Raw genomic sequence first — 144,179 nt, forward strand, 5'->3', positions numbered from 1 at the left:
CTCTTGTCTCACTTGCCAATTAAACAACCCCCAAGGAACTCAAAAACCCTAGCTGGCCCAGCCCATCCAACAACATGGGACCTACCCAGGAGAGAACTGGCAGATGGACTTTACCCAAATGCCAGTTTCTCAAGGGTATAAATACCTATTAGTCATGACAGATACATTCACAGGATGGATTGAAGGCTTTCCCACCTGGACTGAGAAGCCTGATGAGGTGGTAAAACAAAACTGCTTCATGAAATCATTCCAAGATTTGGTCTGCCCAGGTCATTACAAAGTGGCAATGGGACATCATTTACTTCTAAGGTCACCCATGGGACCTCTAAAGCATTGGACATTACTTATTATCTCCATTGTGCCTGGAGTCCTTAGTCTTCAGGAAAAGTAGAAAGAGCCAACCAATTCTTAAAATCAGCAATAAAAAGGATAACCCAGGAGACATCCCTGGGATGCAAGGAGACTTTACCAATAGCTCTTCTCTGCACCTGTATTGCCCTTAAGGAAAAGGTTGATCTTAGTTTTTATGAGATGCTATATGGGAGACATTTTGTTTATGTCAGTGACCTCTTCCTAGATCCAGATCAGACCCTGTGATCTTATAACATGACCATTGGGCAATTCCAACAAGATATACGCTTGTGGGGTGTGAACCAGGACCCAAAAGACTCTAAAGAGCCACCATATATGCTCCAGGGACTCAAGTCTTATTTAAAGTCTGGAAAGATGGGTCCCCAAAGGTTTAACTCCAGTCCACATGAAAGGGCCCCTACCCTGTAATACTTGCTATCCCCGCAGCAGTCAAGGTACCAGGACACGACTCCTGGATTCACTACTTATCAGGCAAGCCATGGAAGAAACCTGAAGAGGACATTCAGAACACCTATGAGCCCCTAGGAGCTCTCAGATACCTATTCAGTACTACAAGTGAGTGCCATTTTAATGAATACCCCCAAAATCTAGTTTCTGGAGATAATATTTCTCAGGATAGCTCTAAAGAGCCAACACAGCTTAACAGAGCTTGTACTCCAAAAAAAGATGGAGATAGATCTCCTGATCCCTGGACAAGGAGAAACTTAAGTCATCTTGAATGAGAAGTCTTGTTTCTTCTCCTGGCGAGGGGGAATTTGGAGTTGGCTAACGTCCCTACTAATCCTTGTCATCACCTTATTGATGCTGCTTATGATTGCACCATGTATTTTCAATTGTCTCTGCCCAAGTCAACAATCTACAACGTGCAGTACAAGTTCAACAAAAATATATATAACTACAGCTGATCACGGAAAATATCACTCACCCTTAGATGGACACTGCTATAAGAACTCTGAAGGAGTCTATAGTGGTGGTGGCTAAAAGACAAAGCAGGGAAAAGCCTGTGAAAATGGGACAAAGGAAGGTCCAAGGACCGGAGTGAGCACCTCAGGTGAAGCAAACAGCCTCCTGGCTAGCCCAATTTACATAGGACAGGCTCAGGGGCAGTACATATAAAAAGAACATATAAAACATATGTTCATATAAAACATATAAAAAGAGGAGCCAAAATTGAGCCTCTGGCTTCTCTTCTCTTTCCGTATTTGCCTGCCCTCACATGTCAAGGATGTATTTTCCTTTGCTTGCCAGATAGAACTGAGCTGTAATACCGATCCATCCATCACTTCAAATTTTTACTGTGGTGAGAGAGAACCGAGGAAATTACCCACTCCCTGGACAATTGTATTTGAAACATAGTTGAAGAAACGATAGAAACGTGAAATTACTTTATTGATACAGAGGCATAATTTCAACAGAAAAAAAAAAATCTGTAGTTTTGAGTTCAAACAGCTACATTTTTACTATTAAACTGAGTAGAAGATCAATTGACCAATTAATTACTCAATGGATACAGAAATGAAACTATTACAGCAAAAATGTTAATGATCAAGCACTGAAACTAATAAAATCTCCATATATAATGGCATCTTTTTGCATCTTTATGATGTTAATTAATAAGTAATGTGGCTAATGTAATAGAAGTAATGCAACTTATAGGTGTCTTCTTTAGTTTAATACATCAAATTATAATGAAATAGAGTCACTTTAAATATTTTCCTCTTCTTCAAATAACATTGAATATTCTAATTTCTATTTTGTTTAGAATTAAAATCACCCTCCAATGTTTATGAAAGGGATTTGAAATCTTTTCGCAAAGATATGTCTTTAGCAGAAGCACACCAAATTCTGATTATCAACTGCTAAGCCAGGGACTCTCAGAGAAGCCAATGGCACCCCACTCCAGTACTCTTGCCTACAAAATCCCATGGATGGAGGAGCCTGGTAGGCTGCAGTCCCGGGGGTCGCTAAGAGTCGGACACGACTGAGCGACTTCCCTTTCATGCACTGGAGAAGGAAATGGCAGCCCACTCCAGTGTTCTTGCCTGGAGAGTCCCAGGGTTGGGGGAGCCTGGTGGCTGCCATCTATGGGGTCGCACAGAGTCAGACACGACTGAACCAACGTAGCAGCAGCAGCAAGCCAGGGACTCTAGACATACTGCAATTCTGATGTTTTTAATTGCAAAGTTTATACCTAATGGCTGCTTAATGATCTGTGACCCCAGCTTCAAAAGAAAAAACCTTTCAATGATAACCAAATTCTAGAGCTCATGAAATTTTTATGGATTCATGAATTATGTCACTTTAGATCAGACCCTGCTTATTCGTCTATGAAATTGATGCCACATCTGACGTTTATTCAGAAAATGCTCATAGTGCTTGGATTCAGATTTAGGCAGAAGGATCATTTCTCTGATTAACTAGCTTGATTCTCATCTATAGTCTTAGGTATAGATGAGAAAGATCCCACTTTAATTCGTGACAGTTGGTAATAAGATACTTTGTATTTTCTGTTATTTTACCTTTTCATTACATTAGAGAGGTTTGGGGTGTTTTTTTTTTCCCCAATTCTTGTATAAGTAAATCTTCACTCCCTCACATGTCAGTATTTGAGTGATTTTTTCCACTTCTATTTTATCTTGGGTCCAAATCAATGATTTATGATAAGAAAGTTTTGTCAGGAGTTCTTGTAAAACTTTAGGAACTGCATCAAGATCTCTATGGAAATGCAGTACTCATTTGCCAACAAAAATTAGATTTCCCTCTCTTTCTCTGCCATTATAAATGTCAATTCATGATTATTGAACAAAAGAAGAGAAAACAGCATAAAATCATCCAGATTTTGTTGATCTTATTCCTGCATGTTGGATACAGTTAATTAAACACAATTCAATAAATAATTATTTAAGATTTAACATGCAAATCAATGGCTGTTCATTGACCATTGACAATGTACCTGAGAACTTGCTAAATGGAAAAAAAAAGAAAAAAAAAGAAAAAAAAGAAGGAAGAGTCAGGTAAAGTTCCTATAGGTTTGCTTTATATTGGAGCATCTTTAAAGTTAATGTGCACCAAAATTATTCAGAGAACATGTTAAAACACAGATGGTTGGGACCCACTCGCAGAATTTAGAACTCAGTAGATCAATTAGCAGCTGATATTGCTGCTGCTGCTTTCCTGGGAACAACACTTGCTAAACCACCTATTAAATGAATGCCTGTATTTTCAAATGAATATCTGTCCATGGGATCCAGAGGAAACTTTGTCAAAGTATTCACTTCCTTTTTACCTTATGGCAACATACATTATTCATTCCAATAATCCTGTTTTTCATTTGCTGAAATGATAGATAGTGAGATGAGAGAATTCTTTCTGGGTTAAAATGTTCAGCAATTCCTTGGAGAAGCAATTCCTTCCTTCATCTGTGACTATTTAAGATTATTACGAATGTTTGCCAATTCTAATACCATCCACTGCTATATACGGTCAGGTATGGTGTTTTCTTTTCTCCTTGTAAATTCTTTTGAAGTATAGTACACAGAAAAATGCAAAATCACTAGTATATAGCTTGATACACTTTCATAAAGAGAGCACACACATTCTCACCATCATCCAGATGAAGAAAAACAATATTATCAATACCCAGAAACCTACTTAGAGTACATACCTTTCCATCAATATCTCCTCTAAGGTGACATTGTCCCTATTTCTAACACCATTGATGGAAATCTGCTTCCATACATTAAATGGAATCACACTGAATGAACTTTTTGTGACCGCTCTCTTTTTGAGTTTTGGATTTTTGGTTCTTGCTGGTTTTTTCCCCTCAATATCATCTCTGCAAGATGTGTCCTACCTTGTGTTATATGGCGGTTTGTTTTGTTTTCTGTCCTTCACTGTACTTTATGATTTTATTGCAAAATATCTATTCTATTTTTGTTGCACAGTTGAGTTGTTTCTGATGTTTGGCTAAAGCTGTTATGGAAATAATTATTCATCAGTTCAGTTCAAGTCAGGTCACTCAGTTGTGTCTGACTCTGCCACACCATGGAAGGCAGCATGCCAGACCTCCCTGTCCATTACCAACTTCCGGAGTTTACCCAGACTCGTGTCCATTGAGTCAGTAATGCCATCCAACCATCTCATCCTCTGTCGTCCTCTTCTCCTCCTGCCCTCAATCTTTCCTAGCATCAGGGTCTTTTCAAATGAGTCAGGTCTTCGCATCATGTGGCCAAAGTATTAGAGTTTCAGCTTCAACATCAGTCTTTCAGTGAACACTCAGGACTCATCTTTAGGATAGACAGGTTGGATCTCCTTACAGTCCAAGGGACTCTCTAGAGTCTTCTCCAACACCACAGTTCAAAAGCATCAATTGTTTGCTGCTCAGCTTTCTTTATAGTCCAACTCTCACATCCATACATGACTACGTAGCCTTGACTAGACTGACCTTTGTTGGCAAAGTGATATCTCTGCTTTTTAATATACTGTCTAGATTGGTCATGACTTTCCTTCCAGGGAGTAAGTGTCTTTTAATTTCATGGCTGCAGTCACCATCTGCAGTGATTTTGGAGCCCAGAAAAATAAAGTCAGCCACTGTGTCCACTGTTTTCCCATATATTTGCCATGAAGTGATGAGACCAGATGCCATGGTCTTAGTTTTCTGAATGTTGAGCTTTAAACCAACTTTTTCACTCTCCTCTTTCACTTTCATCAAGAGGCCCTTTAGTTCTTCTTCACTTTCTGCCATAAAGGCAGTGTCATCTGCATATCTGAGGTTATTGATATTTCTCCTGGCAATCTTGATTCCAGTTTGTGCTTCATCCAGCCCATTATTCATTATAATTATTCATAATTTTCAGTAAACATATATACAGATTTTTCATAAGGTGTATACATAGAAGTACAGTTGCTGCAAATAGGAATGTGCATTTTCAGCTTTCAGAGACACTGCCAAATAATTTTCCAGAGCAATTTTAACAATTCACAATCTCACGAGCAACCATGTTTTTAGCACTCTAAATCCTTGTCAGTCCTTTTTTAGTTTATTTGTTTTTTGTCTTTTGCTTTTTTCTTTGTTTTTAAATTTAGTTATTCTGATGGGTTTGTATGAAGACTAGCATCATCTCAGATGTGTTACAATGCAGATAATGGATATTCTCTCTTATCTCCAAAGTAAGAGATATTTTGAATATATCTTTATTATATATAGCCATTCAAAGTCTTTCTTTTGTTCTTTTTTTATTTCTATTAGGTTTCCTGCCTTCTTTTATTTTCTTGATTCAGCCAATGAACTCTTTGTAATATAAAGATATATCTTCTACTATTGTGTAGCTTGCTTTTCTCTCTTAATTGTATCTTGTTCAAAATTTTTTACATTGTTAAAAGTTTTTAATTTCAATGCATTCTATAATTTTTTTTTTCATTTTGGTTTATTGCTGTCTAGGTATTAAGAAAGGTTTGCCTAATCTTTGCCAATATTATGCCCTATATTTGTTAATATCACAAATTTATTCAGTTAATTTTTATAGATTTTTTTATTTAACTTTTGCATTTAGAGTTGTGTACCATTTATAAAGTTATTGTGTGTAGACGTGAGGAGTAAAAGATTTTTTATATTTCTAAAGTGCCAACCATTAAAAATGCTTCTACTTACTTTTGTAGAGTGTTTCTATGGTCATAGGTCAGGTGGCTTATATGTGTGATTTGCTTCTGGACATTCAACTTTTCAATGTTTTCAATTCTGTGTATTTCTAGAAATTATACATTCATTTATGACTTTTAAAATTTTAATGCATAGTATTATTTTAATGACTTTCTTGAAAATAATAGAATCTTAGAACATTTTTACTCCATTCAGCTCACCCTCCTAATTTCTATTACGGCTGCTGTATAATTTGTGCTACAACTATTATACACAGATACTTAAACCCCTAAGGTATTATTATTACTATTCTATGTAGTTAGTGGGGTCCAGATCACAAGAAGAAATTTTGCACATCACATATCACTTTCTAACTCTATATTCAATGGTAGTGATATTTAAAAAGGGAAATTGATGAATGTGACCAATCAAGATTTTTCAAAATTGTTGTTAAGCATTTACCAGCATACATTTACATACAGTCAATATTCAATTAACTTTTTTTGACATATTAATTTTTCAACTCTTGTTATTCTTCTCTGATTCCTGCTTCTGTGGATTCATTCTGCTATGACCTGATAATTAATTTTTGTTATTTTACTGTGGTTATGCTGGTGAAGCATTCTGATGTCTGTAGGCTATCTTTATTTTAGTTTCATTTCTGGAAATGAGATTCCTTTTATAAAGCTTGGGCTTCCATGATGGCTCAGTGGTAAAGAATCTGCCTGCAGTGCAGGAGATGTAAGAGATGGGTTGAGAAAAGATACCCTGGAAGAGGAAATGACAACCCACTCCAGTATTCTTGCCTGAAAAATCCCATGGACAGAGGAAGCTGGTGGACTACAGCCCAAAATATTGCAAAAAGTCAGACATGACTGAGTGACCAAATGCACATAGAATATTAATAGTTTTGATATTTTCTTTTGGCAATTAAAAAATACCCTTCTGTTAAATTTATTGCTTCCTCTTTTCTTAATGAGAAGGCAATTGCCAGTCCTTTTCTTTTTTCCTGTCTTCTTTCTCTTCCATTCTTTTATAAAGCATTTTATTGAGGGATGATTCACACACACACACACACACACACACACACAGAAGCTGTGCTCATTTAAGGTATACAACTTGATGAATTTGGAGATAAGTATACACTTGTGAAACCATCACCACCTATGAAACTGTCACCACAATCTACATCAGAAACATATCCATCACATCTAAAACTTCCTTTTTATCCTCTGTATTATTATGTTTTGGGGGATAAGAATACAATATAAGGTTTACTCACTTAGAAAAATTTAAAGTGTATAATATAGTATTGATAACTATAGATTCTATGTTGTACAGTAGATTTCCAGGACTTATTCATGTATACTGAAGCTTTGTACTCTTTGACTAATACCTCTCTGTTTTCTCTTTTCCCAAGTCCCTGGCACTCACCATTCTACTCTCTGCTTCTATGAATTTGATTATTTTAGATTCCTTGGCAACTGTGTGTTTTACTTTAAGAAAGACACACACTTATCAAAGACTATTAAAGTATGTGCCCTTCTATGTCTGGCTTATATCACTTATGATGTCCTCCAGGTTCATCCATGTTGTCAGAAAAAGCACGATTTCCTTCCTTTTTAAGACAATAAAATTCATCCCCTTTGTATCTATGTGCCATATTTTCTTTATCCATCCATCCAAGATATACATATAAATTGTTTCCAGGCCTTGGATATTGTGAATAATTCTTCAATAAATATGAGAGTGCAGATGTCTCTTTGAGATCTTGATTTCTATTCCTTTGGATTCACAGAAGTGAAATTGCTGGATCATATGATAGTTCTATTTGCAAATAATATATCTGATAAAGGGTTAATATCCAAAAAATATAAAGAACTCCTACAACTTGATAACAAAAACACAAATAACCTAATTAATAAATGGACAAAGGAAATGAATAGGCATTTCTCCAAAGAAAACATTCAAATGGCCAATAGACATATGAAAATGTGCTCAACATCACTAATGCTTGTTGTTTAGTTACCAAGGCATGTCCAACTCTTTTGCAACCCCGTGAACTGTAAAGCCTTCCAGCCTCCTATGTCAGTGGAATTTCCCAGGCAAGAATCCTGGTGTGGGGTGCCATTTCCTTCTCCAGGGGATCTTCCTGACACAGGGATCAGATCTGCATCTCCTGCATTGGCAGAAAGATTCTTTACCACTGAGCCACCAGGGAAGTCCCACTGATTATTAAGGAAAGGTAAATCAAAACTACAAAGAAATATCACCTCACACTTGTTAGGATAACTCTTATGAGAGAAAAAAAAAAAGAAGAAGAAGAAGAAAGAAAGAGAGGGAGAAAGAGAAGGAGAAGGAAGGAGGCAGAAGCATCTAGTTCACGTCAATCAGCAGCAGTCTCTGGGCAAAGCAAGCATTTTCAAACTCTTCCCTCTCCTAAGAATCAGCAAATGCCCCAGGGGAAAGTGACTTACCCAAGTCTGCTTTCCAAAATCTTAGATTCTCTCCTCTTCCTTTCTTCAGCAGTACCCTAAGTTCTTCAAACTGATGATATTAGTTTTGCTACAAATTTACTAATTGCTTTTGGTGGAAGAGTTGATCTACTACAATTATTCTAACTTACATATTTCTCCAACTTTCTTGGAAAGTCCCACAGGACTACTCTATTTAGACATAAATGTTCTATACTCAGTAAAAATATAAAGAGAGTGAATAAGGAAGAACTGTATCTATTAGAATGATATTAGCATATGATACTAGAATATGACATGGTATTGAGGCAAAATTATTATATTATCAATATTAAATATATTTCCAAGTTATGATTTTTCTAATTAAAAAATAATAAATAAAACAATAAGTAGCAATGAACTAATTTAAGAGGTAAACAAATATTTATAAACAATACTAGCAAGATACAAAGTAATTCAAATTATAAATTACAGAGGTACATATTAGAATCTTCTATCTTAGCTTAGAAAATCATGGGCATTGCTAACATAATCTTTCTGGGAGTAATTTCTAAGTCTCAAGAGGCAAAATTGTCAATTTATTGATCAATAAAATCCCATCATTTTCACATCTATTTGATCTAATGTTAACTATGCAAATTGTATAACAAATTGGAAAGAGAAGACATATCTTTCAAAGGTGGATAAACAAACCCCAAAGCAAAGCATAAATGTTCAGTATACTTCCTTATATAAAATGGCATTTTTTGAAGAGTCACATAGGCTTCAGTGTATATTTGGAATTATAAATCATTTTTGTTGATATTATATTCATAACATCTAATAAAATATTGATCTTAGTGTATGGTACTCAGAGATACTAGAATATTTGTTTATAATCTGAACAAATGTTAGCACAAAGACTTTTTTTCCTAAATATTTCTAAGAGAACTTTATTGGCTTTATGATATTTTAAAAATTTGTATTGAAAAGAAGAGTTATTGAGTTTTTTCTATTATAAAGTTTTATGGCTCAGTTTTGAAAATGTACCATTATTGAATCATAGAAGAAAGGAAGACTTTATAAGCTAAATTACCTATGTATTTGTGTTTTTTTTTTTCCCCTGCATATTAGTTTCTGGCCTGAATTTTAAAATACTTATTCTACTACAAAAGGAGATATGTAAATTTTACCTGATATTTTTAAAAGATACTTTGTGTTAAAATTGAAAGTTTTCCAAATTTTCTAAGATGATTACATTACTTTGATATTAGTTTCATGTCTTGAATTATGTATAGTTTCCATTCTATAACTTAATACTCTAATTTTGCATGATTTATTATTTATTAATTAGCTTTTAAACTTCATTAAACACTACAATTTCTTTAAGAGAACATTAAGAACACATTTTAAAAGACACTGATATTTTAAAATATAATAAATATATTTTAAAATATAATAAAAATTAGTAAAGCAAAGTTTTGCAAAATGAGCATAATCTGCATTTAAAAATGAGTTTTATAAAAGTTATGAGAAAAATATCTCAGTTCTACTCTAATGAATAATAGTTAACAGAAAATATGATAGATATTCTATTACTCTTACCAATCAGATGCTTATTATTTCCTTTTAATGGATTATCTACTTCTACAAAAGTATATTGCTCAATAGTTTTCATTATCAAAAGAGTGGCCAGTGTGTAAAGTGACAGGCAATATGTTTCTTGGATGACAATTTACACTGTGGAGGGCAGAAGTGAACTACGAATGTTAAATGTGAACCTGTGCATACTAAAAGTTTATAAATACTTGGGCACACACAATGAATGAATAACAATAGTCTTAAATTGTTATGCAAAGAAAAACTGTAAGCATAAACATATTTATTCAGATGTGTTTATATGTGCTCAGTCACTTCAGTTGTGTCCAACTCTCTGCGACCCCATGAACCATGGACCACCAGGCTCCTCTGTCCATGGGACTCTCCAGGCAAGAACACTAGAGTGGTTTGTCATCTCCTTCTCCAATGATAAATTATGAAGTGAGTGAAGGGAGTGAAGTGAAGGCGTTCAGTGGTGTCCGACTCTTTGGGACCCCATGGACTGTAACCTACTAGGCTCCTCCATCCATAGGATTTTCCAGGCAAGAGTACTGGAGTGGGTTGCCATTTCCTTCTCCAATGTAATGTAAGTATGCAAGTATATGGGAGAGGAATTTACCCTACTTTGGAAGTGATATGATTCACTGTTTTTTCACTGTGGTTTAAGGAAAACATTTAAAGTTGTAACCATGGATTGTGTGTGATAAATTCATAGTTTAATCAGGTATCATCAAATAAGAAAGAAGCCAAGAAAACTGCTTTTATAGCATAAGAAAAGCAGTGGCATGATTGAGAACTCAGTCTTTAATATTTTCTGTTCATGTTACATATGGAGTTATTTAGTTTCAAAAGCTCTGTTGATTTTCTGGAATTTCCTCCTGAAGCTCCTTTTGAAACTCCCCTCCTTTTTTCCTTTTTTTTTTTTTTTCCTTTTGGCCTTTCCACCTTGTGGGATCTTGCTTCCCAGATTGAATGTGGGGTCCCCTGGCAATGAGATCATGGGGTCCCACATACTGGCCCTCCAGAGAATTCTCTCTCCTCCTTTTGATCAGAAGACAGTATTGAATTTGAACATAAGAAAGGTTTATTTAATGAACTATGGGCTGGACTGAACTGCTCAGTCTGGTCAGACTCTTTGTGGGCCTATGGACTGTAACCCACCAGGCCTCTCTGCCCATGGGATTTTCCCAGCAAGACTCCTGGAGTGGATTGCTATTTCTTCCTCCAAGGTATCTTCTGCATCCAAGGATGGAATCCACATCTCCTGCACTGCAGGCGGATTAATGAGCTATTTCCAAAAATATATTTGGTCTTTGTTTCAGTTAGTCTCCAATAAATATACTTCCTTTTCTGCTCTAAGTTCCACTGAAATCACATTCAAATTAGAAAAACTCAACAGTAATGATTTTAGTACTCTGTGACAATTATTTGGTTAAAAATATAAATTCAAATGATCTGATCAGAGACAGAAGATAATGTGCTCTATTGTGTTCATTTCAACCCCTTCTTGTGAAATACTTGATGAAATATATTAGTGAGAGTTCTCCAGAGAAACAGAACCACCAGGAGATAGATAGGTAGATATAGGTATAGATACAGACAAGCATAGGTTTATTGTGTTAACTGACTCACATGGTTATAGAGGCTGAAGAGTCCTATGGTCTGGAAACTAGAGAACCAGGGAAGCTAGTGGTGTAATTCAGTCACAGACTGAAAGCCTGAGAACCAGCAACACCAATGTTAAAAGTAGAATGATGTCTTAGCTCGAGCAGAGAGACACAGAATCACCTTTCCTCTATTTTGTTCTCTCATCCCTCAGTGGATTAGATGCAGCCTCTTGCTTTGGTGAGGGCAACCTTCTCTACTCAGTTTACTGACATAAATGCTAGATTTCCATAGACATCTACATAGACACACTCTGATAATGTTTTACCAGCTATCAGGGCATCCCTTAACCCAATCAAGATGATGCATAAAACTAACCATCACACCAAATAAAATTCTGAAAAATTAAACCCACTTTTTATTAAATACAATTTCAAAGAAGCATTTAGATTTGTATGAGGAGTTTGGAAAATTGATGGTCAAGACAAAATCTTGATAATTCAAATAAAACTAAATTCCTGGGTCAATTTTTGTCTCATAATTGTACATGAAGGTAGTTTCTCTATGATCTGCAACCTCTGAGGGCTTCAATGAGATGTCAGGTATATGCATATATCAATACTACTTTGTTCAGGGCATCATAATCCAGTAACATAGTGTTTCCCTGTGTGTCATTTCAGAGGCAAATTGGGCTTTTCCAAATTCAAGTGTAGTTGATGATTTTTGTTTTGGGTTTGATTTTACCTTGCAAATTAATATTTTTCCTTTGTTTTATCCAAGCTCCCTGGGCTTCCCTGGTGCTTAAATGGTAAAGAATCTGCTGCCAATGCAGGAGTGCTGGGTTCAATCTCTCAGTTGGAAAGATCCCCTGAAGAAGAGTATGGCTACCCCACTCCAGTATTGTTTCCTAGGAAATTCCATGGACAGAGAAACCTGGTTGGCTAGAGTTCTTGCTGTGTGGTAAGTGGCTTTAGTCATGGTCCACTTTTTGCAACCCATTGGACTGTGGCCCGCCAGGCTCCTCTGTCCATGGGATTCTCCGGCAAGAATACTGGAATGAGTTGCTGTGCCCTCATCCAGGGGTTCTTCCTGACCCAGTATCGAACCTGTATCTCTTTTGTCTCTTACATTAGCAGGCAGTTTCTTTACCACTAGTGCTGCTTGGGAAATCCCTGGGCTAGAGTTCATGGGGTCTCAAAAAATTGGACACAATTGAGTAACTTTCACTTTGCTACCCTAGCTCAGTTAGTAACTTCTAGTATATAGCAAATTTCTTTTGACTTCCTCCTTTTCTATTTTTCTGGACATAAGAAACAAAAGACAAAAGAGGGAGGAGGACAAACAACTGCTGGGATGCCACTGCTGTGCTCTTCTGTTTTTTTTTTGTTTGTTTGTTTGTTTTTTTACTTGGCTTAATGATAGAAAACTCCCACTAGAGACTGTGGAACAATCCTTGTTTATGCCTCGTGTATACATGCTTGCTAAGTTGCTTCAGTCATGTCTGACTCTGAAACCCTATGGACTGTGGCCCGACAGGCTCTTCTGTCCATGGGATTCTCCAGGCAAGAATACTGGAGTGGGTTGTCATGTCCTCCTCTAGGGGCTCTTCCTGATGCAGGGATCAAACCTGGATCTCTTATGTCTCTTCTGCATTGGCAAGAGGGTTATTTATCACTAGCACCACCTTGGGAGCCCTGTTTATGCCTCATTTACTCTCAAATAATTTGAGATTTGATGATATATTAAATAACCACTTTACCAATAGTCAGAACCTGTGCCCAGGAAATTTCTCTAATTCTTTCTAAATGTATGAAGAGTAGGTGTGGTTTTTCTGTGTTTTGTAGTCAATCTTTTTCCAGCTTCAGACTGAAACTCATCAGGAGGTTATAAAATAAAGTTCAGTTCAGTTCAGTCGCTCAGTCATGTCCAACTCTTTGTGACCCCATGAATCTCAGCACGCCAGGCCTGCCTGTCCATCACCACCTCCCGGAGTTCATTCAGACTCACGTCCATTGAGTTAGTGATGCCATCCAGCCATGTCATCCTCTGTCGTCCCCTTCTCCTCCTGCCCCCAATCCCTCCCAGCATCAGAGTCTTTTCCAATGAGTCAACTCTTCCCATGAGGTGGCCAAAGTACTGGAGTTTCAGCTTCAGCATCATTCTTTCCAAAGAAATCCCAGGGCTGATCTCCTTCAGAATGGACTGGTTGGATCTCCTTGTAGTCCAAGGGACTCTCAAGAGTCGTCTCCAACACCACAGTTCAAAAGCCTCAATTCTTTGGAGCTCAGCCTTCTTTACAGTCCAATTCTCACATCCATACATGATCACAGGAAAAACAATAGCCTTGACTCGATGGACCTTAGTCGGCAAAGTAATGTCTCTGCTTTTCAACATGCTGTCTAGGTTGGTCATAACTTTTCTTCCAAGGAGTAAGCGTCTTTTAATTTCACGGCTGCAGTCACCATCTGCAGTGATTTTGGAGCCCCAAAAAATAAACTCTGACACTGTTTCCACTGTTTCCCCATGAAGTGATGGGACCGGATGCCATGATCTTCGTTTTTTGAGTGTTGAGCTTTTAACCAACTTTTTCACTCTCCACTTTCACTTTCATCAAGAGGCTTTTTGGCTCCTCTTCACTTTCTGCCATAAGGGTGGTGTCATCTGCATATCTGAGGTTGTTGATATTTCTCCTGGCAATCTTGATTCCAGCTTGTGTTTCTTCCAGTCCAGCATTTCTCATGATGTATTCTGCATATAAGTTAAATAAGCAGGGTGACAATATACAGCCTTTGTTAGTGGACTACAATTAGATAGTATTTATTTACTACTAATTTCAAAAAATAGAGAAATAGAGCAAAGGCTTGGATTAGATTTTCTAACTACTGGGTAGCCAGAATAAGTGTCTTAAAATCCTTATCTGTTTTTTTCTGTGGTCATGTATGGATGTGAGGGTTGGAAAGTGAAGAAGGCTGAGTGCCGAAGAATTGATGCTTTTGAACTGTGGTGTTGGAGAAGACTCTTGAGAGTCCCTCGGACTGCAAGGAGATCCAACCAGTCCATTCTGAAGGAGATCAGCCCTGAGATTTCTTTGGAAAGAATGATGCTAAAGCTGAAGCTCCAGTACTTTGGACACTTCACACAAAGAGTTGACTCATTGGAAAAGACTCTGATGCTGGGAGGGATTGGGGACAGGAGGAGAAGGGGATGACCAAGGATGAGATGGCTGGATGGCATCACAGACTCGATGGACGTGAGTCTGAGCGAACTCCAGGAGATGGTGATGGACAAGGAGGCCTGGCGTGCTGCGATTCATGGGGTCGCAAAGAGTTGGACACAACTGAGTGACTGAACTGAACTGAATCCTTATCCGACTCAATGACCCTATGTTTTTTCTATATGTTAGACTCTATTTGTGTGTGTGTGTGCTCAGTCGTGTCAGACTCTTTTGAGACTCTATGGACTGTATCAACCCAGACTCCTCTGTCCATGGGATTTCCCAGGCAAGAATATTGAAGTGGGTTTCTTCCTCCAGGGGATCTTCCTGATTCAGGGCTTAAACCTGAGTTTCTTGTGCCTCCTGAAGTGGCAGGCACATTCTTTACCACTGGGACACCTAGTCTTTCATAAAGGTTTAAACGTCATCATCCTAAAGGAGATGAGTCCTGGGTGTGAGTCCTTCCATTGGAAGGACTGATGTTGAAGCTGCAACTCCAGCACTTTGGCCACCTGATGCGAAGAGCTGACTCATTGGAAAAGACCCCAATGCTGGGAAAGATTGAAGGCAGGAGGAGACGGGGATGACATAGGATGAGATGGTAGGATGGCATCACCGACTCGAAGGACACGGGTTTGGGTGGACTCTGGGAGTTGGTGATGGACAGGGAGGCCTGGGGTGTGCTGCGATTCATGGGATCCCAAAGAGTCGGACATGACTGAGCTACTGAACTGAAATCAGGAACAAGAGGTTAATTATATTATGAAGTATTCTGGAATTTATAAGTAGTGAAGAATCTAGTAACTACAAACTATGTCTTTAAGAATTTTCCTAACATCATCTTTTATCTGACATCTTAGTTCTTCTTCAGGAATTGCCCTAAACTGAAAGATGTTGCCTTGAACAAGTTTTCATCCTGTCTTTGGCCAACCTATATCCAAAAACTGACTAATAAAACGGTACGAGGTTCCACCAGCCTTATCTCAGTTGCAACAATTTTCAAGGTACATGCCAACTCCCTGTAGGATTAATTGGGGTTTTTTAATTGGAATTATATCCCAATTCAATCACTCTATTCCCAGTTTTACTTCTCTAGAATTATTTCCAAATAAACCTCTTATATGCAAATCACAGATTTTGTTTCTCAAGCATCTAGAATAGATTAGTTCTTTTTTCCCCCCATAATTAGTATGAAATGTGCCTTAGGAGGACAAGATAAAGTAGAAAATCAAATAAGCAAAGGCCATCTCTAGTATATGAATTTGGGGAATGTACTAATTGATACCACATTAAATTTATGTCCACACACCTTAAGTGGGCCCTTGGTTCTGCATATAATTATAGCATATCACAGTATATCACAGTATATTTTACTAGTTCACTCATTCCTCTGCTTTCTGTTTCACATTGTCTCCTCTGTCATCACATTTAAAAATAAGGAAATTCCTACTTTCAAAACATATTCAGACTCCTACTAATTCTATTAACACTTTTACCAACAGGGTTTGAGCTATCATCACCTCTCACCTGAATCATTACAATACCAAATATAGTCTATTCTCAAAAAAGTAGACAGAGTAATCCCACTAGAAGTAACTCAGACATAGCATTCTTCTGCTCCAAAAATTCTACTGGGGCCCTACTTGAATAAAGAGTATAATAAATTCTTTGTGATCTTCTTCCTCGCTCCTCAATCATTATTATCCCTCTCCAGCTTCATTTATTACCACCATTTCTTCCATACACAATGCCCTCCTTGTTTTCCATCAACTGGCTAGGGTTAGCCCCTTCTTAGGGCTTTCGTACCAGCTGTTCCTGAAATATACACTCCTTAAATCTACATGGTAACTTCCTTCCAGACCCTACTCTCTAGACTATTTGGTTTGATTTCTCCTGTTGCTCATTACCTTCTAGTATATTACAACATTTCAGACTTATGTTTATGTGTATAGACTGTCTCTCTTATAAAAGATTATCTCCTCTAGGGAATTTTGTAATTGTTACTCAGAGGTACATTCCAAGAACCCATAATAGTGCATGTACCTTAGAAGACACTCAATAAAAACTATGGAGTAGATTATTGAAACAAAGAAATCGGTATCTTAAAAATACTAAGATCTCCATAAAGTCTTTCCATTCTCAAGGTTATCACATAATACCATGCATATACATAGAAGATGTAAAATTCAGTAAATATATTACAATAGAACATTTTAGGTTATTAATTATTTTAACCTATTACATTATACTGCAATCTCAAGGCATTTAAATGTAATCCATTTTTTAATGTCTCTAGGTTAAAGGTCAAGATGTGAAATAATCAAAAGATGATCTAAGATTAGAATTATCATACATATGACAGATATTACATAGATTCATATAACTTTAAAGAATAGAATGAGGGAAAACAGTCCTAAAATACATTAACAAATAAAAGAATTTTCCCTAAATGGAGAACAGCTTTCATTCAAGATTTTAAAATTCATTTTACTTAAAGGTTATTTGAGAAAGAATACTTTTGCTATAAAGGGTTGTTATAAGACATACGGATTATTTGTATTGAGTTGCCATTTCCTATGTAAATTTGTTTTCCAGGAGTTCTAATGAAGCCACTAAGGCCAAGACCACCAAAAGATGTTAAACCAGCTGGGTAAATGTAAATTTTAGCAAGTCTCATGCATATTTCATATGTAGAAGAAAACTATGTGGAGTAATCATTTGCCCTTTCCCTGATATTTCAGGCAGCAGGAAATAAAAAAAAGGAAAAGCATAAAAGAAGGGCCCCAAACAGCTCTTTGAAAGCACATCTGGTGAGACTAGAAGAATGCTGCGGTTGTTGAAACTTGTTTACATATTTATAAGCTGAATGTTTCTCAAGATGGTACAAGTTACAAGGTTCTACCTTTTTATTATTCAGATATTCAGTCTGTGGGGTCTAAACATTTCATACCTTGTAAAATAAATCAATTTAAAAACAAAAACAAAACACCCTGCCACTTCATCAAAACAAGCTGTGAATGTTTCCAAAGCAAAATATAATAACTGTCAATCTTTATACATATGTGCCCTCAACCCTCAATACCATTATCCAAAATATATGTATGTGAGAATTAGGAAAATACCTAAATTTAGGCCTAATAAGGATCATTCCTGTGATCCAGTACATATAACATATATATTTTCTTTTGGGAGGGGAAGGTGGAGTTCCCAAAATAACAAAATAGATGAGTGTTGTACACTTTGTAAATACATGTTTAACTGAATTAAAGGGAAAATGTGTATTTTGTATAAGCTTGATGACCAAAATGGAATGATATTCCAAGAAGAAATATTGGGAGAGAATCACTGTTTCTAAATATAGACAAGATAAATCTGAACAGCCCTGAGCCAATTTAACACTGACCCAATTTAACACAGACTTAATATTTAAGAAAAGGATTAATTTTGAGTGAAAGGCTCATAAACCAAGGACAAAGGTCTAATTTGTTTTCAACTCCATATTAATAAGAATCCTTAAAAATACACCAACAATCCATAAGGTGTGTGAACAATTTGAAACCTTTTTTGTTCTCTTTTGTCTGATTTTCAAAAGTGAAACCATCTAAACTGGTGTTTCTTTTCTTATTTCTGAAAGCTGCAGTGGGATTGAAGAGTTGGGAAATACCATCTTAAACAAATTCAGGTTGCTGTTGGAGAAGAGAAAAGAATCTCAAAGCATCAAATAAACAACGAGTGACAAATACCAAGAATCCGAAATGGTCTGAGCTCCATAGTCTTGCTATATAAATCAGTCTACCAACCAACTAAATGCACAATACCTCACGTTTCTGAGTATGAACAAGGGTAATGAAACTGAACAGTAAAAAGACCTACTAGTATTTCTTTCAACATATCCATGCCTTTTGTCACATGTATTATAAGATCAGTCAATGACATCACTTTGTCAGAAAGATGAAGCTACCTAATCTTAGAGCACTTCTCTTTAGGTAATTGTATATATTTCTTGGGCTTCCCTGGTGGCTCAGGTGGTAAAGAATCTGCCTGCAGTGTGGGAGATCTGGGTTAATCCCTGAATTGGGAAGATCCCCTGGAGAAGGGAATGGCTATCCACTCCAGTATTCTTGTCTGGAGAATTCCATGGACAGAGGAGCCTAGTGTACTCCATGGGGTCTCAAAGAGTCAGACTCAACTGAGCAGCTAATGCTTTCACTTTTTACTTTCATATGTTTCTTCTTGTTGCTGTAATTTACTGTCAACTTAACACACTGGTTTAAAACAATGCAGATGTACTATCTTAGAGTTCTGAAGGGCAGTGTCTAAAATGAGTTGGCAATACTTCATTCCTCTGGATTCTCTAGGAATGAAACTATGTTCTTGTCATTTCTGTCTTCTAGAGGTCACCACTTTCTTTGGCTTTTGTCCTTGTATTACTTCAACCTTTCTAACCAGCATCACATCTCCTGAGTCAACTCTGAGGTCCCTACGTCTCTCTAGTAAGGACTCTTATGATTGCATTTAGCCCACCTGGATAATCTAGGATTATTTCAAGACCCTTAACTTTATCACACTTGCAATGCCCCTTTTGACATGTAAGGAAATATATTCACAGTTTTTCATGATTGGGAATGATAGCTTGGGGAGGCCCTTATTCTACTTACTACAATCATCATGTTAATTATACTCTTTTTCTTCCTTTCACCAACTATCTATTTTCTATGTATTTGAAGAAGAAGGGAAACTGTTAGTGGCCCAGTAGTGTCCAACTCTTTGAGACCCCACAGTCTTACCCTGCCAGGCTCTTCTTTCCATGGAGTTTGCTAGGCAAGAATACTGGGTTGGGTTGCCATTTCCTTCTCTAGGGGATCTTCCCAACCTAGAGATCAAACACAGGTCTCCTGCATTTCAGGCAACTGCACCACCAGGAAAACCCTCACTTCCTTAAGTATTTACTGTATATTAATAAAATGAAGATCATGGCCTCTAGAGGTCCCATCACTTCTTGGGAAATAGATAGGGATACAGTGGAAACAGTGTCAGACTTTATTTTGGGGGGCTCCAAAATCACTGCAGATGGTGACTGCAGCCATGAAATTAAAAGATGCTTACTTCTTGGAAGAAAAGTTATGATCAAACTAGATAGCATATTGAAACGCAGAGACATTACTTTGCCAACAAAGGTCAGTCTAGTCAAGGCTATGGTTTTTCCAGTGGTCATGTATGGATGTGAGAGTTGGACCATGAAGAAAGCTGAGCACCGAAGAATTGATGCTTTTGAACTGTGGTGTTGGAGAAGACTCTTGAGAGTCCCTTGGACTGCAAGGAGATCCAACCAGTCCATTCTAAAAGAGATCAGCCCTGGGTATTCTTGGGAAGGAATGATGCTGAAGCTAAAACTCCAGTACTTTGGTCACCTCATGTGAAGAGTTGACTCATTGGAAAAAACTCTGATGCTGGGAGGGATTGGGGGCAGGAGGAAAAGAGGACAACAGAGGATGAGATGGCTGGATGGCATCACCGACTTGATGGACGTGAGTTTGAGTGAACTCCAGGAGTTGGTGATGGACAGGGAGGCCTGGCGTGCTGCGATTCATGGGGTCGCAAAGAGTCAGACATGACTGAGCTCCTTAACTGAACTGAACTGAATATTTTGTGATCCTCTATACAGTAAACTCCAGAAGGGGAGGGATTTTTGTCTTATTTTGGACTTCAATAAATTCCAGGGACCTGGAACCATGCTGGAAACATAGTAATGCTTCTATTCATTGTATTATAATACTTTACTTGAAACTCCAAAGTGTTTAATATAACAGAAGTTTATTTCTGGCTCATGCAACAGGTCCTACAAATGGGCTTATGCAAGGTTAATGTGGTACCCTGCTCTGCACAGTGACTTTTAGCTATACCAACTGAAGTCCATAGCCACTTCCATTCTCAAAATAAAGAATAGACACTTTGTATAATTGTAAAACATTTTTATAGACTCAGAATAAAGGTGGCATTTTTCACTTTATGTCATATGTGATCGACCAGAACTAGCCATGTGACCCTGAATGATTTCAAAGAAGCTAAAAAATATAGTTCCCTGCTAGCCCAGAAAGGACAGAATAACTGTATACTAAGAACACTAAATTTGTTAAATATTACATGTGATGAGAATAGGAGATAGTAAGGAGAATACATGCAGTTATGCCATGAAGAATTCTCCCTTACAAAGACAATCCCAAACACCTAAGTCAACATCCTTCCTCTCAAACTGGAACTTTAGGGAGATTTGGGGCAGAAGATAATATTTCTTTGATATCACAAGATTTGTCTTAAAAATGCACTGGGTTTTGAGTCTCAATCCATAATATATTGATGTCTGATTCAGTATAAAACTGGCTTTTTTATTCAAATCCTCAGGAAATGCTTTATACTTACTCTGCTCTTTTTATGTACAGTTTAAGAAGTGCAGACAGAATAAGAAGGAACAGTGGCAATTAATCAATCATTATTGGTTGTGAATTTCCAGTCTAGAAAACTTAGGAGTCAAAGTTCAGAAGTGATACATTGATTTTACCTAGAATAAGTTTTATTTAGTTTAAATTCACCAGAGATGGACTTTCATTTTTGCACTTAACATTCCAGAGGTAGTAGACTGTAGGCATCCCATCATTAAGTCTTATTCATACTTGCTTAGACATTCACTTATTCAGTTCTCACAATAGTCTCAAATAAAATCCAAAGTCATTACTTTTTGTCTCTCTCTGTTGTAACCTTCCATCTACTGTTTTCAAAATATAAGAGTTGAAAGGACTTTTGAGGTCATGTAAAACATCTATTCTTGTCTAGAACGTATATAATATCCAATGAGTATTCCTATCACCACTAACAAAATGAACTGGTCAAATTTCATACCTAAGAATCAAAAAACTAGGATGAGACAGTAAATGAGCAATTCTCACATCCTAGTATTTTTTTGCTAAGCAAGTTCTAATTTCTACTTACTCTGTCAAACTAGTATAATATATATCAATCTATGTATTGCTTCTATAGTGACTTATTCTCCAAATAAAACTTTAAAGTAAAATTTACCTATATATATTTAATTCAGTTCAGTCCTACATTTCCCATAAATGCATTTCCTTCTTATTTTCTCAGATAATTGAAGCTATTCTCCATTCCCCAGCTCCAAACTCCACTTCCAACAGTCTTGTATGTTCACTCTACATTTCTAAATCAAATATTCTTGGGGAATCTTTCATCTCCTCTGAGGTATCTTTCCATAAAATAAGATTAAGTGACATGCAAAGAGAAAATGATCACTGATGCAACTAGGCTGAGATGAATTTTAGCATGTATTCTGTCTTAGGGAAAAAAAAAAAAAAACTGACTTTCAATTTGAAAAGATAAGACAAACATTTGTGATGCTCAATTTGGCTATGGAGTAAACTCTTAACACAGGTAGAATTCTTGTTATATTTCCATGTATTGAAGGCAGTAGTGCTGGGGGCCAGTGTGAGGAACCCCGCCCTTGGCAAAGGTCATGAGGAAGGAGGCCTGGCATATGCAAAGGTGTGATCAAGCCTCAGGAAACCCCCTGTTCCCGAGCATCTAACCCCCAAACCAGAGTCTATTTTATGCTCTCACCTACACCTCTGACTTTATGGGGGGCTCTCCCCCATAACCGTTTCTCTCGGAGAAGGAGTAAACGTGCAGCTCCAAGGCAATAAAAATTCTTGGGCGTGACAAGAGTGTTTCAGCTTACGGACTCCTCTGAAGGTTATCTAGCCCGCCTGTATAGGTTCGTCCAGCCACATGTGATTGTTTATAGCCTCCCAACCTGAGAGGCATGAGATGTTTTAGACTTACTAAAGGCAAATTCTCTTGGGGAGTTAGAAATTATTAGTATAGTGTGTTGGTTAGGAATTATATTGGTGAAGGGTTTTTTCATTTGTTGTGCCAATAATTGCTGCTAATTCCCTGTCCTGGGTGTGACAAGGGTGTCTCAGGTCAAACCTCTCTGCTGACAGACTAGCTTGTGTGACAGGATTATCCATACTCCTTCCACTAGCACATGATTGTTTACTACCTCTCAACCATAAACAGCACAGAGAGTTTGGGAGTATTTTGAGAGTCTTAATTAGCATAGGGCTTTTCTTCTTGTTGAGTCAATGATTGCCGCCAGGCCTCCATATCCTTAGGCACCTGGGAATATATTAATCAATGTATTTGGAATATAGAAAAGGAAATATAGTAGTTTTTAAGGTTAGCAATACTAGACTTTTTGAGTTAATGAACTTTCTCTTTTGTAATACATCACTGTACTTTGTTATAAACACTGTGTCCTTGCTATGTAAAAATGTAACTTTATCACTATCTTAAGACTAAATAGATCTTAAGGGTAACATTGGTGAAAGGATTTTCATTTGTTGGGCTGATGCTTGCTGCTAAATCTCCATGTTCCCTGCCCTTATAAGGAATATAACTAACATATAGGAGAAATAAGTATTAACCTTTAAGCATATAGGACAAATAAGTATTAACCTTTAAGATTAATCATGTTAACTTTGGGTTAAATAAATCCCTTTCTTGATTGTAACTCATTACACCCTCATCCTATAGGAATGTAACTTTATTTGGAGGGTGGTGCCTGGTTTAAGAAAAAACACCCTTGGAAAAAAGAAGTTTTGGTTATCAGAAAGAAAGGATTACAAAATCCCTAAGACCTTTTTATGTGAAGCACCTGATTTTGATAAAGGTCAGGACTGCTGACCCCCACGTGACTCTGTATTCATCCCTATACGTAACAAAAGGTAAGCAAACCCAAAAACAAATAAATCGGATCAGTTTCCGGAAAGACTGATTCCCCCATGTCATTTCTTTCTTGCTCCCTGTTTCTCTGGCTGAATCCTCATCTGGATTCAGCCTCCATTTCTCCACTACTCTATCTCCTGCTACACTATCCGTTTCTAATCTCTCTATATATCTGTAATTAAATATGTATTTTTCCAAAGACGCCGACCCCGTCCCCACCTTCGAATTCCATGGATCCACCGGGGCTGGACCCTGGCACAGTAGCAATTCATGTCAATTTAATCTATGTCACTTTGAGGTATAAAAGTAAGTATGTATACATATATGCTTATTACTGAAGAATCACATTAACACAAAACTCAAAAAATGCATGTGGTTAAAATTTTCCTGATTATCTGAATTTAATAGCAGCAACTTGTTAGAATTATTTTATATGTATGCATATATTTGTTATTATCAACTTTAAAATGAAGACAGAATAAGAAGGAACAGTGGTAAAATGTAGTATAAATGATAAATTGTATACTTGTGAATACTTATTTTTAAAATGTAGTATAAATGATAAATTGTATATTTGTGAATAGTTATTTTTAACATGAAATATTAAACCATAGTATAAATGATAAATTGTATTTTTGTGAATACTTATTTTTAACATGAAATATTTAGAGAAGGAAATGCAAAAAATATTATCTCATATACAATGCTTAGCAATCAAGTTGGCAAGTTTAGAGAATGCCAATAGTATATCTCTTTTCTAAATTAATATAACAAACATGTGTATGTGTGTGTTAGTCACTTGGTCATATCCAACTCTTTGTGACCCCATGGACTGTGTCTTTCATGATCCTCTGTCCATGGAATTCTCCAGGAAAGAATATTGGAGTGGGTTGTCATTCCCTTCTCCAGGGGATCTTCCCAGCCCAGGGATCAAGCCCAGGTATCCTGCACTGCAGAAAGGATTCTTTACTTTCTGAGCCACCAGGGAATCCCAATAACAGACATAATTTATCTCAATTATACTTATGTCTGTAATAGATTCAGTTAAGAAACTCATCACTAAAGCAATTTATCTTTAACAATTTCCAACTGCTATCTCTGCAGTTCTAGGGATTTCTCGCAAAATAAGTTGACATGTAAGACCTGTGGGAAATCTGTGTATCTAACTACCAAAACAATAATTACAACTGTTTTTTTCTTTTAATAATAAAGACACAAAATGTGGGCTTCCCTTGTAGCTCAGTTGGTAAAGAATTTGCCTGCAGTGCAGGAGACCCGGGTTTGGTCCCTGAGTTGGGAAGATCCCCTGGAGAAGGAAATGGCAACCCACTCCAGTATCCTTGCCTGGAAAATCTCATGGACAGAGGAACCTGTTGGATTGCAGTCCCTGGGGTCACAAAGAGTCGGGCACAACTGAGCGACTAACACATTGTAAAATATGATAAATTGATATTCTCATATATCATATATATTTTGGTGTGCATATGCTTGCCGATTATTAGCTAGTCCATCATGTGTGTTTTAATACATCCTTACCAACCCTAAGAAGATGAATCTCTTTACTTTAGATTTTACAGGAAAGTTTCCTCTTTCATATTATTGAATCAGTTGTTCCATAACACCACATGAAACCTTTATTCCTTTCACCCTTTTCTCATAACCACTTCTCTATAAATCCATTAAGACTGTAACAAAGCTGAATGCATCAGTCTTCTATTTCTCTTGGACTAGACTGACCTGAAAGCCAAAACTGTCTGCAAATACAAGATGTTTCTTACAATGAGTTACAGTTAGAGAGATCAGTATTAATTCTTATATAATATACCATATTTAATATTTTACATTTATAAACCAATCACTTGAAATTATTTTTAAAATTTATTTACCACTCCTCTTTCTATTTATTGCTATAAAATTCAAATATTCAAAATGAAAGAGCTAAGAAATATGGTTATTCTGTTATATATCCTTAACATACAAGTAGCCTCCAAAATTTCAGATATATAGCATATGTGCTTTCAGATTTTAATCTGATCTAGAATCTGGAATCTCACTGTAGTAACCCTGATTTATCATTTGGGTTTAAATATGGTCTGTAGAGAAATGCAAGGGCACTTGAATTTATTATGAAAGAATACATGATATCCTTGGTAAGTCAATGTCTTAAAGCCATGTATTATCTTTCATCATTATCTAGAATGATATATAATGCTCACTTCCTCCCATTTATGCACCATTTTTAGTGTTGCATAAGTTAATGGCCACTTTCATTTCTGTCTCATCAATATAAAGTACCTTAGATATTCTCAAGAGATCAAGAAATCATCTAAATTTTCAGGCTAAAATTTAGTCTACACTATTTCTGAAAAATAATTCATGTTGATTTATATATGTATCCTTGTCACTCTCAGGTCGAACAACATTGTGAAACTACCAGCCAACTCAGTGGGACTTCTTTATGAAGAGTGTTAAATGATTATAATTAAACTCAGTATGTTTATCAATATAATAGTACAGATTTATTATGAAAAGAATCAATAATGAGGTTGGAGCAGTGTGTCTATGTAAATTGGCCTGCTCCCGAATCTTGGAAAGCTTTATCAGCATCAGATATCTTCTGCCTCACTTCCTAGTTAACCTTAACTCACTAGCTGGTTGAAAAGTCCAGTTGGATTCTAGAGTCTTCTTTACATGAGAAACATGAATCCAAGAACCAGTATCTTTAAGCTTTGTAGCACAAGGATTAGTTAAGAGTACCTCATATGATCCTTTAAGTTGTAAAGAATCTTTCTGAAGATGTCTTTTTTCAGTAGATAAAATTACTTCATTGCAGTTTGTGATGTTTGTGGTCTTCCTCTGCTGGAAGCACACTGTGGAAAGATTGTCCAAAGAGGATATGGCTTCTCTGTCTGAGTTTCTGAATAGTCCTTTTCAATAGTAAAGCTTGTCTCCTTTAATTAGCTTAATATCAAGAGCAGAGAGAGCCAAATGCATAGGGCTGCCAAGAGTGACTTCAAAGGGTGACATACTGTGTTTCCCAAGGAGAGTAGCTATCACATTCAAAAGGACCAGAGGAAGTGCCTTAGGTCAAGTCAATTTCAAGGTTTCCATAAATTCTGCCAGTTACATCTTAACAATGCTGTTGTTCTTTTTACCAATCCAGAGGACTCAGGGTGATAAGCACAGTAAAAATGTTAAGAATAGTCCAAATCTCACAGATCCGTTTCATATTATGGCCAGTAATAGTATTTTTGTAGCTGCTAAGGCAGTAGTACATTGGCAAGGACATGCTTCAGTCCAATCGAAAAAAAATGCAAATCATAAGAACAAACTTTCGTACTTAAGAAGAAGGCACCTGGATACAATCTATTTCTCAAACTTCAAAACACCCATTAGGAAGGTTAAAACGTCCAAGGGCAGTTTGGATAGCTTTCATTGGGTCATATTTAGATCATCCAACAAAAGTTAATTGTGCCTCCTTGGTGGCCTTAGAAATATTTCCCTACCAGTCTTGTTTCATAAGTTTATCTCCCACCCAGTGGATCATCTGATGAGTCTTTTCATGAACTCTGGCTTTATTGTTGTTGTTTTTCTGCTAAGTCATGTCCGACTCTTTTGTGACCCCATGGACTATAGCCTGCACAGGGTCCTCTGTCCATGGGATTTCCCAGGCAAGAGTACTAGAGTGGGTTTCCGTTTCCTTCTCCAGGAGGATCTTCCTGACCAGGTATTGAACCCATGTCTCCTACATTGACAGGCATTTTTTTTTTTTTTTAAACCACTGAGCTACCAGGGAAGCCCTGGACTCTGATAAGACAGATAATTTATTTGGACCATTTCATAAGTTGGCTAATGGACTACTAATACAACTGTTATCAGTTCAGTGAAGCTTTTCTTTATGTAGTACCTTATTTCCCATTGTCCTCACTCCCCCACCACCATCCCAGGGTTAAACCTAATATCTTGGTTTTGGCAATTCAGAATTTAATTTGTTCTTCTCACTTTTTTATCTGGAGATGAATCCTCAGAACCCCAACATCATCCACGTCTTACTTTTCCCCTTCCCAAAGGAAAGAGGCAGAGGAAGGAGATTGTATGGTTCTCTTTCCACTTGAAATCTATATCAAAAATTATAACACACTCAAAGAGAAAATCACCATCATGAAAAGCAGTGTCTTTTCAGTGGGTTTCTGCCTTTACGTGGTGCCTTACATTGGTTGTCTTTGATCATTTTTATTAAATTCTATTTGTGAATGTAGTCAAAACTGGCTATAACAGTTTCAGGTTTGGTGACTTATAAGGCTGTTGTCCTTCTGGTTTGATCTGCTAAATTATCTCCTTTGCTTTTTTCTGAATTTAATCTTGAATGCCCAGTCTCTGAAATTATGTCTAGAATAGAGAGAATTTGGATTGATTTAAATTACTCATTGACTCAATGTCCATTCTTAATATGATTTCCTCTTGAGGTCAAGAATCTTTTGTTTCCAAAGCACATCAAAGTCATGTGACTATCCCCAAAGACAGGGATATAAAATAAACAGTTTTACCTTCTGAGTGTCGGACATGACTGAGCGACTTCACTTTCACTTTTCACTTTCATGCATTGGAGAAGGAAATGGCAACCCACTCCAGTGTTTTTGCCTGGAGAATCCCAGGGACTGCAGAGCCTGGTGGGCTGCCGTCTATAGGGTCGCACAGAGTCAGACATGACTAAAGTGACTTAGCTGTAGCAGTAAGGGGCAACCTCTAGTTAAAGCATGGAGTTTTGCTTGCTGGGCTGAAGTAGCAGTCAGCAGAAGATCTGCCTCAAGTAGTTCAAGGGAGGAGATGATTACATATCAGACATAACATTTTTCTTCTCTATTTTTCATATAAGAATCATCAGTAAACTATTAAATCTCAGCATTAGCAATAAGGATTTCTTGTAAGTCAGCTCCAGAGATTAATATCTGATCAATCAGACAGTCATGAGGAGTTATGTCAGTAGGTAAAGAGAGAAGGCTTATGAGGTCGAGGTTGTTGTCATGGGAAAGAGTTATGTAAGGGGAAGTTAGTAACAATATTTCATATGATAGTAAGACTGCTTACAGAAAAGTGTTATGTGTGATAAGAATTGAGCAAGGCTTCTACTGCATGGAGAATATAGATAGTGAATAGAGAGCCTGAAACTACTACTCAGTTATTTACCTACAGGCTGCCACTACTGAAATAGCTCTCATATATGGGGGAAGACCTCTGGCTACAGGGTCTAATTGTTGCCTGTAATAGCCAAGGAGGTGAGTGTTGACCTTCATGCCTTTCTATATGCACTCCAAAGGCATTCATCTCCTTGTGGAGCAAAAGTAAAAGGGAAGCTGCCTCTTAGGATGTCCTGAATTAGGGGGAGGGCTTTCCTGGTGGCTCATTGGTAAAGAATTCACCTGCCAATGCAGGAGACACAGGGTTCCATCCCTGAGTTGGGAAGATACCCTGGAGAAGGAAATAGCAACCCACTCCAGTATTCTTGCCAGGGAAAATTCCATGGGCAAAGGATCCTGGCAGGCTATGGTCGATTGGGTTGCAGTGTCCAAAGAGTTGGGCATGACTTAGTGAGTGAGCTTGCAGGCAAAGCAGGGGGACTGAGAAGTTGCTTTTCAGGTTCCGGAAAGCCACAGAGACATTTTCTCCCCAGTCTATGAGTCTGGTGTTTGCATGGTTGTGGCCTCCTGTGTTTATTTAGGTTGACAAAACAGAAACATCTGTGTTTTGATATAGCAAAACTACTGAGTATATGAATCATTTCTGATAAAAAATAGAAAAATATAGGGTTTTGGCTTACAATTTTTATTTAAGCCAAATATTCCTGAAAGTGTAGATATATGAACTATTTTAAATATTGTTGAATGGAAGCTTCCCTAAGAGAACCTATGTTAACTAGATAGATTATATATAATACTGGTACTCCAAAAGTAAATTCTAGATGATCTCCCAAACTAGAGTAAATAATAAAGGCAGAATCACATCCATTTGTGCTAGAACAGACTCAAAGTCACATTTATTTTCCACCAAAATGACCATATCTTTAAATAGTTTAATATGACTTCTAATACTTAAACCAACAATGCAGGTATTCATTTACTGTTTACTCTCAAAGGGTGGTTTAAATTATTGTCTCTGAAAATATCTTCCAGAGACCTATTTTTGTCAATAACAGAATATTTTCCTTATGCGCATGCATACTAAGTTACTTCATTGTGTCCAAATCTTTGCAGACCTATGGACTGTAGCCCACCAGTCTTGTCTGTCCATGGGAGTTCTCCAAGCATGCATACTGGAAAGGATTGCTATGCCCTCTTCCAGGGGATCTTCCCAAACCAGGGATCAAACCCATGTCTCCTGTATTGCAGATGAATTCTTTACCACTGAGCCACCAGGTTTCCATGAACCTAGTGAAAGAAGACAAATCCTGGTTATAATAAATTTTATTGCCAAACTCTTCAAAACTGTAAAATTACTTGGCATTTATATAGAGCTTTACAATCTTCCAAATGCATGTAGAGAGAAGTATGTGCTGCTTTAGGATTTTAATAAGGAGACTAAGATAATAAGAAAAACAGAGTTATATGGCAACAAACAAGAAATAAAAAGAAAATCTAAAGAAATTTTTGATATTTTTGGTTGAAGAATGAGTTTGCAAATAGTGGCATTATCTTCAAGAAACAGAAGAAATAAACTAGAATAAAAGTTAAGAAAATTTGCCCTTGTTTTAGGAGTTGAATGAAGTTTTAGTTTCCCAAAAGTGCTAATAAAGCATAGATGAAGCGATAGGATAGAATCATATTTTAAGAAATAAGTACATTCTTTGTGAAATAATAATGTGGTGAATTAGTAAAATTAGTGCTTTTTCTATAATAACTTTTCTATGTAGGCCCTGAAGCTTTTATTTATTAGAATTGTAACTAAATTAACAACAAAAAATCAAATCATATTTTCACATTTTCTTTATAACAAAAAAATCAGTACATGTTTTACAAAGGAAATATTTAGAATCATAATTAAAGCTGCATTAGAAAATCTTAATTAAAAGTCTACTGATACTTGCAGAGAATTTGCCCATATATCTGCTTTTTTTTCTTTTGCCTTTTCTTTGCTTTTTTAAATGAGATATATACAGAAAAGATTACTGTAATATATGCACCATTGAATAGTTATAATGTGAACATCCATATAAACACTTTTCAGGTGCATTAGAGAATCTTAATCAAGGGTCTAGTGACACTTGCAGAGAATTTGCCCATATCTCCTTTTTTTTTTTTTTTTTTTTAAAGCTCTGCATAGTTTTCTACTTTGCTAAGTTAGTACCGGTTGTTTAAAAGATCTAGTTTTTGACACCCTTTAGCTCACTGAGGTGTAGTGAACCTGTCTTCTTCTGTGTGGGCTTTGGGTGTCTCTGTATCTTGCTTGTCCTTTTTTTAAAAAAAAAATAAAACTGAAGGATAATTGCTTTTCAGAATTTTGCTGCTTTCTGTCAAACCTCAAGATTAATCAGCTATAGGTATACACATATATCCCTCCCTTTTGAGACTCCCTTCCATATCCCTCCCCATCCCGCCCCTCTAGGTCGACACAGAGCCCTTGTTTGTATTTCCTGAACCATACAGCAAATTCCTGTTGGCTATCTATTTTACATATGGTAATTAAAGTTTCCGTGTTACTCTTTCTATACATCTCATCCTCTCCTCCCCTCTCCCCGTGTCCCTGTCTATTCTCTATGTCTGTTTCTCCACTGCTGCCCTGTAAATAAATTCTTCAGTACCACTTTTCTAGATTCTGTATATATGTGTTAGAATATGGTATTTATCTTTATCTTTCTGACTCACATCATTCTGTAAATAGGTTCTAGGTTCATCCACCTCATTAAAACTGACTCAAATGCATTCCTTTTTATGGCTGAGTAATATTCCATTGTGTATATATGTATCACACTTCTTTATCCATTCATCTGATGATAGATATCTAGGTCGCTTCCATGTTCTACCTATTGTAAATAGTGTTGCAAGGAACAATGGGATACATGTGTCTCTTTCAATTTTGATTTCCTCAGGATATATGCTAGGAGTGTGATTGCTGGGTTATATGGCCATTTTATCCCTAGTTTTTTAGGAATCCCCATACCATCTTCCATAGCGGCTGTATCAATTTAATTCCCTCCAACAGTGCAAGATTATTCCCTTTTTCTCTACACCCTCTCCAGTATTTATTGTTTATAGACTTCTTGATGAGGGCCATTCTGACCAGTGCAAGGTGATTGTAGTTTTGATTTGCATTTGTCTAATAATGAGCTGGGGGCAGGAGGAGAAGGGGATGACAGAGGATGAGATCGCTGGATGGCATCATCAACTTGATGGACATGAGTTTGAGTGAACTCCGGGAGTTGGTGATGGACAGGGAGGCCTGCTATGCTGTGATTCATGGGGTCTCAAAGAGTTGGACATGACTGAGCCACTGAACTGAACTGAACTGAATAATGAGCAATGTTCAGCACCTTTTCATGTGTTTGTTAGCCGTCTGTATGTCTTCTTTGGAGAAATACCTGTTTAGGTCTTTTTTCCACTTTCTAATTGGGTTGTTTGTTTGTCTGGTATTGAGTTGTATGAGTTGCTTGTATAGTTTGGAAATTAATCCTTTGTCAGTTGTTTCATTTGCTACTATTTTCTCCCATTCTGAGGGTTAACTTTTCACCTTGCTTATAGTTTCCTTTGCTGTGCAAAAACTTTTAAGTTTAATCAGGTCCCACTTGTTTACTTTTGTTTTTATTTCCTTTACTCTAGGAGGTGGATCATAGAAAATCTTGCTTTGATTTATATCATCGAGTGTTTTGCCTGTGTTTTCTTCTAAATGTTTTATAGTTTCTGGTCTTACATTTAGGTCTATAATCCATTTTGAGTTTATCTTTGTGTATTGTGTTAGGAAGTGTTCTAATTTCATTCTTTTACATGTAGCTGTCCAGTTTTTCCAGCACCCTTTATTGAAGAGGCTTTATTGCCCTTTATTACCCCATTGTATACTCTTGCATCCTTTGTCAAAAATAAGATACCCTTAAGTACATGGGTTTATTTCTGGGCTTTCCATCTTGTTCCTCTGGTCTATATTTCTGTTTTTGTGTCCAGTATCACACTGTCTTGATGATGGTAGCTTTGTAGTGTAGTCTGAGGTCAGGAAGGTTGATTCTTCCAGCTCCATTCTTCTTCCTCAAGACTGCTTTGGTTATGCAGGGTGCTCTTTGTTTCCATATGAGTTGTGAAATTTTTTGTTCTAGTTCTGTGAAAAATGCCATTGATAATTTGACAGAGATCACATTGAATCTATAGACTGCATTTGGTAATATAGTCATTTCTACAATATTGATTCTTTCCACCCAGGAACTTTGAATATTTCTCCATCTATTTATGTTGTCTGTGATTCCTTTCATTAGTGTCATAATTTTCTGTGTACAGTTCTGTGTACAGTTTTATCCTTAGGTAGCTTTATTCCTAGATATTTAATTCTTTTTGTTGCAATGGTGAATAGGATTGACTCCTTAATTTCTCTTTCTGATTTTTCATTGTTAGTATATAGAAACAGAAGTGATTTCTGTGTATTGATTTTGTATCCTGGAACTTTGCTAAATTCACTGATGAGCTCTAGTAATTTTCTGATATTATCTTTAGGGTTTTCTATGTACACTATCATATCATCTGCAAACAGTGAGATTTTTTCTTCTTCTTTTCCTATCTGGATACCTTTTATTTCTTTTTCTTCTCTGATTGCTGTAGCTAGGACTTCCAGAACTGTGTTGAATAATAGTGGTGAAAGTGGATACCTTTGTCTTGTTTCTGATCTTAAGGGGGATGCTTTCAGTTTTTCACCATTGAGAATAATGTTTGCTGCAGGCTTATCATATATGCCCTTTACTATGTTGAAGTAGGCTCCTTCTATGCCCATTTTTTGAAGAGTTTTAATCATAAATGGGTGCTGAATTTTGCCAAAGGCTTTTTCTGCATCTATTGAAATTATCATGTGTTTTTTTATCTTTCAATTTGTTAAATGATGTATCACATTGATTGACTTGTGTATATTGAAGAATCTTTGCATCTCTGGAATAAACCCAACTTGATCATGATGTATGAGCCTTATGATCTGTTGTTGAATTCTGCGTGCTAAAATTTTGTTGAGGATTTTTGCATATATGTTCATCAATTTTATTGGCCTGTAGTTTTCTTTTTGTGTGTGTTGTCTTTGTCTGGTTCTGGTATCAGGCTGATGGTGGCCTCGTAGAATGGATTTGGAAGTGTTCCTTCCTCTGCATTTTTTTTGAAAGAGCTTTAGAAGGGTAGGCATTAGCTCTTCTCTAAATGTTTGATGGAATTCTCCTGTGAAGCCATCCGGTCCTGGGCTTTTGTTTTTTGGGAGATTTTTTTTTTTTATCACAGTTTCAATTTCAGTGCTTGTAATTGGGATGTTTATAATTTATATTTCTTCTTGGTTCAGTCTTGGAAGATTGAACTTTTCTAAGAGTCTGTCCATTTCTTCCAGGTTACCTATTTTATTGCCATATAGTTGTTCAAAATAGTCTCTTATAATACTTCGTATTTCTGCATTGTCTATTGTAACCTCTCCTTTTTCATTTCTAATTGTATTAATTTGATTCTTCTTTCTTTTTTTCTTGATGAGTCTTACTAAATTTTTGTCAGTTTTGTTTATCTTCTCAAAAAAAATCTTTCAGTTTTATTAATATTTATTATTGTTTCTTTCATTTCTTTTTCATTTATTTCTGTTTGGATGTTTATCATTTCTTTATTTCTACTAATTTTGGGGAGTTTTGTTCTTATTTTTCCAGTTGTTTTATATATAAACCTAGGCTGTCAATTCGATGTTTTTCTTGTTTCTTAAGGTAGGGTTGTATTGCTGTAAACTTTCCTCTTAGAACTGCCTTTGCTGCATCCCATAGGTTTTGAGTTGTAGTGTTTTCATTGTTACTTGTTTCTAGAATTTTTTTATTTCCCCTTTGTTTTCTTCAGTAACCTGTTGGTTATTTGGAAACGTGTTGTTTAATCTCCATGTGTTCATGTTTCTTACAGTTTTTTGTTCTAATTGATACCTAGCGTCATAGTGTTGTGGTCAGAGAAGATGGTTGATAAAATTTCAGTTTTCTTAAATTTACTGAGGTTTGATTTGTGACTGAAGATGTGGTCTATCTTGGAGAATGTTCCATGTTCACTTGAGACGGTGTATTCTGCATTTGGATGGAATGTCCTGAAGATATCAATGAGACTCATCTTATCTACTGTATCATTTAAGACTTGTGCTTCCTTATAAATTTTTTGTTTTGATGATCTGTCCATTGAGTGGGGTGGTAAATTCTCTTACTATTATTGTGTTACTGTCCATTTCTCCTTTTATGTCTGTTAGTGTTTTTCCTATGTATTGACGTGCTCCTATGTTGGGTGCATAGATATTTACAATTGTTATGTCTTCCTCTTGAATCAGTCCTTTGATCATTATGTAGTGTCTTTCTTTATCTCTTGGAATCTTCTTTATTTTAAGGTCTATTTTGTCTGATTCAAGGATTGCTCCTCCAGCTTTCTTTTGCTTCCCATTTGCAAGGAATATATTTTTCCATCCTCTCACTTTCAGTGTATTTGTGTCTTTAGGTCTGAAGTGGGTTTCTTGTAGACAGCATATATATGGGTCTTTTTTTTATATCCATTCAGCCAGTCTATATCTTTGGTTGGAGCATTTAATCCATTTACATTTAAAGTAACTATTGATATATATGTTCCTGTTGCCATTTTCTAATTGTTTGGGGTTGATTTTATAGATCTTTTTTATTCTGTTGTATTTCTTCACTATGTAATTTCCTTTAACATTTGTTGTAAAGCTGGTTTAGTGGTACTGAATTCTCTTAACTTTTGCTTGTCTGAAAAACTTTTGATTTCTACATCAGTTTTGAGTGAGATCCTTGCTGGATACAGTAATCTTGGTTGTAGATTTTTCCCTTTCAATACTTTAAATATATCCTGCCATTTTCTTCTGGCCTGCAGAGTTTTTGCTGAAAGATCAACTGTTAATATTATAGAATTCCCCTTGTATGTTACTTGTTCCTTCTCCCTTGCTGCTTTTAATATTATTTCTTTGTGTTTAGTCTTTATTTGTTTGATTAGTATGTGTCTTGGTATGTTTCTCCTTGGGCTTGTCCTGTATGGGACTCTTTGGGCCTCTTGGACTTGATTAACTATTTCTTATTTCATTTTGGGTAAATTTTCAACTATAATTTCTACAAAAAAAATTTTCACATCCTTTCTTTTTCTCTTTTTCTTCTGAGAACCTTATAATTCAAATGTTGGTGCATTTGATATGGTCCCAGAGGACTCTGAGACTGTCCTCAGCTCTTTTCATTCTTTTTGCTTTATTCTGCTCTTCAGAAAGTATTTCACTTTTTTATCTTCCAGTTCACTGAATTCATTCTTCTGCTTCAGATATTCCACTATTGATTCCTTCTAGAGTATTTTTAATTTCAGTAATTGTGTTGTCTCTGTATGTCTATCCTTTAATTCTTCTAAGTCTTTAATTGATTCTTGTATTTTCTCCCTTTTGTTTTCAAGGTTTTTGATCATCTTTACTATCATTATTCTGAATTCTTTTTCAAGTAATTTGTCTATTTCCTCTTCATTTATTTGGACTTCTGTGTCTCTAGTTTGTTCCTTCATTTGTGTAGTATTTCTCTGCCTTTTAATTTTTTTTTTTTTTAAGTTACTGTGTTTGAGGTCTCCTTTTCCCAGGTTTCAAGAAAAGTTGAATTTATTCCTTGAAGAAGGTTGAATTCTTTCTTCCTTTTGGTTTCTGCCCTTCTAAGTTTGCTCCAGTGATTTGTGTGAACTTTGTAAAGGGTGAGATTTGTGCTGAGTTTTTGTTTGTTTGTTTGTTTTTCCTCTGATGGGCAAGGCTGAGTGAGGTGATAATCTTGTCTGCTAATGATTGGGTTTGTATTTTTGCTTTGTTTGTTGTTTAGATCCTGCACAGAGTATTACTATTGGTTGGGTGATGCTAGGTCTTGTATTCAAGTGGCTTCCTTTGTGTGAGTTCTCACTATTTGACTCTCCCTAGGGTTAGTTCTCTAACTAATTTAGGGGACTAGATATGATAGATAGAGTGCCTGATGAATTATGGATGGAGGTTTGTGACATTTTACAGGAGACAGAGATCTATACCATCCCCATGGAAAAGAAATGCAGAAAAGAAAAATGGCTGTCTGAGGAGGCCTTACAAATAGCTGCGAAAAGAAGAGAAGTGAAAAGCAAAGGAGAAAAGAAAGATATAAGCGTTTGAATGCAGAGTTCCAAAGAATAGCAAGAAGAGACAAGAAAGCCTTCCTCAGTGATCAATGCAAATAAATAGAGGAAAAGAACAGAATGGGAAAGACTGCTTCCCTGGTGGTGCAGAAGTTAAAGCATCTGCCTGCAATGTGGGAGACCTGGGTTCAATCCCTGGGTTGGGAAGACCCCCTGGAGAAGGGAATGGCAACCCACTCCAGTATTCTTGCCTAGAGAATCCTATGGATGGAGGAGCTTGGTGGACTACAGTCCATGGGTCGCAAAGAGTCGGATACGACAGAGCTACTTCACTTTCACTTTCACTTCACTTTCAAGAAAATTAGAGATACTAAGGGAACATTTCATGCACAGATGGGCTCAATTAAGGACAGAAATGGTATGGACCTAACAGAAGCAGAAGATATTAAGAAGAGGTGGTAAGAATACACAGAAGAACTGTACAAAAAGAGCTTCATGACCAAGATAATCACAATGGTGTGATCACTCACCTGAAGCCAGACATTCTGGAATGTGAAGTCAAGTGGGCCTTAGAAAGCATCACTATGAACAAAGCTAGTGGAGATGATGGAATTCCAGTTGAGCTATTTCAAATCCTGAAAGATGATTCTGTGAAAGTGCTACACTCAAGTTGCCAGCAAATTTGGAAAACTCAGCAGTGGCCACAGGGCCAGAAAAGGTCAGTTTTCATTCCAATCCCAAAGAAAGGCAATGCCAAAGAATGCTCAAACTACTGCACAATTGCACTCATCTCATATGCTAGTAAAGTAATGCTCAAAATTCTCTAAGCCAGGCTTCAGCAATACGTGAACCATAAACTTCCAGATGTTCAAGCTGGATTTAGAAAAGGCAGAGGAACCAGAGATCAAATTGCCAACATCTGCTGGATCATCGAAAAAGCAAGAAAGTTCCAGAAAAAAAAAAAAAAAAAAACACATCTATTTCTGCTGTATTGATTATGCCAAAGCCTTTGACTGTGTGGATGACAATAAACTGGAAAATTCTGAGAGAGATGGGAATACCAAACCACCTGACCTGCTTCTTAAGAAACCTATATGCAGGTCAGGAAGACCTGTTAGAACTGGACATGGAACAACAGACTGGTTCCAAATAGGAAAAGGAGTATGTCAAGGCTGTATATTGTCACCCTGCTTATTTAACATATATGCAGAGTACATCATGATTAATGCTGGGCTGGAAGAAGCACAAGCTGGAATCAAGATTGCCGGGAGAAATACCAATAACGTCAGATATGCAGATGACATCACCCTTATGGCAGAAAGTGAAGAAGAACTAAAAAGCCTCTTGATGAAAGTGAAAGTGGAGAGCAAAAAGTTGGCTTAAAGCTCAACATTCAGAAAACGAAGATCATGGCATCTGTTCCCATCACTTCATAGCAAATAGATGGGGAAACAGTGGAAACAGTGTCAGACTTTATTTTTGCGGGGCTCCAAAATCACTGCAGATGGTGATTGCAGCCATGAAATTAAAAGAGGCTCACTCCTTGGAAGAAAAGTTATGACCAACCTAGACAGCATGTTGAAAAGCAGAGACGTTACTTTGCCAACTAAGGTCCGTCTAGTCAAGGCTATGGTTTATCCAGAGGTCATGTATGGATGTGAGAGTTGGACTGTGAAGAAGGCTGAGCTCCAAAGAATTGAGGCTTTTGAACTGTGGTGTTGGAGAAGACTCTTGAGAGTCCCTTGCACTGCAAGGAGATCCAATCAGTCCATTCTGAAAGAGATCAGCCCTGGGATTTCTTTGGAGGGAATGATGCTAAGCGGAAACTCCAGTACTTTGGCCACCTGATGAGAAGAGTTGACTCATTGGAAAAGACTCTGATGCTGGGAGGGATTGGGGTCAGGAAGAGAAGGGGACGACAGAGGATGAGATGGCTGGATGGCATCACTGACTCGATGGACGTGCGTCTGGGTGAACCCCTGGAGTTGGTGATGGACAAGGAGGCCTGGAGTGCTGCTATTCATGGGATCTTTAAGAGTCGGACACGACTGAGTGACTGAACTGAAATGAACTGAACTGAACTGAGGGTTAGTTCTCTGGTAGTCTAGGGTCTTGAAGTCAGTGCTCCCTCTCCAAAGGCTCGGGCTTGATCTCTGTTCAGGAATAAAGATGCCACAAGTGGATTTTTATGGCATTAATTGAGGTTAAAATAAATATCCAAAACCGAGAAATCACAGGTGAACCCCAGACAAATGGTACTTATAAAATCAGGCAAATAGTAATTAAAATAATGGAATATACACATTTACTTATGCGCCCATGAGCAAAATGAAAACAATCCAACAAAACTAATGTATGGTAGATTGACCCAGCAAAGAAAGGAAATCAAAAATTATATTTACCAGTTAAGAGCAAAACTAACTTAAGCACAAACTGGAAAACAATACTGAAGTGAGGAGTTAAGTAGGGAATAAAGCAATGAAAATAAGACTAATAAATACTTTGACAGGAAAGGAAAAAAAGAAAAGAAATAATAGATATGCAAAGTTAAATACAGGTAGGTGAAGATTTATATGCATTAAAGATTAACTGCAAGGGGAAAAGAACAGTAGGAAAAGCAAAAAAAGGGATAAACGTAGAAACATATAATAGGTTTTTAAAAGTTAAAAATTGAAATTATAAAAAAGAGAAAAGTTAAAAAAAAGGAAGAATAAAGAAAAAAAGCAATAAATAAATAAAACTCCACAGAAATGCACATGCCCAATGTAGATGCAGAGATTTATAACAGTAGAAAGTGTGACTGAATATACACATATACATATACACCCATAAGCAACATCAAAACAGTTTAACAAAAATAAAGTACAGTAGATTGACCTGGAGAACAAAGGAAACCAGCAATTATATCTACCAGAACAAAACTAATTAAAGCACAAACTGGAAAACAAAACTAAAGCAAGGTACCAATTGGGGAATAAAGCAATGAACATAAAACTAACAAATATGTTGAGAGGAATGGAGAGAAAGAAAGAACAGATATGCAAAGTTAAATAGTGGTAGATAAAGAAGATTTATATAAGCTAAAGATTAACTGCAAGGGGAAAAGCACACTAGAAAAAGCAAACAAAGGGATAAATGTAGAAAATATAATCATAGGTTCAAAAAATTAAAAATGAAAAAAGAGAGAAAAAGAAAGATGAAAACTCCTTAGAACTATAAAATCCCAACTTAGAGGTAGAGGTTTATGACAACAATAAAAAATGTGTCTGAGAAAAAAAGTAAAAAATTTTAAAAACTTAATTGGATTTCTTAGTACCAATAAAATTGACAACTACAACAGAAGAGGGAAAAAAGGAAAAAAAAAATCCAAAAGAATCTACTGAACACAGTCAAAAATTAAGAATAATAAATGGTTTTTTGTTGCTCTTGTTGTTGTTTTTGAGTCACTGCTTTCAGTGTTCTTTCCCTTGCTGGGAGTCACAGTCCACCTTATCTTCCTAGGATGCCCTCCAGCACTCTGCTGATCTCTGGATCTGCTGTGGAGGCAGCTCAGATTCTAATCTGGTCCTACTCCTATGTGTTCTAGGCTTCCCTGGTGGCTCAGAGGATAAAGTGAGTTCCCACAGTTGGGACAACCTGGGTTTGATCCTTGGGTTGGGAAGATCCCCCAGAGAAGGAAATGGCAACCCATTCTGGTACTCTTGCCTGGAATATCCCACGGACGGGGAAGCCTGGTAGGCTACAGTCCATTGGATCACAACGTGTCCGACACGACTGAACAACTTAATTTTCACTTTCTATGTGTTCTTTCCTCCAATGTACACATCAGTCAGAGCTAGTGCCTTTGTGTGTGTGTGTGTGGGAGCTCTCAATGGGTTTTTATATATTCCATTGACAGAGTCTGCTTATTTGATCATGCGGATTTAATCTGCAGCTTGCGCAGCTGGTGGGAGGGTTTTGTGTCTTCTTGCTTAGCCCCACTGCCCCTGAGTTTCAAATGTGGTTTTATTTCCATCTCTACATGTTGGTCGTCCACTGGAGTTTAGCTCCTGAGGCTGCCCTGGAGTGCTTGGGCTTGCTCCTCAGGGGGCCTAGTGTGGAGGTGCTGCTGCTGCTGCTTGGGTCACAGTGATTCTGGCAGCACCAGGAGCTCAGGGGGGTTGGCAGCTAGGGAAGCATGAAATATAATGTTCTAGAAGGGTATGACAACCAGTATTGGCCAATACACTCCAGTATTCTTGTCTGGAGAACCCCCTCTCTGACAAAGAAGCCTGGCAGGCTACAGTTCACAGGATTGCAAAGAGCTGGACACATCCAAAGTGACCCTATGTGACCCATACACACAAGATATTTTTTGCCTGTGGCGGCTCTGCCCCAGTGAGGTGGTGCAGCTGCTTGGCTTGTGGGGACCCTGGCGACACCAAGTGTGCAGGGACACAGACTGCCTCTGGTGCAAGAGTTATGGCCTTTTCAGAGTCTTTTTTCCAGCCTCTTGTAGCTGGCGGTCAGAAGGCCTGTTCAGCCAGTCTTTCTCTGTAACACTGCCTGTTCAGGAACTTAGAGCGCTCCCTTGCCTGGGATCCTTCTCTGTTCAGCATGTCCGGCATTTAGAGGGGCCTCCCCTGGCTGGGGTCCTACACTTTTTGTAGATTGGCATGTCAGGCACTTAAAGGGGTACCCTTGGTAGGGTCCCATTCTGTAGTTCAGTGCATCAGGCATTTGATGGGCCAGTCTCTATTATTCAGCCTTCTATGCTGGTGTGTGAGGGGAGAGAGGCTATGGTGATGGCTCTGCCCTCTACATGTGACTCAGCAGTATCGCCTTGCTTCCATGGCTGTCCAGCTTTTCTCCACAGGCATTTTTCACCACAAACTCATCCCTCACATCCCCTCGATCTGTCTCTCTGCAGTCAATAGCAGCCCTTGCCCTGAGATTGCTCCACAATTCCTAAGCTCCACCTCTCAGCCACTGCCCCTTCCAGGAGACCAGCATTCCTATCAGGGTTATGTATGGCTGCTGCAAGGACTGTCTGATTCTCATTCTATTTAGGCTGCCACAGATCATCTGTTTTACTCTCAGCCTTAAATGTTGCTCCTCTGACTCAGACAGTTGCCTTGATGTGGGGATTGAACTCCTGCTTCAGTTTCGCCTCCTACTGATGGCAGTTCCAGTCCTACTAACACTCCTGTTTTTCCCCTTATTTCCTTCATCTTTACGTGGTTCTATATATTCTTTTCCACTGGTTAGGTATTCTTGTCTGCTCTCAGCTAGTGTTCTGCATGCGTTTCTGTGTCTGAAGGTGTATTCCTGATGTTTCCATGGGAAGAAGGTACATTCCTGATGTTCTCCATGTCCACCTACTCCTTCGACATCTTGTATCTTGTTCTCTCCTACTCTTGTTATTTTTTACTGTGACTTCTCATAGTACTCAGAATTAATGGAACAGGACTGTTTTTAAATGAGTATGTCCCTAACATTTTTGTTAACTCATTCACCAAGAAACTGGCAATAAGGTGGAATTTATTCAAAGTGAACTTGAGAAGCTGAGTATATGTAGCAATTGAGAGCTTTCCAGGTAGTGCTAGTGAAGAAGAATCTGCCTGTCAATTCAAGAGACACAAGAGCCATAGTTTCAACCCCTGGGTCAGAAAGGGCCCCTGGAGAAGGAAATGGCAACCCACTCCAGCATTCTTACCTGGAGAATCCCATGGACAGAGGAACCTGGTGGGCTACAGTCCATGGGGTCACAAATAGTTGGACATGACTGAATACACATGCCTGGCATAGAAACTGAAAAAAACCTTATAGTAAAATTTTAGTTTAGGTATTAATCTGGTACAGAAATAAAAATGTAGAGCTTTTGATGAATCACTGGACATCTTCAGTTTGGGGAAATCAAAATAAATGCTTGTTCACATTTATTTCTTATATTTAACTTTCTACCCCATGATGGCATCTTTTCTTCGAGGGTAATGGCTGCTCTTGTTAGCTTTGCTAGCTTTCCTACTTCTGGAGCCAAGTCTTTCCAGCAGTGCTTAATCACTTCAAGGAGAGAGAAATGTTTGGTCTTCTATAAGCTTATTTCTATTCTTAATAGAACTTTTATTTGAAAAGCTCTAATAAATTAGTTTCTAAATACATACATATATATATATATATATGTATATATATATATATATATGTCTTAATGGCTCTGAGTGCTAACCTGGTAAAATTTTAAAAATTAATAAAAGTTTCAACCTTCTTATCTATGTGTAAAGTGCTTTGTTGAGTAACAACAATCTTTCTATTTTAAGAAGACCAGAGCAGTATAAATGAGGATCTGTGTACATGTGTGCTAAGCCACTTCAGTCATGCCCAACTCTGTAACCCCATGGACTGTAGCCTGCCAGGCTCCTGCCATGCTATTTTTTAATAGCAAAAAATTACAAAAATTGTAGACCAAGACTAAATTACATAACTACTGTGTATAAATTATATAACCACTATTCCAGCAGGCACATAAATTGAATTAAATAATGAAAATAATGATATCAATACTGCCTAGGTTTACTGAGTTAAACTGTGGAGTTATGTACTGTTACTATTCTCAGATGCATTTTATTTTTAATAAAACATTACACAAACACAATTTATAAAGTTTGATGAACTCCACTTATAATGAACTCTCCCATCTTGCGTCCTAGTCTAAGTGGTTAATTTTTTGTAATAAATATCATCTGTTTTTCATTACCAAAATGTTCTATAGTAGCTTTTAAACAGTTGTGATGCAAGATGTAATGCAAAAGTTCACAAGCTAGGAACTGAAAGCAAAAGAACCCATCCAAAGTCATTTTTAGCTTCTTTATAGGGAAGACTGGCAACAGAAATATCTGCTTTTACCCAATTCCCTTTTAACACAATTTGAGTCTAATAATTCCATCTGCTAAAAGGTATGAAACCAGAAGTGTTAGTCGCTCAGTCATGTCCAACTCTTTGCAAATCCATGGACTATAGCTCACCAGACTCCTCTGACCATGGAATTCTCCAGACAAGAATACTTGATTGGGTAGCCATTCCTTTCTCCAGGGGATCTTCTGGACCCAGGGATCAAATTCAGGTCTCCCACTTTGCATAAGGATGCTTTACCATATGAACCACCAGGGAAGCTAAAAGTCATAGTATTTTCAAAATTATCTTCAAATTTAAACTGACTTTGTGGCTATCTTTATGACATTAAGCTTCTAATCTATTCTTTTACAGTATATTCACATTGTAAGTAGCAAATCACACTTATATGAATGTTCATAATGATAACCTGCCCAAGGAGATCACTGACTGATCTTGCTGTAGTCATTGACAGCATATATTATAGCAGGATTCAAAATATTTTGCCCTGCAATCTTTCACAGATGTTTATTCAAATAGGGATTTCTCCAGATGTAGGCAACATCAAGAAAACAGAAGATATGAGGAATATGATAATTCTAGAAATATCATTCAATATGAGCAAATAGTATAGCTCGGGACAGCCAAGCTAGGATTATGCATTAGAAATTACTGTGAAGGGAATTTGGTTCTTTATTAACATAATTTACTGGCCATTCAGTTAATCAACTGTGAAATAGGTTGTCTGCAATGGCTGCTGCAGAGAAAGTTCCACATTGGCTAGTGTCTGCCAGCATTGACAATCCACATATGGGATTGAAACCTGAAATTTAGGTGAAAGATTTAGGTCTGCTTTTGTGAATTGTGTGACCATTCAGAAGTTTCTTGACAACTCTTATACATAACGCCTTCAGATAGGAAATGACTACGGTACATGCTTCTCTCCACCAAAGTGATTGTCCAGTGGCAATGATTTACAAAAAAGATTATGAAAACACAATTTCCTTATAAGACTCTCAAGTGCTATTTCAAATCTTTGACATTAAGCCTCTAAGATGCTTATGTTCAAGTTATAAGAAAATGCTTTTGCCAACAGATTCAACAGAGTTATCTTAAATTAATCTGCCCTGTTATATAATAAGCAAGTTGTTGTCATATTTACTCAGAGATTTGGAAATTGAAGTTTATAAAGATTTTACCATTTGTCAAACATTTTTTAGCCAGTGAGTGTTTGAACTGTAATTTGAATGTAGTCTTTTTGATGTGAAAGTTCGTACCCATTTTCCCATGATGTTTTTTGCAAAGTAATTCTTCTTAAGTTACACATAGAGGACAGAAGGGGGTGCATTTGTTTCTGCTAAAAAGAAAATGAGTTTATTTCTCTAAAAAACTTACGTAATTAGAGATGGAGAACTCAGGGTGAAGTCTAAAATTTCTGAGTGCCTTTAGAGCAAAGTAATTGTAGGGGCAAATACAGCTCTCCTGGGGCCTTCCCATCACTTTGCAGCATCTTAGCACTGATCATAGATAACTATGGCATTGCAACATATTGGTGAAGAAATGGAGAAGGTTTAGGGTGAACAGCATCCAGGACTGTGGTAATTAATTTCATATTATTAGTGAGAACTAGATTTTTCAGTCATGAAATAGTTCAGTTAAATATGGCACAGAGATAACAAGTTAGATTTATTTCAGTGACATTACAAGTAACACAAGGAAATCAGAATCATTATATAATTGTGTTTTATTTTTTACCTCAAACAAAATTAAGCTCTATCCACAAGTTAATGAAATTTAACTCTTTCCAAAACTTAAATCCACATTTAAGCTTTTGCAAATGACTTTACAAACCAAGATTCATGCAATCTGCTTATAACACCTGTGGTTTTTGGTCATAAATAGGGGATATGGAGAAAGTTGAATCAGATATAAACGCAAAACTAGGGAAAAATTAACTGTGAGAGTTCAAACAGAAGCTAAGGAATACTTGAAGCACAGGTCGTGAGAGTGGAGAGAAGGATTGAAAGAGAAACAATAGGAATCAGTGATCCAATTTAGGTCAAAAGTGGGATCAAATTAAGTTAATAAAATAAATACTTTGATGAAAAAAGAAAATTGTGCCACTTATGTCATGTACAAAAGAGACAAAGAGGAGATTGTGAGAGAGGAAATTTGTATGTGTAGGTGAGGGGATGTTGATGAAATAATGATATCAAATTTGCATATAGCATATTTGAAATAGTTGGGAGAAATTCAGGGAGAAAAAAAAATCATGCATGTGTGCTTTGGAGAGAAATGTTGACTGGATAGGTATATTTTTATAGTGGTGGTTTAGTCATTAAGTCAGGTCTGACTTTTGTGACCCCACTGCACGTAGCCTGCTAGGCTCCACTGTTCATGAGATTTCTCAGACAAGAATACTGGAGTGGGTTACCATTTCCTTCTCCAGGGGATCTTCCCAACCCAGGGATGGAATCTGGGTCTCCTGCGATACAAGTGGATTCTTTACCAACTGAGCCACCAGGGAAGACAATATATATATATATCTACCTCTCAAATATTGAATGAGGATGTAAAGGAGCTGGTAAAGAGTCCACCTGCAATGCAGGAGACATGAGTTCAATTCCTGGGTTGGGAAGATCCCCTGGAGAAGGGAAAGTCTACCCACTCCAGTGTTCTGGCCTGGAGAATTCCATGGACTGTGTAGTCCATGGGGGAGCAAAGAGTACGACATGACTGAACAACTTTCACTTTCACTTCAGTGTCAACAGAATTACATTTTAGTAGAGAATCCACTTCCCTGGTGGTTCAAATGGTAAAACATCTGCCTACAATGCGGGAGACCCCAGTTCAATCCCTGGGTTGGGAAGATCCCCTGGAGAAGGAAATGGCAACCCACTCCAGTATTCTTGCCTGGAGAATCCCATGGACAGAGGAGCCTGGTGGGCTACACGACTGAGTGACTTCACACACTCACACACACAGAGAATCCACAGCATTCAGAACTAAATGTCAGTATCAATTCATAATAGACACTTTATTACATTTTATTCTAATTCTGTGCATGTGAATGAGGCATTTATTATTTTAAAATATTTTAAAGCTATTTAGGATTAGATGGCTGGATGGCATCACTGACTCGATGGACATGAGTCTGAGTGAACTCCGGGAGTTGGTGATGCACAGGGAGGCCTGGCGTGCTGCGATTCATGGGGTCTCAAAGAGTTGGACATGACTGAGCGACTGAACTGAACTGAACTGAAAGCTATTTTAAAAATGTCTCATTAGAATTAGGATAAAATCAAATAAACTTTCTCTTTTGAATTGGTAGCCTACGTTTAGTTCTGAGTACTGTGAATTCTCTATTAAAATTGTATTTCAGCTGATATTACACCCTTATTTAATATTTGAGAGGTAGATACACATTTTTCCTGTATTTGTTTCCAAAATATTTTCTCTCCCTTCATTTTATTATATACCTTATTTTGTTTTATATTTCAATATGCTTTTTGAGAACAAAAAAATTATAAGGAAAATATATTTGTATCAAATATTAACCAAAAATTAATATAAAAAGATAATTTGAACATTTCTATGGAAAAAATATACACAGTAATTTTTAATGAATGGAGAAGAAGACTTCATCTCTGTTTTCAGTGACCTCAAATCATACTCTGGTCTCTTCCTTAGGTGGGACTTATCTGCCTTTTGGCCTTGGTTATAGTCATGTCATTCTCTATCCTGTGGCACAGTCAACTGCCTAGTGAAAGTGTTCCTAGGAGCTATCCTCAAACAATCTCATATGTGGAAATGTTCATCACAGGGTCACTTTCTAGGAAACTTGACCTAAAATGGTTATTGTGAAAAGTGACTGTAGGAGGCAGATTCTAAAATGAGATTTTGAAGCTGGATTACCTCTTAGCTCCATGAAAAAGTGAAATATTTCACTATGGTCAGATGAAGTACTGATAACTCCTCAAATGTTGGGATAGCAAAATTGTTAAAGTTTCATTGATGATAAATTGAAATGGGATGTCATTGGAAGGAAATGCAGCCAGTGAAGTGCTTGCCTGCTGAGGATAAAGGAATCTATAATGTAATTCACTATAGTCAAAGGAATAGTCAATGCCCTAGCATCAGGTGGTAGAGAATTATATGGAATTATAGTTTCAATATTTCTGCTCAAGCAGGAGATAAAATTTGACAGATGAGAATTTATTAATAAAGGTGCATTTCCCTGTAATAACAGAATTTAATATACTGACAGGTCCCCTAGGACAGGATGCTATTAAGCTACTTGTTTGGCATTTGGCAGAGAAGGCAATGGCACCCTCCTCCAGTACTCTTGCCTGGAATATCCCATGGATGGAGGAGCCTAGTGGGCTGCAGTCCATGGGGTCGCTAAGAGTTGGATACCACTGAGCGACTTCACTTTCACTTTTCACTTTCATGCATTGGAGAAGGAAATGGCAACCCACTCCAGTGTTCTTGTCTGGAGAGCCCCAGGGATGGGGGAGCCTGGTGGGCTGCCATCCATGGGGTCGCACAGAGTCAAACACGACCGAAGCAACTTAGCAGCAGTAGCAGCAGCAGTTGTCATTAGGAAGCATGTAAAAAATGATGGCCCATTACTAAATGAAGAAGAAATGTTAAACCTGAAATATTAAATGGTGGAAGAATGGATTAAAAGGATCAACATATTGGGTGCTGAAGTGGGTATACTAGGTAATGCAGAAAACTGCCCCATGTTCCAGTGTGTGGAGGACATTCTATTTAAGAAACCGATGACATACAATATTGAGATGACCAGTGTAGACTAGGGTTGGTGGTACTGTGGAGTAGGAAATGTTGTTAATATTCCAGAATTAGACTCTTCCAAATCAATGGGGATATAGAAATAAAAGAACAATAAGAGCCAGTTTTGTTTTGTTTTTTTTTTTAAACACTTAATTATAATGAACTGCAATGGTTAAGTGGAAGTTAGAGAGGCCTGGCTAACTCACAGAGAGCTGTGAAGATGGTTTTAAACACTGTGTTCCTAGGAGAAAGAGAAATAAATAGCCAACAAGAATGTTATTTGATCTCTACAGCTAAAAGAAATGAAGGAAAAATAATTTGATGGCTGTAATATCAAGATCTTTGTCCATTTTTTTTTTTTTTTTGAGCCAATTCTCACAGGGAAATACATTAACTGCAATTAAGACTGGGTTCCAATGAGAAAGAGACTTTTGGAATACAATGGCAATTGTACAGTGCAGTGATTTCCCCATATTCTGGGTATAGTTCTACCTTTCCTATAAAATGTTTGACTCCTCAGGATGCAATTCCATATAATATTAGATTATAGCAGATAACCAATTCACTTTACCACATAGGAGGGAGGCAGTGTTTACCGATACATGGAATCCATTGCATGTATCAGTCACATACTGTGAAGCTGTTGTCCCCTAAGAGTACATGAATTAGGAAGCAAAGGATGCATTTACAAATGGGCCCAACAGTGACCCACATGGAGAATTTTGCTTCTCCTGTGCAGAGTTTTAGGCGCAATGAATATGGAGATCCAGCAACCAGCACCTAAGATTCTTTGCCTGAGGGCTTTCACAATCTGCTCTAGCTGTTAGGATTTTGTCTTCCTACCCAGAGAAGGATTTCTCCTCCCATAGACAAAGTTAAGGGTTCCATTCAGCTTAAAACTATGACACATGACATACTGACTTCTGGGCTCCTCTTGCCAAGAGATAAGGAGGCAATGAAAAGTATTACCATATTGTCAGGACTAATTAACCCAGATCACCAGGATGAAGTTGGGTAGCTATTATTTCATGGGGGTGGGAAGGAACACATTTGAAATACAGGTGATATGATTATGTGTCACTTCATAATTCTCTGCTCAGTGACTGTTAATGGAAAATATAACAGAAGTGTTTCTCATTACCTCACAGACATAATCAAACATATACTCCACAGTTGAAAAAAATCTCCATTGACCTACACAATACATCACTTACCTTATTATTCACATACACAAATATATATATAGGAACATATTGGACAGCAAAAAGTAATCTTAATGCACTGAGTGAAGATGGGAAAATGTGGGAGAAGAAGCCATTATGCTCATGCGGAAATACCTTTTCACAAAAATATTAGCTTGTGTGAGAAGAGTGAAAATGCTCCCATTTTGATATCTGTGCAGGGATGGCAATGATAGAGTGAACCTTAGTAGGTTCCAACCTTAGTAGGGTCCAGCACAATTCAGTGGGGTTCTTGACATGTTTTTTTCTGCGTCAGCACAGAAGATTGACAAGCTATCTAGCAGCTTTACCTAAAACTCAGTAAGTCGCTCAGTAATTCCCCTTGAAATGTTGACTGCCTCAGCCAACCCTTTGCCAGAGAGCAGTGATTTTACTCTCAGGGGATTTGGAGTCAGTAGTAGCATATGGACCCTCCAGGACAGAACACGTAAGCAAGAGCATTCATGGGCAATGCTGCCCCAACCATGGGGAAGGATCACTGTCCTACTGGACTGGATGGGCTGGTATATACAGAGGCACTTGGAGAAAATTATTTATATTTTAGTAGTCACATTTTAATGTTGAAATTATATTCTGGCTATCATACAATTATTGCTGTACAAGTAAGATTTTACTTAAAAGGAAGATTTTATTTAAAGAAAGATTTTATTTAAAAATCAATGATGCTTTCAAAGCATTTTATGAAAACAAAAGAACTTCCACATCAGGAAGGTAAGGTGTTGTTGTTCAGCCACCCAACAACTGTCTGAGTCTTTGTAACCCCATGGACTGTAGCATACCAGGCCTCCCTGTCCCTCACCATCTCCTGGAGTTTGTCCAACTTCATGTTCATTGCACTGGTGACACTGTACAGCCATCTCATTCTCTGATGCCCTCTTCTCCTTCTGCCCTCAATCCTTTCTAGCACTGGGGACTTTTCTAATGAGTCATCTATTCACATAAGATGACCAAAATACTAGAACTTCAGCTTCAGCATCAGTCCTTCCAATGAATATTCAGGGTTGACCTCCCTTAAGATTGATTGGTTTGATATATCCTTGCTGTCCATGGGACTTTCAGGAGTCTTCAAGAGTTCGAAGGCATCAATTATTTGGCATTCTGTATTCTTTACAGTCCAGCTCTCACAACTGTATGTGACCACTGGCTTGACTATACCATAGCCTTGACTATACAGAGTAATATCTCTGCTTTTCAGCACCCTGTCTAGGTTTGTCATCACTTTCCTGTCAAGAAGCAGTCGTCTACTGGTTTCATGGCTGCAGTCACTGTCTGCAGTGATTTTGGAGCCCAAGAAGAGGAAATCTGTCATTATTTCCACCTTTTCCCCTTCTATATGCCATGCAGTAATGCCATCATCTGAGTTGTTTTTAATACTTAGTCCTAAGCTGGCTCTTTCACTCTCATCCTTTACTCTCATCAAGAGGCTCTTTATTTCTTCTTTGCTTTCTGCATTAGAGTGGTATCATCTGCATATCTGAGGTTGTTGATGTTTCTCATGGCTATCTTGATTCCAGCTTGTAACAATTAAGAAGGATCACCATCTTACTAGGCTGGTAAGCCCATCTTACTGATGGGCTAGTATACATGGTGACATCTGGGAAAAATTATTTATATTTTAGTAGTCATATTTTAATGTTGAAATTACATTCTGGCTATCATTCAATTACTGCCATACACTATACTAAAGGAATATTTTCTTTAAAAATCAATAGCAATTTAAAAACTTTTTCTGAAAAAAAAAAAAAAGAACTTCCATATCAGGAAGGTCAGGTATGTTTTCCATATATTCTTAGTGAATTATACATAGAGCAACATATTTGCTACATGGATCCTATAATTTGATTTATATATATATTTCAGTTTCTCTATTAAAATTTAAGAAAAATAAATAAAAATAAAACCAACCATAAAAAAATTTAAAAATAAAAAATAAACTTTAGAAAGAGAAATCACATATGGGAACTGAGGCAAAACACAAAAAAGATAGACTTTTATTTTTAAAATATTTTTTCAGTAGGTTCTTATTGGTTATCTATTTTAAATATAACAGTGTATATATGTCAATCTCAAATTCCCAATCTACCCCTTTTCTCCATCCTTCCCTCCAGCAACCACAAACTCATTTGCTAAGTCTGTGAATGTTTCTCTTTTGTAAATAAGTTCATCTGTATCATTTTTTTAGATCCTGCAAAAAAGAGATATCATTTAATAAATGTCTTTCTCTGTCTGATTTACTTCACTTAGTATGATAATATCCAGGTCCATTCATGTTGCTACAAATGACTGTTTCATTCTTTTAAATGGCTGAATGACTCTATTGTATATATGTATCACATCTTCTTTATCCATTCATCTGTCAATGGATATTTAGGTTACTTGCATGTCTTGGCTATTGTAATAGTGCTGCAATAAATATTGGAGTGCATGTATCCTTTTGAAACATGTTTTTCTCTGGATATATGCCCAGGAGTGGGATTACTGGGTCATATGGTAACTCTATTTTTAGGTTTTCAAGGAATCTCCATATTGTTCTCCATAGTGGCTACACCAGTTTATATTACCACTAACAGCATAGGAATGTTTCTTTCTCTCCACATCCTCTTCAGCATGTATTGTTTATAGATTTTTCTGATGGCCATTCTGACTTGTTTGAGGTGTTATTTCATTGTAGCTTTGACTTCCATTTCTCTAATAATTAGTGATGTTGAACATCTTTTCATGTGTCTCTTGGCCATCTGTATGTCTTCTTTGGAGAAATATATATTCAGCTCTGCTATCCATTTTTTTGATTGAACTGTTTGTTTTTTGGATATTGAGCCAAATGAACTGTTTGTAAATTTTGGAGATTAATCCCTCGTTAGTAGCATCATTTGCTAATATTTTCTCTCATTCTGAGAGATATCTTTTAATTCTATTTGGGTTTCCTTTGCTGTGCAAAAGTTTTGAGCTTAATAAGTTCTCATTTGTTTATTTTTGCTTTTATTTCCATTACTCTGGGAGACAGATCAAAAAAGATACTGCTGCAATTTATGTCAATGGGTGTTCTGCCTACATTTTTCTCTAAGAGTTTTATAGTATCTGGTCTTACATTAGGGTTTTTAACCCACTTTTGAGTTTATTTTTGTGTATGGTGTTAAAGAACGTTCTAGTTTCATTTTTCATATGTAGTTATCCAGTTTTCCTAGCACCATTTATTGAAGAGACTGTCTTTTCTCCATTGTATAGTCTTGCCTCCTTTGTTATAGGTTAATTGACCATAGGTGTGTGTGTAGGGAAGAGGGATCTATGGAAAGAGAGATCTAGAACAAGACACAAAAAGGATAGAGTTTAAAAGAAATTTTTTCATCAGAAGTCACTTTTAGAAAGTGAAAATGGCAAGTTACAAACTAAAAGAATCATATTTAAAATTTCCAAGTCAGAATGTAAAATAACATAAATTAATAAGAAGTAAACAAATCACTTATTTTAAAAAATGGGCAAGAGATATAAATAAGCATTTTACAGAAGAAAAACCATGCATGACAAACAAACATATGAAAGGATATTCAACATCAATGTCAATCAGGAAAACACAAGTCAAGATCATATGAAGTTTTGTTTACACATAATTAATTGGAAAAAAAGACACAGAATGTGTGAAAATAGTGAAGTGTTGACAGTATCAGTCACAGAGTCTCTGTACATTGCTGGAGAAAGCATAAATTGTTATAACTGCTTTGGAAAACAATCACTTTCTCCTATAGCTGAATATTTTTCATGCCTAAGTATATACCAATAGCAGAACACATGTATAATAATGTTTATAAGAATAATTCATAAAATTAGAAACAACTCTACCTCTGGTCAGCAGGAAAATAGATTAGTATACCATAGTATATTCCTACAATGGAATATTTAATAGCAGCCAAAACCAAACTATTGCATTGTTTCCAAACATGAATGAATTTTAGGAATGTTATAGGAAGCGTAAAATTAGGTCACCACATTTTTTATAATTTGATACTCTTTTCATGGAGCTTCCTGAGCAGCTCAGCCGGTAAAATATCTGCCTGCAATGGAAGACACTCTGGTTTGATTCCTGACTCAGGAAGTTCCCCTGAACAAGGAAATGGCAACCCACTCCAGCATTCTTGCCTAGGGAATTCCATGGACAGAAGAGTTTGGCAGCCTGCAGTCCATGGTGTTACAAAGGGTCAGACATGACTGAAGGACTAAGCACAGGGACAGGACTCTATTTATAAAGCTAAAAGTATATCTTATAAATATGTGACACAATGTTGTTGTTGTTGTTTAGTTGCAAAGTCTTGTTTGATGCTTTGCAAACCCATGAACTGTAGCCCACTAGGATCCTCTGTCCATGAGCTTTCCCAGGCAAGAATACTGGTATCGGTTGTCATTTCCTTCTCCAGGTGATCTTCCCAACCCAGAAATCAAATCCACATCTCCTGAATTGCAGATGGATTCTTTTACCACTGAGCCACCAGGGAAGCCATGTGGACACAGATAGGATTATATAAGGAGGAGAATAAAAAAGTGATAAACATAGCATTTAGAATAGTAGTTATTTCTGGTGAGGGGAACAGGTTATAAGGTTTGTGTTAGAAATTATATAAATGTTTATTATTAAGGTTCTAGCTTTGGTCTGGGGTTGTAACTCATTAACAACTGATCAACTATTTAATTAGAGTAGACTGTTCAAGGTCAGTAGTTACCATGTATCATGAACTAAAATGAATCTAAGAAACACTAAGGATAAATAAAACCTAAAGAGCATTCAAAACTTGTGATGAAAATAAAATAGTAAAAAGGTATACAAGTAAAGCTAAATAAATAAATAAAACATTGATGACGTCACAAAGAATACTGAAGATTTCCCAGTTAGTATTGTTTGCTATTATTGTTCAGTCACTAAGTCCTATGCAACTATTTGCAAAAGAATGGACTTCAGCATACCAGGCTTCCCTGTATTTCCCTATCTCCTGGAATTTCCTCAAACTCATGTCCGTTGAATCAGTGATGGCATCCAACCATCTCATCCTTTGAGAAGAGTCAACTTATTGAAAAAGACCCTGATGCTGTGAAAGATTGAAGGCAGGAAAAGGGGGCGACAGAGGATTAGATGGTTGGATGACATCACTAACTCAATGGACATTAGTTGAGCAAGTTTGGGAAGGGAGTTTGAAGGACAGGGGAGTCTGGCCTGCGACAGTCCATATGGTCGCAAAACATCTGATGCAACCAAAAAACAACAATCCTTGCCGGGAGCCAGAGTGAGAAATTCCACCTGTGACAAGGTCATGCAGCAGAGCTCTGATGGCAAGGCTAATCAGACCTCAGGTTTTCCCCCTGGTATTTCCTGAGCATGTACCCCCAAAAATAAGAATCTGCCTGCTTTTCCACTCTTCTGATATTCTCTGGAAAAAATCAAATCAGGGCTTTAGTCTTCTGCATTTGAAAGGGATGTTTCAGTTAAACCCCTCTGATAGCTCTCGAGCTTGCCTAACAGGTTCCCCCGGAACCTCTTACAGCTTGTGAATTGCTTACAGCCTGCTAGCCCCAAGAGGCGCAAAGCTTAAAAGCATCTTAAAGATACAGAGCCTTTTCTAGAGAGTTAAAAATCATATTGGTGACGGGTTTTCACTGTTGACTCAATGATTGCTGCCAGGCCTCCATATTCTTTATCTTTTAGGCACCTGGAAGGATGTTAATCAATGTAGATGGGATATGGAAAAGGATATATAATAGTTTTGATGTTAACAACACAGACTTTTGAGTTAATTACTTTTCTTTTGTTATAATCACTGTACTCCTTTTACTTGTTATAAATTGCTGTATCTTTGCTATGGAAGAATGTAACTTTATTTAGTGCTTTCTGAGAGTGGCACCAGACTTTGGGAAGAACAACACAAATAAGTCTTCTGGTTGACAAACCCTTATCAAAAAAAAGGCTGTAAAATGTTAATTGGCCCTTTTGGCCGGAAGATGATGTAAATCACCTAAGACTTGTATGCAGAGAGAAAAGCCTGGTTTTGATAAGAGTCTGGGCTGCTAACACTGCATAACTTTGTATTACCCATTGATCTCTATGTATAATCAAAAGTATAAAAGGGTTTGAAGGACAATAGAGGGGGGGCCAGTCATTGGAAGGACTGGTTTCCCCAGTGTCTCCTCTTTACTCTAATTTCAGGCTGAATTCCCATCTGGGGCGTGGAGGCTCACCGTGTCTACTTACTTGTCCTGGCTTCTAAGATCCATAAGAGAGAGCGCCCAAGGCAGGGCACTCTCCGATATTCAAATGGACACTGGTGGCCTAACGTAGATGGTGCAAGCTCCTTGTCTGGAACTTTATTGGCTTTCCACATAAACCAAGTTATTCAGCCTCTTTTCTCCACTTAATTTTCCTACTACACTATTTCTTCCTAATCTAATCTTATATTAATAAATAAATAAGTTTTTCCCTTGCCTATCCGTCTTCTCTTCGAATCACCCTGGTTCCACCGGGGCTGGACCTTGGCAAATCCTTACTGAGGTGAAAAAGAGTCAATCTAGGCATTTCTTAAAACATGAAGACTTTTAAAATAATTTATTTTATCGAGATATAGAATATACCAATGGAGTAGGACTGCTGCTGCTGCTAGGTCGCTCCATTCGTGTCCGACTCTGTGCGACCTCATAGACAGCCATATGCAAAACAAAACATTGATCCATAATTTATAGCAACCAATCCAGGAAACCAAACCATCTTTTTGGTCAGTAACAATAATCACCCTGGGAAGCCAGCCTACTTTTTATAAGTCACATTTCTAGAAAGTCAGGCGGCTATCTCTAGAAGTCATTCTAGAAAGCCAAATGATAACCCCTGTGATAATTGGCCATAAATGTCTAGACCTTGAAAATAACTGACAAATTTCCAATTTTGATGTCATTTTAAAAGAGGGGAGCAACTAGAAAAGTTTAGATACATACCTCAACCAGTCACACAGAATGGCCTGCTTCTGGTTAGCCTATTTGATATCCAAAATCTTTAATTATTCTCTTATAGTATTACCATTAACTAAGTACAATCATGTACCATCCATGCAGTGGTCAGTGATGTGTTCAAGGCATTCAGCCGTATTGGCATCATTTGGGAATTTCTTAGAAATGAAGTCTTGGACACCAAGACTTACTGAATCAGAAAGTTTGACAGTGAGGCACAATGGTCTGGGTTACTATAAGGAAATACTGATATAATTAGAGCATATGAACAAGTTACCTAATATTTGAACACCTAGAGAAACCACTTCTCAAATAACTTGAAGCAATTATGGAATCTGAAGTTCTGATTGTCCTTCACTATTTGTTCTTTAATTTTATAGTTAAATTTCTAAAATTATGTCATGAATTACACATTCCCCTATTTCTTTCACTTTTTCCAGTTATTAAGCAAATATTTATTGAATGCCACACAGTCTTGGTTCCTGCACAGTCTCCTAAAAAAAAAAAAAAAAATTACAATAGAAATATGTGTAAGTGAGATACACAGATGCACCAGTAGGCCACAAAAGAGAATCTGTTTAGTGTTGTATAGAATAAGGAAAACATTTAATGGGTTACTTATATCTTGCTAGGTACACCATTTCTTTGAAAATGTTGATTGCAATCAACTCCTGGTGGCTAAGATGGTAAAGAATTTGTCTACACTGCAAGACTGGGTTCGATCCCTGGGTCTGGAAGATACCCTGGAGAAGGGAATGGCTACCCATCTAGTATTCTTGAATGGAGAAGTCCAGGGGATAAAGGAGCCTGGCAGGCTACAGTCCATGGTGTTGCAAAGAGTCAGACACTGCTGAGTGACTAACACTTTCACTTTTCATGTACAAATTAAATTCAAGTCCACAAAACATAATGCCTCCTTCCATTATTCTACATAAGCTCCATCTTCAGCCACTGTTCTCATACACATTCAGCAAATCCTCTTCTCTTCCTTCATCTTTCTCCCAGGAATGAATTCTTATATAATACCTGATGATATAATTCTTACCCACCAAAACAGATCCATGATAAGTACAAAACATATCCTTCTCTGATCTCCATGTTCTATGCTGTATATCATTTTCTGGATTTATCTTTTATCACTTCTGTCTTAAACTTCCTAATATATGGCCTCAATTATTATTTTTTGAGCCTAACAATATTTGTTTACATCATCCCTTTAGTCAAGAATCGCTGTTGTGGTAACACAATTTATCAGTAGCATATTCAGGGTGAATGTAAAGCATCTTTTCTGTAAAACTTTCTTATCAGGAAAGATCCTTTCCTACAAGTTCTCCCAGCACTTAAAGCTTCTATTAATAATACACATATAAAATCTATCATACGTTAGGTTTAAAGTTTGCCATAGATTTATGGGCAGAATTAATCTGTAAGTGGTAAACTCCTGAAGGTCCAGCCTGAGTTTTATGTATCCTTAAATTCTTAATGTCACCTAGCATCATTTCTTACATATGGATAAGTTATAAAAACTTTTAATAATTATTTGTTACTCTTTAAAAACTTACATCTTTCCTTTGACTCCTTTAAAGGGGCAATACTTCTCTGATTCCAAAAAATATGTATTTACAAAAGTATGAACATAGAAAATAATAAAAATAAAATGATTCTACCAGTTAAAGATGAAAATAGGTAATATTTTGATCTATCTTCTTCCAGTTTCTTCTTTTTTCCTCCTTTCCTTCTGTGTATTTAGGTCTATGGATTATCCCACCCATTTTCACATAAACTTTAGTGATGAATTTTTAACACATCAGTAAATATCAACTAGAAGCAAAATTGTTATGTACTTTCTTCAATACATCTTTTTCTTCTTATTTTTTGATATTGTTTTTCTATTTCCATTGGGAGTACATTGAGTAAAATGATATTATCTTCTGAATTTTTTATATTTTTGGCTGTGACCAGAAGAGCTACTTAACTATATTACAACTTGATTGATCTGATTTATTAACAAAATTTATCAAAGAATTGAAAGAGAAGATCAAAATCAAGTTTATTACTGGAGAAGAGAGTAAACATTTTTAAGATCTTTAATGAGATATAATTCACATGCCATAAAATTCTTCCTTTTAATATTTTTTGTAATATATTCACAATGGTGTCCGTCTATCACTACACCCAAGTTCAGAGCATTTTCTTTATTCCAGAAGGGAAAAAATCACTTCTCACTTCACCTCCACCAGCCTTGGAAACCACTAATCTGTTTTCTGTCTCTATGGATTTGCCTATTCTGGACATTTTATATAAATAGAATGTTTCTATATGTGTTCTTTTTGTGACCTACTTCTTGTTAATAGTGTAATGTTTTCAATATTTTTCTGTGTTGTTGCATGTATCAATACTTCATTCATTTTTATGCCTGAATAATATCCATTGCATGAATATACCTTGGGGTTTTTTTGTTGTTGCTGTTGTTGTTGTTGTTGTTAATTCATCAATCAATGGATATTTGGAGTATTTGCACTTTTGGACAATCATGATTGGACTTCCCTGGTGGCTCAGTGGTACAAAATATATTTGCCAAAGCAGAAGACATGGGTTCAATCTCTGAGCCCACTCCAGTACTCTTGCCTGGGCAATCCCATGGACAGAGGAGCCTGGAGGCTACATACAGTCCATAGTGTGTAAAAGAATTGGACATGATTCAGCAACTAAACAACGACAACCATTATGATTAATGATGCTGCGAACATTTATGTACAAATTTGTGTATGTTTTCTGGGTAGAATCTCTTTGTAGTGGTGGATGTGGACACTGGTTTCCTTCTCCCAGAGCAATATCTGCTGTATAAACAGGGCTCTAAATGAAAGCAGTAGTCTCAGGGTCTTCCCAGCTTGCCTCTCTTGATGTAAAAGTCTCTGCCCTCTGAGTGAGCTTGGGTGAAAGTGACAGAAGGCCCTGACATCCGTGGCCTGCCTCACCTGAATAGAACCTCTTCCTTGAGAGTGGAGGTTGAGTGGATGATAAGAATCGCTGGCCTCTCAGCCTGTCTTTCTGGGAGTAAAATTTCTACGACATGGGAATGCTCTAGCCCAAGCCCTCAAACAGGGGTGAGGGAAGGCAGGCTCTGTGTTTTTGGCTGTTAAAGCTTCCATGATACAAGGCTCAGTGGATGAGACCAGGAAAATTGTGACAGACTCTGCCTTTATTATGATGATTGATTACATTTTCCAGAATTAAATATTTCATTGTTTTCTGTATACCTTTAGGACAATTTCTGGGGAATTTATATTATTTTATCATGTTCATCGTTTGTGGCTATTAAGAGATCATTTGTGGCTATTAGAAACATCGTTGTTTCTATTAGGAGATGATGTACCAAGCTTCTGATGCTACCATACCAGACATGCTCCTATAGGGGTACCACTTTTTGAGTATTTAGACACAAGTTATGCTCTTTATGTAAAGAATTATATTAAACTCTTCTGACATAATTATTAATACACATTTTACAGATAACAAAACTGTGACTGAACCTGCACATAATCAGTGCTTTAGTGTTGGGATGCAAACCCAGTTTTGTCTCAATCCAAAGCTCATGGTCTTAAACAAAGTGTTGACATACAGAAAACAGAATGGTGTCTTGCAGATTAGGACCTAGTCAGCCTCCAAAATACTGACTTCAGGACTGAAGCTTCAGGAGATGAAATATTGGACAACTGGGGAGTGGCATACTAGAGAAAGTGATTCTTGGTAAGTAACCAAGAAAACTCAACTCATTTTCACATTTCGTCAGGGTTGCCTGCTTCTAGCAATTGCTTTGGGCTTACTGAAATGGTATAAACATTACCCAAAGGCATGTGACTGATTGTATAACAATTTTCAGTTTCAGCATTGTACTTCAGCAGGATTTACCTGTGGCTGAAGTACTTTGGACAGCCAGAAATCTGTGTCCCGACAGTCAGCAAGATCAACTTTACACCTGGGCTGCAGTTAGTCAACCCACACACTCACTGGATTATATCGAAGGGCAGTTTCTCAGGAGAGTCCCAGCTGCTTGGCCACCATCTAAACCTCTTGATGAAGAACACAGGCCTAAGGATGCTGACACAGACTCTCAACCTGCTGTTTTAGAAACTCCGAAAAAAATGTTCGGATGCGGCTCAGCAGGCAAGAAGACTTAATTAGGCTGTGGGATCCTTTTCTCTCATGTTTTTCTGCCTTATCTTCCATTTGCCCAGCCAGCTAGGCCACCTGTGTTTCTCAGCCTGCAGTGGACTCCAGGCAAGAAAGTGTGCCACATGGAAGCAGAGGGTCAGGCCACTGTCATCCAGCAGATAGAGGAGAGCATTGAGGATCTGAAGACCAGGATAGCTAAGCTGGAACTCGCCCTAAAGGCGAATCTGGAAGCCCTCAGGTTGGGCGAAAATGACGTTGGATACGAAAGGATTGTACAGTCCAAGTCCATCCAGACGTCCCCGATGGAAGAGGTGTGCTGGCACTTCCTTCTGGGGGACGGGCCGCCAGTTGGCCCCCCACTCTTCAGTTCTGCTCAGAAATCTCTTTGGCCATGTCTCCAAGGTGAACATCAGTTCGGTCTGATGCATAGCTGTCCCTCCAGCCTCCACCGCCTGCATCCCTCCCCTGGTCTGACAGTCACAGACAGGCCAGGTCCCAGCCTTCCCATCCTTCTCTTCATACTGGGTTTGAAACCAGCCACCAGCACTCTGCTTTCCCCTCCTCTGGAAATGGCTGTGCCGTCCCCACCGCACCACCTCTGCCTCCAAAGACCTCCCCTCTGATGCCTGGCCTGGGTGCCGAGCTTTCCCCAGCAAACCTGACCCCCGGTGTACCTGATTCTGCACTGCCCAGCCCAGCAGGCCTCTCACCTCCTCCTTCTCTAGGTCCAGAGATGCTGCCACCCCCTCCTCCACCTTTGCCTGGAGTGGGAATTCCTCCTGCCCCTCCTCTTCTCAAGGTGGGAATTCCTTCCACCCTGCCTTTTCCAGGGGTGGGAATACCTCTACTCCCTCTTCCCGGAGCGGGAATTCCTCCTCCCTCACCTCTTCCTAGTGAAGGAAGACCTCCTGCCCCACCTCCTCCTCCAGGTGTTAAAAAAAAAAAAAAAAAATTGTCCTGAGAGGACTTAAGTGTGTTCTAATTTGTTCAGGAGAAGCCCTTAATGCAGCCCAAACTTTTCTTTAGTAATGAACCTCTTCAACCCATCTGCCAATTACTGTTATTTCTTCATGTTATGTCGATGATAGACAAGGATTAAGGAAAAAAAAAAATCAGGGACTCTACAAACACTTACGGATTAATTCACAAGTTAGGGCATACATTGTTCAGTATTAGCTCCAGAGCAAATTGGCATATAACCATTTTTAGACCTGCTTCCCACTCACTTGCCACACCAACTCCAACAACAAAGTTGGTACCTGAAACTAGATCCTGAAATGTGTTTTCAGATTTATCAGTGACTCGTTTTATTTTTATGCTATGTAATTCCTTTTGAACCCTTTTAAATTAAATTTTGCATTAGGGCTGTCTTATAATCACTTTTTCAGAACACTTTCATCAACTACTATCTGAGTCCAGCTCCTTTTTCAAGGACTGAAATCACATATAAAAAGTATAAGCAGTAATTTTGCATAAAATACAATCAAAGTGTGTGTTTGTTCATTTGATTTGCATGATTGTTATATTTAGAGCATTAAAATTATAACAAGACCAAAGTAAAAGGAAAAATACTTAAACCATAACCCTGGAGAAACTTTTAAACTAAAATACATTCCTAGAATGATACAGAATATTGTCTTTATTATGGTCTTGATCATGTGCAAGCCTCTATATCATGGAAATTATATCTAATCCTCAGAACAATTTCATGAAGTTGATACATGATGTTCTCCTTTGCAGGTGTAAAGCTGAGATACCACAGTCAATGAGCAGTAGAGCCAAACTCAGAGCCCTGTCTCTAAGATCCACTTCTATTATCTCTGTCCATGTCCCTGGTTCATGGTAGCATATGATACTCTGGGCTACCTTGAAGAGACTTAAAATTGTTATTTTTCTTTTCCCCAACATGTCCATATTATCACATTAAATTAAACATTCTTTAATACCAGGTAGTTAAAAGAGGGGAAAGGAGTGACTTAATGGACAAGAAAAGAAAAAGAGATTCTTTTCATTCTATCCTAACCCTTTCATGCACAGGAATTGTGTGTGTCTTATTTAAAAGGTAATATCAAGAAGACTCTGCTTGGCTTCCTAGGTTTTCTTCCTAACATCCTGATGAAAGTCAGAGAACCAGGGGTGGTTCTACAGATGTCCACCTAACAAGCTGAATGTAATGCTGCAAAACAAGCTTCAGACTAGGCATCAGATTCATTGCAGGGCCCCCTCAATTTACTGTTGTCATCAAGACTAAACTGGATTCTCATGTTCTTAACATAAATACACAAAAAATAAGAGGGACAACTGTTGACTCTACCAGGTTATCTGACATAAGAAGAAACCCATATATGATAAGTCAGAACGTTTTTGTTTTAGATTTAGGTTTTGTTTAATAGTACAATCTTAATTTGATTTTGAATAGATTTTTGATAACAACATATTTAGTTACTCAAAACTGGCAAATTGATGGTCATGAACTGAATCATGTTTTTCAAAATCCATATGTTGAAGCCCTAACACCCAGTGAAACTATATTTAGCTATAGAATTCTTAAGAAAATAATTATGGCTAAATGAGTTCACAGGGGTGGGGCTTTAAACCAATATTGATGCCCTTATAAGAAGTAGGACACCAGAGAGCTGTCTCTCCCCATATCCAGACACAATGAGAAGGTGGCTGTCTGCAAGCCAAGTTGAAAATACTCCCTAGAAACCTACCCTGCTGGTATCTTGATTTTGGACTGTCTCCAGAACTGTTAAAAAATAAATTTCTATTATTTAAGCTACCTGGTGTGTGGTTCTTTATTATGGTCATCCTAACTGACTAGTACAGTAATTAAGGGCAGATTTAAGCATACAGAAACTTGTTTGGCTAGTAACTACAAAAACAATAACATTAGTAATGTTCATTTAAAGGTTTTAGACGTAGGACTCAATAAGTATGTTTTAAAGTACTTCAGTTTCTTGATATTTACCAGTGAAAGAAGTCATTTGAATTTATGATATCTAAATGCAAAATGACACATTTAATTTGAAGGGAGAAATAAAGTTTATAGACCATGTATTAATTTTGTGTTTGTATCTGTCTGATTCTAATGAAGAAACAATAAAATGTTTGATTACTTGAAACAAGTTATTTTAAAGTGAGAGACACAGAGAAAGAAGTGAATCATTAATATAGGTTTAATTATCAGAAAAAACTTCATGGGAACAGTAGGTCTTCAGGAAACTGTCAAAGTGTGAAGCAAGAGAAATGAGGGGGACTCACCATCATCAACTAGGCATGAACCTTACTTAAGAAAAATAAAAGAAATTATTTTTGCCCATTAGAAATTTCAACATAGAGCAAAAATAAAATGTTGAAATAAAAAGGTACATTTACACAGATGCATAACCCTTAAAAAATTCTTGTTTGAACTTCTTTGTGATTGCAATCACTAAGAATAAAACTTATATGGACATCCTTTAGTAGAGGCAATGTACAGCCATAAAAATCACAGATTCTGTGCAGTATGATTAAAAGAACTAGCTAGCCATTAGAACTTTAAGAGGTTTTTTTTTTTTTTTTTTTTTTAACTTTTACTTGAACTTGACAAGCTGTACTCTCAGGGTCTAGTCTGTTATCACTGCAAGGGACCTGCTTCTTATTATTTGGTTGGGCTTTTATCAATGAGAAATGAGTGATGGGTTGTGCAGTGCTTGAGACTTCCTCTAGAAAGTGTCAGGATCCATTTAAGGAATTATATTTTAAAACTCAGTTATAACTGTTCCATGAAGAAGAGAGGTCATGCTCTTTTCATTCATCCTTCATGGTGAACTATTATCAGAACAACAACGAAAAAAAAACTGTACTAGAATGTGAAGGTGGCCAAGATAAATGCAGAAGTACGTGTGCTAATACCATAACAAATGAAGTCTGACATCTGTTACCCCTTGATGCTGGCTAGTATCCCATGAGAGAGCATGTCCTCATTGACTCTCAAGAGCTGCATATTTCAAGTTCCAGGAGAGAAAGACAAACATAAGAGAAACATGGCAGATGAGGGTGTAGTTCAAGACAAAAGCCAACAAGAGAAAGTGCTTCCTCAGATATACACTGATTATTGGAAGAGTTAACATTCTTCTCAGAGTTGAAGTGCTAGCAGTCCTAAATTAGATGACACAACCGATGGTATTCTCATTATATTTGCCAACCATGACATAGATCACAGCTTAGTGGTATTGAAAATTTGATCTAGGTAAAACAATATATCATATGGGCACCTAATGACCTGGGGAGTTCCTCTTTCAGTATCCTATCATTTTGCCTTTTCATACTAGTCATGGGGTTCTCAAGGCAAGAATACTGAAGTGGCTTGCCATTCCCTTCTCCAGTGGACAACATTCTGTCAGATCTCTCCACCATGATCCACCCGTCTTGAGTTGCCCCGCAGGCATGGCTTGGTTTCATTGAGTTAGACAAGGCTGTGGTCCTAGCATGATTAGACTGACTAGTTTTCTGTGAGTACGGTTTCAGTGTGCCTGCCTTCTGATGCCCTCTTGCAACACCTACCATCTTACTTGAGTTTCTCTTATCTTGGGCGTGGGGTATTTCTTCACGGCTGCTCCAGCAAAGCACAGCTGCTGCTCCTTACCTTGGACGAGGGGCATCTCCTTACCACCGCCCTTCCTGACCTTCAACGTGGGATAGCTTCTCTAGGCCCTCCTGTGCCTGCTCAGCCACTGCTCTTCAGGAATACCAGACCACCTAACCTGCCTCTTGAGAAATCTGTATGCAGGTCAGGAAGCAACAGTTAGAACTGGACATGGAACAACAGACTGGTTCCAAATAGGAAAAGGAGTACGTCAAGGCTGTATATTGTCACCCTGCTTATTTAACTTCTGTGCAGAGTACATCATGAGAAACGCTGGACTGGAAGAAACACAAGCTGGAATCAAGATTGCCGGGAGAAATGTCAATAACCTCAGATATGCAGATGACACCACCCTTATGGCAGAAAGTGAAGAGGAGCTAAAAAGCCTCTTGATGAAAGTGAAAGAGGAGAGTGAAAAAGTTGGCTTAAAGCTCAACATTCAGAAAACGAAGATCTTGGCATCTGGTCCCATCACTTCATGGGAAATAGATGGGGAACAGTGGAAACAGTGTCAGACTTTATTTTGGGGGGCTCCCAAATCACTGCAGATGATGACTGCAGCCATGAAACTAAAAGACGCTTACTCCTTGGAAGAAAAATTATGACCAACCTAGATAGTATATTCAAAAGCAGAGACATCACTTTGCCGACTAAGGTCCGTCTAGTCAAGGCTATGGTTTATCCAGAGGTCATGTATGGATGTGAGAGTTGGACTGTGAAGAAGGCTGAGCGCTGAAGAATTGATGCTTTTGAACTGTGGTGTTGGAGAAGACTCTTGAGAGTCCCTCGGACTGCAAGGAGATCCAACCAGTCCATTCTGAAGGAGATCAGTCCTGGGATTTCTTTGGAAGGAATGATGTGAAAGCTGAAACTCCTGTACTTTGGCCACCTCATGCAAAGTGTTGACTCATTGGAAAAGACTCTGATGCTGGGAGGGATTGGGGGCAGGAGGAGAAGGGGACGACCAAGGATGAGATGGCTGGATGGCATCACAGACTTGATGGACGTGAGTCTGAGTGAACTCCAGGAGATGGTGATGGACAGGGAGGCCTGGCGTGCTGCGATTCATGGGGTCGCAAAGAGTCGGACATGACTGAGCAACTGAACTGAACTGAAAGCAATATATACAGTGTAAAAATCAGTATGACTAACCCTATAACTGGAGCTTCCCAGGTGGTGCTAGTGATAAAGACTCCACCTGCCAATGCAGGAGACTCAAGAGATATGGATTTGATCCCTGGGTCAGGAAGATTCCCTGGAGAAGGAAATGGCAACACGCTCCAATATTCTTACTCGGGAAATCCCATGAACAGAGGAACCTGGTATGCTACATACCATGGGGTCACAAAGAGTCAGACATGACTGAGTAGACACACACACACACACAACTTTATAATTACAAGAAGGGATTAAGAAATTAGTTCACATAGAGTGGAATGCAAATGGATTTGTGTGTGGATAACTACCAAAACCACACATCCGAACCTAGGCAGAAAGTGTAATGACAATCATTATACTGAAAATAGCATTAAGAATATCTATATTCTTCTTTTTAAAAGAAAACTCTCAACTGAACAATCTAATAAGACAAATATTTTTATTTTTGTTATTTTAGAGTAAAAATGATGATATAGAGACAATTATTAAATACACACACACACAATTTCTCTTCCTCTTAGCTTCAAATTGTGAATGTTGAAATAAGTATATAAAGAGTGAAAAAGAAGTCTGTTTCTTAAATGTAAAATACAAATAAACAAAACTCTAATACCTTCTAATATAGAGGAACTGTATAGGTATTTGTGCATTTTACTAAGTATTTATCTGAAACTGGATTATAACTAAAGAAATAGGAATATCCATATGTAATGTGGAAAGAGGGAAAGAGCATGTGTCAAAAATAAAATTTCAACTGCCTTCATACATATCACATAACAGATCTTTAAAGAATTTGATTATCAAAATTAGTGGTTTTATTTCAATGTTTGAACTGTCTGCTTATATTCCCATTTATCCTGAATATCTCCTGTTCTTGCTCATTTGTGTCCGACTCTTTGTGGTCTTATGGACTGTAGCCCACCAGGCTCTTGTGTCCATGATATTTCCCAGGGTAAAATACTGGAGTAGGATGCTTTTCCTACTCCAGGAGATCCTCCTTACCCAGGAATGGGACTCTGTCTCTTGCATCTCCTGCATTGACAGGCTGAATTTTTATCATTGGCATCACCAGGCAATATAATTGTTCCATCAGTTCAGTCACTCAGTTCAGTTCAGTTGCTCAGTTGTGTCCAACTCTTTGTGACTCCATGGACTGCAGCACAGCAGGCTTCCCTGTCCATCATCAAATTCTGGAGCTTACTCAAACTCATGTCCATTGAGTCAGTGATGCCATCCAGCCATCTCATCCTCTGTCATCCCCTTCTCTTCATGCCTTCAATCTTTCCCAGAATCAGGGTATTTTCTAAGGACTTAGCTCATTGCATCAGGTGGCCAAAGTATTGCAGCTTCAGCTTCAGCATCAGTCCTTCCAATGAACATTCAGGACTGATTTCCTTTAGGATTGATTGGTTGGCTCTCCTTGCAGTGCAAGGGACTCTCAAGAGTCTTTTCCACCACTGCAGACCAGAAGCATCAATTCTACAGCACTAAGCTTTCTCTAGAGTCCAACTCTCACATCCATACATGACTGCTGGAAAAACCATAGCTTTGGCAAGATGGACCTTTGTTGGCAAAATAATGTCTCTTCTTTTTAATATGCTATCTAGGTTGGTCATAGCTTTTCTTCCAAGCAGGAAGTGTATTCTAATTTCAGGCTGCAATCACCATCTGCAGTGACTTTGGCGCCTCTCAAAATAAACTGGCTCATTATTTCCACTGTTTCCCATCTATTTGCCATGAAGATTACCTTGCCGACTAAGGTCCATCTAGTCAAGGCTATGGTTTTCCCAGTGGTCATTTATGGATGTGAGAGTTGGACTGTTAAGAAGGCTGAGCATGGAAGAATTGATGCTTTTGAACTGTGGTGTTGGAGAAGACTCTTGAGAGTCCCTTGGACTGCAAGGAGATCCAACCAGTCCATTCTGAAGGAGATCAGTCTTAGGTGTTCATTGGAAGGACTGATGTTGAAGCTGAAGCTGCAATACTTTGGCAACCTGATGCAAAGAGCTGACTCATTTGAAAAGACTCTGATGCTAGGAAAGATTGAGGGCAGGAGGAGAAGGGAACAACAGAGGATGAGATGGTTGGATGGCATCACCAACTCAATGGACATGAGTTTGAGTGAACTCTGGGAGTTGGTGATGGACAGGGAGGCCTGGCGTGCTGCAGTTCATGAGGTCACAAAGAGTCAGACATGACTGAGCGACTGAACTGAAACTTTCACTCTCCTCTTTCACTTTCATCAAGAGGCTCTTTAGTTCTTCTTCACTGTCATAAGGGGGAGGGGGTGCCATAACTGTTCACAATTGCTTAATTTTTATTTTCTATTTTTTCCTTACTACAGTTTTATTCCTCCCCTTCTTTCTTTTACCTTCCCTCTGTTTATTCTTGCCTTTCCTTTACGCTTTCTCTTTCTTCCTTTCCCAGAAACATTGAGTGAATGTATTTCACTCTGAAAAGACTTAATATGTTGAAGAAACAGCATCATATACCTTAAGAACCATGTTATTAGAAACTGAAAATGTTTAATAACTTTTAAAATTCTACATAAGCTCACCCCAGGTAAAGCACACACACACACAAAAAAAGTGTTAATAATTTGCTGAGCAGCAATACATTTAGACATATCTGATAGTCTCTATCTGACAATTTATGCTACAGCAGCTACAGGATAGAAACTGCTTTTGTATCCAATTTAAAAACATGAATGTTCTTCTCTTTACCCTAGAGCTTATAGACAATTTACAGAAGTAGGTCAGTATGAAGTATTGCCACAATAAAATGTTGTTTTACTATCCTTTTGTAGCAAAAATTAGGAAAACACTGCAATGCTGTTGAGCTATAAAATATGTTAGCAATAAAATAAATACAAGCTATCAAGTTTATTTAATTTCTACTATTACTATCATTATTCAGAAACCTCTTTAAAGTCTTTCATAATATTTGAAAGTAATTTATTTTGAAAAAAGATATCAAAGTTGGAATAACATTTTTAAAAGCTGCTCAGTTATGAACAAAATCATCCTTCATAAAACAAAATATGAGTTATTTTACTTGTTTCATTGCAGGAAATATTTTAACACAATTTTATTTTAAAACTTTTTTTTTTTTTTTTGCCAGTGAGCTTTCTGTGACAATATAATTTGTATCTCTCTTTAAAAACAGTTATCTACCCTTTGACCTCATCAGATTGCAACTATCTGTATGGAATAAATCTGTGTTAAGTATTGAAATGTACAGGAATAAAATCATTGCACTTCCCAATATTCAAAATACACAGTTGTTCAAATACCAAAAATCAAACCTTAACTATTGACATTTTTGCATAGTAAAGGATAATTTTCCTATTCTAAATGCTAATAATTGGAATTAAATATAGATAAATGTGTTTTGTAATTGACTCAAGTTTCAAGAGTTATAATTAGTGGGAATGAAAAAAAATAAAGCTGTAAAATAATCTTATAAATGTAAGCAATTGTTTTAAAGTTATAAAATTGTATTCAAATGGTTGAAAAAAAGACACGTTAGTATTCTACACACTTCTTTCTAATTAGCAAATAAAAATGTTTTTATAAATTTATCAATGAATATATTAAGAATATTTGAAGAATTTATATTGTATATCACCTTGTTTCCCTTAAAGGAGAAATTATTCCAAAATAAATGACACTATTGATTTTATTTTGCCAATTTGTTCTATCAGAAATTATTTTTTAATTTCCCCAGATAACTTATTTGACAAAGATTCTCAGGTTTATCAAATGGGATCAATGTGGAGAACATATACTCTAAAGAATCTCAAAACTCTCTCAAGAGCTAAGAAGAATGATCGAGTGCTATCATATAAAATTTCACTCCACTTTAAGGAGAAAGGAAGGTTTGTAGGCTTAAAGTAACTTCTAGCTTCCCCAGAAATTTTCAAGTTCATCAACAATAGTCAAGACAGAGTACAAACAATCAGAAGTGAGATAGCTCTTTCTGGAAGAGTCAACAGAGAACCTCTAGGGAAAAACAGTACAGGGCTTCCTCATAAAGTTAAAAATAAAACTGGTGCAGCAGTTCCATGTCTGGTTACAAATCCAAAGAAAATGAAATCACCATCTCAGCGATATCTATATCCACATGGTTTTTTTTTTTTGCAGCATTATTTATAATAACTATAATATGGAAATAACAGGAATGTTTGTCAATGGATTAATGAAGAAAATGAAAATGTGAAGTCATGATGTGCTACTTTACCTTACTGAGGTAGTAATTTTGCAGTATACATTTATCAAGTCATTACATTATATACCTTAAACTTATACAATATTAAATGTCAGTAATATCACAATAAGGCTAAAAAAAGAGAAAATAAATTTTAACTTGCTAAAAACCTAGATAGCATATTCAAAAGCAGAGACATTACTTTGCCAACAAAGGTCCGTCTAGTCAAGGCTATGGTTTTTCCTGTGGTCATATACGGATGTGAGAGTTGGACTGTGAAGAAGGCTCATTGACGAAGAATTGATGCTTTTGAACTGTGTTGTTGGAGAAGACTCTTGAGAGTCCCTTGGACTGCAAGGAGATCCAACCAGTCCATTCTGAAGGAGATCAGCTTTGAGATTTCTTTGGAAGGAATGATGCTGAAGCTGAAACTCCAGTACTTTGGCCACCTCATGTGAAGAATTGACTCATTGGAAAAGACTCTGATGCTGGGAGGGATTGGGAGCAGGAGGAGAAGGGGATGACAGAAGATGAGATGGCTGGATGGCATCACGGACTCGATGGACATGAGTTTGAGTGAACTCCAGGAGTTGGTGATGGACAGGGAGGCCTGGTGTGCTGCGATTCATGGGGTTGCAAAGAGTCAGACACGACTGAGCGACTGAACTGATAAAAAGAAAAATTGTAAAAACGCTATAAGAAATGCTTGTGTACACCATAGTCAACTTCACCAATTGGTTATATTTGGCTCTGTTTTTTTTTTTTTTGTTGTTGTTGTTGTTGTTTTTTTCCCCCTTTCTCTCTTTACATGTACACATACAGGCCATCTTCAGTTTGCATGGTGTAATGTTCACAAATTTCAGTTACTGTGGTTTAGTGTTTCAGTACTGTGGTTTAGTAACTGAAATATGGTTTAGTACTCATTGGAAAAGACTCTGATGCTGGGAGGGATTGGGGGCAGAAGGAGAAGGGCACGACAGAGAATGAGATGCCTGGATGGCATCACCGACTCTATAGACGTGAGTTTGAGTGAACTCTGGGAGTTGGTGATGGACAGGGAGGCCTGGCATGCTGCAGTTCATGGGGTCGCAAAGAGTCAGATACGACTGAGCAACTGAACTGAACTGAACTTCCCAGTTGGCGTTAGTGGTATAGATGCTGCCTGCCAATGCAGGAGATGTAAGAGACACAGGTTCAGTCCCTGGGTACAGAAGATACCCTGGAGGAGGACATGGCAATCCACTCAAGTATTCTTGCCTGGAGAATCCCATGGAGAGAGTAGCCTGGTGGGCTACAGTCCACAGGGTTGTACAGTGTCAGACATGACTAAAGCAACTTAGTACGCAAGCATGCATGGTTTAGTTACATAAAACTAATTCTCCAAATGCATGTGCTATGGTCTGAATGTTTGTTTTCTCCCAAATGCATATGTTGAAGCCCTAACCTCCACAGTGATGCTATTTGAAGATGGGATCTTTGGGAGGTAATTACAGTCATGAGAGTGAAATCCCTCATGATGGGATTGGTGCCCTTATAAGAAAAGACATGAGAAAGATGATCTCTCTCTACTGTGTGATGATTCAGTAAGGAAGCAGCTGTCTACAAACCAGGAAGAGGGCTTAACCAGATACCAAGTCTGGAAACTTGAATTTAGTCTTCTCAGCCCCCAGAGGGCTTCCCTGATAGCTCAGTTGGTAAAGAATCCACCTGCAATGCAGCAGACCCCGGTTCGATTTGGGTTGGGAAGATCTGCTCGAGAAGGGATAGGTTACCCACTTCAGTATTCCTGAGCTTCCTTGTGGCTCAGCTGGTAAAGAATCCAACTGCAATGTGGGAGACCTGGGTTCTGTCCCAGGGTTGGGAAGATTCCCTGGAGAAGGGAAAGGCTACACACTCCAGTATTCTGGCCTAGAGAATTCCATGGACTGTATAGTCCATGGGGTTGCAAAGAGTCTGACATGACTGATTGTCACTTTCAGCCTCCAAAACCATGAGAAATAAACATTCATTGCTTTAGCATTTCAGTTTAGGGTAATTCTTATAACAGCTCTAACTGACTAAGACAGTTGGATTCAGATTTACAATAGAATATTAATTGTGATTAATTGTGTAAAGCACACATTTTGCTACTAGGTCTTTATTCTGTAATCACTATTTGTCATTAACTAACAAATGTGTATCATAATCAGTGACCAATCAGGTAGCTTCTCTCAGAGTCTGCTGGTGATTGATTACTATACAGCTTTTATATAGTTCATGCACTGACAGCAAAGTGTGCAATTATGTTGTTTCCTCGCCTGTAAGTAATATGTCAACATGACATTTGTAAAAGTCGATAACCAAAAGAGGTAGTTAGCCAACAGATGTGAAAGTCCAATAAAGAAATAATAGAAGTTTGAATATGGAGTTGGATATGGTTAGAAGATAAAAGCCTGTGGGGAGTGTTTACAAGGCTACTGTTTAAGAGACTCAATGTGTAGCCAGAGGAATTTAGTGAAGACAAACCTATCAACATAAATTTTAAGTTTTTTCTCTTCAGTTCAGTCATTCAGTCATGTCTGACTCTTTGCGACCCCATGGACTGCAGCATGCCAGGCTTCCCTGTCCATCATAAAATCCTGGAATTTTCAAACTCATGTCCATACCGTTGGCAATGTCATCCAATTGTTTCATTTTCTGTTGTCCCCTCCTCCTCCTGCCTTCAATCTTTCCCAGCATCAGTGGTTTTTTCCAAGGAGTCAGTTCTTTGCATCAGGTGGCCTAAGTATTGCAGCTTCAGCTTCAGTTCAGTCCTTCCAATGAATATTCGGGACTGATTTCCTTTAGGATTTACAAGTTGGATCTCCTTGCAGTCCTAGGGACTCTCAAGAGTCTTCTCCAACACTACAGATCAGAAGCATCAATTCTTTGGCTCTCAGCTTTCTTTATAGTCCAACTCTCACATCCATACATGACTACTGGAAAAAACTATAGCTTTGACTAGACAGACATTTGTCAGCGAAGTAATATCTCAGCTTTTTAATGTGCTATATAGGTTTATAGATTTTCTTCCAAGCAGCAAGTGTCTTTTAAATTAATGGCTGCAGTCATCATCTTCAGTGATTTTTGGAGCCCCCCAAAATAAGGTCTCTCATTGTTTCCCCATCTATTTGTCATGAAGTGATGAGACTGGATGCCATGATCTTCGTATTTTGAATATTGAGTTTTAAGCTAGCTTTTTCACTCTCCTCTTTCATTTTCATCAAGAGGCTCTTTAGTCCTGGAGAAAGTGACAATACCAAGTAATTTCACATTAGAATAACTCTTGGAAATATTTCACAACACTGAAAATAAAAAGGACAAATGTTGAAAGCTGATCCACATTTAGAAAGGAGTATGAAGTTTCTTGGACTTCCCAGGTGGCTCAGTGGGTAAAAATTCACCTGCAGTACAAGAGATGTAGGTTTGATCCTTAAGCTAGGAAGATCCCCTTGAGCAGGGGGCAATCCACTCCAGTATTCTTGCCTGGAGAATCTCATGGGCAGAGGAGCTTGATGGGCTACAATCCATAGGTTTGCAAAGACTTGGACAGGAGTGAAGTGAAAGCATGCCATAGCACACCTATGACATTTCTCAACATAATAAAGGTGTTCACTCCATATTTTACTTCCTATTGTAATAACATATTATAATATTGTAAGATGAGGAGGCAAGTACTTTTCAAATATTTTATAAGTTTTTACAAAGAAATAAATCACTAATTCTCTGTTTCTAAATAAATAATGATTTTATTTCCTCCTTTCTCTCTATACTTATAAAAAACAAGTGAGTTTTATCATTATGCCAAAAATTTTAAAGAGCAAGAAACAATGGTATTTTCCCACTGAATATTAAGTACACTTTGTTGTTTCAGTTTGCACAGTCATTTTTATGATCCTAATATGTATATGTATGTATATATGCATATATATGGGAGAAGGGAATGGCAACCCACTCCAGTATTCTTGCCTGGAGAATCCTGGGGACAGGGGAGCCTGGTGGGTTGCCATCTATGGGGTCACACAGAGTCGGACACGACTAAAGAGACTTAGCTGCAGCAGCAGCAGCAACATGCATATATACATGTAACTGTGACATGCTAACCTAGCTTGCAAGTAGGGTAAACTCTGAGACCATGAACATTTCTTGACAGTTTTGGTGATGAAGATTGGGTGTTAGATACATGATTTTCTGGAAGAGAAAGATGAAGGTCTCGTAAGCCAATTTGCATTATTTGAGCAGAGTCAATCTAATCAGCAATGAAAATAATGACCAAACTGTATGGTCTTCTGAACAATGCATTTTCTTTATTTCTTGCTAATGAGGAGGTGTTTGTAGGTTGAGTCTTAGGATAGGTTTAAAAATAGCCTACCTGGTTTGTGCTCATTCTTTCTGGGCAGCAGAACTTCCTTGTCAATCCAGCAGTTAACCTTAGTTTGCTCCACTGTAATAATTAGTCCTCAGATTTGTCCTCAGTTAACAAAGAGTTCTATCTTATTCAGATAACAGAGATGTATTTCTACACTGCATGTAAAAGAAGGATGAGTGACAACTGCTATAGGCAGAAACCAGAATAATGGTTAGAAAATGTTTGATTCAATTGAGATATAAGGTGGCAAAATGCTCAAGGCTCCCTAAGAAGGACTGTCAATAGCTGGACAGTCTCACAGCTCAGCCATTCCAGAGTCTATTGTTCCAACGTTAGATTCCTTTGGACATGACAATGAAATATCTCCTTGTTTTTTAGGTTTTTGCAATGATTCCTGGCTACTATGAAGGGGCTGTCTATGGGAAAACAAAAGAAAGACAAAAAGCAAAGAAGCAAACAAAAACTCCTGTGGTAAACCAAGCATAAAGCATTGGCTTGAATTTGAGCTCTTATTTCCCAGATTGCTTTTTTTTTTTTTTTCCTTTATGTTGATGTAGATAGCCTATTGGAGAAACTGACTAATAAAGATCTGTATAATTTTTCTGTCGGCCTTGTCCCCTTGGAAAATTCCCTTAGCACTTATATTAAGCCTGGCCAAAAAGCAGCAGATGCCCCTAGACTTTCCTGCTGTACAAGTCAGCCTGACCCTGACAGAGGGCTCAAACCCCATAATCCCACCCAGAAAACAAAGCAACTAATGCTGCTGAGCCAACGGTTGAAATAAAAGATGACGTCAGAGATGATATGGAGTATCAGACTGGCTGAAAGTATTAGAAGTTCATCTGGTTGAGTCATCAGGCATCACCATGGAACCTGAAGCAGAAAATAAAGGTGAAGCTTTTCTTTAATGGCATGAAGCTCCTCTCTTCATCCATGCCCCAGACCCTGCCCTATAGCTCTCTTCCCTAACCACAATTACTTTGAAGAGAAGGAAAATTGGAGGTGGAGCCAAGGTATCCCACCCCCAAGGGAAACTGAAGGCCATACTTACCTCTGAAAATGTCCGGAAACTTAGGGGAAGGAGAGACTTGAAACTTATTGCTCTGTTCGTAAAGCTGTCTGAGTTATTATCCTACATAAACTCTGTGGAAGGAAAGGTGTTTGTTTCAGTTAACACAGTCAGGCAGTATCTACATTTACAGAGGAAACAGGTGGCTAATCTGGTGCTGTAGGTGGGAACCTTTGCATTAAATAAATATACTGATTTTTTTTCTACATATGAATTAATGGTATTTACTGTTCCCTCACACAAGTGCCAAAGAAGAGTCTCTCAATTAGGAACAATTGAATATAGAATAGAGTTACTGGGACGGGAAAATCTCTCATTAAAATTTATCATACGACCCCTGGGTTGGGAAGCTCCCCTGCAGAAGGGAACACTACCCACTCCAGTACTCTGGCTTGAAGAATTCCATGGACAGAGGCCCCTGGTGGGCTACAGTCCATGGGGTCACAAAGAGTTGACACCACTGAGTGACTTTCACTTTTTGACTTTTAAGTTTCTATGGCTGATGATTAAGTCAGTCTCAGGGTTTTGAAACTTACCTTTCCTCCTATCTGGAATATTTTTCTTCAAGATTTTCATACGGGTTCTTGTTAAGTCGATCTTAGCTGAAATGTCACTTTTTCAAATATGGGTGCCAGGATCTCCAACAAATAGTAGCTCTCCATTTATCTGTGATGCCAGTCATTTTCTATTAAAGCTTGGGAAATTATTTTTATGGAATACTACTGACTCATAAACAATGAAATCCCATTATGTGCAACAATATGGATAGACCTAGAGAGAATTATGCTTCGTGAAATAAGTCAGACAGAGAAGGACAATGCTCTACTTTATCATTTATACTTGGAATCTAAAAAAAAAAGAAGAAAAAAAAAAACTAATGCATAAAACAAAACAAAAACAAGCTCACAGGTACAGAAAACAAACTAATGGTGACCAGTGAGGAGAGGGAAATGGGCAGGGAGCAAGAAAAGGGTATGGGATTAAGGGACACGAGCTACTATGTATAAAGTAAATAAACAACCAGGAAATATTGTACAGCACAGGGAAATATAGCCATTACATTGTAATTACTTTAGATAGAGCATAATCTATAAAAGCATGTTTAAAGATAGCTAGCAAAACGGTATTGGTATAATAGTTTATAATAGTATTTAAATTTTGCTGACTTGTTTTTCCACTGCCTTTAATTGCTTTCCTTTTTGTTTCCTTTGGGGAATAAAGTAAAATAATAAAACATATTCCAAGAGGAAGGTTTGGAGATATAGAAGTCTTCAAAGTCCTTCTGCTCATTGGCTTTATTTAAGCCAAACTAATGAGATTTAATTTTGTGTCTATCATAAATATTTATATTTATATTTACATTTATTTATTTCATATATGGGATTCCCAGATGGTTCAGTGGTAAAGAATCTGCCTGCCAATGTGAGGGATGCAAGAGATGTGGGTTTAATCTCTGGGTCGGGAAGATCTCCTGGAGTAGGAAATGGCAACCCATTCCAGTATTCTTGCCTGGAAAATTTCATGGAGAGAGGAGCCTTGCATGCTACAGTCCATGGGGGTCACAAAAGAGTCAGTCACAACTGAGCACCCGTGCATTTCATATATGAAAGCAAAACCCCTCTAAATAAAAAATTATGGGTCTCCATAGAAAAGTATTTAAAATATTGTCAAAGAAAAATTGCACTGGGCGAAGTTAAAAAGTTAAGGAGGAATTTGTCTAGGACTATTGCAATAGAGAAGACTTCCCTGGTAGCTCAGCTGGTGAAGAATCCATCTACAATTCAGGAGACTCTGGTTCAATCCTGGATAAGGAAGATCGCCTGGAGAAGGAATAGGTTATCCACTATTCTTGGGCTTCCCTGGTGGCTTCGACAGTAAGAATCCATCTGCAATGCGGGAGACATGGGTTTGATCCCTGGATTGGGAAGATCCCCTGGAGGAGGGCATGGAAACCCACTCCAGTATTCCTGCCTGGAGAATCCCCATTGATAGAGAAGCCTGGAGGGCTACAGTCCATGGGGTTGCAAAGAGTTGAACATGACTGAACAACTAAGCACAACACCACACGTTGTGGTAGAGATGACTACTCTTCAACTCCAGTAAAACAAAGGTCTGGGGAGTCTTAGCAGCTGAGATGGAGGAAAGGAAATTTTAGGCCACCTGTATTTGTTGATTGGGCTTACACAACTGAAAATTAAAATTTCTCATATCCTCAGGACAGGAAGTACAAGATGTACACAGCAAAATTAGGTTTCTAACTTCCATAGAGATCGAGAGGTAGGAGTACTACCTTCCTTGATGATTATATTTCCAAAAAGATGGCTCTCATGTCCTTGAGAAAGACATTCCCTGGGTCATAAAACTGTCAAGAAAATTTTAAGAGGATTTACGTACATTTCAAAAGGTGCAGAGAGAGAATTTGTAGTTACTAGTTTTCTAAAGTAAATGCATTAAGAAAAGGGAGGTGGTGGTACTACAGACAAGAATAAATCTATCTAAAGTTTAGTCAAACTGAGGGGACTAGTAAGGCCACTCTGACAGTGATATACTGATTTTATAATCTTCGTAACAGAAAAACTAAATTATCTCTTGTTCTCTTTCATAAAGTAAATATCTGTGTGCCTATGCCCTATTTGCATGAAATGCAAAAATTATAAGCAGGGGACTCACCAACTTAAAGAGTTTGCAGCTATAACCAGGCTTGGTTTTAATTAAGGACCATCTGTATTTGGAATACAAGTCCATTGGAAACTTAACTGCTGTAACAAACAGATACTCTGAAAGTTTTGAATCCTTTAAGAGCAGTAAAACCTCATTTTTGTTGGTCAGTGAGCTGATGGATTATAATACAGAAATTTTAAAGTCATTTTATGTAGTTGAAAGTACATTTAATGCCAACTCATAATGACTATGGCTTTCCTTTTGGATTTTTTCTTTTTCTTTTTCTTTTTTTTTTTTTGGCTTTAAAAATGTCAACTCTTAATGCCAGTGAGTTCTCCAGAACCTCGACTGCTCCGTTCTGTGCACTCATAATTCTGAATAAAATGTTCCTTTTCAATGACTAATTAGGCCTATTATCTATTGAACCCAGGGGAGGGCAAGGGACAAGTCAGTACTTTAATCCCTACTAAACCTTTTGCTGTTGCTACTGCTGCCAAGTCACTTCAGTCATGTCCGACTCTGTGCGACCCCATAGATGGCAGCCCACCAGGCTCCTCCATCCCTGGGATTCTCCAGGCAAGAATACTGGAGTGGGTTGCCATTTCCTTCCCCAATACATGAAAGTGAAAAGTGAAAGTGAAGTCGTTCAGCCGTGTCCAACTCTTAGCGACCCTATGGACTGCAGCCTACCAGGCTCCTCCACCCTTGGGATTTTCCAGGCAAGAGTACTGGAGTTAGAGACATTGCTGTCTCTAACTAAACTTTTACTAGATCTGTAAACAAAATGTCTTTGATTTCTCCTTTTTTTAATCTCTTGCTGATGAAAGTGCTAAAAGATAGAGACTTGGGTGAAAAAGTGAGCACAGGTATATGGCAGAATAAATACAGAAAGAAAAAATTATTTTTAATACCTATATTTAAAACAATCTAAATTTTGTAAACAGTTGTCAATAAGTAAGAGCTTCTGTCTTCTTTCAATGCACTGGGCTTTGATTTATCAGAATAATTGTTAAAACATAAAATTACTTATATATATATTTTTGTTTGATGTTGTTTGATTGTTTTTTCTTTTCTTTTTTCCCTTTTTTAAATTTTTAAAAATTTTTAAGTCCTCTATTTCTCCTTTAATTTTAATTTTTGTAACCTACTATTAATTTTCAAAAAAAAAGACCCTATTTTTAAAGCAAATGCAGTATATATATATATATTTTGTGTGTGGGTTTTTGTTGTTGTTTCTTAATAATTCTCATGACCTTTTTTTTTTCTCTTCTTCTTCTTCTTTTCTTTAATATTGTATTTTTGAAAATCCAACCTCTAGATTTTTCATCTTTGCTTTTTGGTATTTGTTGTCAATTATGTACATTTAAAAACCCAATCTTCAGTACCCAATTTTACCTGAGAGTGAGATTATTGGCTTGACCACTCTCTCCTCCTTTGATTTCTCCTTTTTCTCCACCAGGTTGTCTCTGTCTCCTCCCTCCCCCTTCTCTTCTCTACTCAACTCTGTGAATCTCTGTGTATTCCAGACGATGGAGAACGCTTAGGTAACTGGTTACTGGCTGAATCTGTCTTTCTCCTTTTCACTTCCCTCTTTTATCCTCCTGGTCACCTCTATCTCCTTCCTTCCTCTCCTCTTCCCTGTATAACTCCTTGAATATCTCTGAGTGGTCCAGACTGTGGAGTGCATATAAGGAAGTGATTACTGGCTAGCTTGCTCTCTCCTCTTTTGATCCCACCTCATCTCATTCCAGTCACCTCTAACTACCCCCTCCCTCTTCTCTTCTCCATGTACCTCAGTGAACTTCTCTGGGTGTCCCTCAATGTGGAGAAACTTTTCATCTTTAACCTAGATATTTTATCATTGGTGCTGTATAGATGGAGAAGTCTTGAGCCTACTGTAAAAATAAAACTGAAAACCAGAAGCAGGAAGCTTAAGTCCAAATCCTGAGAACATCAAAGAACTCCTGAATCCAGGGAACATTAATCAATAGGAACTCATCAAGGGCCTCCATACCTACACTGAAACCAAGCACCACCCAAAGGCCAACAAGTTCCAGAGCAAGACATACCATGCAAATTCTCCAGGAACACAGGAAAACACCCCTGAGCTTCAATATACAGGCAGCTCAATGTTACTCCAAAACCATAGACATCTCATAACACATTACTGAACCCTTCATTGCAATCCAGAGAGAAGAAATCCAGCTCCACCCACCAGAACTCTGACACAAACTTCCCTAACCAAGAAACCTTGGCAAGCCACTGATACAACCCCACCCAAACAAAAGAGAAGAGATAGGGAATCTACCTGAGAAAGAATTCCAAATAATGATAGTGAAAATGATCCAAAATCTTGAAATCAAAATGGAATCACAGATAAATAGTCTGGAGACAAGGATTGAGAAGATACAAGAAAGGTTTAACAAGGACCTAGAAGAAATAAAAAAGAGTCAGTTTATAATGAATAATGCAATAAATGAGATCAGAAACACTCTGGAGGCAACAAATAGTAGAATAACGGAGGCAGAAGATAGGATTAGTGAATTAGAAGATAGAATAATAGAAATAAACGAATCAGAGAGGAAAAAAGAAAAATGAATTAAAAGAAATGAGGTCAATCTCAGAGATCTCCAGGACAATATGAAACACTCCAACATTCGAATTATAGGAGTCCCAGAAGAAGAAGACAAAAAGAAAGACCATGAGAAAATACTTGCGGAGATAATAGTTGAAAACTTCCCTAAAATGGGGAAGGAAATAATTACCCAATTCTGAGAAATCCAGAGAGTTCCAAACAGGATAAACCCAAAGCAAAACACCCCAAGACACATATTAATCAAATTAACAAAGATCAAACACAAAGAACAAATATTAAAAGCAGCAAGGGAAAAACAACAAATAACACACAAGGGGATTCCCATTAGGATAACAGGTGATCTTTCAATAGAAATGCTTCAGGCCAGGAGGGAATGGCAAGATATATTTTAACTGATGAAAGAAATAACCTACAACCCAGATTACTGTATCCAGCAAGGATCTCATTCAAATATGAAGAAAAAATCAACAGCTTTGCAGACAAGCAAAAGCTGAGAGAATTCAGCACCACCAAACCAGCTCTCCAACAATTGCTAAAGGATATTCTCTAGACAAGAAACACAAAAAGAGCATATAAACCCAAACCCAAAACAATAAAGTAAATGGCAATGGGATCATACTTATCAATAATTACCTTAAAGGTAAATGGGTTGAATGCCCCAACCAAAAGGCAAAGACTGGCTGAATGGATACAAAACAAGACCCCTATATATGCTGCCTACAAGAGACCCACCTCAAAACAACGGACACATACAGACTGAAAGTGAAGGGCTGGAAAAGATATTCCATGCAAATAGAGACCAAAAGAAAGCAGGAGTAGCAATACTCATATCCAATAAAATAGACTTTAAAACAAAGGCTGTGAAAAGAGACAAAGAAGGCCACTACATAATGATTAAAGCATCAATCCAAGAAGAAGATATAACAACTATAAATATGTATTCAACCAACATAGCAGCACCACAATATATAAGACAAATGCTAACAAGTATGAAAGGGGAAATTAACAATAACACAATAATAGTGGGAGACTTTAATATCCCACTCACATCTATGGACAGATCAACTAAACAGAAAATTAACAAAGAAACTCAAACTTTAAATGATACAATAGACCAGATAGACCTAATTGATATCTATAGGACATTTCACCCCAAAACAATGAATTTCACCTTTGTCTCAAGTGCTCACGGAACCTTCTCCAGGATAGATCACATCCTAGGCCATAAATCTTACCTTGATAAATTCAAAAAATTGAAATCATCCCAAGCATCTTTTCTGACCATAATGCATTAAGATTAGATCTCAATTACAGGAGAAAAACTATTAAAATTCAAACATATGGAGGCTGAACAACACGCTTCTGAATAACCAACAAATCACAGAAGAAATCAAAATATGCATAGAAATGAATGAAAATGAAAACACAACAACCCAAAACCTGTGGGACACTGTAAAAGCAGTGATAAGGGGAAAGTTCATAACAATACAGGCATACCTCAAGAATCAAGAAAAAAGTCAAATAAATAACCTAACTCTACACCTAAAGCAACTAGAAAAGGATGAAATGAACAACCCCAGAGTTAGTAGAAGGAAAGAAATCTTAAAAATTAGGGGTGAAATAAATGCAAAAGAAACAAAAGAGACCATAGCAAAAATCAACAAAGCAAAAAGCTGGTTCTTTGAAAGGATAAATAAAATTGGCAAACCATTAGCCAGACTCATCAAGAAACAAAGGGAGAAAAATCAAATCAATAAAATTAGAAATGAAAATGGAGAGATCACAACAGACAACACAGAAATACAAAGGATCATAAGAGACCACTATCAGCAATTATATGCCAATAAAATGGACAACGTGGAAGAAATGGACAAATTCTTAGAAAAGTACAACTTTCCAAAACTGAACCAGGAAGAAATAGAAAATCTTAACAGACCCATCACAAGCATGGAAATTGAAACTGTAATGAGAAATCTTCCAGCAAACAAAAGCCCAGGTCCAGACGGCTTCACAGCTGAATTCTACCAAAAATTTAGAGAACTAACACCTATCCTACTCAAACTCTTTCAGAAAATTGCAGAGGAAGCTAAACTTCCAAATTCATTCTATGAGGCCACCATCACCCTAATACCAAAACCTGACAAAGATGCCACACACAAAAAAAGAAAACTACAGGCCAATATTACTGATGAACATAGATGCAAAAATCCTTAACAAAATTCTAGCAATCAGAATCCAACAACACATTAAAAAGATCACACACCATGACCAAGTGGGCTTTATCCCAGGGATGCAAGGATTCTTCAATATCCACAAACCAATCAATGTAATTCACCACATTAACAAATTGAAAAATAAAAGCCATATGATTATCTCAGTAGATGCAGAGAAGGCCTTTGACAAAATTCAACATCCATTTATGATAAAAACTCTCCAGAAAACAGGAACGGAAGGAACATACCTCAACATAATAAAAGCTATATATGACAAACCCACAGCAAACTTTATCTTCAATGGTGAAAAATTGAAAGCATTCCCCCTACAGTCAGGAACAAGACAAGTGTGCCCACTTTCACTGCTACTATTCAACATAGTTCTTGAAGTTTTGGCCACAGCAATCAGAGCAGAAAAAGAAGTAAAAGGAATCCAGATCGTAAAAGAAGAACTAAAACTCTCACTGTTTGCAGATGACATGATCCTCTACATAGAAAACCCTAAAGACTCCACCAGAAAATTACTAGAGCTAATCAATGAATATAATAAAGTTTCAGGATATAAAATCAACACACAGAAATTCCTTGCATTCCTATACTCTAATAATGAGAAAGTAGAAAAAGAAATTAAGGAGACAATTCCATTCACCACTGCAACGAAAAGAATAAGATACTTAGGAATATATCTACCTAAAGAAACTAAAGATCTATATATAGATAATTATAAAACACTGATGAAAGAAATCAAAGAGGACACTAATAGATGGAGAAATAGACCATGTTCATGGATTGGAAGAATCAATATAGTGAAAATGAGTATTCCATCCAAAGCAATCTACAGATTCAATGCAATCCCTATCAAGCTACCAGCGGTATTTTTCACAGAGCTAGAACAAATAATTTCAAGATTTGTATGGAAATACAAAAATACCTCGAATAGCCAAAGCAATCTTGAGAAAGAAGAATGGAACTGGAGGAATCAACTTGCCTGACTTCAGGCTCTACTACAAAGCCACAGTCATCAAGACAGTATGGTACTGGCACAAAGATAGAAATATAGATCAATGGAACAAAATGGAAAGCCCAGAGATAAATCCACACACCTATGGACACTTTATCTTTGACAAAGGAGGCAAGAATATACAATGGAGTAAAGATAAACTCTTTAACAAGTGGTGCTGGGAAAACTGGTCAACCACCTGTAAAAGAATGAAACGAGATTACTTTCTAACACCATACACAAAAATAAACCCAAAATGGATTAAAGATCTAAATATAAGACCAGAAACTATAAAACTCCTAGAGAAGAACATAGGCAAAACACTTTCTGACATAAATCACAGCAGGATCCTCTATGATCCACTTCCCAGAATTCTGGAAATAAAAGCAAAAATAAACCAATGGGACCTAATTAAAATTAAAAGCTTCTGCACAACAAAGGAAAATATAAGCAAGGTGAAAAGACAACCCTCTGAATGGGAGAAAATAATAGCAAATGAAGCAACTGACAAACAACTAATCTCAAAAATATATAAGCAACTTATGCAGCTCAATTCCAGAAAAACAAACGACCCAATCAAAAATAGGCCAAAGAACTAAATAGACATTTCTCCAAAGAAGACATATGGATGGCTAACAAACACATGAAGAGATGCTCAATATCACTCATTATCAGAGAAATGCAAATCAAAACCACAATGAGGTACCATTTCACACCAGTCAGAATGGCTCTGATCCAAAAGTCTATAAGCAATAAATGCTGGAGAGGGTGTGGAGAAAAGGGAACCCTCTTACATTGTTGGTGGGAATGCAAACTAGTACAGCCGCTATGGAGAACAGTCTGGAGATTCCTTGAAAGTGAAAGTGAAGTCGTTCAGTCATGTCTGACTCTTTGTGGCCCCATGGACTGTAGTCTACCATACGCCTTCATCCATGGGATTTTCCAGGCAAGGGTACAGGAGTGGGTTGCCATTTCCTTCTCCAGAAAATTGCAAATAGAGCTGCCTTATGACCCAGCAATCCCACTGCTGGGCATACACACTGAGGAAGTCAGAATTGAAAGAGACACATGTACCCCAATGTTCATCGCAGCACTGTTTATAATAGCCAGGACATGGAAACAACCTAGATGTCCATCAGCAGATGAATGGATAAGAAAGCAGTGGTACATATACACAATGGAGTATTACTCAGCTATTAAAAAGAATACATTTGAATCAGTTCTAGTGAGGTGGATGAAACTGGAGTCGATTATACAGAGTGAAGTAAGCCAGAAAGAAAAACACCAATACAGTACACTAACACATATATATGGAATTTAGAAAGATGGTAATGATAACCCTGTATGCGAGACAGCAAAAGAGACACAGATGTATAGAACGGACTTTTGGACTCTGTGGAGGAGGGAGAGGGTGGGATGATTTGGGAGAATGGCATTGAAACATGTACACAATCATGTAAGAAATGGATCGTCAGTCTGTGTTCGATAAAGGATACAGGACGCTTGGGGCTGGTGCACAGGGATGATCCAGAAAGATGATTTGGGGTGGGAGGTGGGAGGTGGGAGGGGGTTTCAGGATTGGGAACTCATGTACACTCGTGGCTGATTCATGTCAATGTATGGCAAAATCAATACAGTATTGTAAAGCAAAATAAAGTAAAAATTAAAATTAAAAATAATAAAAATAAAAACAATCGAAGATCAAAAAAATGAAATAACCTATGTACAGTACTTTAAAAAAATGAAGTGTAGTTAATTTGCAATATTGTGTTAGTTTCATGTGTACAGCATAGTGATTCAGTATTTTTGCAGATTAAACTCCATTCCAGGTTATTATAAGAAAAAAAAATTACTGATATTTTCATTTGTCTACTTCTTTATTAATACCCTCCAAACCATCCAGTCTGCATTTGAAATATTTTGATCTTTGATATCATCTAAAATTGAATGATCTTTTTAAAGGAAGTTTTCAAATAATTTTTCCATTGATTTTCTCTTCCTCTCTTGGGCAAATTTGTATATTCACCCTATATAATATTATAGCTTTGGAATCTATTCAATGTTCTTTGTAATATGAATATATCAGAAGATATATTTAGAAAGGTATTCTTGTATTATGGTTAAGAACAAAAAACTGAAGAGGAAAAAGCAACTAGTTGCCATTTCAAAGCTTAACTTTGTGTCACCTTTTTAAATTCATTGATCTCCCTGAGAAACTTAGTTTCCTTATCTACTAAAATGGTAAAAACTCTAGAACCTTTTCCTATGGAGCCATTTTGAAGATATTAGTTGATAATTCAACTATATTTGTTTCAGAGTCTAAATCATACTAAATGCACATAGTAAATGATTAGCTATTATAACTGAAAAAACTCAGTATTTAAAACAGCAGATGAATTTCAGCTTATGTTAAAATTAGTGTATTAAACTATATTTGTCTTTTTTTGTCAAACTACTTTCCCTATTTGTTTTTTTATGCGATTTTATTTTATAAATTAGGTTTCATTTTCATATGAGTAAATATATATATCAAGATATTCTAAAAAAGTTTCTTTACCAATGATAAATTTTTATTCCTGTGTTCTCATCATACATTATTTAGTATATAACTGGCACAACTGCAGTCTGAAACTAATATAATAGTATAAGATCAGTAAAAGTAAAATAAAAGAAATATACCCTCCATAAAAATCATCCTAAAATATATAGTTTGTGTAAATATAATCATATTATATAATTTTATATTTTCAACCATAGTATTATCAGAATCCTTCTCCATATTGTTTTTATAAAACTGCATTTTTAGTAAAATATTTTAGCATAAAACAGATTAATTATGCATTTTTTTAGTAATTGAATATGATGCATGCATAAAAATGTGGAATACCTAGAATTTGGTTTCATAGATTCTTTACATTTTCTAATAATAAATAATCACAAGGGCCAACTTAAAATAAGTCATTTATTTTCTTTTACTTTTTTGTAATCACACATATTTCGTTTTTCTATGCTATTTTTTCTTGTTCGACAAAGTAATACACTAAAAACGTTCCATGACTCAAAATGGTACAAATAGAATAATCACCCATTTCATTGTTCCTCTCTTCTAATACCACCAAAGGAATTACTCCTTCCTTATTCCCAATTTTAGTTCTGATGATTACATTGCAATAGACTGAATTATTGACTTCAAAACTATATCTTCATCTTTAACAGATACATTTCCATTTCTTACCATTTTGGCTTGACCATTAGACTTGTTCTGGCCAATGAGATGTGTATTAGTGTTTTAGTGCTATTTTCAAATCTGGACCTAAGAGCTTTTGTGTGTTTTCCTCATGTCCTCTGTTTCTACCTTCACCACAAAAAGAATTTGTCCCAGTGAATGTGCTGGTCCAAGGATGATGAGAGACATTAGGAGCAGACATAGTCAAATCCACAGCAAGAGCCAAGCCCAAGCAGATAAGCAGCTTGAAACAGCTGTCCAGAGCATCTTAGGGTAAATCAGATGACCTGCAGACACATGAGTGAAAAATATATGGTTGCTTTAAGTCACTGAAGTTTGAAAAAGTTTATTTCAGAGCAACAGCTGATTGACACTCTTCCATATAGATTTAACTGTCTCCTTTTTCACAGTTCCTACAATATTAATACTTTAAAAAATTTCCTATAGTTTGTAACTATAACTTTTGCAATACAATGTTATAACTTTTAGGCTTAGTCCATCCCTTCAATGGTCTTCCCTGGTGGCTCAGCTGGTAAAGAATATGCCTGCAATGCAGGAGACCTGGGTTTGATCCTTGGCTTGGGAAGATCCCCTGGAGAAAAGAAAGGTTACCCACTCCAGTATTCTGGAGTAGAGAATTCCATGGACTGTAAAGGCCATGGAGTCACAAAGAGTTGGACATGACTGCGTGACTTTCACTTCACATCACTTTAATAGTATTGATTTTATACTTTGCAAGATGAATATAGTAATAGTATTGCTGTTTTCCATTTTTCTCTCTGCACTGAATATTTGTCTTTTTGCCTATCTTAGTCATTTCCAGGTTTGCTATATTTTTGCCAAGTAAGTTTTATAAAGTTAAAAACAAAACAAAACAAATAAGACTGGAAATAAAAATAAAATTAAACAATAACAGAAAACAATAACAGTAAGAAATGTCAAGTAGTATTTCTTAGTAGTACTTAAGGTTGCATTTCCTTTGTATCCATGCAATGCTAGGATGTTTGAGTCACTCTAAATACAACCGTGTTATTAATGCATATATTAATAGTGTGTAAAATATTAGTATCAGTACTAATAATTAACTAATAATTGTTCATCTTAAAATACCTCCTTTAAAAAGAAGAGTGGTGGAAATTTACATTCTCCCCCTTTTTTTTAATTCCCCATCATATAAATATATTGCTAAATTTGGAAATCCACTTCTGTGTGGATTTTGACAGAAGCCTAAAATCTGATTAGGATTATATATATATATATAGAGAGAGAGAGGTTTTATTAGGTATTCATTCTCCCAGAGACCTGGAAGCAAATGGGCCAACTTCAATCATTCAGCAAGGCCTTAAGAATTTAAGCTTAGAAGAAAATGTAACACAAAGAAAGAGAGCTGCTGCTGCTGCCGCTGCTGGTAAGTCACATCAGTCACGTCCGACTCTGTGCAACCCCATCCCTGGCTCCCCCGTCCTTAGGATTCTCCAGGCAAGAACACTGGAGCGGGTTGCCATTTCCTTCTCCAATGCATGAAAGTGAAAAGTGAAAGTGAAGTCGCTGAGTCGTGTCCGACCCTCAGCAACCCCATGGACTGCAGCCTACCAGGCTCCTCCATCCATGGGATTTTCCAGGCAAGAGTACTGGAGTGGGGTGCCATTGCCTTCTCCAAGAAAGAGAGCAGTTGAGGTCAACTTCTGTGCATCTCATGAATTCTATGTTTATTACAGTCAGCACCAGCGAAACATTCAAACTGGATTTCTCTTGAGATGGGCTGATTTACTGTTTACTTATCTTTTGATAAGTCCAATTTCTATTATATTAAAGAGAATTGGTTTCTTATTCTGGCAACTAAATTCTTTGACTAATATATTATTCTTCAAATATTTTATTTCTAAAATCATGGTTGTTCAGTCTATCATAGGAAATAAATATTATCATGCAATCTCTATATATTAGCTCCTTCATTAAGCATGATTTAGGGTATTCAACTAGAACAATTCTGATGATTATTAATTTTCAATAAAAGAAAAATGTTGGCTCATTTTAGCATTTAGATAATTAAATACATTAAATTTTGATACAATTAGAAACATGTATTTATTTATTGGGCTGCAACAGGTCTTAGTTAAGGCACACGAGATCGTCAGGATCTTCATTCGTCATATGCATTACTTCTTTACAGTGCACAGTCTCTGTAGTTGCAGAGTGTAAGCTCAGTAGTTAACTGTGTATGTTCAATTGCCCCACAACATATGGGATCTTAGATTCCTGCCCATGATTCAAATCTGTGTCCTCTGCATTACAAGGCAGATTCTTAACCATTGGACCAGCAAGGAAGTCCCAAAACATAAATATTATTATTATTTTTATTATTGTATCATACATTTATTGTTCTTTATTAATTTAAAATTTTGAGGAACAATTAAATGACACAGCCCTTAAATGTGACTGTACTCACATTTGTATTGCCATCTAATATTCTGTAAATAATTTTCAATTTTATTCTCTTTCCATGAGTAGTTTGCAAAAATATATTGTAACATCCCGGTAAATACCCTCAAATTTTATGGAAGCATACAAGTAATGGCTTTAGGAGTTTTAAATAAATTAGCAAGGTAGTTGAAATATCAAATCAGGAAGACTCACAGACATGGAAAACCAAGTTATGGTTACCAAAGAGGAAGCAGGAGGAGAGACAAATTAAGAATGTGGAATTAAGAGATACATACTATATATAAAATAAACAGCAAAGATTTACTATATAGCACAAGAACTACATTCAATACCTTATAATTTATAATGGAAAGAATTTTTGAAAATTATGTGTATGCATATATGAATGTATATTTATGAGTGTGTATGTATTAGTTCCCTAGTCATCTCCAAGTCTTTGTGACCCCATGGACTGTAACTCACCAGGTCCTCTGTCCATAGAATTCTCCACACAAGAGTACTGGAGTGGGTTGCCATTTCCTTCTCCTGGGAATCTTCCCGACCCAGGGATTGAGCTCAGGTCTTCTGCATTGCAGGCAGATTCTTCACCATCTGAGCCACCAAAGAAGTCCACATATTCATATACAAATCACTGTGCTTACACATGAATCTAACACAGTTTTGTAAATCAAATATACTTCAACACCACCACCAAAATATCAACAGAATATTGCTAACAGGGAAGGTTTGTTTTATTCAGACTTATCAGAACTTTATAAGTTACATTTATGAGACAGTAAAGTTATTTCAATATTTTGCTATTTTTCTGAAAACCATTGTAATTTTCTTGGGATTTAGTTCAAGGTCTGTTTTGTGAGCTGACCATGAAATTTAGTCTTATATATTCAGTTATAGTGTTTTTCTTTGATTTTAAACAGTATCTTCCAACTTAATAACTCTCTTATTCAACAAACTTGGCTCCAAATTGGTTGTGTGATTTCCAAAAAAAAAAAAAAGAAACCACCTTTAAATGATAAACAGTTTCCTTAACAGAGAATGTATGAAGGAATGTGCTGTAGCCTCTAAGAAGTATCCTAAGAGAAGATCCCAAAATAGTATGAAAACATCAGCATATTTAGGAAAAATGTATGGTCTTGTATTGTCACTATTCTTTATTCTCTCTACTAGGTGTGTCTGATTATTTTAAGAATAAATCTTGTAGTACATCCTTTACAATTATTACCTAGAAAGGCAAATATTTTAGGCATATGTTGCATAATATATTAATCTTTAAATAAATTTTGGTGGCTTTTAATAAAATTGCCAAGAAAGGTGAAGACATTTTGAGAGAGACAAAAATAATTTGTTTTGCTTTGAAGCTATTAGGCTTTTAGCAATTAATATATTGATATATAGACAGATATATATATCAGTATCAATATGAATACAGATATTGATACATATTTTATGCGGGTATCAGTGTGTGCACAGTTTGTATAGATGTACAGATATAAAGACACATGTATATGCATACATCCTAATGAATAACAGAATCTAAAAATACTTATTTGAAAAAGAATTCAACAGTAAAATATTCTAGCATATATCACTTACCTTGATGAAAACTATAAAATCAATTACAACTTAGCATACAGATAATTGAATTACTTTTATTTGATACTGTATACTTTCCACATGGAGATCTTAACAATTCCCCATTCAACTCTTAATCACTTGTTTTGTTCCAATTCATATCTTGCATAGCATCTTTTTGAGACAAGGAAAAAAAAAATCAATAGCGTATTCCTCTATAACAATTTCATATGTCTCTTACAAGTAAGTAAAATTTAAAATGTCTCCCTGAAATATATATTAATGCTTATTTTTCCTTCAAATTTCAACACTGCCCATGAAAAACATAAGGAATATATTTAATTTTAAATATGGAGGAATAAAGAATCCAATAAATGTTTTAAGATTAATTTTCATTGCATTTCTAAATTGATATCATTGCTATCATCTTATAAGAAATTGCATTCAATCCAACAATTCCTCTACTAGGAATATGTATTTATACAAGAGGAATAAAAACATACATCCACACAAAAATTTTTACGTAAGTATTCACAGCAGTATTATTCATATATCAAAAAAGTGAAAATAACTCATATCAATTAATAAATAAATAGATGAGCAAAACTTGATATAGACATACAGTAAAGTATTATTCAGCCAAAAAAGTAATGCTAAAGCGGTGAGAACAGTCCATTCACATGATAAATTCTCTGGAACCAAGACAGACTGAGGAAAATTGCATCAGGCATTCACCAGACAAACTGAAACACCAACTTGACATTTTCCTGTTATCCTCCTCATCCCCTTTCTTCTGCATGTACAAATATTTATGTCTTTCATAACACAAATGTCACGTTTTAAAATAGCATTTGATGAGAGAAAGCAGGAAATTCTAATATAGAAAATATGACTCCAGAACCAGTGTTTTAGCAATTACTCTATTTTCTCTTCTTTGTTTCTAGCACTTATATTTCAATCTCTTGTCAGAATTTGTTGTTGAAATGTCAAGAGTCATTTTAAATCATATGGAGTCAGAGTGTTACACCCCAGTTCTTGTTTTGAATGTCTTCAGTGTTTCCTCATTGAGGATGATGTTGGCTGTGAAAGGTTGTTGTTGAATCACAGAAAGACGCCGGGATTCTTGGCACCCGGAGGAGAAGAATTCAATCCGGGGCCAGAGACGAGGCTTGATCACTCAGAGCTTTTGTGTAATAAAGTTTTATTAAAGTATAAAGGAGATAGAGAAAGCTTCTGACATAGGCATCGGAAGGGGGCGGAAAGAGTACTCCCCTGCCAGTCTTCAGCTGGATGTTATATAGTTACTAGCAGTCTGTTAATGAAAGAAAGGAATGTATTAAAACTCAGAATGGCACCAGGCCCCTCACCCATAAGATATATTTTGGGATAATCTTGGCACCAAATGGTTCATCCTGAGCCATAAAATTATTTTCTTGAATCTTGAAGGGCAGATCACCATACAAATAGTTTCATTTACATAGATTAGGGGAACAATATCTGAGTATAACATATTGGTTTGTCAAGTAGGTTCTGAGCCAAGAGGCAGCACCTACTTGAAGACAGAGATTGGGGTAAATACATAGTACATTAGCATAGCTTAAGATAAACATTTCCATAAGAGAAATGCATTGGTTATCTCTAGGTTTGAGAATAGTTAACTTCAGGTGAAACCAGGTATCATTATGGCAACACAGTATTTTAAGAGAAACCTTTTAAATTTGTATAGAGAAGGAAAAAATATCGCTAGTTTGTTTCCTCCTGCCACTTAAGAGAGATAAAAATGTCTGTCACTTGCAGACTATATCTTCCATTTGGAGACCCCTGGCCTTCCTGCCTGTTACCCTCTCAGCTGCTAACTTGAATTGATATAGATATACAATGATTGGTATATAGATATTGGGCTTCCCCAGCTCGATGGTAAAGAATCTGCCTGCAATGCAGGAGACTCAGTTTTGATCCTTGGGTCAGGAAGATCCCCTAGAGAGGGCAATGGCAACTCTCTTTGTTATTCTTGCCTGGGGGATCCCATGGATAGAGGAGCCTAGCGGACTACAACCCATAGGGACACAAAAAGCTGAACATGATTGAAGTCACTGAGCCTGCATGCACTCATACATATAGATATTATCATAGAAACAAATATTGTTTTCTTAGACATTTAGAGAAGGTTTATAAAAATTCAGCATTTATATTTATCTGTCATTTGATCTTTTATTATATAGATTGTAAGCTTGCTCTCCCATGGATCTATTGCATATAGTAATTTTCTAAGTGTACTGTGAGATATCCTTGAATTTCCAGTGCAATGCTTACTTGGTAATTGTTAAAAGTGAAGTCGCTCAGTCGTGTCCAACTCTTTGCGACCCCATGGACTGTACACTACCAGGCTTCTCTGTCCATGGGATTTTCCAGGCAAGAATACTGGAGTGGGTTGCCATTTCCTTCTCCAGGAGATCTTCCCAACCCAGGGATTGAACCTGGGTCTCCTTCATTGTAGGCAGATGTTTTACTGTCTGAGCTACCAGGGGAGTCTGATAATGGTACTTTGCAAATCAAATTTAATAATACTTTATAATTTGTACACTAATCATAAATGAGTTTGTTTATTCTATATTCATAATCTTTCTTGTCATGGTTTTGCTTGCTTTGTTCACTTTGCGCGTTCCCTTCCCTATATAGTAGAACTTTTTTTTTTTTAATTTTAAAATCTTTAATTCTTACATGCGTTTCCAAACATGACCCCCCCTCCCACCTCCCTCCCCACAACATCTCTCTGGGTCATCCCCATGCACCAGCCCCAAGCATGCTGCACCCTGCGTCAGACATAGACTGGGGATTCAATTCTTACATAATAGTATACATGTTAGAATGTCATTCTCCCAAATCATCCCACCCTCTCCCTCTCCCTCTGAGTCCAAAGGTCCGTTATACACATCTGTGTCTCTTTCCCTGTCTTGCATACAGGGTCGTCATTGCCATCTTCCTAAATTCCATATATATGTGTTAGTATACTGGATTGGTGTTTTTCTTTCTGGCTTACTTCACTCTGTATAATCGGCTCCAGTTTCATCCATCTCATCAGAACTGATTCAAATGAATTCTTTTTTACGGCTGAGTAATACTCCATTGTGTATATGTACCACTGCTTTCTCATCCATTCATCTGCTGATGGACATCTAGGTTGTTTCCATGTCCTGGCTATTATAAACAGTGCTGCGATGAACATTGGGGTACACGTGTCTCTTTCAATTCTGGTTTCCTCAGTGTGTATGCCCAGCGGTGGGATTGCTGGGTCATAAGGTAGTTCTATTTGCAATTTTTTAAGGAATCTCCAGACTGTTCTCCATAGTGGCTGTACTAGTTTGCATTCCCACCAACAGTGTAGGAGGGTTCCCTTTTCTCCACACCCTCTCCAGCATTTATTGCTTGCAGATTTTTGGATCACAGCCATTCTGACTTGTGTGAAGTGGTACCTCATTGTGGTTTTGATTTGCATTTCTCTAATAATGAGTGATGTTGAGCATCTTTTCATGTGTTTGTTAGCCATCCGTATGTCTTCTTTAGAGAAATGTCTATTTAGTTCTTTGGCCCATTTTTTGATTGGGTCGTTTATTTTTCTGTAATATAGTAAAGTTGCAGGATATAAAATCAACACACAGAAATCCCTTGCATTCCTATACACGAATAATGAGAAAGTAGAAAAAGAAATTAAGGAAACAATTCCATTCACCATTGCAACGAAAAGAATAAAATACTTAGGAATATATCTACCTAAAGAAACTAAAGACCTATATATAGAAAACTATAAAACACTGATGAAAGAAATCAAAGAGGACACTAATAGATGGAGAAATATACCATGTTCATGGATCGGAAGAATCAATATAGTGAAAATGAGCATACTACCCAAAGCAATTTACAAATTCAATGCAATCCCTATCAAGCTACCAGCCACATTTTTCACAGAACTAGAACAAATAATTTCAAGATTTGTATGGAAATACAAAAATACCTCGAATAGCCAAAGCAATCTTGAGAAAGAAGAATGGAACTGGAGGAATCAACTTGCCTGACTTCAGGCTCTACTACAAAGCCACAGTCATCAAGACAGTATGGTACTGGCACAAAGACAGACATATAGATCAATGGAACAAAATAGAAAGCCCAGAGATAAATCCACACACATATGGACACCTTATCTTTGACAAAGGAGGCAAGAATATACAATGGAGTAAAGACAATCTCTTTAACAAGTGGTGCTGGGAAAACTGGTCAACCACTTGTAAAAGAATGAAACTAGATCACTTTCTAACACCGCACACAAAAATAAACTCAAAATGGATTAAAGATCTAAATGTAAGATCAGAAACTAGTAGAACATTTTGAATAGCACATACATTTATTATTCTTTCCATCTGAAATAAGCTCATTTTACCTAGATGTTATTGGCTTCTTCAGGTTTCCTAAACCTTCTAAATTTCATTTTGGAAGTTCACATTTTCCTAGAAAACTAACATCTCATCTAAACATAAAAATTTATTTTATAATGTTGTATAAAATTATACCTGAGTTCTTTTATTTCCTTTTCATGCATTTGAACTTTAATCCTTTAATAACTTGCCTGAGATATAATTCATATAGGGTAAAGTTTTTCATTTAAAGAATAATTGAATATTTTTTTAGAATTTTCACAAAGTTGTACAACAAGTACCACAATCTAATTTTGTAATATTTTTATCACCCCAAAAGAAAACCCAGTACAAATTAGCAGTCATTCTCTATTCCCTGCCCCCCCCCCCCCCCCCCCCGCCACACACACACAACTAGGCATCAGGCTATGCAGTAGGTCCTCATGTATAGTAGTGTGTATAAGTTAGTCTCAACCTCTTAATTTATTTCTCCCACACCATTTCCCTTGATAACTATATTTTTCTTTAAATATCAGAAATGGTGGGGAAGAGGTGGAGGCTATAGTTCCCAAAGCATCAAATATCAAATTAGAATTCCTGAGATTCTCTTCCTATTAATTCTTTTTCTTCTCTTTATTTTACAAGAAAACCTCCCTCTCAGGTACATTTTGCAATATAAAATTATAAGTGGTATGAAACCTTTGGGCATATTTTGCTAATATAAGCTATGCCAAAGCAAAATTTTATAAGGGTTATGTTAAAATAATCAAAGAGAACCATTTAACTGATAGAAGCAAGTTTTATTTTACATTTCCTGAAGCAGGCAGTCTCTACCTTCAAAAGTCCAGAAAACTGCAAAGCAAGTAACAGGGCTGTGAGCTTTTATAGAAGAGGACAACTGGGGGATACAAAATTAAGATACAATTTAATTTAAATTGATTGACTGGGGTTGCATATCCAACCCTATTTAGAACAGGGAAATCATTACAGAATCTTGGCATTTGGGGACTGGATATACAATGTTTCCAATCAAGCAGAACATTTATAGGAACAAGAAAGTTATCTTAGTTTCAATTTGCTGAGGTGGTACCCCAGAGAGGAGCTTCTCCATCTTGGGCCTGAAAGTTTATTTAAACAGCCATTTGAATTTTCCTAACACTGTTTATTTGACGTTTGTATCAAAGGCAAGTGATATTTCCATTGCAGTGGGTGAGGGTGACAGGTGTGCTAAGTTGATTCAGTTGTGTCCAATTCTGCAATCCCATGGACAGTAGCCTGCCAGGTTCCTCTGTTCATGGAATTTCCCAGGCAAAAATATTGGAGTGGGTTGCCATGCAACCCATTCGGAAGATCTCCAAGAGATCTTCCTGACTTAGGGATTGAACCTATGTTTTCTGTGGCTCTTGTATTTCAGGCAGATTCTTTACAGCTGAGCCACCAGGAAAGACTTAGGATGGCACCAATGGGGAACAAATATCATAGTCCATTAAATGTATCGAGTAGGGAAAGCTCACTTTACCCCATAATATGTAGGGTACAAAATGCAGTACACAATTTATCCACAGATGCTTCTAATCTTGAAGGCTATATTACTCTCAGTCATATGGAAAAACTGAAAAAAAATAGAAAAATTCCATATGAGAAGACTTTATAAGTTCAAATATACTTCTTCAGAATTATCTTTGATAGTACTGTGTTAATTAGAAGAGATAGTTATCAAGTTCAACTATTCAGTCTTTTATGTTGAACTGTATATGAGAAAAATGTCATCTGCTAGTGTTAATGATACACAATAGGATCACAGCTTTAACTAAAGCGCATATATGTAGTTAAGAGGCGCAACCACATGTGGTGGATGAAAATATATGTTCAGCTTAAAAGAAGATAAATTGCCAAATGGAGCAACTGAAGGAAGGATAAATAGTGGATGCTCAGATCAAAGCAACAAATATAACATAATGCCAAAAGAATACCTATAAAAGTCCCTTTACTGCCTTTTATCATTGAAACAGTCTTTTCAGTTAATGTTCAGCCTCTCTAGAAAAAAAATGCAACATCTCTCAAGTAGCCTTTATTGTTTTCCTCCTAAGATGATATCTGAGGGTGCTGTGTTATGTTATGCTAAGTTGCTTCATCATGTCCAACTCTTTGCAAACCAGTGGGTTATAGTGCACCAGGCTCTTCTGTCCATGGGATTCTCCAGGCAAGCATACTGGAGTGGGTTGCAATTTCCTTACAGAAGCTGGCAGGAAGAGCTGGAAACTTTAGGTACTTTGTCTTTTAGGTGCTCTGGTATCTATCAGCTTACAAGCTCACCTCCAAGGCTTGTTTCTATCCCCGGTCCATTTTATCATCCCCTAATATCACCCACGCTTCCCCCATAGTGAAGCAAACCTTGTCTCAAGAACTGGGACATAAGAATCTTCACTATTATACCACAGACAGAAACCAATGTTGTGACTCCTTTAGTAATACTAACGCTCATAAAGCACTATGTGTAAGACATAGCTATAACCACTTTACAATTCTTAACTCGTGTTATTACATTAATCACCCTATTCAATCATGATCTGACCTTCCTCCCATTCGTTCTGTAAGGAATGCTAGGCTATACCCTGGTTTATGTGTTCTTCAGGCCAACTAGGATAAAGATCTTGCAACAACAAAAAAGATCAAAGTGAAAATAACCTTAAAAATTCCCTCAAAGTTTTTCCTTTATTACTTTATATGTGTCTCCCCTGTAGAAATATAATCACATGGTCCTTTTGCTGCTGCTGCTAAGTCATTTCAGTCGTGTCCGACTCTGTGCAACCCCATAGACGGCAGCCCACCAGGCTCCTCTGTCCCTGGGATTCTCCAGGCAAGAATACTGGAGTGGGTTGTCATAGCCTTCTCCAATGGTCATTTTAGTTACAGAATATTCACATGAGCCTTAATAATGTATGTTGTAGAATATAGCAATATCAACTCTGCTTTGACTGAACTTCTTAAGAACTAGGAACATGATCTCAAAGTAGAGAAAATAAAAAAAAAAAAAATAGAGAAAGAGAGACAGAAGCCTGAAAAGGCTGGCAGACAAAATTAGAAAGAGTCAGAAATAATGCAACAATAACAATATACCTAAATACATCGTTTTCAAACAAAAATGTGGATTTATTTTGATCTACGTCCTTTTCCTCAGCATGATCACACACATTTGCAACATAAACCCCACTGTTCTCTTGTTCTAGAGCAAAAGGAGAAGCAAGGATTTTGAAGGGAAGGGGGCAAAAATGGGGAAGAGATGGACTATTGGCCTATGTATGGTAAATGAGAAAGAACCTGGTGCAAATGGTTTTTGTTGGATCACTGTGTGATATACAGCAGGCTCAAAGCACCGTGTGTATCAGATTTAATTGGTTTGAAGCTGCCTGTAATGGGAAGCTGTACCTCATTATGAAAAGATCAAGAAAAAGTAACTGAGAGGCTAGACTTCTGATTCCAGCTGTCACTAGCTCTTTGATCCTTGGGTGTGTCACAATTCTTTGGGCTTTATTTTCTTTATGGTTTTGAAATCTAAATATTAATCATAATCACACAACATCCTTCAAAATATGATTCCTTCTGTGCCTCACTTCAGATCTGTAAAATAAGAATGTCAAGAAAATCTATTTATACAGGAAGTTCTTCATTACAATAATTAGCCAGTTGGGAAACCACTGTGCCAAAAGGTGTCTTAGTTCTATTCCAATTTAAATGTTCTGATTTTAATTCTTTTTTCAAAAAATATAATCCACCAAAAGTGTGCAATTTAGTGGATATTAGTATATTTACAAGTTATACAGTCATTACAACTATTTAATCCAGAAGGTTTTCATCAGTCCAGAGAAATTCTTTACCTATTATCAGTTACCACTCCTTTTCCTCACAGAGATAAAATATGAGAAATGTATCCCACTTCTGGAACAATTAAATTAAAAGAGGCTTAATAGAGGCATCATATACCACCCCATCTGAGCTACAGCTCAGATGGTAAAGAATTTGCCTGCAGTGCAGGAGACCAGGGTTCTATCCCTGTGCTGGGAAGTTCTTCTGGAGAAGGGAATGGCAATCACTCCAGTATTCTTGCCTGGAGAACTCCATGGATAGGGAAGCCTGGCGGGTTACAGTCCATGGGATCACAAAGAGTCTGACATGAGTGAGCAACTAACACATACACAGAGGCATCAGTCTAATGCAATTTATGAAACTCAGGAATCTGATTCAAACAACCACACAAAAAAAGGAAAACTAAGTTAAGTTTTAAATCTCTTTGAAGATATACCCATTTCAGTATTACAGGAAAAATTATTTTATGTCTAGTATTTACTTTAGAATAATCTATTGGGGGTGGGGGGTGGGCTTCCCCTGTGGCTAAGCTGTAAAGAACTCACTTGCAATGCAGAGATTCAGAAGACTTGGGTTCAATCTTGGGGTTGGGAAGATCCCCTGGAGGAGGAAATGGTAGCCCATTTTCGTATTGTGCTGGGATAACCCCATGAACAGAGAAGCCTGGCTGGCTGCGGTCCATGGGGCTGCTAAGAATCAGACACAACTGACCAACTAAACACACACACACACAATCTATTATGGAGACAAGTCTAAGAGATATGGATGGAATGAGATTGGACATATATCAATAATTTTTAAATCTGTTTGATGGATACATGGTAATTTGCTGTTTATCAAACTCTTAAATTTGCTTAATAATTTCTACCCTATAAAATGAAAACATCTCCTTTTTCTTGATGCTATCTACCAAAGAATTATCAAAGCTTCTTTAATTATTTCCTATACATCTTGGTAATACTGAGAGATATGGCATTTTCCCTTTATAGAATTAAACTAGTAATGTTTACTTGAGTCTCTAGTTCCCAATTTAGAATTGCATTCCTACTGACATTAGAAAAATTGTTATTTTTAAGCTAAGACTCTTTGAAAACTTTGAAGGCTGTCTACAATTTCCACATAGTGGAAAAATTGTCATATGAAGCACTGAACAGAATAAAAATAGATGGTTCTAAACACTGATGAAACTCTTGAAAGGTTTAATTTGATTTTAAAACACTGTGTACTAATAGTATTATTGTTTCTATAGTATCCATTAGTATTAAAACTTATTTTAACACACTGTGGGTTATATCAATGAAAACATTTTCCCAGTTGTCCCTGTAATTCTATTGGTGCAATATCCTATTCATATTGCTATTCCGGAAGCTTCTAAGCTGTTGACCTTAAACATTTGCCACACTGAATAGTATAGAATTAATCTGAAGAAGGCTGCATTAAGGAATCTTTGGAAACTGAGATTCTAGATAAACTGTTTCTCTGTAGAAGTTGTAATATTTAAAATCTTAGAGATATCAACTTTTATGTTTCCTGGAACATAGAAAAATAAAATTAAGGGGAAAGAACATGACTAATATACTGAGAAAGCAGAGACTAGAACTGGAGAGTGGGATTTCACTGGTGGTCCTCTGGCTAAGATGCCATGCTCCCAATGCAGGGGTCCAGGTTCAATTCCTGGTCAGGGAGCTCTGTCCCACATGTCAAAAGTAAAGATACTGCACACTGCAACTAGGACCCAGCACAGCCAAATAAACAAAAATTTTAAAAAAGAACCAAAGAGTCCTTGTGGGTTTTTGAATTCTTATTTTTAGTAGCGACTGAGATTTCTGTCCAGCTACATTTATGTCTTTGCAATTTGATTATTTAAATTATCTTTGGATTCTCTAACCTCCAAATTCCATTCTACTGATTTTCATTTTATTTTGATTATTTGGAGACAAACACATGTAGTTGACTCATGCTATGAATACTATCAATTTCATTGGAACAAGAGCTTTAGATTAGCACTTTGATGAAGAAATAGGAAGAGAATATGAAGTTTAATGCACCAAGAACACTGAAAGCTTTTCTATGGTGAGAACTCAAGTGTTTGATTCAAATATTGGTGGAAGTTCCACTGTTATCATAGATAGAAAAAAGCCACTCTCAGAACTGTTGAACAAGAAAGAGCTCAATAAAACTTGGAAAATATTTTTTTTTTTGCATTACAGAAAAATGAATCGTCAGCATCTTCCAGTCACCAAAATGAAAGTAAAGGTGAAAGTTTCTCCATTAAGTGCGACTCTTTGCAACCCCATGGACTGTAGCCTGCCAGGCTTCTGTCCATGGAATTCTCCAGGCAAGAATATTGGAGTGGGTTGCCATTCCCTTCTTCAGGTGATATTCTTAACTCAGAGATCAAACCTGGGTCTCCCACATTGCAGGCAGATTCTTTACCATCTGAATCACCAGGGAATAGAGGTTGCTTAAAATTTCCATTTTTATTTAGTCCAGAACCTTGAAATGATACCAGAACCATAGATTACAGGCAAACAGCTATGAAAAAGTTTTGGATACTGAATGAATAGATTTCACAGGTTGGAGTAAAAGAAAAAAAATCACAAACCTTGTTTTCTTTAGTGGAAACCAAAACTTACATTCTTAGGTACTTTTTTGAACCATACTTTTGTTAAACTGGCCTTAAAATTGAAATCAGTTTCATTTTCACGAAAATATAATCCATAATTCAGCCTAAGCCACATGTTATTTCATTAACTTGGAAAAAAAGAGATCAATATACATTCAAACACAAAAATTCTTTTAGAATCTAGTGACTCTTAACAGCAGAAGGCTATGGATATCTGTACTTTGACTTTTCACTTTCATGCATTGGAGAAGGAAATGGCAACCCACTCCAGTGTTCTTGCCTGGAGAATCCCAGGGGTGGGGGAGCCTGGTGGGCTGCCATCTATGGGGTCACACGGAGTCAGACACGACTGAGGCGACTTAGCGGCAGCAGCAGGATTTCTTACACTGATTCTGATACTGTGAGTAAATTTGAATTCGAGACCATGTTCCCATACCAATGCTATTATTTTCTATGTATACTATGCCATGAAGAAGATTGAGATACACTGCCTTTGAGCATCCTACCAAAGTGATAAAGTCCTTTGAGGAAAAAAAAAAAAAGGCATTTTAAAAATTTTGTTAGCCATACTTACTTACTTATATCTTCTCTAAATTCTGTGCTGAAAACCAGAATTTCCCTCATAACCATCCCAGGGAATTCTAAATTCAGGAAACATTCTGACAATTTATTAAAAGTCAGAATTATTATTCAGACTACCATGCTCTATCTACAACCATTTTTTTTGTTTGTTTTTGCATTTTAAAATGCATTTCCATGGTTAGAAGGTACAGAGCCATGGAATTTAGGAAATATGCAGTGTATCAGCATGTTTTCTGTGTTCTCACAAATTATAGATTTCAAAAAGCACAGTATTCCCCTAAAGGGTTAAACACCTTGCAACCTTATTTTATGTGCCGAGCACAGCCTGAGAAACTATAAAGCCTTCTGCAACCACTCTCTTCAAGATATATTGGAAATAAGATTTCTCCGAGTTGGGGACTTTGGGGATTGTTCATTTGGTAGAAACCTGGTGAAGAGTGGAGATAGTGTCATTTTTCTTGTTGCATTTTAACTTTCTGGTATATTCTATCCATAGAATATAGCTGAAAATGACCTCAGTGATTCAGTATCCGTGAGCTGCCTGAAGTCCTTGGACATTAGGTCTTAAAAGATGGAGCATGTTCTCATCATGTGTAGCATTCTCTGCATGAGCCCTATTTATGGACATAATATCAGCAGGAACCGACTCTTCTCAGATCCACCATGGACCTGAGATGAGGATACACTTCACAATTTGAGTGTCATAAGAATGATCCAATCAATTGCTAACATGGAGAATGTTAGCCATAAAATAATTAGAACATATGACCACCTGCCACCCACTCCTCATCATTACCATCTTCCCTTGTGCCTTTATGTGTATCATTTCAATCATTTCAACCTCCTCAACTCTAGGATATTAAGATCTCTGGTGTAAATTTAGCAGATGCTTATGCAAGTGAGACCCAAGAGCAAAGCATGAGTCAGGACCTCTTAGGACCTCTCAGGACCTCTCTGAGTCATTTGTAACTCTCCTTTAAGACAAGGCTTCAACACCCAAATATCTTTAATTATTTGCATTTAAGCCTATAAATGGCTATATCTTTTCTTTTCTCCTTTGGTTTTCACTTCCCTTCTTTTCACAGCTATTTGTAAGACATCCTCAGACAGCCATTTTGCTTTTTTGCATTTCTTTTTCTTGGGGATCTCCTGTACAATGTCATGAACCTGCCTCCTTCCATAGTTCATCAGTTACTCTGTCTATCAGACCTAGTCCCTTAAATCTGTTTCTCACTTCCACTGTATAGTCATAAGGGATTTGATTTAGGTCATACCTGAATGGTCTAGTGGTTTTCCCCACTTTCTTCAATTTCAGTCTGAATTTGGCAATAAGAAGTTCATGATCTGAGCCACATTCAGCTCCCAGTCTTGTTTTTGCTGACTGTATAGAGCTTCTCCATCTTTGGCTGCAAAGAATATAATCAATCTGATTGCAGAGTCAAACATCTGGTGATATCCATGTGTAGAGATTTCTCTTGTGTTGTTGGAAGAGGGTGTTTGCTATGACCAGTGTGTTCTCTTGGCAGAACTCTATTATCCTTTGCCCTGCTTAATTCTGGACTCCAAGGTCAAATTTGCCTGTTACTCCAGGTGTTTCTTGACTTCTTACTTTTGCATTCCAGTCCCCTATAATGAAAAAGAAATCTTTTTTGGGTGTTACATTTAGAAGGCCTTGTAGGTCTTCATAGAACTGTTCAACTTCAGCTTCTTCAGCATTACTGGTCAAGGCATAGACTTGGATTACCGTGATAATGAATGGCTTGCCTTGGAAACGAAAGGAGATCATTCTGTCATTTTTGAGATGTTCAACTTGGTTTTAGAAAAGACAGAGGAACCAGAGATCAAATTGCCAACATCCACTGAATCATCAAAAAAGCAAGAGAGTTCTAGAAAAACATCTATTTCTGCCTTATTGACTATGCCAAAGCCTTTGACTGTGTGGATCATAATAAACAGTGGAAAATTCTGAAAGAGATGGGAATACCAGACCACCTGACCTACCTCTTGAGAAACGTATATGCAGGTCAGGAAGCAACAGTTAGAACTCGACTTGGAACAACAGACTGGTTCCAAATAGGAAAAGGAGTACGTCGAGGCTGTCACCTTGCTTATTTAACTTCTATACAGAGTACATCATGAGAAATGCTGGGCTGAAAGAAGCACAAGCTGAAATCAAGATTGCCGGGAGAAATATCAATAACCTCAGATATGCAGATGACGCCACCCTTATGGCAGAAAGTGAAGAGGAACTAAAAAGCCTCTTGATGAAAGTGAAAGTGGAGAGTGAAACAGTTGGCTGAAAACTCAACATTCAGAAAACTGAGATCATGGCATCCAGTCCCATCACTTCATGGCAAAACGATGGAGAAACAGTGGAAACAGTGTCAGACTTTATTTTGGGGGGCTCCAAAATCACTGCAGATGGTGATTGCAGCCATGAAATGAAAAGATGCTTACTCCTTGGAAGGCAAGTTATGACCAACCTAGACAGCATATTAAAAAGCAGAGACATTACTTTGTCAACAAAGGTCCATCTAGTCAAGGCTATGTTTTTTCCAGTGGTTATGTATGGATGTGAGAATTGGACTATAAAGAAACCTGAGCTCTGAAGAATTGATGCTTTTGAACTTTGGAGTCGTTTAAGACTCTTGAGAGTCCCTTGGACTGCAAGGAAATCCAACCAGTCCATCCTAAAGGAGATCAGTCCTGGGTGTTCATTGGAAGGACTGATGTTGAAGATGAAACTCCAATCCTTTGGCCACCTGATGCAAAGAGCTGAGTCATTTGAAAGGACCCTGATGCTGGGAAAGATTGAAGGCAGGAGGAGAAGGGGATGACAGAGGATGAGATGGTTGGATGGAATCACCAACTCGATGGACATGGGTTTGGCTAAACTCCGAGAGTTGGGGATGGACAGGGAGGCCTGTGATGCTGTGGTTCATGGGGTTGCAAAGAATCGGACACGACTGAGCAACTTAACTGAATGAACTGTAAATAATGACTAGCATTGCCATTAAATGATGCAAGCATTATTTATAATGTAGCCAAATGTCAAAATAAAACACTCCCAAGGGGTTATAGAATAATGCCTCCTATTGAACTTCCCTTCTGATTGCTTAAACTAAACATTCAACTGTAATTATAATTGCCTTTTCTATGATGACTGTTGATATCTTAGAATGAGCGGCTATTGTGGCTCATACAGTCTCCAAAGTGACTACTGCCCTTTTCTCTACTTTTTTTGGTAGAAACTTCAGAATCAGGTGCAAACTAAAACAAAAAAAAAGTCTAAATTTAATAAATAAACACTTCACATGAACCTGTAGCTAAAAGGAAAATCCATTCCTCAGTATGGTTCAATAAAAAAAAAAAGAGGAAACATAAGTATGATCTCTAGAAAGGCCTTCCTCTCTGTATACTTCTTAACACTTTTTTCCTAGAGACACCTAGAAGCCAGAACTCCCTCTTGTGCTCCTTTTTTATCCAAGAAGCAGCTTGTCAAATCCTTACCTTTCTGTCTTTATGGCTCACTGATCTATTAATCCAAGGAGACCACTCATTCTGGGCTTAGTCCTGAAAGTTTATTAGGGTGGAAAAAAAGCAATTGAACCAGTGTTTGCTAAGGTGAAGACCATAAGCAAGCATACACTTTTGAGCTCAGAATGTCTATTCTACAGAATGGTTGCAGGGAGAAAACATAATCCAATATAGAGAACAAAACTTTGATCACTACTACAAGATGTGGCCTATGACACTGCATGGCATATTCAACGTGTTATCTCTTATTATCAATGCATAATAAAACACACTGTGTTAAATTGCTGCAAACACAGTGCATTAACACTAATTCCCCTCAGTCCCTGGGTTCCCTCAGATGATTTGTGTCTCTGATTTTCATTTTTAATAATTATGTATCTTTAGTAAACCACTGTAAGAATTTGATCTGTAAATAACAAAACACAAATGATAACTATATATTCAGGCTTTGTGTGTGTGTGTGTGTGTGTGCGTGTGTGTTTAGTTGCTCAGTCATGTCTGACCACATGGAATATAGCTTGCCAGGCTCCTCTTGTCTATGCGACTTTCCAGGCAAGAACAAGCAAGAATCCTGGAGTGTGTTGCAGTTCCCTTCTCCAGGGGATCTTCCCAGACCAAGGATTGAACCTTTGTCTCCTGCATTAGCAAGCAGATTCTTAACCACTGAACCCCAGCGAAGCCCTTAGGCTTTATGACTAGCTGTATAAGTAATTCTATAAAGCTTGAATTGATTAAAACTTATCCTAAGCACCGAAATGCAGCTAGAATAGGTTGGAGAGGGAGACTGTCTTCATGGAGCACAGTAACTAGGCAGAATAAGTGTATGTTTAGTGTACATAGAGGAACATTGAGATATAAGAGCATATATTAGAGGGAATTTAACCCTAGTTTATGGATTTAGGAAAGATTTTCTGATAAAGTGATATTATGCTCAGGTTATAAGAAAAAGTAGATTACTGAAGTTAAACTACAGAATCAAAAGGGTCAACTCAGTCTAAACAGAGAATACGGCATATGAAAAACCCTGGACTTAGAATGCGGCATATTTGAAGCACTGTTAAAAATAAAAAAGTCTATGATATCTGGATGCAGAGTATGATAAATGTGTCTGGGAACTTAAGACTACATGCAGGGATACTTATAAATTCTGTTAAATGTTTCAGGTTCTACAACAGAAGCAATAGTAATTCATTAAAAAAAAATTTAAGCACAGTTGAATTTGACACAGTTGGATTTTATTTGAAAATTAATATTTAGCAGGACAAGAGAAAGCACAAAAACCAACAGAATTTTGCAGTAGTAAGGACCAAGATGCAGTGACCCACGCTAGTTGCATGATGCTGAGATACCAGTATATGCTTTAATTCTATCTTGAAGAGGTAGAATCAATCAACTGGATTTATTGATTGACAAATGTATGGGGACCAAAGTGAAAAATCAAAGACATTTTCAAGGTTGAGTAATTGTAGGTTACTTAATAAGATTGGCAAACCTCGAGAAGGGAAAAAATTGTGAGATAAAATGGATATATCCTTATTCTGAACTTGAGGTTTATGAGCTGTCCATTAGGCATATAGAGGATAAGATTAGGAAATTACCTGTTTACAGATGGTGATTGAGACTTTGGATTGGATTCATGTTTGGATTCAATGTTTAATTGCTTATTTTATACTTTAAGACAAAAGCAGTTTAAGCATGTTTAAATGTGACTAGGATAGAACCAATGTGGGGGGAAACTTTAGCACAGGACTGAAAAGGAATTATTTTGTAACTGAACAATCTTTTGGATGCTTTTATTATCTATTCTTTCTAAGGAGGGGATTTTGGTAATTGGAGGGTCTTTTATCTTTTGAGTACAGTTGTTATGGTCAATAGAATGATTTTTCAGATAGGTGAGAAGTTTTAAGAGATGAAGCAAGTATGCATTTAAAAGAAATCTGACATCTCAATTTACCCACATTAAAAAAGGGGGGGATATAAATTTACACCCAATAGGAAGTACATGGAAGTGTGAAAAGTAGGACCAATACTCCTGAGCTCTATTTGTAAAAATGAAAGAAAAAGAACACAATGCTGGCAACAACCTAAAGAGACCAAGGAATAAACAATAAACACTTTAAATTGGGTCTTTGAGTGAAATTCTACCCAAAATTTGATGTAAAGCTATTCTTCAATTTCCATAAACATCCACAGTAAAATCATCATTTCTTATGTAATGATAGTTTATTTCTTATATTAAATATAAAGAACCATGCCAGACACTACTTAGCAACTAAACAACAACAACAAAGAACCACATGTCCTCTGTCAAAGACATCCTTGGGCCAGTCGACATGTACGTCAGCATTTGTTACACAAGGTCTTTTATGTGATGATAGAGAAGATGGGAGTTTGTACGCAGAGGTAAGAATAGATGAACCACACCTTTCCACTATAACAGGCAGAAAATATTAAAAAAAAAAAAAGTTGAGTACAAGGAAGTCAATTTCATAGCAAGGTCCATTGCTGTAATGGATGGATAAGATGTAATTACTGCCAGTTTAAGAATAATTCTGAGTTTCTCAAAAAGCTAAAAATAGAACTCCTATATGACCCAACAAAATTCCACTTCTGAATATATATCCAAAAACAAAATAAAAATACTAATTAGAAAAGATATATGAACACCAGTGTTCACAGCAGCATTATCTACAATTGCCAAGATATGGAAAACTGTCCATCAAGAGAGGAATAAATAAAGAAGATGTGGTTAAATATATTCAATGGAATACTAATCAATCATAAAAAAGACAAAACTTTTTGTCACTTGCAGCAACATGATGGACTTGGAGGGCATTGCACTAAGTGAAATGTCAGAGAGAGACAAATACTGTATGATATCACTGACATATGAAATCTAAAAATTAAAACAAACTAGTGAATATAGATGTTTAAAAAAAAAAAGACAAGAATATAGAGAACAAAATAGTGGTTACAAGTTGGGAGGCAATATAAGGTTGGAGGAGTGGGAGGTATAAACTACTGGGCAAAAGATATGCTCAAGAATATATTATACATCATGAGGAATATAGGCAATATTTTGTAATGGAAATTAAGCTTTAAAATGGGCTTGCCTGGTAGCTCAGCTGGTAAAGAATCTGCCTGCAGTGCAGGAGAACCCAATCAAAACTTGAGTTGGGAAGATCCACTGGAGAAGGATAGGCTACTCACTCTAGTATTCTTGGGCTTCCTTGGAGGCTCAGCTGGTAAAGAATCCACCTGCAATGCAGGAAACTGAGGTTCAATTCCTGGGTTGGGAAGATCCCGCAGAGAAGGGAATGGCTACCCATTCCAGTATTCTGGCCTGGAATTCTTCATGGAATTCTTTGTGATGGGTCACAAAGAGGCAGACACAACTGAGCGACTTTCACTCACAACCTTTTAATTGTATAAAAATAATAATAAAACATTAAAAAAGTCACAAAGAATAATGGGTAAACATTGAACTATTTGCAAAGGTTGAGCATGTGAGCTTACAATGTAAAATTGACAAAAAGCACTGAGAATATCAGTGAATGCTAGTCTGCTTTCTTCTGAGACAGGAGCTATAAAACAGGGCACAGTTGTGAATCAGGAGGTTGGTTGAATCCCACCTAAAGACTGCAATTTTTCCATGATAGTGTGATGAAAGGCCAAGGAAATGAGAGCACTCACCTACTGATTTGACAATTTTTATTTCTAAGGGTACTTCCCCTGGGAGATGAAATTCTTAAGATGTTTCATCTCAGGTATGTTTTAAAGTATTGTTTTCATTATGCAGAAAAGCAAATTTAAAAAGCACTAGCTTTCTAATTCCTATTTTATGTGGCATCAAAACCAAACAAGTATAGATGGACCCTATGAACATCACGTATAACTCACGAAATGTACTCTTATTTATCCAGCATAACTAGCAAAAACATTGCTTTCCAGCTTCATTTATTTGAAACAAAACAAAACATTATCTTGCTTTATTTCCTGATGCAATAGATGCTAGTCCTAAACTTGGAACAACCATTTGTTTGATCATATATTACCCATCTAAGTGTGTTATCTATAAAAGCTAGTAAATTTCAAATATAAACCACAGATTTGGAAACAATGGCCCATGGAAGGAACCATATACAGGTTGCAAAATCTTAAGTGTTTTTAGGTTTTTACAAAGGTCTGTTAGCAATATAATGTTACCATTTAAATTACAGTTCAAAAACCCAAGTGAACACTCTTTAGAAGGAACCTGTCCAAGAACACTCATGTCATTTTGGGCTTTCCCTTTGTCTATTTATTTAACAGGATAAGTAATAACATTTTGAGAAGCCTAGAAGGAGTGCGTAAACTTATAAAGCCGTCTTAGAAAATACAATCCAAACATGACACTTCCATAATTATAAATCATGATAACATAGGCCTATTTCCCTCAGGCCTCTCACCTATTAACAAATGGCTAGCCAGATACAATGTAGTCAGTGTTGCCCATTTGGAAAGTTGTGATCTGGAAAGACTGCAAATATACTGGCACTAAGAACAAAGCAAAATTTAAAAATAGGTATTTGTGGAATGAAAACACATATTGTTTATGTAACAGTTCTGTCTATGGCTACCCCCAAAATATTCATGCTTATGTTGTTATTGTATGACTCCAGAGCTTTCTTCTGGATGAAGTAAGAAATTCTCATGTTCTAAAATGCATAACATGGCTACTGTCCAATGAAGAATTCATTCCTAAGTTAATAATTTACTGTGCCAGTAATAAATATTGTGACCAGGCAGAGAGAAGCATTATTTTCTCACTTTTAATATAGTTCTTATTAAAATAAAATTTAATAAATAAATTTATTATTACATATGCAAAGATGTGCATTTATATATGTATATAAATGACAGGATATTCTATAATTTTAATGTTTCAAGTTGAACAAAGATGTATATTCTCATTGACTTCCCTGTTAAAATATCTAACCAGTTAGTGCTTCACTAAGAATTTTAGTTATAAAGTGTCCATGTTATTTAAAGATATGTACTTTATGAGCTTTTCCTGTAGAAGATAAGAATCTATCCCTAATTAAGCTTACATTTTTGTCTTATTGTCATATTTCTTTTAAATTAATGCAACATGTTGAAACACTATAGAAAGCTACATGATAACATTGATATAAATGTTACATTTTTTCCTATATTTTAAATTCATTTTCTATGAAGTCCATTATCTACTACTTTCAATTTCACTAACAAATAACTGAGAAGATTTGCCTAGACAAAGAATATAGCATTCAATTCTAGTTTAATTTATATGCTTAAATATGTTTTATTAATAAAAGAGAAGCAGGATAAATTAAGAATAAATTAATGCTGTGGTAAATTTTATGGAACACATTGGAGAAAAACAGCCTGCTTTACAATAGACATGTTTTATATTTATGTATAACAAAATGTAGATTTTTGCCTACTAAATTACATTTTTTTTCCAGAAATGGAACATTATTTCACATAAAGCACTCAAATTATGACTGTCTTACTATGGAAGTCTTCAGTAATTATGTTTTCCTCTTACTGTTTATCAAGAATGTGACTTTCCTCTTATAGAACTCAAATACCAGTATTGAAAAATGTATTTTATAATCTTATCCATACCATTCACTTCTTCCTTGGCAGGAGATTCTTCCCAAAAGGGATTTAGTTACCTTGTTATGAATATTTCTTTTCAGTATTATGCTGTAATTTCATAAATCATTAATTAGAATATATTAGATGACTTTTTTAATGCATAGAGACTGGAAATATTTCATCAGCTTTAAAGTGAACTGGATGAGGCACTAATTTCCATAATATATCTTCAAGTAGGGAGTAAGCAGGGCAGGAAGTGAAATCAATAGTGCTCTTACTACTGCACATGAAACACTATTTTTTGTTTTTTAATGTGATTGGTCCCTTTCATGAACTTCCTTCTAGCTATCATTTAAGCAATAAGAATAAATAGGACATAAAAAAAGGAAAGCTCGAGAGCAGAAAGCATTCTGAAAATAAGATATGGTGAGTCATTTGGGAGCAAATTTTTCTCCAAGTCCCTTTGTTCCCTTTTTTCAGATACCAGATACATGGATAAGGGACTCAAAGTGAGAAATTGATAATAAGTAATAAAGAAGGACCATAGACTTGTAACATCCTCTTGATTACTCCCTTCAGCTTCTGTGTTTGTTGACTCCCATACTCCCTGGTCACTCATTCCATACACATATAGGCATCATGCACTAAGTCTCTGTGCTTACAGCTTATTATGCACTTTTCCTTAAGGAGTGATTATTTTAGTAAATTACCAAAAATTTTAACCACTTAAAGTCTAAATCTTGAGTTTCAATAAAATTGCTTATTTATTTGTCAAGATTAATCCAAATCAAAGCAAAATTAATCACTTTTTTTAAACAATCTACCTTACAAAAAAGGCATTGCCTAAATTCTATTAGTATTGTAATAACCTATGGCTACAACTAGGAACAGAACAACAAAAGCTTTTGTGAATAGCACTGACTGTTCAAATGATTGATTAATCAATTTTAATAATAATATGAAGAGCTGTTAGTATTTAATTAGAATTTATTAAGGATCATAATAGTAAATATTTACATGTACCTGGCTCCCCCACTTCCTTTGGCCAACTTTTGCTCATCCTTTACACATTAGCATGAATATTAACTCCTAAGAGCAGTTTCCTAACATATCAGACTAAAGCAGAACACTGTTATTCTAACTCACTCTGCCTTCTGGTATCTACATACGTACATACCTACATACAGGAATATAGTATTATGTATTATATATTATATATATATTTATATGTATATGCTTATTTTAAGAATATATTTGTTTACTATATACTTGTTTATTCATTCAATTTTATGACCTTGGATGGTTAAAATTGGGATTTATTGCTGTAGTCTCAAAAATTAGCACAGACTTTGTGTATTAATATGGTATTAATCAACATATAGAATATGTATATTAATCAATCAATTTTATTTGGCATATTCTGTTCTTCCTTTAGTAACCACCTTCCACTTCATTCTTTATTTAAAGAACTTAATCTGGTCAACCAGACTTTGACACAACCATCCCTTTAAGATGATTCATTATACTTCTGCTTTGATCTCATATACTGAGAGTCTGCCACTTGATTCTGGGGCTTCCTAGGTGGCTCAGTGGATAAAGAATCCACCAGCGATGCAAGAGATGCAAGAGATAAGGGTTTGATCCCTGGATGGGGAAGATCCCTTGGAGAAGGAAATAGCAACCCACTCCAGTATTCTTGCCTGGAGAATCCCAAGGACAGAGAAGCCTAGTGATCTATCCATGGGGTCACAAATAGTTGGCCACCACTGAGTGACTGAGCATGCATGTACAAACTTGACTAGAAGATAATTTTGCATTCAACATTCAGATTTATGTTAATACCCATGCCAGTCATTTGGAAAATAGATACCTAATGCAAGATGATTCTATCATTTAAATTTTAAAGAGATATTGTCAATGTGACTAAAAGCTTGAATACATTTTTTCACTCTAGCCTTTTTGAGGTATATTGCTGTAACTCATGGTGAATAAATACATTTACAAGACAAATATTTTAAAATAGTCCAAAGCATGACTAAATCTTTATTTGGAAAATTGCCTAATTCACAGCTTGAGTCACAGTGACTTTTCCCTAATGTAACCCTGCTGATTAATCCAAGATTAAAAGAATTAGGAGGTTCTGTTTAGTTCATTCTAATGCTCTATATCTGGATACAGAGAAAGTTATAGTCAATTTCTTTTTATAGGTGGCTATTTTATTCCTGAATTATTTGAAAATTGAGGATCATTTCAGATAATGACAATATTCAAAGCATAAGAATATTTTATCTCTTACACTTGTCCTCACACTTGCCAGCTATTGGGAATTCATTTGATCAGTGTTAACAATTATATAGTCTCTGTGAGTCCAAAATAAGTTATGTAGGAAATATGAGGGGATAAGATAGATTTTTCAAATCTGACTTTTATATGCTGTATCGATGATTATATTTAGGTACTAATACTGACAGGAAAAGGGGGCATATGAGGATCATAGTATCACAATAAAAGGCAGAAAGTATTAAATTGTTGACTGCACTAAATGGGATGGAAAAAATAAGATGAATCATAGTTAAGATGTATGGGAAACTTTAAAAATGATTACTTTATTTAGCAATTCTATAATATAACTCTCTTGTTTTCAGAAAGAATGTATATACATGATAACTGATAGAGAAAACTATAGTACAAATGAGGTGAATGCCCACTTAAGAATCAACATTAGAAAATCTTCTAAATTGTTTCTCCTGATGAAAGAAATAATCCATGTTTTTCTCTCTGGAAACATTATCTTAAAACAGAATTTTTCTTTGTTGTTTCATTGAACATATTTCTAAATTCTCTCAAACTGTATTTATATCTTTGTACCTAAAAGTTAATAAAATGTATTTGAATATTATAATTTGTTATATAAGTGTCTTAGGTTCACATTTTTGAACAACTGTTAAGGGTCACACTCTGTAATGTTTGACAGTGAAAATGTTAGTCCCTCAGTCGTGTTCAGTTCTTTACCACCCCATGAATTGTAGCTGCCAGGCTGGAGTCCATGGAATTCTCCAGGCAAAAATATTGGGTTGTGTAGCCATTCCCTTCTCTAGGGGATCTTCCCAATCCAGGAATCAAATCTAGGTCTCTTGCATTTAAGCTGAATTCTTTATCATCTGAGCCACCAGGGTAGAGTGGTTAAATGCAAAAATACTCTGTAGATTGGAATTAAAAATTAGTTAGTTTCCTTGACAGCTTCTTTTGAGTGAAAAAAAGGAAAGAAAAATTCCATATGACTAAATGGTCTAGCTGTTGGGATTTAATAAATCAAAATATTAATGCTAACACAAATGTAAAGTATAATTTGATTCACAATTTTGAATTAATATAAGAAGATATTATTTGTGTTATCAATTATTTTCATAGAAGTATAATTTGTAATCACTAATATATAAAGTCTTAGTATTATTTGGGTTTGATAAGTGAACTAACAAAGTTTAATACTATTTGAAGGTTTTTAGTTAATTTTGGCAATTTACTGAGTCCATCTTTGTAGTCTATATTTTTTGTCTCTGACCTAGATTTAGGGATTTGAATCCTCCCCAGATTTCCTGACTTTGACTTCGTAACCTGATTCCAGACACAGAGAAGCAGGGTCAGGTGCAATATCAGAAACTTTACTACATGAATTTCCTTTCACTTCCCATTCCACATAACCTCAACATCAACATTAGTACTTCATCATAAAACCTCCTCTATGAGATTCTTAATTTTAAAAAATCTCATTCAGGCTTTCTTTGAAAACGTTCTAGAAGGAGAGCTGACTTCACAGGAAATACATGACCCACAATCTTATGTTAACAATACACTTTCCCACAATGCACTTAGAACACAGGGCAGCAGAATGCACTGCCTTGCCCAGTGCAGGGTACACAATGCACTGCCCTGATGGGGTACACAGAATGAGGTCTAATATTCCTCAACTCCACCTCTTCCTCCTTCTACTGTAAACTGCAATGCTTCCTTCCAACTTGGTAACCTAAGACTGAATCCTATTTGCTGTAGTTCTGGGATGTTTACTCAGCAAGGCATGTGGAGAGCTGGTGGGGACTTATATTTCCTTCTCAAGTTTCTTCTCCTTCTCTTAATTAAAATTATGTTAAATTATTCTGACAATGTATTGGAGAGAAGAAACCTGGAAAATCTTATTGCAGTTATATCCACATGGAAAAATGCTTTAAAATATCTTTCTGTCATTGAGATGAATGTTTATGACAACTAAAATAGCCTAGTTCTGTGGCAAAGGCTTGTAGAAACCACAGAGCCTGGCTCTCCCATGGTTTATATCAAGGAAATGGAATACCTGTTTTCATAACCTCTCTACTTAGGTCTTCATGGGAAGACCAGACACAGGAAAGCACATTTTTTAAATTCAAAATCTACCACTGTCAAGTCTGCACACTACAAGTGGGGATGCAAAGAAGAACACCATGTTTCTACCTTCAAAGAGCTTATATTTCAGTAGGATTGATAAAAGATGCTTGCAGAGAGCTGCAATACAGACAAAATTTCAAGAGGCAATAAACTGTATAAAAATTACAAAGAAAATGATGGTTTCTGACACTCTATTGTGACAATCTTGCACTCCCATGGATATGAAGAGCTATGATTATAGAGACACGTCTACAGTGCATCCATTTACAATAGATTCTCTTTCTTAAATTCAAAACATGTTTGAAATTTGGTAAGAAAAAATAGTTTCTTTCTTCTATATCACTATTTTCTATAGATAAAGAAGAACAGTCATTGTATCACTGATGTATTTATGAACATATAAAGCTCAATTTCCTAAGTAATGGCTCAGTCTTCCTTCACAATTAAGTTTTTTTAGCATATGGATCATTACTGATTTCATCTTAATTGTTATGACAATTTCCTATACACTTTGTAGTAACATTTGGCATTGTGATTTTATTCAGAATGAATAGCTTGAATATCTGACATTCTAATTTGGGGACATCTGTCAGTCTAAACTAGATCTGACCATTGATTTTTCAGCATCAAAATATTTAGAACTTATAGCAATGAAATGTAAAATAGTCTCAGAAATAATTGAATCATTTTCTGAAAACTAAAGAGTCAGACATGACTGAGCGACTAAGCACAGCACATATCAAAAAGAATATTCCAAGTCAACATGGGCAATATATTATAAATCCCTTTTCCTTATAAATATCAACTATAAAATAAAATATATTAATCAGAATGTTGTGTTGAAAGAATATATATCTCCCCCTCATTGAATAGCAAGTAATCTTTGATTCCCCCTTTAAAAAAACAAGATGAAAATAACCCTCCTTTGGCTAGTTTCTGTAAGTTTTGTGGTTCAGTTACTATAATATGTGATTTTTGATCTGTAAATATTTTGTGAATATTGTTAGTAATTTATTCCCTGATTTTTTTTTTTTACCAAGATTCAAAATAGCACATTATTGAGATTTGCAGTAGAAGTGGTTACAAAAATGGCATCAAGAATTCTCAAATAAACTAGAGGTTATAGCTTCCAGTCATAAAATTAAGTTGCAAGGATGTAACATACAGCATAAGAATATAATCAACAATATGGTAAGAGTTTTGTATGTGACAGTTGCCAGACTTGGTGACTATTTCCTAACGTGTATAAATGTTGAGCCACTATGTCGTCCACCTAAAACCAATGTTGTATGTCGTCCACCTAAAACCAATGTTGTATGTCAACTATATTCAACATAAAGTAAAAAATTAAACTAATAGGAGTTATAACGGAATGATCTGGAGAGATCATAGTCCCCTACCAGCAGTGGTTTGCTTTGTTTTTTTCATACACACTCTATTCATTCCTCCTTTTCAAACACTTTAGTCACCACTCTTAGAGACAGGAGCACATTTGACTACTTAGGTGTGTGAAGGGACAGCCAAATATTTGAGAACCATTTGCATATAATACATTAAAAATATTTCCTGTTTAGCAAAAAGGAAAAAAAAAATCACCCTTTTTTTGTTATGATATTTAGGCAATTTTCGTAGACAATGAAAGTAGACAAAAACTGTTTCTATCTCATTCCAGGCTTGATTTTATAGATAAAGTGGTTTCTTGTATTTATCCTTTGTCTTTGCAGTTACATGGACTGCTAGAAGACATGCACTGAAATTGTACTAACAATTACTGTGAGCTTGGTCAATTTTAATTATTACAGTTGGATATAAACTTAGGAGGGTTTGTGTGAAGTCAAAGACCTAGAATCTTCCACTGACACTGATGTAAATGTTTCATGGCTCATACTTGGAGAAACATTGCCATGCGGGTTGAGTGCAAGGTTTTCAGAGTCATACCATTTAATTTTGACTCTTGGATTTGCCACTTTTCAGTTAGGCCACTTCAGACGTTGCTGATTTAATGTTGCTAAGTCTCCATTTACCTGCCTGCAAATGAGGGATAATAGTGATGTCTATTTCTTGGAACTGTGGTGAAGATGTTAATAGGTGACACTGTAGCTCAGAGGCTGACACTAGGAGAAAACAATTAAGCTCTGTAATCACCTTCATCATCATCATCTCACAGACATAGTGTAGCACTCTAAGTATTAAAAACTTAGAGGAAATTTCCTTTACTATTTCCTTTGATAATATATAATTTAAATGCCATTTTATTTACTTTCTTGTCATTTAACTTTTGTTTTGGTTTGGTTGATTGGTTTGCAAAGTCATAAGATATTTAGAGATATTTTACTAAAGTAATTTGTATCTTTTAAAATCTTTCTTGCTTTTTTTTTTCCCAAAAATGAAATTGCTAAGCCATTTTAGGTGGGCAAAAATTAAAATATCAAATTATACCTAGCTGGAAAAATCCAGCTGATGTCTAGAAAGAGTAATTTGTTAGTTTTAAGGAGTACATTTTTATTTCGTTTCTTCTTAAAAAAGCAACCATTTCAACATTAGACTAAGTGACATGTCAGGAAATGACAAATACTATGTGATATCACTTATATATGGTGTCTAAGGAAACACTAAGAATTAGATCTGATAGAGTGCCTGAAGAATTAAGGATGGAGGTTTGTGGCATTGATCAGAGAAAGCAGTGAACAAGACCATCCCCAGGAAAAACAAATGCAAAAAGGCAAAACGGTTGTCTGATGAGACTTTACAAATAGCTGTGAAAAGAAGAGAAGCCAAAAGCAAAGGAGAAAAGGAAAGATATACCCATTTGAAAGTGGACTCCCAAAGAACAGCAAGGAGAGATAAGGAAGCCTTCCTCCATGATCATTGCAAAGAAATAGAGGAAAACAATAGAAAGGGAAAGACTAGAGATCTCTTCAAGAAAATTAGATATACAAAGGGAACATTTCATGCAAATATGGGCTCAATAAAGGACAGAAATGGTATGGACCTAACAGAAGCAGAAGATATTAAGAAGAGGTGGCAAGAATACACAGAAGAACTGTACAAAAAAGATCTTCATGACCCAGATAATCACAATGGTGTGATCACTCACCTAGAGCCAGACATCCTGGAATGTGAAGTCAAGTGGGCCTTAGAAAGCATCACTACGAACAAAGCTAGCAGAGGTGATGGAATTCCATTGGAGCTATTTCAAATCCTGAAAGATGATGCTGTGAAAGTGCTGCGCTCAATATACCAGCAAATTTGGAAAACTCAGCAGTGGCCACAGGACTGGAAAAGGTCAGTTTTCATTCCAATCCCAAAGAAAGGCAATGCCAAAGAATGCTTAAACTTCCACACAATCGCACTCATCTCACACCCTAGCAAAGTAATGCTCAAAAGTCTCCAAGCCAGACTTCAACAGTATGTGAACCGTGAACTTCAGATGTTCAAGCTGGATTTAGAAAAGGCAGAGGAACCAGAGATCAAATTGCCAACATCTTTTGGATCATCAAGAAAACAAGAGAGTTTCAGAAAAACATCTATTTCTGCTTTATTGACTATGCCAAAGCCTTTGACTGTGTGGATCACGATAAACTGTGGAAAATTCTTAAAGAGAAAGGAATACCAGACCACTTGACGTGCCTCCTGAGAAATCTCTATGCAACTCAATAAGCTACAGTTAGAACTGGACACGGAACAACAAACTGGTTCCAAATAGGGAAAGGAGTTCATCAAGGCTGTATATTTTCACCCTGCTCATTTAACGTACATGCAGAGCACATCATGAGAAATGCCAGACTGGATGAAGCACAAGCTGGAAACAAGATTGCCGGGAGAAATAGAAATAACCTCAGATATGCAGATGACACCACCCTTGTGGCAGAAAGCATACAAGAACTAAAGAGCCTCTTGATGAAAGTGAAAGAGGAGAGTGAAAAAACTGGCTTAAAACTCAACATTCAGAAAACTTAGCTCATGACATCTGGTCCCATCACTTCATGGCAAATAGACGGGGAAACAATGGAAACAGTGACAGCCTTTAATTTTAGGGTCTCCTAAATAACTGCAGATGGTGACTGCAATATGAAATTAAAATACATTTGCTCCTTGGAAGAAAAGTTATAACCAACTTAGATAGCATATTAAAAAGCAGAGACATTACTTTGCCAACAAAAGTCCATTTAGTAAAAGTTGTGGTTTTTCCAGTAGTCATGTATGGATGTGAAAATTGGACTACAAAGAAAGCTGAGCGCAGAAGAATTGATGCTTTTGAACTGTGGTGTTGGAGAAGCCTCTTGAGAGTTCCTTGGACAGCAAAGAGATCTAAACAATCTATCCTAAAGGAAAACTGGTCCTGAATATTCATTGGAAGTTCTAATGCTAAAGCTGAAGCTCCAATCCTTTGGTCACCTGTTATAAAGAACTGACTAATTGGAAAATACTCTGATGTGGGAAAGATTGAACGTGGGAGAAGAAGTGGATGACAGAAGATGAGATGGTTGGATGGCATCTCTGACTCAATGGACATGAGTTTGAGTAAGCTCCTGGAATTGGTGATGGACAGGGAATTCTGGCGTACTGTAGTCCATGGGTTCACAAAGAGTCAGATATGACTGAGTGACTGAGGTGAACTAAGCTGAGGGAAACAAACTCTCTTTCTATGAGAGTAAAATAATAGTTGCCAAGGGTTAGGGATGAAGAAAATGGGGTGATACTGGTCAAAAACTCTAAATTTCTAGTTCTAAGATGAATAAATTTCAGGATTTAAGGTACAGTATGGTGAGTATAATTAACAATACTGTATGATATACTTGAAAGTTGCTAAGAAAATAAAACTTAACTGTTCTCACCACAACATACATAAGGCTTCCCAGTGGTAAGGAATCTGGCTACCAATGCAAGAAATGCAGGAGACTCCAGTTTAATTTCTGGGTCAGGAAGATGCCCTGGAGAAGGAAATGGCAACCTACTCCATTATTCTTGCCTGGGAAATCCCACAGATAGGGATACCTGGAGGCTACAGTCCACTGGGTCATGAAAGAGTCAGATACAACTTAGTGACTAAACAATAACACATACATAAACATGGTAATTATGTGACCTGATGGAATGTGTTAATTAATTTTGTAGTCATCATTTCACAGCATATACTTATATCAAACAATTAAGTTGTATGTTTCAAACTTACATAATGTATCTCAGTTATTAGGAAAAAAGCAAACATCCCATGCGTTCCAAGGGTGGTGGAGGCTCTTCCACAGAGAGGACCCACATACACGGCTTTTTACTCACTCATGATGCCACACCTGAGAGACAGCTGTTAATATGAGGAGACACCTTGATCACCTGGCTAAACTGTATCTGCCATTAGTTTCGTTAAGAATAAGGCTAAATGTCCTAAGGAAGCTGTCTACCTTCTAGTCAACAATAGGTGAAGCTGTGTTTAAGATTAATGCTTCAACAAAGTGATATTGATTGAGAAACACTGAAGTTTTCTGGGGGTTTATTTCCTTAAGTGTTCCAGTATTCTCACCCTTTTTTTTTTTTTTTTAACACCCTGAGAGCTTTCACTTGCACAACAGTCTTGTAAGTAACACTTTTTGGGCAGGGATAAGACACACACTTCTACTCCCTACCTTGATGCTTTATGAACTATGTTAATGCCTGGATATACTGTTAATTCTAAATTGGATCTTTCCCCAATTTTGCCCCCACCCACTCCATTCTCTTAAGAATCATACTCTGTGAAAGTGATCTGAAACTTCCTAAAGTGATGAAAGTGTCCTCTGTCTCAATTAAGGTGTTGCCTTATGTGGAAATATGCATTCAGTTCAGTTCAGTTCAGTCGCTCAGTTGTGTCCGACTCTTTGTGACCCCATGAATCACAGCACGCCAGGCCTCCCTGTCTGTCACCAACCCCCGGAGTTCACTCAGACTCACGTCCATCGAGTCAGTGATGCCATCCAGCCATCTCATCCTCTGTCGTCCTCTTCTCCTCCTGCCCCCAATCTCTCCCAGCATCAGAGTCTTTTCCAATGAGTCAACTCTTCGCACGAGGTGGCTAAAGTACTGGAGTTTCAGCTTTATGGCTAAAGTATTGGAGTTTCAGCTTTAACATCATTCCTTCCAAAGAAATCCCAGGGTTGATCTCCTTTAGAATGGACTGGTTGGATCTCCTTGCAGTCCAAGGGACTCTCAAAATTCTTCAACACCACAGTTCAAAAGCATCAATTTTTCGGCATTTAGCCTTCTTCACAGTCCAACTCTCACATCCATACATGACTACTGGAAAAACCATAGCCTTGACTAGACGGACCTTTGTTGGCAAAGTAATGTCTCTGCTTTTGAATATGCTATCTAGGTTGGTCATAACTTTTCTTCCAACGAGTAAGCGTCTTTTAATTTCATGGCTGCAGTTACCATCTGCAGTGATTTTGGAGCCCCCAAAAAATAAAGTCTGACACTGTTTCCACTGTTTTCCCATCTATTTTCCATGAAGTGATGGACACAATTAATTACATTTGTGAAATCTATGCATAAGCTCCTTACACATAAATTTTCCTCAGTAAAAAATAGAATGATCTATGTTGGTGTATTTTGCTTGCAGTATGAGATAATTTTACACTGGTCATATTTTATTGTTTTTAACAGAAAGACATAAATCATATACCTATTCTTCTAGCTCAGTCAAATGGACTGGAATGTGTGGCAATTTTGTCACCAAGTAGCAACCCATTACCATTGGAAGAATGAGATTTACAAGTAAAATTGCAATACAAAATTGGAAACAAATGTGCTGAGTTTGATACCAATGTAGAATTTTATCTATGAAGAATATCTAAGATTTTAAATACCTCTCACCACTCTCAACATCCCTAACAAACTGAGAAAAAGATAAAATAGGCCAAAATGTTGGCCTTCCATGACTACCTTGTTGGACACAGCTTAAATAAGAGTCCAGTGGGGTGACTCCCAGGCCAAGCCTGCAAGAGCACAACTGGGGAAGGGTTTAAGTCTGTAGAGCAAAAACTCACTTGTTTTCTGTCTTACACTAGATTGAAATGGAAATGGAAGAAGAGACAAAATCCCATTGTTTATATCTTTTGGTAGATTAGCTCAGTTGGATGGGAAAAATGCATAACAATGGCTTTTACTCATCAACCAAATTGGCTACCCTTGTGAGAGTAACAGCAAGGGGTGAAGGAAGAGGAAAGTAGTGTTTAGGGAATATTAAAATCAGAAGTGTGAAGGAGGGTCATTACCTATTTAACAGAGTCTGAAGACATATACAGAAAATAAGAGAAATCAGAACATGAACTGTAGGCATCATAGGCCTCAGTCCTGGATCCAATAGAACATAGATCACTCTTATCAGAATTTGGTGGTTCATAAATTCATCAAAACAATTCTTTGCAGATGTAGACAGATTTTTTAACGTTGTTACAATATGAAAACATCAACATGAAAAATAAAATTATAAAGCACATCCATCAGGTATTGTTTATTACAAGGGTATTTGTCAACCCCTATATATTATTTCCCAAACAATGTTAAAATAACACAAGTGGCTACCTCTGGCTGAAAATAAAGGCAAATACAAGATCAGGAGACTTTGGTAAGTCTGATAGGATTATTAGTACTTGGAGATAGGGAAGAGTAGAGATAAAAATCAGCCACGGGTGAGGACCGGAAAGCCTCCTTGCAGGTATAACATGGGGCTAATGAAACCCCAGGGTTTTCTGGTGTCTGTCTATACTTGCCAATGGCTTCTCATTTCACTCAGGGTAAAACCCAGACCCTGCTAAAGTCCTACACAGTTCTATGTGATAAACCTCCCATAGAACCTCAGTCATCATCTATAACTATCTACACTTTTGCTTAGTCCATTTGAGATGCACTTTTCTCTTTGTTATTCCACAGGCACAACACATAGGATCTCATCTCAGTGTTTTTCAGTTCAGTTCAATTCAGTCACTCAGTCGTGTCTGACTCTTTGTGACCCCATGAACCGCAGCACACCAGACCTTCTTGTCCATCACCAACTCCCAGAGTCTACCCAAACCCATGTCCATCAAGTTGGTGATGCCAACCAACCATCTCATCCTCTGTCATCCCCTTCTTCTCCTGCCTTCAATCTTTCCCAGCATCAGGGTCTTTTCAAATGAGTCAGCTCTTCACATCAAGTGGCCAAAGTATTGGAGCTTCAGCTTCAGCATCAGTCCTTTCAAAGAATATTCAGGACTGATCTCCTTTAGGATGGACTGGTTGGATCTTCTTGCAGTCCAAGTAACTCTCAAAAGTCTTCTCCAAGACCACAATTCAAAAGCATCAGTTCTTCTTTGCTCAGCTTTCTTTAGAGTCTAACTCTCACATCCATACACGACCATTGGAAAAACCATAGCTTTGACCAGACAGATATTTGTTGACAAGGTAATGTCTCTGCTTTTTAATATGCTGTCTAGTTTGGTCCTAACTTTCCTTCCAAGGAGTAAGCGTCTTTTAATTTCATGGCTGCAATCACCATCTGCAGTGATTTTGGAGCCCAGAAAAATAAAGTCAGCCACTGTTTCCACTGTTTCCCCATCTATTTGCCATGAAGTGATGGGACTGGATGCCATGATCTTAGTTTTCTGAATATTGAGCTTTAAGCCAATTGTTTTTCACTTTGCTCTTTCACTTTCATCAAGAGTTTCTTTAGTTTTTACTTTCTGCCAAAAGGGTTGTGTTATCTGCATATCTGAGATTATTGATATTTCTCCTGGCAGTCTTGATTCCAGCTTGTGCTTCATCCAGCCCAGCATTTCTAATGATGTACTCTGCATATAAGTTAAATAAGCACAGTGACAATATACAGCCTTGACATACTCCTTTTCCTATTTGGAACCAGTTTATTGTTCCATGTCCATTTCTAATTTTTGTTTCATGACCTGCATACAGGTTTCTCAAGAGGCAGATCAGTTGGTCTGGTATTCCCATCTCTTGAAGAATTTTCGACAGTTTATTGTGATCCAAATAATCAAAGGCTTTGGCATAGTCAATAAAGCAGAATCAGATTGTTTAGCTTATACTTTTATTTCCTTCAAGAGTTTTAAAAATGTTACTTTGTCTCAGTTATGACTATTCAATAATTAACTCTTCTGGACCCCTCGTTTGCTTTTCATTTTCCATGGTCCTTTTCATTTACCACTGTATAATATGAATGCTTATTATGTTAAAGTTTGATCCCCCTGACTGGAATATAAGTCTATGAGAGAGGGTATTTTTGTCTCTGTTAATCCCTGCTGTAGATGATGAATGAATGAGAAGCCTTACAAAAGATGACTAAAGCAAAGAACTTTCAAGATTTCCTGATGTTGCAAGATATACATCTCTTTCTGCCACAGTCTGCTCTCCTCGTGACACAGGCTCCAGACAGATGAGCAGCAAGGAATTATCCTTAAGTGCAACCTAGCTGTTAGGTGTTTTCCCAGAATAAAATTCCGAAGGTCTTCCTGCTTAGCTGTCTCTCTGATCCTGTCTCTCTGGTCCCTGGCCTTATACCTCAAGCCTCTACCTCAGATTCTGGTCCCTTCATGTTGATGAGTGCTTTGGGCTTTGTTGAACTTCTTGCCTTTTCATCCAAGTCTCTGTATTACATTCTTGCTCACTCTCCATTCAGGATCACTTCTGTCATCCTGGCCAAAGGAGAGGAAATAGCTGCCTGCTTCACTTTTACATTATTAAAATATGCAGCACTCAGGCTAGTAATTTGCCGCCTATAATTTGTTTATATAGCTATGGCTGCAATTTAAAAAATTTGAGATATAACATGCAAAGTGTAAGAGAGGTTTTTTGTTTTCTTGTTTGTTTTTCTTCATTTCAATCATATTATTTCCTCTGTTCTTCAGTCCATTTTCCTCTAGTCTTTATTGAGTTATTTTATTTTCTGCTTGCCTTGGGGTGTGTCTTCTAGACTATATCTTAGGGTCCTATTTCTCCCGCCTGGCCTCTGTGCATACTAAATTTCAGAAGAGAGTGTGAAGTGCAGGCATCTAAAACACATCATCTTCCAACAAGGGCCATGGTGGATACTAAGGGGTGAATACTGCACAGAGCAAAAAAGAACAGAAAAGGAAAAAAAAAGATATAAACATTTCATCATATTGAGGTTTTAATTCTGAGAATAAGAAAGATTTATTTTTAAGTCTTAGCATCGTCATTTTGCTAGTGGTGACTTGAGAGAAAGTTTTGTTTCTGCAGTTTTCATCTGGGGCTGATAAAACCTGTCTATACTGAATAAGGCTGACAGACTCTAAGGTTCCTCTGCTGCTGTGTGGTGATCCCAGCAAATGGAGGTTAACACTTTTGTGTAGGACTCTCCCACGAGTGTGAATAGGACCAGTGACTGGCTTCTAATCAATAGAATTTGGCAAAGGTGATGAATGTCACTCCCCTCGTTCTGTTACATTGAATAAATCTCCATCTTGCTGACAGACCTGCTCTAGAGATGCTGCATGCTTTGCTGCAATGAAGTACAGTGACATGTTGGGAAAGCTAACCCCTACTAGGAGGTGCAACAGCCTCCAGGAACTTAGGCAGCCTCTAAGAACTGAGAACGACCCTGGATTTCAAATCAATCAGAATCTGGGGCACTTGATCCTCCAGCTACAAAGAAATAAATTCTGCCAAAAATCCAAGTGGACTTGAAAGCAGATTGTTTCTCAGTCAAGCCACCAGATAAGAGCCCCAACTCACCTTTACTGTAGCTTTAAGTTCAGTTCAGTTCAGTTGCTCAGTCGAGTTCGACTCTTTGTGACACCATCGACTGCAGCACGCCAGGCTTCCCTGTCCATCACCAACTCCCAGAGCTTGCTCAAATTCTTGTCCAGTGATGCCATCAAGCCATCTCATCCTCTGTCATCCCCTTCTCCTCCTGCCTTCAATCTTTCCCAGGATCAGCGCCTTTTCCAGTGAGTCAGTTCTTCACATCAGGTGGACAAAGTATTGGAGTTTCAGCTTCAGCATCAGTCCTTCCAATTCAGGATTGGTTTCCTTTAGGATGGACTGAAAGACCCCAGTGTTTTTAATTTTTATTGGAATATGGTTGATTTACAACATTGTGCTGCTTTCTGCTGTACAGCAAAGTGTACCAGTCATAAATACACACACATACACACATACACACACACACATATCTACTCTTTTTTAGAGCTTCCTAAGTAACTCAAGAGGTAAAGAATCTACTTGCCAATGAAGGAGCCACAAGAGACTCAGTTTTAACCCCTGGGTGGGAAAGATCCCCTGGAGGAGAAAATAACAACCCATTCCAGCATTCTTGCTGGGATAAACCCATGGGACAGAGGAACCTGGTGTGCTGCAGTCCATGGATTGGCAAAAGAGTCAGACGTGACTAAATGACTAAACAATAATGAAATTTCAAAATAGCAGTTTACAATCAATATAAACTTATTACATTCACTCCTACCAAGATGTGTTATTATTTCTGTGCTCTGTATATTTTAAAAAAATATTGGTGATGAATTTATTTATGTAATACACCATTCTCTCAGTTCAGTTTGGTTCAGTTCAGCCACTGAGTCGTGTCTAACTCTTTGCAGCCACATGGCCTGCAGCACGCCAGGATTCCCTGTCCATCACCAACTAACAGAGCTAACTCAAACTCATGTCCATCAGGTCAGTGATGCCATCCAACCATCTCATCCTCTGTCATCCCTTTCTCCTTCCACCATCAATCTTTCCCAGCAACAATGTCTTTTCCAGTGAGTCAGTTCTTTGCATAAGGTGGCCAAAGTATTGGAGTTTCAGCTTGAGCATCAGTCCTCCCAATGAATATTCAGGACTAATTTCCTTTCGGATGGACTGGTTGGATCTCCTTGCATTCCAGGGGACTCTCAAGAGTCCTTCAACATCACAGTTCAAAAGCAGCAATTCGTCTGCACTCAGCTTTCTTTATAGCCCAACTCTCACATCCATTGGAGAAGGTAATGGCACCCCACTCCAGTACTCTTGCCTGGAAAATCCCATGGATAGAGGAGCCTGGTAGGCTGCAGTCCATGGGGTCACTAAGAGTTGGACATGATTGAGCAACTTCACTTTCAATTTTCTCTTTCATGCATTGGAGAAGGAAATGGCAACCCACTCCAGTATTCTTGCCTGGAGAATCCTAGGGACGGGGGAGCCTGGTGGGTGGCCGTCTATGGGGTAGCGCAGAGTCGGACACAACTGAAGTGACTTAGCAGCAGGAGCAGCAGCTCACAACCATACATGACTACTGGGAAAGCCATAGATTTGACTAGATGGACCTTTCTTGGCAAAGTATGTCTCTACTTTTTAGTATACTGTCTAGGTTGGTCATAACTCTCTTCCAAAGGGAATGTGTGTTTTACTTTGATGGCTGCAGTCACCATCTGCAGTGATTTTGGAGCCCCCAAAATAAAGTCTGTCACTGTTTCCATTGTTTCCCCATCTATTTGCCATGAAGTGATGGGACCAGATACCATGATCTTAGTTTTCTGAATGTTGAGTTTTAACCAATTTTTTCACTCTTCTCTTTCACTTTCATCAAGAGGCCCTTTAGTTCTTCTTCGCTTTCTGCTATAAGGGTGGTGTCACGTGCATATCTGAGGTTATTTATATTTCTCCCTGTAATCTTGATTCAAGCTTGTGCTTCATCCAGCCCAGCTTTTCTCATGATGTATACTGCATATAAGCTAAATACACAAGGAGACGATATATAGCCTTGATGTACTCCTTTCCCAATTTGGAACCAGTCTGTTGTTCTATGTCCAGTTCTAACTGTAGCTTATTGAGTTGTATAGAGATTTCTATGGAGGTCAGTCAAGTGGTCTGGTATTCCCACCTCTTTAAGAATTTTCCACAGTTTGTTGTGATCCACACAGTCAAAGGCTTTGGTGTAGTCAATAAAACAGAAGTAGATGTTTTTCTGAAATTCTCTTGTCTTTTGATGATTCAGAGGATGTTGGCAATTTGATCTCTGGTTCCTCTGCCTTTTCTAATCCACCTTGAACATCTGAAGTTCATGGTTCATGTACTGTTGAAGCCTGGCTTGGAGAATTTTGAGCATTACTTTACTTGCATGTGAGAGGAGTATATTGTTTGGTAGTTTGAACATTATTTGGGATTGTCTTTCTTTGGGATTGGAATGAAAACGGACCTTTTCTAGTCCTGTGGCTGCTGCTGAGTTTTTTAAATTTGCTGGCATATTGAGTGTAACACTTTCACAGCATCATCTTTTAGAACCTGAAATAGCTCAACTGGACTTCCATCACCTCCACTAGTTTTGTTCATAGTGACGGTTCCTAAGGCCCTTTGTTGACTATGATGCCCATTCCATTTCTTCTAAGGAATTCTTGCCCGCAATAATAGATATAACGGTCATCTGAGTTAAATTCACCCATTCCAGTCCATTTTAGTTCACTGATTCCTCAAATGTCCATGTTCACTCTTGCCATTTCTTTTCTGACCACTTCCAATTTACAATATTCTCTAGTGTAAGATATTTTAATCAGAACTGTTTCTAATGGGAAGAAATAAAGACAGCATAAGGTTCCTGAATTTATTGAAGTATAAAAAAATTGTTAATAGCAAATAAATGTTTGCAAACTGTGTTAAAGGCATAGAAAAATAATGTGCAATTTTATGATTATAATTCTAGGTAGAAATCCAAAATCAAGTTTCCATAATATAAGTCACATAGTCATGTTTTTAAAATAAGAAGTATTGGGTAATGCCTCTATTGGATGACATGTACTGCTGATATAGAGGTAAATAAGACACATTAATATCTTTTATCAAACATTTCATAACTGGAGGATAAGTGTTATATAGCCCAAATGTATTTTAGTCATTCCTGATAAAAATTAATGTTGAACTCAGTAGCTACATCCTTCAACTATTAAAATGAGAAAATTTTAAAAGAACTTTTTACATCACTTCTTAAAACGTAACATTGAGCAGACATAGCTCTTTTTAGTAAAGAAAGAAAATATTGACAAATACAATTGTCATAGTGAAATCTATACTTATTCTCATCAGAAAATTGAATTTCATTTCTTTCAATTAGTGAAATTTTCAACGATTGTCCTAAAGGGTTGAAAGGTTTTCTTTCATAGTTTCAGTTAGAATTCCGGTTAGAATATTTGTTGTAGAAAATAAATATTGATTCACTTAAACTTGCAAATTATGTCACAGGAGATTGACAAGATTGAAATACACATTTTTTTTTTTCTGCTCTGAGAATGAGGAAGGAACCACCAGAAAATAATTAGAAGAGCCAGAGATGGTTTTGTTTTGGAGAATAGGCATCAGTTGAAAATCAGAAAAGGGATGGAAGAAATAAAGCCACCTGAATGCAAAAGAGTAGGAGATTTGCATCTCCAAAATCACACAAGCTCAGTTCTTATAATAAATCCCCCCCATTTCTTTCTCCGTATATGTGCATATCTTCTAATGGTCCTATTTCTCTGGAAAACCTTGATGTAACAACTCTCTCTTACCCATGAATATTTATCCATTCTGAATAATAATTTTTTCAGGAACAAAAAAAAGGAACTGGATCAACTGACTTTAAATTCCTTTGTAACCAGAATTTCTGTGAGTTACAATTTAAGGTCATTTTTTCAAAGATATGACAGCTTGAATGAGCTGCATTCTATTTCCATTGTTGATCACTTATGATATAATTTTTAGTAAGTGCTAAGAGGAAATAGTTGTAATTATGTACTAAGTAATAACCATGTAAACACAGTCTGTTTATAAAGAAATAGGTTTTAAGTCCATATTTTACTAGCAAAATTGTTGGAGAGAAAAAAATCTAGAAGTACAGATTTGTCCTCCCAAATGACCACTTTTTTTTTTAATGAACTGGCTGAAACACCTAATACTTTGTTAACATTTTAGTAGAGCTATTGCTTTGCTTGAAATTATATTTATTTTCAATGGTTAGTCCATCTTTGCAATGTTATTTTGCCTTTAAAAGCTAATGATCTATGCAGAATTCACATACATATATCATCAAAAGCATTTACATAAAGACACAAAATAATTTATTTTCTTGATAATCCAACCATATTGGCAACTATGTTTTATAAACAGATGGCACTATGATAAATTATCCAGTGCATAGAAATTATGGTATGAATCTGGAAACTGCACAGACACTTATAATGAGACATTCATGATCACATACCACTTGCACATTCAGAGAATGACAAAGCCTTCTGTTGTAAAGACATTTACACGGTGAGGTTTCCTTTAGTAATGTTTAGGGATGCTGCTTTCCTTTAAGGGTGATGTATTACCTAGGAAATAAATTTACTTATATTTACTTAAGGCAAAATATTTCTAAGAAAAATTTGAATTGGAAAGATCAAGTTAATACAATTTCATATAAAGATTTGAAAATAATCTGGACTTAAAGGTGTTTGCAAAACTAGGTTTCCAGATCTCAATAAGATTTTAAATTTCAACCTCAAATCTCTCCAAGCTGTCAGGAGAAAATCTTCATCTGAATATATAAAAATAATATAAAGTAAAAAAAAAATGCTGATATCTAGATATAAAAATTGTACTGCTATGTTAATTCTTGAAATACAGGCTACAGAGCAGCAGATAAAATGGACCATTCAGGAAAAATATTTTCTTACAAAAGCACAAAGCTAATCAACTTGAGTTGCAAAGGAATTTAAGATGATATGAATATGAAACTAGTGATTTGAAATGTTGAGCAATGATTTCCAAGGAAGGCAGATAAATCACTCCCCTTAACTGGAAAATCCCATGGAGAGAGGAGCCTGGTGAGCTACAGTCCATGCATGGGGTCACAAAAGAGTGAGACATGACTGAAGTGACTAAACAACAACAAAAAAGAGAGAGATCAATTTTTCCCTGTATTTTCTTAATTTTACTCTGTGGACTCTTTACTTTTTATTTTAATGTTGAGGTGCTGTGACAGCTATAACAAAACAAGGGAACTATCAAGAAACACCCAAGTCAACAGTTTTCAAAATATGAATTAGGGATCTCTGAATTTCTATGAAATCTTTTAGCGGATCAGTAAAGTCAAGTCTTCATAACACAGATACCTCGTTTGTATTTTTCACACTCATTATCTCATGAGCACGCAGTGGAGTTTTCCAGAGGCTACATTACATGTGATATCACAATGGATTGAATGTGCAAGCAGTTATGAGAATTTAACTGTTTGCTATTGACAGACATTAAATTTTTTTATGTTAATGTCCCTCTTCTGACTAAAATTGTTTTGTGATTTCAAAAATCAAGTTATTTTGCTTAAAAATGTATTTAACTTAACATGTAGTAGATTACTATTTTGGGCTTCCCTGGTGGCTCAGTTGGTAAAGAATCTGCCTGCAGTACAGGAGACCCAGTTTCGATCCTTGGGTCAGGAAGATCCCCTGGAGAAAGAAATGGCAACCCATTCCAGTATTGTTGCTTGGAAAATCCTATGGACAGAGAAGCCTGGTGGGCTACAGTCCATGGGGTCACAAAAGTCGGGCATGGCTTAGTGAGTAAACCACAACCACAGATCACTATTTTAAGTAAATTAAAAAAAAAAATTCTGCTCTAAGTTCTAACACTGTAAATATTAATATGTGTAGCTCATTAAAAAGCTATTTGAACCTTCAATAATCTTTAAGTGTATAAAGAATTTAACATTTCTAAACTTTAAGATGTTCTGCCATAAATTCAGGCTTCCCTGGTAGTTCAGATGGTAACCAATAGCTGGGATTATTGCCACTTTCCATATAAATATAAAAACCTAAACAGATCAGAATGCCCTGATGTGTACATCTCCCTCTTCTGTTAACCTATTCAATTAAAATAAAGATTTTTTTTTCATATTAAAATCACTGTGCTAAGTACCAGGGTTGAAATTACCAGTAAACCCCTATGTCTATCACGGAAAGATGCAGTGTTCTAGATTACCATATTCTTACAACTGTGAGGGAGATATTTGCTTGGGAAATTGCACCCTATATCTGATATGGAGCTCTGTTCACTAAATACTGCTTTTGCATTTTATGCTAGTTATTATGCCTTAGTTATTCTTTATCTGCAATTACAGCACTGAATTAAGTTACCTGCTTCCTATACCTAATGTGGTGGTGTCCCTTTTTTACACAAGGCTCAGAGTTTACCTGGGCTATGCACATTGCCTCAAAAGTTTTTCAGTTTACATGATAAGAATATAAAAAATAATATTCTTACAATGTCCTTACAGTGTTCTGAGAGTCTATTTTAATGTCAAAGCACTTGATTGGTTAAAGTAAGGCTTAGTCAAGAGAATAAAATATCATGGAAAAGCAAATGTTTAAGGCACCTATAGCAAAACATAAGCTTATGTCATAATAAGGATTAGATGATAGAGTCACTTGACCCAAGGAAGATGTAGTTCATCTGACAAAGAATGGGATTTAGAAGAAGATACTGAAAACTGCAGTCAGAGGTGAGATTTATGGAGGCCATGCAAGGAGAAGCAAACACAGCATCACAAGTCTGGCCAGTCTGGGTCATGTTATCACAGAGCTATGTGGGATCCAGACCAATACATGAGTCTCATCAGTTCCCAGGTGAGCATGTGCCTCATGTGTGCTGGGCTAAGGAGTCTTGTAGGTTATGCATCTCATCATTTTTAGTAAGGGTCTTCATCAACAATTTCCTACAGGTTGCTTATAAATAGTCACACAGAAGTGATTCTCGTCAGTGCTACAAGATTTTTCAGATCTCCAATCAAAAGGGTTAATGTGGGTGCTCCAGGTTTTACATCAAGACCTCTTGTAAACCTTTTGAATAACATCAGAGAATTTACAAAATTATAATTATACACAAGACATAGACCATAGCTGCTGGGCGATAAAGGTATAAATCAGACAGACCTATTACTCATGAGGATTTATATCCATACCACAGAGTCAATACCAATCTTTGGGGAAAAAGAAAAAAAGAGAATTCTAGTCATTTGAACCCAAGGTCATAACTGACCCTTTAGGGAAAAAAAATATACCAAGAAAGAAAGCTTTTTCAAGAAAATAAAAAGTGAAAAATACAGAAAATAACCTCTAAAGCTTCCTTCTTGGATTTTAAACTTTCAAAATATGGAAACTCTTTTCAAGTACAGAATATGAATCTCCACAGCAAAATCCTAAATGTTATAGCGAAGAGAATATTTGAAGAGGTTAGAATTTGTAGAAAAAGACTCGTCTGTATATCTAGGACAGAAAGAATATGTGTAGCTGGTAATGTGAACACTAAGCCACTTTGAAGATGTTGTGAGCAGGCAGAAAAGAGTCTTGTCATTATTAGGGGGTGAGGATGCCTGCATCCCTGTTGAATTAGATGCAGCTGTGATTCCACTGGAGAATGATGCACAACTGCTCAAAGAAAGCCTTGCCTATGCTAGTGGCAAAGCTACCAATGGAGGACACAAACATTCTTGGACCCACTGCAGACCTTCTGAATTGAAAACTCTGGGTGCAGAGATTTAACAAGCTCCTCTGATGATTCTGATGCAGTTATTTTGAGAATCACTATTCCAGGTTGAAGAAGGAAATGGCAACCCACCCTAGTATTCTTGCCTGGAAAATCCCATGGACAGAGGAGCCTGGTAGGCTACAGTCCATGGGTTCACAAAGACTTGGACACAACTGATCAACTGAGCACTTTCTGGGTTAAGGGGCTTCCTAGGTGGTGCTGAAGAAGTGACGTGTTAGTTTCTCAGTCTCAACCCACCTGCCAATGCAGAAGACATAAGAGACTCGGGTTCTAGCCGAAGGTTGGGAAGATCCATGGGAAGAGAGCATAGCAATCCACTCCAATATTCTTGCTTGGAGAATCCCTGCAGAGAGAAGGCCTGGCCACAGGGTCACAAAGAGTTAGACACGACTAAAATGACATAGCACGCAAGCATTCTAGCATGCAAACCTTAAGATGTAGTATCCTCTACTATTCAATTTCTGGAGATATGGCACGTCATAGAAAAATCAAGTTTGAGAGTATTTGGCTTTCAACTCTAGGACAAAATGGCATCCTTGCCTAAGAGTAAGTGTCTTTTTCAGGAAACAGTGGTGTACTTGGATAGAGTGAAATTAAGGTAATATTTTCCAGATGAAAGTAATGGAATTCTATTTCTGGTAATCTCAGCTGTATGCTGGCTTCCACACCCATTAAAATAATGGCATACATTGTATCAGAGGAAGTTCAAATATAGCCTAAATATTTATTGATCAATTTTGAGTTTCAAATTAGATAATCTTTCAATCTAATGAACATAATTGACTTTGGTATTCCTTTTCCTTCACATTTTAGAAGCTTCTTTTAAAATATCAAGATAAAATGAGAAGTCTAAGCACAACTTTTTGCCAAAGCCAAATGTAGGGTGAATATAGTATATAAATGACATACGGACAGTTTTCTGTGACTTAGAAAAGACATAAACATGTGAGCATTGGCTGTAACATAAATATAGAGAATATATAGAGAATATATAGAGAATATATAGAGAATATAGAGAATAGAAGACTTGTTAAGATATTGATTAAGGCCTCAATAGGGCTTCCCCATTGGCTCAGCGGTAAAGAATCCATCTGCCATGCAGGAGACACGGGACATGCGATTCAATCCCTGGGTTGGAAAGAACCCCTGGAGGAGGGCATGGCCACCCACTTAGGTATTCTTGCGTGGGAGGATTCCATGGGCTGAGGAGCCTGGCAGGTTATAGTTCACTGGGTCACAAAGAGTCGTACATGACTGAGGTGACTGAGCACACATCCAGGGCTCTGATAACGGACAACAGCCACTCCACCACCACTTAGGATGGGGGAAGAGAAAACAATTGCAAGACAGGACAAAGACCAAACCGAAAGAAAAGACTTGCTCTCTGTGGCACATTATCATCATGGAAGAGGAGAAGTAGCAGTTGGACATTCATAGACATTTCTAGTCAGAAGAAGAGCTGGAGATGGTGCACAGGGATCTAACTGAGAGCTTGCCTGAAACAGGCATGAGCTACAGAGGGTCTTCTTCACTACTAGAGTGTGTGGCCAGGCTGAGGATCTGAGATCTGTAAGGGACCCCAAGTTGGAATAAGGGAACAGAAGAATCCAGGAATCTCATGATCTCAGTCAGTCATCATGAATGACGACCACGCTGATAGTCTAAAACCAGGATGGACCCGGTGTTCCTGACAGGATCCGTTCAGGAGTGACTGCCAGGGCAGTGTTTAGTGAGGACAAGAAGATGCTTATGGGTGATGCCTTCCGCAGAGATTAGAAAACTTCACTTTGAACCAAAAGATCAAACTGGAAAGTCGTGATGAGACCATTTGAAGCACAAAGCAGCTCTGACAATGTGTTCAAACTTTATATTGATAGAATATTTAAGTAAAAGGAACTATTGTCAACCAGAAGAAATCAAATTTAATAAACAAATGCAGAGGCCAGTACTCTATCTCTACCATCAGCAGGTATGTGTGTTCCAAGAGGCAATGAGGTCAGCTATAGATAACCAAGTTATATTGTCAGAGTCAAAATACATATCCATCTTCATTGCAGGAGAACCAGGTTCAATTTCTGGGTTAGGAAGTTCCCTTGGAGAAGGGATCAGCTACGCACTCCAGTATTCTTGGGCTTACCTGGTGGCTTAGATGGTAAAGAAACTGCTTGCAATTAGGGAGACCTGGATTTGATCCCTGGATTGGGAAGATCCCCTAGAAGAGGGCACAACAACCTGCTCCAGCATTCGTGCCTGGAGAATCCCCATGGACAGAGGAGTCTGGGGACAATAGTCCATGGGGTTGCAAGGAATCACACAGGATTGAACAACTAAACACAAAATATATAACCAAACACAGAAGGAGTCAGAATCCATGGGCTTCTCTTTTCCTGAAATCTCAGATCTTCCAAGCGAAGCTGCCTCTCACAGCAAGTAAGGCACTTTTGCAACATCTTAGATAAGTAGGTCAATTTTGTGTCCAAAGAGACGTTATACTGGCATTTAAGTAAATGCAGACTATCTGAAACAACAGTTACAGGCAATCTATGTGTATATAAAAGCAGCAATAAACTGCATTTGTTGAAGTAAGATTTTCACTATCTGACTAGTATCTCTTCAGATAAATTTGAGAGGAAGGCTACAGCAGTCAAGTAGTTTCCCAGGAAAAATTTTGAAAAGTCAGTATGACTTATTTATCAAAACTAAGCTGAGTAACCTGGTTGTGTGTTTTTCAAATAGTGGCATCTACTTCCAAGGCCAATGCAGCATGTAGCCAAGGTCTGAGTGCAAACAGGTCCAGATATGCTACATAAAATTATGCCAAATGAGATAATAAATGCCTTCTATAAAAACAAACTTACTCATAAAAAACATTCTTTGTTAACAGATAACTCATGCTGACAGCTTGTGAATTCCAGAATTCTTCAGGCAGTTTTTCTATTGGCCATTCTTTCGGGCCCGAGTTTAAAATGTTCACTGATTATCACAAAAAAGGTGGCTAAGGATGCATTTTAAAAAGAGAGTTTGGATAATTTTGGATTTGCAATGGCAGACAATAGAGAGCCTTAATATGTTATATGTTATTTTTCTAGATGTATAGACCAATGAAAAGGATAAAGCACCAAAGAAAAGATCCCGACAAACCATGCATGGTTATATAATTAAGATTACAGCCTTAACCTACAAAGACAAACTTCCAAATTGCACACATTTTTAAAATGCAGCCATAAATCTATTTAAAGTGCTTCTTCATTCAGGCCTACAAACACAGCATTGTCTTTGTCAATTTATCTGTAGCCTGTTCTGGTAGGTGACATTGTTCTTGAGCACTAATCAATTGATGTCTCCGTGCCATCTGGCATTCTGTTGCTAAGCACAGCAGCAACACTGTAAAGTGAAGTGTGAGTGGCAAGAAGCAGGGTTTGTGTTCATCACGATGTCACCGTCCAGACTATACAGTCAATAAATCCTTCACATACCGGTCTTATCCTAATGGTGAAGAAATGCCTTGGCAATGCATGGGAGAAAATAGGATGAAAAATAATCACTCCAATGAGACTTTGAAGATCTTGCTTTGTTTACAGAGTGACCTCGTAAAAAAAAGGATACTGTTCTTTACTTGGATGGGATATATATGTCATTACATAAAATGACATTACTGAAAACTCTGAGCTCATATTTGTTCTTTCTCACCTAGATATATGTGCAACATTTTTTATGGGCTCAATTTCATCTCTCAGCGGAGCCCTCCATAACTTTTCTTCAAATTTCTGAGCATAAAAGGCAGCACTATTAATAATTATGCAGAGAAAGCAAGCTGATACCAAGAGTGTCCCAGGCAAAGTACAAGTCTGCAATTTGAGAAAGCTGTCCCATTAAATATTGTAAGATTCAAGAAAAAAAAAGAGGTGCTTACTAATATGTTCTCAAAATACTGCTAATAGTTTACTTTCAAAATATCACAGATAATTGGCTATAGTTAAGCTTGGATGTAGTGAAATTGTACACAATTTTCCTTGATGCAAGAATAGTAAGGTGTTGATTTCAATTATAATCACTAAAACATATGAACTATAAACATGATGTACAGCCCAGGAAGTCTCTATTACTGTGTTTCATAGTTACCAAACTCAGCATAATCCGATGTGGGAATGTGCGTGATTAGTTCAAGTTACATCTCCCTAAATATGACATTCCAGATTTTCTATTCCTTAGACAAAAGATATATGCCTAACTTTCAAATAAATCACTCCATTGGCTATATCTGGCTGGAAAACAACTGGTTGAGAAAATACCATGGGGAAAGGTACTGGCAAATCCCTGTAGGAGGTAACCATCAATAATCGATGAATGGCTTCAAAGGTTATTCCCAAATATGCGAAACATTTCTTCTTTTTAAAGCAGTGTACTTTCTCATTATAACAATGAAACTTTTAAAGTAATAAGCACACTGTACATTTAAAATGTTTTTTTGAGAAAAAACAGTTTAAATATTTTGTACATTTATACATTTAATTATACATTCAAACAACTACCAAATTTTTATAAAGTATATAATAATAATACTATGTGCCAAGGAATTTACAAAGTACTGGCAATACAAACATATACAAATGACTATGCATTTTAGAAACAAATGTAGGAGGAGAGTGACACAAGAAAATTAACATGGAAAGAACAAGAGTAAGGTATTTACTCTAAAAGCACTCCCTCTCTTTTTTCTATGACCACTTACCTTGGCTTATTCAGATGAGTTTAACTGAAGTAATCACTGAGTAAAATAGTCACTTTAAAATTACTATTTGAGTGATATGGGTCAAAAGAAAGAGGAATAGGAAGAGGACTAATCATCCATCCTTCTATACACATTGTCACTTCAAAAGTAATAGATTCTTGGTGTACGGCCAACCTTCCTCATGACTGTTGTGACTGCCCATAAATGTACTTATGTTTCCTTTTGTAGTTTGATATTGTTTTTGAAAATCCTCTACCGATAGACTATGATAACAGAGGTTGGGGCATTTCTTATTTCTCTAAGACCAAGTAAGAAGATCCAGACTCTGATCACTGTTGGTGATACAATGCTATTGTGCTTTGGGGAACAAAGAATGAGTAAAACAGAAATCAAAATGTTTTCTGGTTATTCATATTTATAAAATATAAAATAGAGCTATGCCATGATATAATTCATTATGTGATTTTTCCATATATTTCTTCATGATTTTTCCCTAAATTTAATGAAATACACAAAGCAGGAATATATAGTCTCTCTTGAAAGTTCTTACTGTCTTTACTGCATCCACCTGATACAGTACTTACAGTACACTGATATGGCTTACGAAAGCTTATCAGTTCAGTTCAGTTGCTCAGTTGTGTCCAACTCTTTGTAACCCCATGGGCTGCATCATACCAGGCTTCCCTGTCCATCACCAACTCCTGGAGCATAGCCAGACTCATGTCCATTGAGTTGGTGATGCCATCCAACCATCTCATCCTCTGGTATAAAAGATTATACATCCATAATTTTAACAATTATATAAAAATAATTTAGATGTGTGTATATATTTGTAAAAGAATACTCTGTAAAGGCTACAAACCTGTCCTTTCAAGTCATGTTTCGACTTGTGTCATGTTGATTGTTTCAACAGAGTCAGAAATTTGACATTAGAATAATTATACAGAGAACTAAAGTGCTGTCTGATGGATTTAAGGAGAATGTCAAAGGTAGAACCATTACTTGGAGGAAACAAATTATTTTAGTAAAAGCTTTCTACTGGCCAGAAAAACAACATTCTCTATACTTAGGCATATACTCTGAATAAAATTCCTTTGTATGATAAAATCATTCTGTGAATGTGATCACCATATATGAACAGACCGAAAAGCAATATTAAGATACAGATTGTACTGATGTAGCAAGATTTATTACTAGTTGCCTGATTATATTTAGTAACTGTCGTAATGCAATGGCAATCCAGTGCTTTGCTAATTAGTCAGACAATTTGGCACTACGTTCGTTGAAAAACAGAGGTGAATGTCGAAAAACAGAGGTGAATCTTAGCAGTCCAGAGATTTTGCCTTCTGGCTTTTGATTCTATTTCTCTGTAAATACAAGATGAATTTTGGCATTTGCAAAGTCATCCTAGAGAAATAAGTTTCAAATAAAAAGCAGAAAAGCAGGTATCATAGAAGACAGAAGATTTTCAGATAAAATACAAGACTGAGGAGAGATTACCTTGGAGATGAAGGCAAGACCACTCTGAGGAAGATGCCACTCATCTCTCTTTTTTAACTCATGTTGCAGAGGTCTCAGATGGCTCCAAAATGTGCTACTAGAATGATCAAAATTGTTTAATAAAAAGCTTATTTTTATTTAAGCATGTTACCTGCAAATTAGGAAGCTTTTCAAGCTATAGAAATAGAGAAAGAGAGCAAAGTGTCACAATTTCCAATGTCACAGATACCACACCATAACTATTTTACATACTATATAAATTTCTCTTTTTTTGCCTGTCTAAAGTCCAGCTCTGCATAATCTTGTAGCTAGTGTTTCTCTTATTCTACACACACATACATTTGCTCCAGGATCATTAAAAAAATCAATGTTAGTCTCTACTAACAATTTGAAGATTCTCAGGAGGGATTTACACTTCACAAATATCTGCCTTCCTAAAAGTCTTTCCTATGTGCATAACTCCCCCACTGTTCTACTCTTTAGGGTGACTCCCCAAATCACTCCATTTTCTTTACCTTTCATCTGCCTCTCATCTTATTTAACCAACCTCAACATAAATCTCTTTGCTCCAGCGTCTTCAAACTACAACTTGTCTTTTTTTTATTGCCCTTAACTTGTTTTTCATAAAGTTTATATTTTTTCAATATTTCAGTATCACATGGCTGGCTTTGCCTCTTCCCAATACTCTAAAACAATTAGCACAAAATAAAGTCTCTTGTTAGATCACCTTAAAATGAAGTGCAAAGTGAAAATTTTGATTGCTATTTATTTAAATTTGACTTTATATATAAATATAAATATGATGATAGGAATAGTACACTTGCACTATTGAAAACTGGAAAATAGAGCAATGAAACGTTTAGAAATATCACATACATTCACTAGGCAGTAATAACCACCATTAATATTCTAATGTTTACCCTTCCAAATCTTTCTCTCTGTGTATATTTGTGTGTACACACACCACAATGGAATCGATTTTTTCATAGTATACTACTACCTACTTCTTTTAATCAAGAACTTTTACCACAGTTATTCTCATCTAATCTAATAGCCAGAATTATTTAGATTTCCAAAACTGACCCCCCAAATATCATTTCTGATATTCAAACCCATTCCTAGCCTGAACTATGCTCTCTGCATCTGATAATGTCCCTTATATGTGGTCCAGTCTTACATAGAAACTTTCTTTATTATTTTGTTGAAATAACCAGGATAGACTGTCCCACTTTCAGAAGTTCCTGGATTATTTAGTATGATATAATTAATTTTGCTCATTTATTTTGTTTATTTCATACAAACTTTGCCAGATTTTCAAGCTTAATGATAAAAAATGCAATTCAATTAAAAAAATTTTAGATGGACTAGGTCCTGTTTTGTTCCCAATATTCCTTAAATTTGACCCTCTGCTTAGGTCATGAAATTCTAAATGTAATATATGTGATTTCTAAGTAATATCAAATATGTAGTTCTCCATCAATCATATACTTAATAATTTTAATACCAGTTGTTAATTCTTGGCTGACCCAATTTCACCAGTTTGTTAAATCTTTGTTTCTAACATATTATTTCTTTTACATATATTTGTTGTCCTTCTCTAAATTGGATTCATCCCTCAATAGCAGGGCTATTTAGTTTGTATTATGTTTATCAGACTGCTGATTGAATTCACTTGTATCTGCAGCAGGTGAATTTCCATATATCTTAAAGGAGTATTCAAAGATAAAGGAGCATTATGCCTGCAAATAACACAGAAATAACTCAGGAAAAATAATAGTTAATATATACACATACATATATATTTCACATAAAGAAAGAGAGCATGATATTGAAAATATGTCAGAATAGTAGCATGCAGTGAATCTGGGGGCTTTCCAGGTGGCTTTAGTGGTAAAGAACCTGCCTGCCAATTCAGCAGATGTAAGAGACAAGGATTAGATCCTACAGTCAGGAAGATCCCCTGGAGGAAAGTGAAAGTGAAGTCGCTCAGTCGTGTCCGACTCTTTGCGACCTGTGGACTGTAGCCCACCAGGCTGCTCTGTCCATGGGATTCTCCAGGCAAGAGTACTGGAGTGGGTTGTCATTTCCTTCTCCAGGGGATCTTCCCGACCCAGGGATCGAACCCAGGTCTCCCTCATTGCAGGCAGACACTTT

Source organism: Ovis aries, chromosome 1 (genome assembly GCF_016772045.2).
Source record: "Ovis aries strain OAR_USU_Benz2616 breed Rambouillet chromosome 1, ARS-UI_Ramb_v3.0, whole genome shotgun sequence".
Lineage (NCBI taxonomy): Eukaryota > Metazoa > Chordata > Mammalia > Artiodactyla > Bovidae > Ovis > Ovis aries.